This window comes from Prionailurus viverrinus, chromosome F1 (assembly GCF_022837055.1).
Source record: "Prionailurus viverrinus isolate Anna chromosome F1, UM_Priviv_1.0, whole genome shotgun sequence".
Lineage (NCBI taxonomy): Eukaryota > Metazoa > Chordata > Mammalia > Carnivora > Felidae > Prionailurus > Prionailurus viverrinus.
In genome coordinates, this window is record NC_062577.1 from 46015956 (window position 1) to 46160134 (window position 144179).

Below are 144179 nucleotides of genomic sequence, written 5' to 3' on the forward strand. Positions count from 1 at the left end.
TATCTTAATGCCTAAATTAATATCTGAAATTGCATGAGGTGAGAAATGAAACAAATCCCAATTCCTATGTTAAAGGACACTGGGACCAAGCAAAAATTATTATTATTATTTTTGTTTTGTTCCAGGAAACTAAGACCACAAACTAACTAAAACACTTTATGTATAAAAACGAATAGGTTGCTCCTCAGGACTGCTTTGAAGAACAGCCTGCTTACCAGTGTTCATTTTAAGACCTCAACTTCACTGTGACCAACAATCCAAAGTTATGTCATTAACTCTACCCATTCTCACATGGTTCTCTGATTTTTGAAACCCACCTTAAAATCATTCAGCTTGCATCTTCTAACCCTGTAACCTATATAACCTATAATCCTACAAATATCCTTCTTTTCCCTAATTTTACTTTTGGAGATTTTAAGACATAAAGGTGGTGTTCTTGCTTGCTGCAGTAACTTCAGGAAACTTATCTTTTTTTTAAATAAAGAAATTCTCTTATTTTAGAGAGGGAGAGAGAGCATGTGAATTGGGGAGAGGGACGGAGGGAGGGAGAGAGAGAATCCCAAGCAGGCTCCATACTCAGCGCCAAGCCTGATGCAGGGCTTGATTACATGACCACATGACCCTGGGATCATAACCTGAGCTGACATCAAGAATTGAATACAACCGACCGAGCCACCCAGGTGCTCCAGGAAAGTTATCTTTTTTTGATGATTAGGTATTTTGATTGTCTTCATAGGGGCTATTGAGCAAGCTAACAAATATTTGTTAAATGAATGAATGGGAGAGAGATAACTACTGGTATTTCCATTTAATAGATGCGAACACTAATGCTTCATTAAAGTAAGTAGCCTATAGATTCAAGCTCATTCAGCCTTTCTGCAAAGCACAATTTGCATGTGGCTCTTCTGAGATTTCTTTCTTCTTTCAAGATTGCCTTAAGGTTGCTTAAGCCTGGGTCAGCATGTGTTATTTGGGAGGGTGGAAAAAGGGGATAAAGTATGTTTGTACCACGTGAATTGTCTTGACTACCTCATTTAGGGAGTGAAACTAGACTTGGGGCGTATGCCTATTACTATTACTCTTTCACCAGTTGACATGGGAAACATAAGATATAGAGGAGTTCAGGGGCACCTGGGTGGCTCAGTCGATTAAACATCTGACTTCGATTCAGGTCATAATGTTATGGTCTGTGAATTCGAGCTCCACATCGGGCTCTGTGCTGACAGCTCAGAACCTGGAGCCTGCTTCAAATTCCGTGTATCCCTCTCTCTGCCCCTCCCCTGCTAACACTCTCTCTCTCTCAAAAAATAAATAAACATTAAAATTTTTTAAAAAAATATACAGAGGAGTTCATGATGAAATATAGAATATGAGAATATGGTGAAGAGGAAATACACTGAAGACTCTAATGAATGCATTCTCACCAGGGGATGATATTGCCCCCAAGGGGTAAAAATTGGTTTCTGGAGGATCAAAAAATCTCAGCTATTACAATGGTTGGTAGCCTTATAAAGGGCTATAGTACATAATCAGATATACCAGATATGTATCTAACATATCGAAATTTCATGGGGAGGGGGCAATTAGGAAAAAAAAATGTCTAAGAGGTCTTCTTAGGCAGATGACAATGAAAGAAAAGGTTGAGAAGTGCTGCTCCAGTGACAATTTCTTCTAGATGGCCATGATTAAACACTCTTCACGTTCAGCTCAAAGATTTTAGATCTAATACTGGATTGGGTGCAATCATGCATGGGCCCACAAAAGGCATTTAGTTGTTAAAAAAAACCTGCACATTTAAAAAAAAGATATTCTTAAGTATAAAGAAAGGTAGCTGGGATTTCTTAGTACTTCCATAAGCTTGGTTATATATGTTGTTAAGTCAGAAACTGCAGTGTGTGTGTGTGTGTGTGTGTGTGTGAGAGAGAGAGAGAGAGAGAGAGAGAGAGAGAGAGAGAGAGAGATGTCAATTTTTCTAAGACAGAAGTCTCTGAAAACTTAGCAGACTCACCTGACCTTGATGATGGGTCTGGTAAAACAAAATTCACACAAATTTATTGGTAAAGAGATTAACCTGAGTACACCAACACTTTAGCAGACTGTGGAAAAGGCTATAAATGAAGTAAATCATTAGAGACCATGGTTTCCTTGTTCTGGAAAAAATAACAAGCCCCAATATTTACTGTACTCTATCACATTAGCAAGATGTACCAGGCAACACTAATCAATCACAGCTGCTGGAGAGCAAATAATTAATATGTCTCATTATATTATTCATCCTCTCAGCTAGCAGAAGAACTTGATAATGGGGTCTCTGTGTGCCACTTGACTGTTTGCATTTAATTTGGATTGTAGTCAGAAAATGCTCAAATATTCTTAAAACATGAAATGGCGAAAGATGCTAGTCTGAATTTATTGACATATGGTCAACTAATTTCTTTCTAAATAATTAATTTCCAGGAAATATGAGGTGCTAAAATAGATACCATCTACGTAAACATATTTTACTGAAGTAAATTATCCTGAAAAGTGGTCCTTCAACTACCTTGATATTGTGTAGGTATGATACGGGAGATAAGACTTAGTTTATAATGTAATGAAGACCATAATAATATGAGTTTTTGTGAGGTTATTTTCTTTTTCTGCAGAACCCCAGATACAGATTATTATTTTAAACAATGCAAACTAATAGACCTACACTTTCAATTTGTAAACTAACAATTATTGTGTTTCATACCTCTCAGACTGCAGTTTTAAATGATCATATTCTAGGCAGCTATATTTTCCCGTTTGCATAAAGTAAAAAAGATACAGCAATAGAAAAAGAAGCTTATTTATGAACATTTATTGAAGTCCTATCATAAGCTGGTCAGTTTATTAGATACTTTACATGTGTTATTGAGAATAATATAATCTTCACAGCAACTCTGTGAAGTAGCTTTTATCCACTGATACTACTTAAAAAAAATACTTTATTTTTTTGGGAAGTTTTAGGTTCATAGCAAAATATAGAGGAAGATTAGACAGGTGTGGTGGTAGGTGCTGATGGGCCTTGTAGTCCGTGTCAAAGATTTTGGAATTTTTCCTTGAGTGCAATTGATGTCACTGGAGAACTTTGAAGGGTGATATAATCCTGCACATTTTCAAGTGAACACTCTGTTGTGTGTGTGTGTGTGCGCGCGCGCGCGTGCGGGCACGCACTTTGGAAAGTGGTGAGAGTGGAGGAGTAGAAGCTGGAAGGCCAATTAGGAGACTACTGCAGTAATCCAGTTACAATATGGCAGTGGCTTGGAGTAGTCAATGTAGTGAAGATGATAAGTAGTGATAGACTTCAGCATACATTTCAAAGGAAAGATGATGGGATTGCCTGATGCATTGCATGTGGCATGTGACAGAAAGAGCAAGCTCAGGAGGAGTCTAGGGTTTGGACTAAATCTTTGTGTTTCATGCATTGCATTGCCAGGGGTTGCTGTGAACATTCAGAAGTGAGAGAGAGGTGATGTTCTAACCTGGGGTGATCATGGAGGACTTTGGGAAAACATGGTGGGATTTAAACTGGATATTGAGGAACAGGATACATTTAAGCTAAGAAGAAAGGGGGCAGAAATTTCGGTCTGGTGAAATGTAACAGAGAAAAGAGCAGAACTTGGGGTGCCTGGGTAGCTCAGTCTGTTAAGCATCCAACTTCAGTTCAGGTCACGATCTCACGGTTTGTGGGTTCAAGCCCCACATTGTGCTCTGTGCTGACAGCTCAGAGCCTGGAACCTGCTTCCAATTCTGTGTCTCCCTCTTTTTCTGCCCCTCCTCTGCTCACACTTTGTTTCTCTCTCTCTGTCTCTCAAAAATAAATAAAACATCACAAAAAAGAAGTGCAGAACTTGGAAGAGGCAATGATGTTTCCCGAAATGAGGAAAGTTGAGAAGGAATAGACTTTGGAGGAAGAGCAAGATTTTGGATATATTAGTTTTGAAAGTTCTTATTAGATACCCAAACTATTTATGGATCCTCAAACATTTCATACTCCTTTTATTTGTGAGAGTTGTTTGTCAGAAGCAGTAAACCAAGAACAAATAGTACTGTGCTCAAAGTACTTTATAATCTCTTTGTCTTTATTTTCTTTAGTTATGATTCACATGTAAATGATTTTAGCAATTCTAGATCCTATTAGGAGATTGTTTAAAAGACACTTTTCTCTCACAGTGATTTAGTTGACAATGATACTCCATGTTGTCCTTTTAAACCACTTAGTTATTTTTCAGAATTATCCCTAGCTCTGATATTTAGAAATCCTTGTCTACTATTTATCATTATTTATTGTAGAGGAATGGTTCATTATGTTTTCTATTAATATGATTTAGTTTTTCCCTGAAAATTTATATTACTTCGTTAAAGCCATGAAGCAACTTTAACATCATTAAGTTCTTACTTATGAAGCCCGTTTCAGAGTGCTTTTTCATTGCTTTTGGGAGATACAGATACTTGAATGGAGATTTGTTATTGATAATGAATGCTTTTCCTAAATTAATGACATCAAGAAGTATTTAGGGGCGCCTGGGTGGCGCAGTTGGTTAAGCGTCCGACTTCAGCTCAGGTCACGATCTCGCAGTCTGTGAGTTCGAGCCCCGCGTCAGGCTCTGGGCTGATGGCTCAGAGCCTGGAGCCTGTTTCTGATTCTGTGTCTCCCTCCCTCTCTGCCCCTCCCCTGTTCATGCTCTGTTTCTCTCTGTCCCAAAAATAAATAAACGTTGAAAAAAAAATTAAAAAAAAAAGAAGTATTTATTAACATTTTGTCCACCTGGCACTAGATGTGGATTTCTCCAAGCAGAAATTTAGCTTACAGGATAAAAGTAAGTTCTGGTTTTTCCACTTCTAGCTGTGTGGCTAGAATAAATTGCTTAATGCCTCTACAATTTCAGTTTTACCTGCTATACAACAAAGGTAACAGTGGAACCAAATTCATAAGTTTGTTGTGAGAATTGGAGGAGATCATCTGCATGCAGTGATTGGCACAGCACCTGGCACATAGTAAATGCTTACTAAATTATATTATTATTATTATTATTATTATTATTATTATTATGGTTGTCATCATCACAAAAGGGCAGAATACCATATCAAGTGTGTTTTGTTGCCTTTACTCCTTATGAAGTGTTGATGTGGTTTTTGGTGGATGTGAAGATGGAATCTGTTCTTTCCAAAATTTTATAACCTACTTGCAGAAATAGAGTACTATTCTTGAAAAGAACATAATGATAAAATATTGAGAAGTAGTTCAAGTAGTTCAAGAGAAAAGTTATGATGAAATAGCATGAGATTTATGAACCACGAATTTCACTGATAATTATTATGGTGAGCATCTGGAGAGAGAGATGGTTTTCTACACGGAAGTAATCATGGAAACTTTGGGAAAATATAGTGGGATTCAAACTGTATGTTGAAGAGGAACAGGAGTTGTTTAAAGCCAAGAGAAAGGGGGCAGAAATCTCAGGCAGGTGAAATTTAACAGGGAAAAAGGCAAAACAGGGAAGAGGCAAGTGTGTTTATAGAAACAATATAAGAGTGTTATGATTTCTTTAAAAAATTTTTTTTAGTGTTTATATATTTTTGAGAGACAGAGTGTGAGCAGGGGAGGGTCAGAGAGAGAGGGGGACTGAGGATCCAAAGTGGGCTCTGTGCTGACAGCAGTGAGCCCAATGTGGGGCTCAAACTCACAAACTGTGATATCATGACCTGAGACAAAGTTGGACGCTCAACCACCTGAGCCACCCAGGTGCTAGAGTGCTATGATTTCTATTAAAGTACAGCAGACTTTTTTGATGAGACATCTTTCTAAAGTTCTATTGGCAAAATAAAGTATGCTTAGGTGTGGGATTTAAGATACAAAACAGGTGTAAATTAGGAAAGGGAAGCAAAAATAGTATAAAAACAGGAAGGGGGGACAAAACATAAGAGACTTAAATACAGAGAACAAACTGAGGGTTGCTGGAGGGGTTGTGGGAGGGGGAATGGGTTAAGTGGGCTAGGGGCATTACAGAGGACACTTGTTGGGATGAGCACGGGGTGTTATATGTAGGGGATGAATCACTGGATTCTACTCCTGAAATCATTATTGCACTATATGCTAACAAACTTGGATGTATATTAAAAAAATAATAAAAAAGTATGAAAACTAGAAAGGTAAATGAATAAATATAACTCACAGGAAATAAACTGAAATTAAAAATTTCCATACTAAAGATAAAAAGTTTGGAAAACTTCAGTGGGATTCCAAGCACTCCTTATTCAAAATTTTAAAATTTATTTTTCTAACGGCATAACCATTATGCCTGGGTTTTCAAGACAACCACTTGAAAGTAGAGAAAAGTCTGTCTGTGCTTGCAAATAAAAACCTTTTTAAACAAATGTTTATTTGCCTTCTTGAGAGAGAGAGAGAGAGAGAGAACAAGTTGGGGAGGGGCAGAGAGAGAGGGAGAGACAGAATTCAAAGCAGGCTCCAGGCTCTGAGCTGTCAGCACAGAGCCTGATGTGGGGCTTGAACTCATCAATTGGGAGATCACGACCTGAGCCAAAGTCAGCACTTAACTGACTGATTCACCCAGGCGCCCGGCAAATAAAAAACTTTTAAGATCTTTGTTATTACTACAAGTTTCAGGTCTTTATTTTCGAATTCAGCTGCCAAGGCTGACCATTTGCTTTCTGTGCTCTAAGTGCTCCCTTGGGCCACTTCTTGTTACTCATGAAGCAGGGGAACGCCAGAGAAATGCAAGTAAAACATCTTGGTTATTATTTCACATTTTTTTCCTGCTACAAATGCTACCTAATAATGAGGGTCAGATTGACTGAAATATAAAAACAATGACAGATAAGATAAAATGCTTGGTGATATTTTAATGAAAGCAATAAATTTCCATATTTTGCACATATAAAATTAGACACACATAGTTTGACGATGAGAAGTTCTACGTGAGAGTACACTTGTCAGAAGACTGTGACTTTATGGCACAAAAACAGACACATAGACCAATGGAATAGAATAGAAACCCCAGAACTAGACCCACAAACGTATGGCCAACTCATCTTTGACAAAGCAGGAAAGAACATCCAATGGAAAAAAGACAGTCTCTTTAACAAATGGTGCTGGGAGAACTGGACAGCAATATGCAGAAGGTTGAAACTAGACCACTTTCTCACACCATCCACAAAAATAAACTCAAAATGGATAAAGGACCTGAATGTGAGACAGGAAACCATCAAAACCTTAGACGAGAAAGCAGGAAAAGACCTCTCTGACCTCAGCCGTAGCAATCTCTTACTCGACACATCCCCAAAGGCAAGGGAATTAAAAGCAAAAGTGAATTACTGGGACCTTATGAAGATAAAATGCTTCTGCACAGCAAAGGAAACAACCAACAAAACTAAAAGGCAACCAACGGAATGGGAAAAGATATTCGCAAATGACATATCGGACAAAGGGCTAGTATCCAAAATCTATAAAGAGCTCACCAAACTCCACACCCGAAAAACAAATAACCCAGTGAAGAAATGGGCAGAAAACATGAATAGACACTTCTCTAAAGAAGACATCCGGATGGCCAACAGGCACATGAAAAGATGTTCAGCGTCGCTCCTTATCAGGGAAATACAAATCAAAACCACACTCAGGTATCACCTCACGCCAGTCAGAGTGGCCAAAATGAACAAATCAGGAGACTATAGATGCTGGAGAGGATGTGGAGAAACGGGAACCCTCTTGCACTGTTGGTGGGAATGCAAATTGGTGCAGCCGCTCTGGAAAGCAGTGTGGAGGTTCCTCAGAAAATTAAAAATAGACCTACCCTATGACCCAGCAATAGCACTGCTAGGAATTTATCCAAGGGATACAGGAGTACTGATGCATAGGGCCACTTGTACCCCAATGTTCATAGCAGCACTCTCAACAATAGCCAAATTATGGAAAGAGCCTAAATGTCCATCAACTGATGAATGGATAAAGAAATTGTGGTTTATATACACAATGGAGTACTACGTGGCAATGAGAAAAAATGAAATATGGCCTTTTGTAGCAACGTGGATGGAACTGGAGAGTGTGATGCTAAGTGAAATAAGCCATACAGAGAAAGACAGACACCATATGGTTTCACTCTTATGTGGATCCTGAGAAACTCAACAGAAACCCATGGAGGAGGGGAGGGAAAAAAAAAAAAGAGGTTAGAGTGGGAGACAGCCAAAGCATAAGATACTGTTAAAAACTGAGAACTGAGGGTTGATGGGGGGTGGGAGGGAGGGGAGGGTGGGTGATGGGTATTGAGGAGGGCACCTTTTGGGATGAGCACTGGGTGTTGTATGGAAACCAATTGGTCAATAAATTTCATATATAAAAAAAATAAATAAAAAGATATTGCATTCCTTACATAATTGCTGGAAAGATTAGTTAATGTAACATCTGTATTTGCAGATTATAAGATATGTTTTATGGCCTAAAAAATGATCAATTGCTCTAAGTCACATGTGGACGCTTGAAAATATCATGGACTCACTAATAGTTGAATGCATATTAAAGTTGGTTATTTTCAAAAAAAAAAAAGACTGTGACTTTAAAGGGATGACAAATGATTAACTTTTGGTCGTGTAATTTGGAATTTATGAGGCAAGTAAATGAGAAAAGTACATTTCATGTACAGGAAATGACACAGTGGAGAGAAGTCATGTGGGTTTGAGGGGCTTGTGAGCAGTTTCTAATAGCTAGAGCACACACTGTGTGTGTGTGTGTGTGTGTGTGTGTGTGTGTGTGTGTGTGTGTGACAGACAGAGAGAGAGAGAGAGAAAGAGAGAGACTAGAGAGATGACTGCCAGACCAACAGAGACAGACAGACAGTCAGAGAGAGCCAGCACAAGAAAGCATGAGAGAGCAAGCAAATGAGATTGGAATGGTAATCAATCATGGTGGATGCAATGCGGAGTTACTGTTTGACAGGGTTGTGGTTGGGAGCCACCTCAGGGAGAAGAGTGTTCCCATCTTTCAGAAGAAAACTGTCGTAATCCATGCAAGAATGGTGGGAATAAGAACTAAGGTAGCCACTAAGTGGAAAAATGAAGACAGTGAGACATTTAAAGCAGAGCAGACAAAACTTGGTTACAAACTGGGCTTTGGGGCCGAAGGAGAGGAAGGAGTCTCAGATGACTCTCTGGGTTCTGACTAAAGTGACTGGGTAGCGTCATTTAGTCAGCAAATATTTACATATTAAGTGTTTTTAAACTCTTTGCTGGGCTGACAGCTTCTCAGCACATAAAGGTAACTGAGAGTTTAGTGGAAGGGTAGGCAAGTGAACATAACAATTATATTACGGGTGATGCCATTTGTTCTGATAAAGAATACAGGAAGTACAGGAAGCAGAGACGAATTACAAGGAAAAACTATGCATTCATTTCTAGATGCAAAAACTGAGAGAGCTCTGGAACCCCAAAGTGAGCACTGGAGGTTATACTGAAAGGCAGTGAGGGCTGGAGAAACAAGAATGAACAAGCAACTGGAATCAGAAGGACCTGGGCTTGAATTGTTGCCTGGCTCCATCACTTGTTAGGTTTATGATTTCAGGGAAGTAACAGTTTCTTCATCTGAAAAATGGGATTCAGATCACCCACCTTTCTGAGTTATTAAGGTTGAGTGATGATAAAAGGGTGCGCCTTAAATGGTTCCAAAATGGGTCTGGAGTTCAGGTAAGAGATCTAGGCTGGGGAACTTACATGATCGATGATGCTTCAGGAGGAGAGAGGAGACTGTTTTGGACATATCTAGCTTAGCAGAGGGGCCTTGGTGATTTCTGAGCGTCTGTTATCTGAATGATTGTTCAGTTCACATACTCAGATTATTCAGTTCAGTTTGAATGATTTCCCTGCCTTTGGGAAGACAGAGAATTACTGAAGACAGTAATCTCTTAAAATTAGGTGTTTATGATGTTTTTTCTTAGGGTGCACATAAGAGCGCACGTAGCAGGAACTGTTGCGTATTTCGTCGAAAGAATTTTCTAACCTATATTTCTCTAAGATGATGCCTGCACCCATCATTATTGAAATGATGACAATAGCTCATTTGAGATCTGTCAAGAAGAGAAATTATCACTTAGTCACATGACAGTCCCCTCAATGTCAGGCTGATTTGCAAGCATATGACTGAAAAAAAAAAGTTGCAGTTTTGGTCTTTAATAAGCAAAACTTCATTTGATTTATGGGAAGAGCATGGATGTGAGTCAGAAAGTGCTTAATTTTACTGCTGGCTTGGTTTCTTGATTCCTTGAGTGAACTTAGACATGTTTTAAATCTCTCTGAACCTGTTTTCTCAAGGTTAAAATGTAGTTAATAATAACTTCCTTGCACATGTATTGTGAGTCCTGAATGAGATAAGAAATGCAAAATGACTATCACAGTGTCTGGCACCTAGAAGCTTCCAAGTTTTATTCCTGAAAACAGAACCTCAGAATCCTTTTTGGTTTTTTTCCTCTCAAAGAATACGCACTGATGGCACTCTTCCCCAAAGCCTGAAGCTAATAATAATCATTCCTTTGTGGCAACCTTAGAAACAAATTGCCAAACTGAAACATAAAAACTGGGCGAGCACATACACTCCAATTTTAGATTTAGTTCCTGGGATGTAACTTGCATATGAGTCCCTTAGAGTCCGGGATGCTGGGAGATAGTGTTAGGCACACAAACAGGCTGTATTTACCTTAACTGTCTTTTATTCTTCTCGCTAGTTGAGGTCTGTGAGAAAGAACTCAGTTGCAAGTGCTGTCAGAGAAACACATCAAAGTGTCTGATAGAGCTAAATGCATTATTAATTAGAAGCAGTAACATGAGCTGTAGTCCTGTCTAGAAGTCAAATTATCCAGTAGATTTTCCCACCTCGTTGCGGGTGCCATTCCTTTTAAAGTATAAGTTTCAAACTAGGTATGTTTATACATATGGCATATTCCTTTCTTGCATTGAAACGTTTCCTTTCCTTATTAAGAATGGAAGCTCTCTAAGTAAGGGGGTTTACCTTTACAAGAGCCGCTTCTGTACTGTCATAACACTTCTGCAGGGCTCTTATTTCTTCCTTTCTCTTCCCTCTCTTCTAGCCTTTGACACCTGACGCTGCTGGTCTCTCGGTTTACACTCCTACTCCCTCTGCTTCCTCTTACATACTGCCTTTTGTTTTTCTCTCACGTGCGAACTCTTCTTTCTTCCTTTTTAATTCTCTTAAGCCATTCCTTTCTGAAAACACAATCTCTCTCTTCATAACTACCTTTTAAGGATCACAACAATCCACCAGGTACCACCGTCTGCACATCTGAGTCCATCAATTCACTTGTTCCTGTAGCTCTCCGGCAGGGAAGTTTCCATTACCGCCCTGCTACTGGATTTTTATTTGCATGCTTGAATCTCGCCCCTCAAGCACTGGCCTATAGAGCAGCAAACACCCTGCTCTTGGGGCCCTGTCACTCTCCGGCTCTGTGCACTGAGGGTGAAAATGCATCCTGGTAGGATTATTTGGAGGTTCAAGTAAAATAGCGAACTATTCTTTCTAAGGCCCATAAACTGCTAAAATTCGAAAATGCCCTTGATCAAATCTTTTTTATAAACATACTAGGTTGTACTTGGATAGATGATCTAAGCCCTAAGTGAATTGGTTCCTCATTTTAAGCAAAACTGTAGGGCAAGGCAACAATGGCAGGGACTAGATGTTGGATGGTGTCTTTAAAAGGGACAAATGCTGGGTGTATGGTTAACAGATAAGAACCGCCTCCGATGAGAAAGATGCTGCTTATTAAAATTAAATAAAATGCTCTCCTGATTTCTTATTTTATTTTCTCCAGATTCTTTGGCCATACCCTCTAGATTCTTTTAGCACTTTGTTTCTTTGGCTTTGGGGCTTCCAATGATATTTTCCACTATTTGCCCACATCTCTTTCCCCAGGACCTCAAACTGAAGATGCAGCCAGTTGGTACTGACTATGGCCATAGCCCTGCTCTTTTTTCTCCCAGGATAACGGGGACAGCTGTGGGTTGCTGCATGGTGAGGACCGTGACCTCCAACCTCTTGGTAGGCTCATAGCTTGGCTCCTTTACAATTGCCTTCCCTGTCATCCATAAATGTATATGTGTATTTAAATATCTGGTTTTAGCAACATATTTGCCAATTAAACGGAAGATGTTCCATCCTATTACTGGAACCTGAGCATAATTTTATCAGCTCCCTTGTAAGTCTTTCTAGCAGAGACCCAAGCATCAATGGTATTTTAAACCAATTCTCGTGAGTTTATTAGCAGTAACTAGAGATAGTTTTAATAGTGATCCTCCATATTAAAATGGTCTGTATAATAATGGCATTTTAAATTTGAATGCATATTTTTGTATATTAGGTCACTGTACACTTACTTTCCATGTGGCTTATTTGTGGGAGGCTGTACTTATAATGATGAAAGTATTAGAGTTAGAAAAATCTTGGTTCTAGTGGGAGGTACTGAAAAAATTATTTAACTTCTCAAAACCTCAGATTTGTCACCTTTGGTTAGCCTTGTCAGGAGGGAGGAGCATAACAGTTATGTAGGGAGGATCCCTTGACTTTCTCTAGAGCATCCCCACCCCTTTCACCTTGCTACTCTCTATGCTAGTATCTTGTGTTTTTTTTTTCCTAGCATTTCTCAAACCTGATACGGTTTTCTAGAATTACTATCTTATTACATAAAGACAATGTAAGCCCCTTGAGGGCAGACACATTTTTCTGCTTGGTTTGTTGGTGAGTTCTTATCTCTGACAACTGTACTGATGTATGGCAAATGCTCAATAACTATTTATTGGATGTGTGAATAACATATGCAAATACTTAGCACAGTATCCACTACATATTACAACTCAGTAAATAATCATTAGTAGTACTATAAATGTTGTGATGAGCTTCCATGAGAATTAATGAAGAGTTATTAATGTTATCTTGCTCCTTAAGGTTCCTTTGGGTTTCTACTCTGTGTCCTGCACGATTTCACTATAAGATCTCTTCTGGTCATTGAGTCAGCCATGCTAACAGTTCCCGTTCTACATTTCTGCTCTGGAATCCCGCTTACGACACACGGGCACCTCACACTCAACCTGTTTCCCGATCCTGCTCATCCTTCTGAGATGCTTTTTTTTTTTTTTTTTTTTTGGCTAATGGCATCTGTACTCACCTTGATACTCAGATTAGAAACTTTGGATCAACCTTGATCATTCCCTGTATCTGATCAGTTCACTATTTCTCCCTTGCTTTTCCTCGCTTGCCTAGCTTAGACTATCATTGTCTCTCATTTGAACTTTTACAGTAACTAATAAAATGGTTACATTTTATTAAGCACACTCTCAGGACTTTATATGCACATGTAAAAGCCTACAAGGTAGCTGTTATAAATGTTATTGCTATTATCATCTAACAGATGAAGAAAAAACAAGGCTCAGAGAGATTAAACAGTTTCCTTAAATTCTCACAGTTGCTATGTGTTAGAGCCAGGATTTGGACTTAAATTGGTCTGATTCAAGAGCCTCCAACCATCTGTTAAATCTTCCTAATTGCCACAAGATTTCCCTTTTCCAGCCCTTGTTCCAATCCACTCTGTTTTCTCCTTTCCTCTGAGTGATCTCTTAGTTATTCTTCAAGAGTCATCTTAAACATCACCTCTTCTTTTTTTTCTAAATTCTGCGAGGCAGAAGTAGATGCTTCTGCTGGGACTGCACAGCACTCTGTAAACAGGTCAACCTCGGCCATTATTATTTTGGGTTATTATTTTGTATTTCAGTTATCAGCTTACATCCTTGACAGCAGAAGCCTCACCTAATTAATGTTTGTACATACAATATCTGTACTCAGCAGGAGCTAGATAAAGTTTTGTTAAAAGAATATTTCTATAAATATTTAATGAGGAATTTAATACTTGCTCCTTATTTCTATGAGAATGCTATTAATTTTTTATACAAAAATGTATAATTAGCATTTAAAATACTTATTTAAAAAAATATTTTATTTCTTTTTGGGAGGGAAAGAGAGCATAGTCAGGAGAGGGGAAGAGAGAGAGGGGGACAGACGATCCCAAGCAGACTCTGTGCTGACAGTAGTGAGCCCAATGTGGGGCTTGAACTCATGAACCACAAGATCACAATCTGAGCTGAAGTCTGAAGCTCAACCAACGGGGCCACCAAGGTACTCCTAGAATACTTGCTTTTTAAAAAAAATTTTTTTTAAATTAATGTTTATTTATTTTTTGATACAGAGAGAGACAGTGCATGAATGGGGGAGGGTCAAAGAGAGAGGGAGACACAGAATCCGAAACAGGCTCCAGGCTCTGAGCTGTCAGCACGGAGCCCGATGTGGGGCTCGAACTCACAGACTATGAGATCATGACCTGAGCCAAGTCGGACATTTAACCGACTGAGCCACTCAGGCACCCCAGAATACTTGCTTTTTAAGCTAAGTCTGTTCTCCTTTGGTTTTCTACTAACAACATAGGAAGATTTTAGTAAGCAATCCCTTTCCATTTGTGTCCCCAATTTCCATGTCCTGTTCGGTATCTGGTGACTTCTAGTTACCCTGATATCTTTCTTCTCTCAGCCTATTTTCCTATACCACCCTACAGGCCTATTTCTCAAGCTTTACTTTCTGCTAGGCAACAGGTAACGTGTCAACACTAGTGTTTCATTCTTCACTTACAGCTTGAATTTCAAACCCGTTTTCATCTTCTATGACCAATGATGGATTTCATGTCCTAGATATAGGGAAGATATTTTTGGGCAGTGGTATCTTATGATTTCTTCAAATCACACCCTATTATGTCTTTGGAGAAAGCTTTACATATCTCTTTTCTATAATCGTTCTTCCAAAATTGGTAAAAAGTCCTTAGCAGTTGATGAAACTATGGTGTGACTGATGAATTATAAATAGGAAAGTGTTCATCTCTGCCAACATGTTTGAATCTGAATTGTACAAATCTCTGTCACTATCTTCTTTGGAGAAGATAAGATTTTATTTTTATGCAGATACAATGAAGGCTTATCTCATATATCTCCAGAGTTTGAAAATGTATATTTAAAAATAGAAGAAAGTCATAAATATATCCATGTTCTGATATCAGAAATTTAACAGTACGTTTTTAACTTATTAATCTCAGAGTACTTACGATAAAACAAATACAATGTAAAAAATATGTTTATATGGGCTTATCCTTATAGCCATTTGATAAATATCATCAAGTTTTGAACTATTTTAATAAATATCCTAAGGAAAATGAACAAGATTTAGTAAGTTATTAGTTTAAAATGATCTGAAAAATATTTTAATTGTTATTAACATAAAACACATACTTCCATGTAGAATTCTTGAAAGGAAAACAGTTTAAATTCTGTTACTAAGTAAAAAATGTCAGAACTCCCTTAACCAGTGTTGAATGCAAAATAGTTTATTATCTACTTCCTCATGAAAACATTGATTTTTGGAAGAATTTCTTCCCAAAATGAGCCCAAACTTGTTACAGAGAAAAAGAATGAATACATTAGTAATGGGATGTAATAAAGCGCTCACTGTGTGTGGCCCAGTCAAACCAAGTAGTCCCTGCCCTTTGTTTGATGGATGAGACAAATGAGAGCTCCTGTTACTAATGGTACAACATCAGCTGAGTGGTTGGGCACCAATCCATGGCTTTGTTCCTCAGCCCAAAGGTTTTCGTTTCATGTTACCACGTGGCACCTTGTTGACCCAACGTGAGAGGAAGGTCTTGGGATAGCTAAACAGGGAGACCCTATTCGGGAGGAAAAATCAGTGCATAAGCAATACTGAAAGCTCTAGACTTATCCTGTATTGGAGTATAAATACCCCCTAGAGGGGACAGATAAGTAGTAAAGAAGGCTGATTATTCCAATTCCATTTATTGGTTGTGTCAGTGTCTGACTTCGTACAATTTGAATGATAAGGGCTCCAGGTCTTCTGAAACTGCTCAAACTGTATGTATTATGACTATGCATGTATAACACTTCTTAAATATATGTCCATAAATATATTAATTTGCTGACAGAGTGGGATAAAACTGTTTGAAACATGTGTAAACTTTTTTTTTATGGCTAGGCATCATCATCAACTTCAGATATCTAAGATGTCAATCCATATTCTTATATTGGTATTTTTAACAGAAAATAAAACTCAGTGAACTATGTAAAATTAGACTACTATGGTAACACTTTTTACTTTAACTAGGATCCATATTAATGAATGATATACTTTTTCATGGAAATATCTTTTAAACAGTTTCTTTCTCAGAGATAACCCCCAAATATTTATTGTGTTATAATAACCCTTTGCTGATTGAGAAGAATTATCGTTAGTATTCATTTTCATGCCATACAGCATAAGTTTATAGGTATTTTAAAATAGTAATGCTATTTCAGTCAAATCTGAGACATGAGAAACACTTTTCATAGTAAAACTAAAAATCCTGAACAACAATTTTATGTGGTTAAATTTTTGGAAAATTCATAGTAAATATTTTATGTATTTTGTTCTTCCTTAAAAACATAGAATATATGGGGCGCCTGGGTGGCTCAGTTGGTTAAACGTCCGACTTGGCTCAGGTCATGATCTCGTGGTCCATGAGTTCAAGCCCCGCGTCGGGCTCTGTGCTGACAGCTCAGAGCCTGGAGCCTGTTTCAGATTCTGTGCCTCCCTCTCTCTCTCTCACCCTCCCCCATTCATGCTCTGTCTCTGTCTCAAAAATAAATAAACATTAAAAAAAAACATAGAATATTTATCCATCTGTATGGAAAATTTATATGCTATGCTATATGCTAAACAAAACAAGTGAAATTGATATGAGTTCTTTCCTCTGTTATCTTCTGACAAATTCTAAGAAGTTGCTATGACAGGATAGATCAGAAACAGTCTTTTGCTATAAAAATAACTTCATCGTGTCTTTAAAAGAGGCACAGATTTAAAAGTTTTTAGATTATATTTGGATTTATTGATTACCAGGACCATTATAAATTCACATTGTGAGGACAATTCTTGAAATATAGGAACCAAATTTTCTACTTTTATATCAATATAAGAATAAATGAAGTATTTTATACGTTCTTAATAGCTTACAATCACCATGATTTTTTCACATGTAGAAGATATTTGTTATATATTATATTTAGTTTGAGTATAATAGTAGAAAAATTTTACGGATAAAATATCTCTCAAGAACACATCTTTTTATATTGCTCATAATATTATACCATTGACTGTCTTCAAATACCAAGTTTGTCTACTGATTAGTTAATACAAACACTCCATCTATGGAGTGCACTCATGCCAGAGACAACTCATATAGCTACAATTTCTAAAGAACTGGTCTATGCATTATGCGAGCAAAATTTTATTAATAAGAAAACATCCATTTGTTGACTACTACAGTAAAAACTTTCTAATATTGGTGTAATGAAGACCTTCCTTCTCCTCATATGTTAACTGAGCTACATAGGCATGCCATAAATTATGTTATTCATATTGTAACTGTTCTGGACCCCATCCATTTGCGGATCTGTGTTGCTTTTTTTCTTTTGAGAATTAAAAGAAATTATAGTTTTTTTTCTATTTCATTCCTATTCTACTTCTGATTGTGTGTGTGTGTGTGTGTGTGTGTGTGTGTGTGAATTAAAAAAACAAAGCCAGTACTTTCAATACACCATCTTCAATTTACACTTTTGAGTATTAGTTAGGAATTGTTGGGCTGAATAGTCTTCAAAAGGTTCTGGTACATTTCTGACTTTAGAAACCTGGGATACGAGTCCCTTTCCATGTGCATATACACTATCTTTTGAGCCTCTTCAAAACACGTTTGAGTGGGTTCTTGAATATTCCTGAGGATAGTCTCTCTTGTTGAACTGTCAATGTTAATCTGAAAAGTGAAATTACACGTACAGCATAAGTAGGTATAATTGAAGACAGAAACTATAATGGAAAGGTTTCATTTATTCCCCACTCTCCTTTTTTTTTTTCCCTTAGTGGAATAGGGTAATTTTGTCTCAAGTTTCATAGGTATCTAAAACGACTTATAAGAGACAAACTTTGCTTTTTTTTTAAAACTAAACACCCACCTCCATATCCCAGTTTGAAAAAACAAGACAAAACAAAAAAGCCCAAGACCAGGGAAATCTCAGTAACCATTGCTTACTTAAGCAGATGCAAGTGGTCTGTTAGTGGAGTCTACAAACAAGGAAGTTTATGAGATGAATATCTCTTAAGGAAAAGGGAAGTCGGTACTATTTTAAAGTTTATCTTAGTAGTCATGAATGTTGTTCACTGAATATGCCGTGAAATGGGAAGAGAGTGAAGAGAAGTGGAGAAATAAAGGAGAGAAGTGGTTATTTCAATAAACCAAGTGATTTCCAGACAAGAGTTTTGAGGAACAAGATGATAATGTAGGACTGTCCTGCGTGATAGGAATCTCATATATCATAGCCTACCCTTATCTCCTTGACAAGAGTTTTCATTCCTTATTCTCTCTCTACCAGAAGGGGTCTTAGCGCGTCATTCGCTCATGGTGTTATTTCTTCAGGCAGTTGTAAGTGACCGGCGGTGGCGTCGGTGTGAATGTTTGCTGGATTTGCCGGTTTGGAACTGAGGTGAGCAGTGAGCTTTGGTGCTGTGGTGCAGACTCTTCCCAACACTACTGGGCTTGTCAACACGCCCATTTATGGTATCTGTAGTTCCTTCTAGCAAAGTCAATTCTTCTTACAAGGACTTCTTTTTTTAAAAAAGAAACTTTCCAAGGAATTAAGATAATTTAATGACAAGAGGCTCTGGAGCCAGACAGGCCTAACTTTGAATCCTAACTTTCACTTAACTGATATGTGACACTGAACAAGGTAGTTTCTCAGATTCTCAGGCTTCTTATCTGTAAAATAAGGTTAACAATACTGATTTTGTAGCATAATAGGAGGTACTGGATATAAAGTGCCTGGCGCATATGTGTGCTTGACAGATATTAGCGTCCTTCCCCGGGATGTACTGATTTCCATTAGCCATCATTGTCATGTAGTTACCTCTCTAGGGGACTGTGGCCGGATGTAAATCTTATAAAGCTTTTTTGCCCTAGAAATTCTGCTCCATCGTGAGGCAATTTTCTTATAGGTTTCACATGCCATCCAGAATTTAATATTCTCATCACTGTGCTCCATTTTTAAGTATGCTGCATAGACTACTGGACCATCTAAAATTAATGGAGAAATTAGTTTATTTTGGGGGGTCAAATAATCAAAAAATCTGAACAACATTTAATGCAGATTAAAACTAAAGTTTAAATCAAAGCTCCAAATTATTTAACAAGTGAGTATTATATAATGACACACACAAATGCACACACACACACACATCACACCTTAGATCTATAAATCTGAAGCATGTTTTGACAATGCCAGTCAGTGGTGTGGTTACCCCTTCGTTCTTTTATTCTGAGTCACTCAGGAGAATGTCTACTGATGTGGGTAGGTCTAGGATAGAAGAGGTCACAAGGACCCAGAAAGAAGACTTAAGTTGCATCAGTGGACAGAGCTCTGATCATGAAACTGAAACAAAAAAATCTAAGCCCTCAAAGCCAAACTGGAGGGTCAGAGCAAGGTTTAGAATCTCAACAGGCAGGTCAAGGTTGAAAGAAAAATACCCAAGTCATGTAGGAGTAATAAATTGATCAAGTTGTACATCCTGGGGTGTTTCTCAATATCCAATCTGAGCAGGAGAACACAGATGGATGAAAGTTTCAACTTTATATTCATACATTATGTTTCAAACTAGAAATGAAGGACCAGGCAAAGAATGGAATTTAGATGGGGCGTTGGAAACTATCTCAAAATCAAGAGCAGGACAATGGGTATGTGCAGCACAGTCATCAAATGACATTTGATGCCAGAGATGTTTATTCTTAGTTTTTGTCTTAAACTGCATTTCTGGACTGAGTGGCTAATGACATGCATGTGGAAGGAGCTTTTCTGATTGAGGCTCTATTTTGTAGGAGCTAGTGTTTGAAGAAGAGGGTTAGACAAGCTCTCACAAATCTGACACATTAATATGAATCTTTGGGAGGACCAAGTACTCTCAGTATCGAAGATGAACACTCTCAGAACTTCATTGGTGACTAGGAAGTCTCTTGGCATATCTGAGAAATTGAATTTCTAAATGATGAAATGACATAGCTTTTAATTGACAGTAAGAGAAATGTGTGTGTAGGCACATTGAATATGTGACCAAATATAGAATTTTGATTAAAAATATTTTATCAGTATTATTAACTGTTATAAGAAATAATGGTAATCAGATGGAATAGCAATGTAAAATCAGATTTTCCTGGATCTTCACGTAAGAGATTGGATTGAATTTTCTAGCAGTAGAAAGCCTTGACTCCTTGGCTTCTACTTGGCTCTGTTGGCAGTAATACAAAAATAAAGATAACAATTAAGATATTTTTATTCAAGAGATAAACTCAAATAGAGGCAGATCCCTTCTAAGGAGGATTAGGGTTGGGAAAAACTGGTAATCTGCAAGAAGTGTGCCATTTTAGTAATACACAAAATTAGAGCATGTCTCATTATTATCATGTAAGTGAAGCCTCCATGACATTGAGTGGGAAAGGGTTTGAAAGGAACATCACTTGAGTTGAGAGGACAGATGAAATGGGGGTAGAGCGTGTATAAAACTGTAACATAGGAAGTAATATGGATTAGATACTTCTACCCAATGGGGGAATATATTTTATCTTAGATTTCAAACAAGAAGTTTATTTTCACACCAAACTAACTTTAAGATGTGCCTTGCCTCATCACAGACACAGAAAGCTGAGGTCAGAACCAATACCTGTAGCAGTTGGAGCTCCTGTTGGAGAAACAGCTGAATGGAAAGGCAAACCAAAAACAAACAAAACAAAACAACAACAACAACGACAACAAAAAACAAATCAAAACAGAAAGGTATTTCTGGCTTAACAAGCCAGACTTAAAGCTGGCTTAAAGTCTGGATATTGTACTTAGTACTTTGTACTTAGTAGAATTTTGAGTGCGTACCTCATTAGGGACAGAAAATAAGTCCTAAAATAAAGAAATGAGCTATGGAACAGGGGAAAAATGAGATACCAGATAAAATCTGTAGATCCTGGCATGATAGGTGCCAGGTACTCAGATGGGTGAGTGCATGGGTGAGTGGGGACTAGGGAGATGACTTGGAAACCAATATTAGAGTCTGTGTTATAGTATTCTGAATTTGTGTTTATGTTTAGCTTAAATGTATAGTAAAATATTTAGAGATTCTCATTTCAGAACCTGCCGGCATCTGTATGGCCTTCTCTAATTTCTCTCCTGATTGCGAGTGGCGGAAGGATCTTTTCGGGCTGGCCAAATGATTCAACACTTCTCCATATACTCAAGTCCTTTGCTAATGAGGCCATCCATGTTTGCAATTTGTATTTTATATAGATATTTGATAATATGGTAGATTGTAGTATTGATCTTAGTTACTCCCTGCCATTCTTATAGGAGGATTATACTTTTATGTCCCATTTATATCGGCCTTGCCCATTGGATTTGTTTTACCCAATGAAATACATGCAAATTGCCATACGCAGGTGTAAGCAAAAGGCTTTAAGCAGAAGTTTCAAGCAGGTGGCCTGCTGTTGAGCTTTCAAACGGTCATGCAAAGAGTACATTCTGGAAAAGACCTGCTTCTTTTGCCTGAAGGCCAGAATGAAGACATAGAATGGAGGTGGAGCTGAACTCAGTCACTGTGTGGCACAAACAAGAAATGAATGTTTCTTATAAATAAATTAGTGGGATTTTAATGTCTTGTTTTACTGCATCATAACCTGACCTGGACCTGAAAGCAGATGTGGACCATTTGAACTTATCTGATATTTCACGTAACATTCTGGTGTGTAGAATAAGTAAACTCACATGGCTGGTGTGTTTTACAGAATTTTTATAAGTTAACCAAGGCAAGCAGCTGAAAGCGCATTTGTATAACGGTGTTCCAGGAATCTGAGTAATTATTAAAGTTGGAACTGAATTGCTCAATTTAGAACTTCTAATGACTCATACAACAAGTGAATTTAAAGGTAGAAAAGCCTTTTCCAAATTAGGCCATGTAGCCCAAAGTAGCCCATTCTGAAGTTGTAAATGATTCTCCTTCCTGAGCATTAAAGAGACGGTGACTCTGTTGGCACAGAGTGAATAAAGATAAACAACAGAATTGCTCATTAAGTTGAGAGGATGGAAAAAGTAGGTTTATGTCATACATAGTGTATGCTTTTCCCTTAAGAATGAGAGTGATGCTTTTGGGACTCTGTAGCTTGTTTCTTTTTTTTTTTTAAACCAGTCATGGAAATTAGTATTTTCTATGACACACAAGGTGACACATGTCAGTTTCTTGATGTGGAAGGGAAACGTGGCATTCCTCTTGGCTGAGTCAGAGCAGTGGCCCATCTGTTCCAGGATTGTTTTCTGCAAGGGGAAAAAGCTTACACCATGAAATAAATCCTAAAATCGTGCTATGCAGCAGTCTTTCATCAGAAATGTGCCTAAAACGATTTTACATCTAGTTTATTTTCAATCTGTACCACTTGGGATAATAAATTCTATAACTGTACTAGCTTCTTCCTGAAGTTTGAAAGTAAATCTGCTTTATTGAATTTCTCTAGTTTCGCTTCTGTGATAATAATCCTTTATGATTTTTCTCTCTTATAAATGTAAATTAAAGTACTATAAGTCATTTTTAAATACAGAGAACCTCTAAAAAAAGATAATAATAATTGTTGACGATTTGATATATTTTCTTTATTCTTTCAGTCCTTTGTTAATGTTTAACTTTCTATCTAACTAGAATTCATTTGTCTATACAAACACAGATACACATACAAATTACTGGAATTATAATGTGAAAGCAATTCTGTGTCACTCATTCATACTTAATATGTAGAAACAGTTTTTATAAAATTTTTTTTAATATTTATTTTTGAGAGAGACCGAGCGCGTGCGAGAGTGGGGGAGGGGCAGAGAGAGGGGGAGACACAGAATCTGAAGCAGGCTCCAGGCTCTGAGCTGTCAACACAGATCCAGTCGCGGAGCTCGAACCCATGAACCGTGAGATCATGACCTGAGCCGAAGTCGGATGCTTAACTGACTGAGCTGCCCAGAAATGTGCCCCAGAAACATTTTCTCCTTTTTATTTTCAAGGGTCACATAGTAGTCCATTGCAAGACAACTCTATATTATATTAGGCTACCCTCCTATTGTTGAATATTTATATTGTTTCCCATTTTTTGTTATAAATTATTTTACATTGAATATTTGGTGTGTAAATCTTTGCATCAGTAATAATTTTATTATAATGAATTTAAAAGAGTGGAATTCCTAGATTATTGGATGTAATGTTTTTGGAAACTCTTGATATCTATTGTAAAATTGCTTTTAGAAAGATTTCATTAGTTCTCATTACTAACAGCAGTGTGAAAGTGTCTGCTTACTCCATCCTTTCCAATCTGATGGGGTAAAACCAGTGACTTGTAGTTTGCACTTTTAAAATATTAATGCCTAAACATTTTTTCTTTCCTACTGAATTTCAAATCTTTTGGAATTTTTTTTTTGCATTGTTAGTCTTTTTGGAATTTTTCAGACTTCTTTGTATATTAAAGAAGCTATCTGTTATATTTATTATGTTATCTTCTGTTCTCTTTTTACAGATTATTTTTTAATGATTTTTGAGAAATATTTGTAAGCCACCTAATCTGAAAAAGCCTCAGTTCATCTACCTGACCTGCTTTCAATCTGTTTTGCACTTTTATCAGAGAAAAATCTCTAAGGCAAAAATCTGGCCACAACCCTTTATTTATAACCTTTCAACCTTTTCCCATTGCCCTAATTAAAAAAAAAAAAGCCGGACGTTGGCAGTGGCTACAGGGCCCATTAGGATACAGTGCTCCCTACCTCTCTATCCTCTTCCCTTGTCACTTCTGGAAATAGTCTTTGTTTGAGCCTTGCTCCTGGCCAAGCAGTGTGCCACCCCCACGCTGTTGTATATGCAGTTCCCTCCTGTGTGGTAGGCTTTGTACTAGGATGTAAGACTGAGGTTAAATATCTGTTTCTGGAAAAATTTCTCTGGAACAACCTCCTCCTCCCCATCTAGGTAAGTGCTTCCTGTCAGCTGACAAATAGCACCTAGTCTACAATTATTTTAATGATAGTTCCCTCTCACCCTATACCACAGTGTGTTGTATCTACTGATTTACTTTGATTACTCTCCTACTCACAGGCAAACACTTTGATAACTAGGACCCCAGTTCCACCTTCCTATGCCCAGTGCCTATGCACTGCCTGATGGACAGCAGGTACTGACTAAAAAAGGTTTGTCAGTTCAGGCTTTCAGATTCCTCGTGCTTCTATGTTTTCAAGTGAATCTCCATACGTTTTGAAAAGTGAAGAAGTGTGCCCTAATTGTTAGCATCCAGGAAGCACCAAGGACCAGAGGATTATACCTGGCATGTTGTTACTTTTTTTTTTTTTGGACAGGGAGACAAACATGCACTAATTCAACAGTGGTGTCTATAAAAGGCCAGGTTTTGTTGTTTTGTTTTTCTTCCTGCAAGGTGAACAAGTGCATGAGAAGTTAGAGAAGAGAAACAGTACCGAGGGAAGGGGCTGTGGCCTGGCCGTGCAGGGAATGTGAGGGCTGCTGACGGGAGCCATGGCAACAGCAGTGGTTAGCAGAGGGTAGAATAAATGATAGTGTAGGAGGCTGTCGATGCACAGTGAGCAGTACAGAATCTGTCACAGAGGAAGTGAGCTGAAGGAGGGGCTCTGCCTTAGAGATCAGGATGTACGTGATGGGACGGCAATATCCATTAGTAACTTCTAATGCCTGCTTTGTGTCAGGATGAGGATGCACCGGCCAGTGTAAATCAGAGCAGTCTTCATTGCCTTTAGCAGTAAAATAATCCCATAGTATCCAACCTGGCGTTTCCGAGGCTGTTGGCAGGTGGTTGTGATAACTGAGAAAGGGAGGAAAGTACACCATACACTGAAGGTTGATTTTGACCAAAATTAATAGTGATGCCAACTCTGTGACTCAGAACACCTGCTTATTTAGAATGGCTGAACTCTATGTCTGGTCTGGAGCAAACTGAAGAGGCCATAGAAAAATATGTAACTGGGCTTTCGCACTTGAAATCATCTCTGCAGATTTTAAGTGGGCACTCAACATGACCCAGTCATCCTACCACCCTTCCATGGTATCTTGGTTTATAGATAAAATATCTCTCAAGAACACATCTATCTATGTTGCTCATGGTACTATACCATTGATTGTACTGTGAATACTAAGTTTGTCTGCTAATTAAAGTTATTCTGAGCACTCCATCTATAGAGTAAACTCATGTGAGAGACAACTTATATAGCTACAATTTTTAAATTGGTTCTTTAACTCTCCAGAAGCTATTTCATATTGTCTTTCTTTTTTTTAAATTTTTTTAAATGTTTTTATTTATTTTTGAGACAGAGAGAGACAGAGCATGAGCAGGGGAGGGGCAGAGAGAGGGAGACAGAATCTGAAGCAGGCTTCAGGCTCTGAGCTGTCAGCACAGAGCCCGATGCAGGGCTCGATCTCACAGACTGTGAGATCATGACCTGAGCTGAAGTCGGACACTCAACCGACTGAGCCACCCAGGCGCCCCTCTTCTTCCTTTTTAAGGTCCCAGCACATCTCTCCTCAGCTCTCTGCTGATGACCTTGCCTCAGTCTTCACTGAGAACACTGATTTATTCATGCAGAGATTCCCTCATTTTCTCTCTACCAAATCAACCGACCTACCTCTACTGGTACATGTCCTTTCTAACTTTCCTTCTGATAGGAAAACAATGTCCAAACAGTTCTTTTTTGTCTTCTACCTAATTATGCTTTCCCATGGCTTTGCATTTCTCTGTTGCTCTTAAAATTGTCTCTGCTGTCTTCCCCGTCATCACTTTCTTCCTCTCTGATGGTTGCCATCATCCACAATGATGCTGCTGTATTTCCCAAATAAAATCAACAAGGTCTGTTGCCTATATTTCTAATATTGACCTCATGACTCTTTCTAGCTGCTACTCTTTTCTCTGTTGACCTTCATCTCAAAACTTATGTAAATAATCCCCTATATCCTCGGCCTTGCTTCCTCTTGTCCTATCCATCCCCATGCCTCTGCAACTGTTCCTCCCAAGGCACCATTGGCTTTCATATTGCCATATCCAATGGTCACTGCTCTTTCATCATATTACCTGACTTCTCAGCAGTCTCCGACCACAGTTCACAGCTCCCTTCCTGAAACATGCTCTTTTTGGCCTTTCATGATGATGTACTGTTTGGTCACCCTTAATTCACCTGATGATCTTTTTCCATTTCCTTTGCTGACTCTTCCTCTTCTCTGGATTTAGAAATATTAGTGTCCACCTAAGCTCCATCTCTGGATCTCTCCTCTCCTCTCTCTGAACTCTCCTGCTAAGTAATCTCATAGTCCCATGGCTTTGATTAGAGTTTATATATTAAGTACTCTTGGCTTTGTCTTCCCCACTGACTTCTGGTCTTATGTGGTTTATTTCAATAGCCTTCCAACTGGTCTTTCTGCCTCTTTTTTTCAGAAGAGAACCGGAGGATACATTGACTCTTGTTATTCTTCAGTTTAAAACCACTCATGTGGCCAATAAGGCTCTATACTCTTGTCATGTTGAACTTCTTTAGTTATTTGAAGACACTAACCTCAGTCACATCTCAGGGTCTTTTGAACATGGCTTTCCTTTGTGTGGGCCACTGTGCCCCCCAGATCCCAGCCTGATTGCTCATCAGCTTGATGATACTTCTCATCATTCAGCAATTGGCTCAAATTTTGTGCCTCCTGACAGTTCTCCTCTAATTATCCAATTGAACTACCCTCTCATACTTGCCTTTCTTTGTTATACCACTTGGTTTTTATTTTGTTCAAAGCATTTAACACTTACTGGAATGAATGTTTTCATTAATTTATTTGCTTGTTTGTCTATCTCCTCCCTCTAGAGGGAGCACATGAGCTGAGCACAATGACCTTACAGGTCTTTTTCACCTCTGTCTCAGCGCTTGGTAGGATTGCCAGACACTTGGAAGCATTGAATGAATCATCCAAAGAAGTTAGTTGCAGTTTTAGTGATTTCTTTTAATTTATATTAAACATAGTTTACTCAAATATCAATGAGCAACCTCTACCCTCACCTTTTGAGGTTTAGCAGATATGCATATGTGTTATTTTTTCTGGTACCATTTTTTGTCATTTTAATTAAAAGGAAAACTGATCAGTCAAAATTTTGATTTGATTATTTTTCACTCTTGAATCTTTCCAGTTTGTAGAGCCTTTGGGTTTTAGGTGATTGTCAGTCCCCTTGTCATTGCAAAAGCATATTTCTGTATCTTTTCTATTTCTACCAGATTTACCCATCAGAACCACAGATTTCTACTAGGTTTAGTTAGCAGATATAGTCACAGAATTTTCTTTCTATTTTTCATCTTGGTGATGCCCAACATTCTGATGATGTTTGAAGCACAGTGTCTATTTTGGGTCAATATAATTTAAGAAAACAAATTTTGTGATTCTCAGATACTTTTGTCAACAGGTCTGACAAATTTTTTTTCTGACCCATTAAATAACTTACTACTTTTATGTCCATTTGCAAATAATGTAACTCCTTCCTAAAAACTTGGGTGTTTGGAAACTTGGAAGACTTTTATCATCTGTAGACTTGGAAATTTCTGCTTAATTCATTATGGAGATTTTTTTTAAATTTATTTTTGGGACAGAGAGAGACAGAGCATGAACGGGGGAGGGGCAGAGAGAGAGGGAGACACAGAATCGGAAACAGGCTCCAGGCTCCGAGCCATCAGCCCAGAGCCCGACGTGGGGCTCGAACTCACAGACCGCGAGATCATGACCTGGCTGAAGTCGGACGCTTAACCGACTGTGCCACCCAGGCGCCCCCATTATGGAGATTTTTTTAATAAGACCATTTTTTTTTTTACACTAAATCCTGAGGAATCCTACGTACTGTATCTCTTCCTTCAAAGAAGCTTTTATCTATATTGGACTTACTTCTAAAATAGTTGACTATCTTTAACATACTGCCAGTCACACCTCCTCATCATTTTACAACAGTCTGAATCAAGTTCCAGCTCAGATTTGCCTCTTGTGAGAAGCTTTTCCCAAAGACCTGCCATTCCTTCTCATCTATCTTCACCTTTTAGCCCATACATAGTAGGTTTGTGCTAGGCGACCTGTATTTCTAGTCTCCCTTTGTTACAGTGATTCACAAATATATGGTGCACATGTATTTTATCTATTCTTATCTGTGCCTTCATGAAAGCACTCTCCAGGGTGCCTGGGTGGCTCAATCCGTTAAGTGGCTACTTTGGTGCAGGTCATGATCTTAAAGCTCTTGGGTTCAAGCCCCACATTGGGCTCTGTGCTGATAGCTCAAGGCCTGGAGCCTGCTTCAGATTCTGTGTCTCCCCCTCTCTCTCTACCCCTACCCCACTCATGCTCTGTCTCTCTCTCTCTCTCACTCAAAATAAATGAACATTTAAAAAAATTTAAATAATAAAAAAAAGAAAGCACTTCCACTGTCCTTCTGTCATACATAGTAGGAACTCAATAAATACTTAATTGCTCAGAGATCACACTCCATAATGTATGCTAAAACTCAAAGCAGTTTGCTCTTGGCAGTTTTTTGAGCCCTCAAGATTCTCAGCCTTTTACATAGGGCACTTCATAAGCACACATTTTACTATCACAAGTCGTACGTATTTTAGATGCTGGTCTTCTATGAGGCTGTCCTAACTGGACCTTGCAAGTAATTTTATGTCGAAGAAAGGTGGGTGTATGTTTTTCTTTCTGGATTTAGAGCTTCCTTCTGCTTGTTGAATGTAACAATAGACTCTTCAAGGGAAAGATATAGCTTCATAAAACCATTTTTACTCTGGAAGCAAAAGCCAAAAACCAAAAACCAAACCAAACCCTGACATTCAGTCTTTAGTGAAAAATTTGCCAAAGGCCATTATTTTTAAAAAGTGTGTATATATGCTAACTAATTTGGATGTAAATTAAAAAAATAAAATTAAAAAAATTAAAAAAAATATGTATTTGCCTTGCCTTTAAAATGCCATTCGGGCTGTTCCTAGAAGTTGTTTCCATCACCATTTTCTACTTTACCCCAATGTGCTATAAATAGCAGGCTTCCCTGTTCTCTTCTGGGAGATTTTCAGTCTTCATTAAAAAAAAAAAATCTACCTTTTTTTCTGTGTTATTTCATATGGTAGATGGGCACAGGGAATTTTGTTTCTTTCAAGCACATTGCCTGGTACCTAAGTGCTTAAGATTCACTAAATGGATATTGAGCACACGAACTGTTTTTAAAAAATTAACTTGTTTGCCAATTAATGTATCATTAAACAATATCTAGACTACTAGAGTTCTTAATTTCTTTTTTTTAAACTTTTTTTTAACGTTTATTTATTTTTGAGACAGAGAGAAACAGAGCATGAACGGGGGGAGGGTCAGAGAGAGGGAGACACAGAATCTGAAACAGGCTCCAGGCTCTGAGCTGTCAGCACAGAACCCGACGCGGGGCTCGGGCTCATGGACCACGAGATCATGGCCTGAGCCGAAGTCAGCCACTTAACCAACCGACTGAGCCACCCAGGCGCCCCTAGAGTTCTTAATTTCTAACTAAGGTCTTAATTTTACCAGGGTTCTGCCCTAAACTGATGCTTTTCTTGGATCCTCTCTCCCCATGAAGAAGTTGATTTAATTCAGTGTTGTGATGACTATTACTTAATGACTGTCCAGCAAACATGGGTTAAACCAATTCCTGTTCATCTATTGGGACTACACTTAATACATTTCCTTCCTAAGTGGGTTTCTGACTACATGTTCTTAAAAACAGTCTTTTAATCTATGTAGAAAGAGGCATCTACATATCTTAGCTAGAGAACACATTTTACCAGTGTCCTTGGTTAATGTAAACACACTTTATTTTCTGGCATTTAATGTCTGTTTTTTTAGTTTTATCTTTCTGATTGGATGGCCCATAGAATGAATTGTTTTATCATCTTTTTTATTATGTGATTATTAAATTTTTACATGAATTTCACAGTAATTAGATTGCTCTTAAGATTCTTATCCTGCTTTTGCTGGTTTTTATAAAAAGCAGTATGCTATCTTCCTGTCCTCATCTTTTCTGTAAACTTTGCTTATTTTCATGACACTAGATGTCGAAGTAGCTAGTTCTAGGTAGGCTCTCCTTTGAGATCATTACCGAACAATTAACTTTATTTACTTTGTCTATGAGGGATCCAGGACTGGCACAGAAACTTTTACATAATGTGCCTTAATACATTTTGATATTTTCTTACTAGTATTTGTCTTACTCATTGAACACTTATTGGATGCCCATTAGATACAAAGCACATTATTTTTAGTCTCTGGGACGGGGGATGAAAGGTGAATGCGTCTTGATCTGTGCTCTCAGAGAATTTAAGATCTGAGAAAGTGCGGAAAAAAACCCAATACACCAAATAGCTGTACTAAGAAGAAGAATAAATAATGATACTAATGGAAGAGAGAAGGCAAGTATTTCTAAGAAGTTTCATGGAAAAAGTGGAAGTTGAATTTTACTACCCAAGATGTGTGGATAACAGAGTAGACAGGACTTAGCGGGGGAAGCCTGGAACAGGTGTGTTGCCGGTGTAGCCAACGGAACAACGGTCACCCTGGCCGACAGGTGTGTTATGTGAAGGGGCAGAGCTTTGGCTAAATCGTGAAAAGTGCACTGAGTTTGGGTGTAGAGAGTCTTGAATGCCAAGTTAGGGATTTTGAACTTCTTGGTAAGCCTCAGAGAAAAAGGAATGGTATTCAGAGACATGCACCTTGTTACTAATAAAAAGAACTACCAATTATTGTGTGCCTAACCTGCTCAGCCATTAAGCTAGATGTTTTATGTCTAACCTGAACAATAATGCTGAAAACATGGGTGATATTACTCTCATGTTACAGATGGAGAATTTGTTACTTCAAGAGAGAGATTAACCTGCAATATGACAAAACAGGAATTACCGGGAGTTGAGACTGAAATCCAAATTCTTTAGCAGTGGATCAATCAATATAGCTGACTAAACATATGCCTTTGTCTCTTCCTCTCATCCCATTGTTCTAAAATTGACATATATATATACACACACACACGTATATGTATATATATATATAATGTTTATTTATTTTTGAGAGAGAGAGAGAGAGAGAGAGAGAGAGAGCGCAGGGGAGGAGCAGAGAAAGAGGGAGGCACAGAATCTGAAGCAGACTCCAGGCTCTGAGCTGTCAGCACAGAGCCCAATGCAGGGCTCGAACTCACAAACTGCTAGATCATGACCTGACCCAAAGTCCAAAGCTTAACCTACTGAGCCATCCAGGCACCCTGCAAAAATATATATTTTTAAAAATTCACATGTTGGCAACTTGGATCACAAACTATGAGGAATACTTGAAAAGTAAAAGGCAGGGTTCACAAGTAAATCATGGTCTCAAATGCTTATTGGAAAGGCCTGTTATGATAGGTGGGAGTTCAGGTAGTGATCCAAGTCTGCAGGTGCTATGGAGGGGCCATGAAGTAATTGCCAGAATATCTGATGAAGGTGTTCCTGTAGGAGGAGCCAGGGGTCTACACCTCCCCTAATTGCCCTCTGGGTCAGATAGTGATAGTTGTCTCCATATCAAGAGGGGCCCTTGTGCAGAGAGAGCAGGAAGTGCCCCAGAAGCATGGTCACCCCCAGGAGTAACAGGAAGTACTTTACCCAGAGTTACCACCTGCATATCTCATCAATTGAACCATCAAGTAGCATAGCTAAGTCCCCTTCCATAGTCAATAGGTATAAACAGATGAAATATTCACACAGAGGCTAATAAGGAATCTCAAATAAAAAGAGATGTATAGGCAAAAATTAGCAACCATTTGATGGGAACAAACTCCATTAAAAAATATCAAATTCAGCAAACAAGAGAATTTTCTTTGATGGGGCGCCTGGGTGGCTCGGTCAGTTGAGTGTCTGACTTCGGTTCGGGTCATGATCTCACGGTTTGTGGGTTCGAGCCCCGCATCGGGCTCTGTGCTGACAGCTTGGAGCCTGGAGCCTGCTTTGGATTCTTTGTCTCCTTCTCTCTCTGCCCCATCCCCATTAGCATTCGGTCTCTCTCTCAAAGAAAAATAAACATTTAAAAAAAAAAGAATTTTCTTTGAGTACTTACAATATTTTTTCCTGTACCTGTCTTCTGATATTTATCATTTTCTACAACTTCCCAATTTTGTACCCAAATACAGTTGACTGCTCCCATGAATAAAAATGCTTCTCATTTCTTGCATTGAGCCTATGACTCTGTCTCCCTAATATCCATTGTTGTTAGCTTTCATTTATACCATCTGAATGTTGATACTTATACACAACTATATGTAGACTTATATAAAGTCCCACTGAAATCAGACACTGATAAAGTTGAAAACTAACTCTGAGGAGTTTTAGAACATCAAGACTCAAAATTTATTCTTACTTTTGAAGGCACTAAGAGCAGCAAATTTTTGAGTTTTCTAAAATTCTAACTTTAGAAGGCTATGATAAGACAGTATATTTCAGTATGTGTTACGATTTAGACATATTTTCCAAGGGATTTTACACATACACTTGTGAAGACTAAATATTCACAGTGACTAATCTTGTTTTAATTAACAGCAAAGAAAATAATAGTGGTTGACACGACAAACTATTTTCAGGTTTTCTTTTTGTGACTGGGGCAGCTGCCATTCTGAAGGCTGTGAGAAGAGCTGCATACGTTCATCACCTAGGGCCACTTTTTTCTCTTAGGAATGAAACTGGTTATTCAAACATATACCTCATACTCACATTTCGTAGCCATCAACTTCTCAAAAGACTGGGCCCACTGTAACACTTCCTCCAAAGTAATGCTTTGAAAAGAAACAAAAGGTGCTCATTGCATCAAAATATTCTCAAGGTTTTGCTGAATTAAATAGAAATATATGATCCTGAAAATAATGCCACAATATAGCTATACTGTATTTGTATGTGTTTTTTTTTTAATTTTTTAATGTTTATTTATTTTTGAGAGACAGAGCATGAGTAGGGGAAGGGTAGAGAGAGAGAGGGAGACACAGAATCCCAAGAAGGCTCCAGGTTCTGAGCTGTCAGCACAGAGCCCAAAGTGGGGCTCTAACCCACGAACTCTGAGATCGTGACCTGAGCTGAAGTCAGATGCTTAACCGACTGAGCCACCCAGGCGCCCCATATTTGTATGTGATTTTAAAAGGAGATTTATCTTTCTGTGATCTTTTACATTTTATTTTTACTTTCTAAATTGTTAAAATTAAACAAAATTATGAAAGTAATGTAAATTTGAAAATATGATAAATTTTTACAAGATAATGATCTGTAGCACCCTTAGTCCTGTAATTTACCTATTCCTGAATTACTACTATTAATATTTTTGATTTCTTTTTAGTGTTTTTGTTATGTGTGTGTTAGTGTGTTTTAACCAAGAAGTAGCCATACTCTGCGTGTGTGTTTGTGTGTGTGCATACTTTGTGAGTGTGCACATATATATGTATATATTATTTTTAATAAGTTTTTATATGTCATCACAATTGTCTTAATAACCACTTATTATGTTATAACTTATAATTATAGATTTATAATCACTGCTAGTCACCGAGGAGTGTTGAGTATTCCACAAGGGAGCATTCTATAGTTTACATATTCTCAATGAGCATTTTGATTATTTCTTACTTTTTAGCATAAAAACTTGTGATTAAGGCTTGCTATGATCAAATAAGGTAATTGTTGAGGGAATTCACAGAAGTAGAATTAAAGTGGGTCAAAAATGCACATTTTTAAGGTTCTTGGTGTAAGTTGCCAAATTGCATTTGGGTTTGTATTGTGTGCTGCTGTCACCAGCAATGTGTTTGCCATTTAGACTCTTCACATCTTGGATTCATCCACAAAGCTTCTTTGCATGCATTCATAGAATAAAGTTATTAACTCTATATCTACTTGATGTAGGTATTTTCTCTATTATTTGCTATAAATTTTTTTACGTGTTGAAGGTTTGAATTTTTAGTACTGTGAATAGTATGTAAATAAACAGTATAAGAAACCATTTACAATTTCAAAAATATCTGTGAAAGATATGGGTTTGAAACTTCATTTCTGTTCATTTTTTCTGGGCTTTGTGAGGTGAATTGGCAAGTGACTATGTATTCTTACATATAAATCATTTTATTTTCTCTCCTTTAAAATAATCATTGTGTTCACTGCCATTCAGTTTATGATTGTTTCAGTTTACAATGGTTCATTCTTAATTTTCCAGTTTTCAATAACATCATATAATCAGATAGCTCTAGATACAAGCAAACCCTGTCCATTGGCTACTTTTGGTATAGTTTGCTCAATAATTGGTTTTGAGGGAAAAGCCATCAGCATTAGTAGGTACTTAACACAATGAAGGAAGATTAGTTAAAGAGGTTAAAAAATGACCTAGAACATGGAAAAATATCAAGATCTTAAAAAGGTCAAGTATCTTTTGTTTTCTGCAAATTCAGATGGCTCTTGCCAGTTTTAGATGGACTATGTGCATCAGCACTGAGGCTTAACAGTATACTGCTGTAAAGATTGCTTAAAAAAAAACATTTCCATGAAATGGTATCTGACTCACTGTTCTTTTCTGTTATTAAGAACTTTAAAAACAGTAACCTCAGGTAACCTTTTCCATCCAGTAAAATGGTAAGTGCTAGGTAAGGTATGTGGCACGCCTCTCTGTCCCACCCATTCTCATTATATAGGAAAAAATAAAATGTACAACGTGAGTGAAGAGGCCATCATTGTCTTGGCTTAGCTTAAAATAAAGTGTTGGTACTTTGTTGGCTAGAGAATTCTTCTGCCTCTAAGATTCATGAGATTTAGGGAGATAGACCATGATTGGAATGGTTATGGTTGGTGTTAAAATTATGCAATGAGGGGTGCCTGGGTGGCTCAGTTGGTTAAGTGACCAACTCTTAATTTTGGTTTAGGTCATGATCTCATGGTTCATGAGTTCGAGCCTCCATCAGGCTCTGCACTATCCTAGTGTGGAGGCTACTTGGGATTCTCTCTCTCACTCTCTCTCTCTCCCTCTCTCTCTCTCTCTCCCTCTCTCTCTCTGCTTCTCCCATGTGCTCTCTCTCTGTCAAAATAAATAAACTTAAAAAACTGTGAAAATGAAATTTGGTTTTGGCTTAATCCCATTTGGCTTGTAATTTTTTCTGAGTATCTCACAAACTTCATGCTGTCCCATGGCTATCCAGCTGTCTGTATGCTAATAATTCTAAACACCTCTGTCTCCTCACCTACCTGGATTTCCTAATAAAAAACAGGGGAGTATTCTGAGACCTCATGTCATTATGGAAACAAGAATGGAGAGTGTTTGGAATCTGACAGTCCTAAATTCTAATTCCAGTGCTGCATTTAATAAATTTTGGTTTTACCTCAAATCTTTGAGCCCCTGCTTTATTATCTATAAAATGGGGATAATATCTATTTCTCAAAGCTATCTATCTGGAAAATTAAAGTACTTCGTGAAAGTAAAGCACCTAGCAAGTGACTGTTATATACCAGCTTGCCAGGAATGTGAATTCTCTTTCCTTGGTCTCTCCCTTCCCTGATGGGGGTGGGGGGTCTGCAAGGCAAGTAGAAAGACATGTGAGCCCAGATGGTGATACTCGATGGGAGTCACCAGCAGAAGAGAAGGAAGCTATTCCCAATTAACCTGTTTCATCTTCCTCTTTGCACGTGCCTGTTCAGTGTAGTAGCTTCACCTGGTTGTTTAAAATGCTGAGCTTTGGGCCTTATTGTCTCTTCCACCTACCACTGCAGCCTCCTCCCCATCTCACACAAATGCTTTTAAGTGTTTTTGGACATTTAGGTACCAGGGGGTGGAGCATGCATGCCAGGAGCTCTAACCTAGCAAGGGAGATGTGGCTACAACTGAGTATTCCAGAGTATTCCACGTGGACTAAAGTTAGGCACTCTGGTTAAACTCCTGGGAACCCTGAGGTGGAAACTCCAATCAAATGGTTTGTTACCCTCCTGAGGCATTCTGCTTTTTATTTCAACAGTCACCGTTCCCATCCAAATAGCTACATTTTTTCTTTTGGCAAAAAATCCAAGAGCCTCAGGAGCTTGGTAAGCATTTGGTTACCTCCCCAGTCTCACTTCTTCCAACTGGACATGAGGTTTCTGGCACTTTGTAGATGGAGGGTTTGAATCATGAAAACAATATTTTGGATAAAGAATCTCATTTTAACATAAACAATATAAAATGTTAGAAAAAGTCTCAGTATTTATTCATAATAGACACTGTAGAAACATTAAACTTGCTTAATTCTCAAGTGTAAACCATAACTAATGAAAATGAAACCTTAGTGTAATACATGATTGCTCTTCTGGTGGAATTACTCATGTGTAAATGCAAATTCTACATTCTGAACAAAATATATTAAATTAGCAGTTGAATAAATGTACACCTATTTATCATGTGGTAAATATGCATTATGGTGGCCATAGAATTTAAATGCTACTTACTTTGACTGGAGCCTCTGAGATTCATCTCTGCAAGGCTTACAAATCCAACAAGTCCGCCTGCTCATTTTTCTAAAGCAATACAGAGATATACTTAGTATAATTTAGTCATTTAAAATAATTATATGCTAGAGTCAATGTCTCAGGAATACCCAAAATTATAAATCATGAAAAAATAAGCATGGGTTTTTGAAATTAATGGAATACAGTCACTGGCGGGGGCAGAGAGAAGAGACGAGAACAAAAAGACTCATCTCATAAATATTTTTTAGGAACATAGGTTCTTAGAGTTGTGACTTTAGAACCCATCTGGGCCACTTATTCATCATAATGGTGTTTAAAAAAATGCAGCTCACTGAGAAAGAGCTTCCCATTTAGGGCCCACTAACAACAAAGTCAACTCCCACATCTTCCCTTTTTTGGATAATTCTTAGTTTTAGAAAGAGCTCTCAATCTATTAAATAAGAATTTGCTTTTTTTTTTTTTGTCATTAGCCACATAAAATAGTGTAAAAGGTTAAAAAAGAAAACAACAAGCCTCCTTAGGAGTGAATTCTGAGAGGGGGGTTGCTTACCTGGTTTTCCCCACTCTCAGCAGTGTGACCTTGGCTTTAAAATTCAGGTACTCAGCCCAATACTCAGCCTGTACTCAGCCCAGGCTTTATATAACAATGTATGTCATAGAAGGTTTTCAACTTGGGACTTTGAAAAACAACTCAAAAATTTAAGAATAATTAAATCTACAATTTATAATGAGAGCTGGAAATATTTTGCTAAACATATGCACACTTATATACAATGAATTATTAAGGATAACAGTGAGTTCTTTTTTTAAAATTTTTTTTTTTAACATTTTATTTATTTTTGAGACAGGAAGAGACAGAGCATGAACAGGGGAGGGTCAGAGAGAGGGAGACACAGAATCTGAAACAGGCTCCAGGCTCTGAGCTGTCAGCACAGAGCCCAACGTGGGGCTCTAACTCATGGACCGCGAGATCATGACCTGAGCCAAAGTTGGCCGCTTAACCAACTGAGCCACCCAGGCGCCCCAACAGTGAGTTCTTATATCAATCTTTATTGACTCCTTCGAAACATCTGCTGAACATTTATTATGTGCAAAGATCCTGCCTTTTCCTCTTCCTGTCCTCACTAGCAAGCACTTAAAATCCATGTGATGGGGACTTTGAGACAGGAAGTCCAGGAGCCCATGAGTACACACAGGAGGAGAAGCTAACCAGCCTTGGTGGTGGTTAGAGATGACATTCCAGTAAACTAATAGCTGAGCTGGAACCTACGGGATGTGCAGGAATGTGCTGAGTGGAGGGGATGGGGAAGCTTGGGCAATGGGTTATGTCCTAATTGAGGAAATGAATGTAGTCATTACTTGAATATAGAATTTGGCAGGGAGAAAGTGGAGGGAAAAGGCTAGAGAGTTAAGACTGGACCAATAATCACATTCAAAAATGCTTGTTGCCACAAGAAAGTGATGAGAGATAAAGTTGGAAGATAGGCAGAAGCTGGGCATGTTAGGTCATATACATGATCAGTTTCATAGTAAGACACTGGAAAATCATTGAAGGTTTTAAAATATTTGACAAGTTAACATTTGAAATTGGTTCTGTGAGTAGACTTGATTGTAATGGTGCAGAGGCGGAATCCAGAAGACTAGTTAAGGGGTGCCTGCAGGAGTGCAGGTGAGGATATTATAGGCTTAAATTAGGAAGGTGGCAGTAGAGATGGAGGGAAGGGGATAGATTTTAGATGGGCTAGAGGAAGAACTACCAGAACTTGATGTACTGGATATGGAAGGTGGGAGAAAGAAAGGAAAGAAGTTCAGGTGAAAGATTTGACCTCAAGGTAGAGGTGGTAGTTTTTATAAAACACATAGAAGCCAAAAGAAAAAACAAGGTGGCCCAAGAAGAGAGTATGTACTGAGAAAAACAGATTTCCCAAGACAGGTGACTCAGAGACAGACTGAAAAAGGGAGCCTGTAGGAGGATAATCAGGGTAATGTGGTACCAAGACACCAAAGAATGAGTTATCAAAAAGCAAAGACTGGCCAATTGAGTGTTAAGAGCTGGGAAGAGATGAAGAGAACAAAGGACTGAAAACTATCCATCGATTTGCTAACAAGAAGGTTATCGAGAACCTTGGTGAGAAGGCTTTTGGCCGAACAGGGAGGGCAGCAGCAAGAGGGGAGAAAAAGCAAGAGGAAATGGAGACCTGGACAAATATAGGGCTACTTATACTTCCTCTCTCTCCTTCTCCCTCCCTCCATCCCTTCCTTTTTCCCTCCCTCTCTCCCTTTCTTCCTTTCCTTCTGATGAAAGCCACTGACCGAGTATTATAACAGAGACAGAGAAGCAGGACTATGCTGTTTGGCCATTCTGGCCTGCACATCTCTAGGAGTATAGTTTATAAAGTCTCCAATGTGGCTGACATGCCCTGAGATTGGCAAATGGTGTCTGTGGAAAAAAGTTGCAGACAGCCGAAAGGAGGAAAACCAATAGATTTTCAGGTTTCTGAAAAAGGAAAAAAAAAGGAACCAGAATTCAGATTGTGGGCGACAGGACATTAAAGAACTAGAGGAAGAAATTACTGTCTTCTTGTCATTAGAGTGGGCATAGATCTAAGTATATTTGCAGTTTTGGGGATAGGTATTTATGGGTGTTGTGGGTTGATGGACTTCATTTTCTGTATGGGTCTCTCTACCGTAAGGAGGAACAAGGGACAAGGTAGCTAAGTAGATCTACAGGAAAAAAACAAAAACAAAGTTGGGACTCTTTTGATTGCAAATATAGATTCAAACTAGTTCAAGCAAAAAAGAGAGTTGATTATAAGGATATATCTGTGTGTGCTGTTAGATTCTGGATAGCCTTAAATGTTGAGCTCTATTTTGTTGTAGTAATAATTCACTGAGGTCTGTAAATAATAGCTGTGTTGAAAACAAGAGTTTTTTTTTTATAGAAAGATAAATCTGACTGAAGATGATTAATACTGAAATCATTGAGGCTAAGAAATCTCTTACATTGGCTGTTAATAACTGATCTTTTTCATAATTGGGCCCTGAATGAAAATTAAGATTCTTCATCTCTGTAATCACTTCTATGATGTAGGTTACCCAGTGACTCTTTGCTTCTCTTCTTCTAAGTAGGAGGATGGTAAAGAAGTTCCTTCCATCCTGTGTCAGGGTAATTAGTCATCACTGTCTTCTGCTCGGCATTGACCTCTCCCTATCTACTACATTTAACAATTTTTTATATCTCTTTGTCTCTTCATTTGGTGTATTAGAGCTATGTGTGCACATTAGTGATTTCTGTAACTAAATTCATGTCTAGGGGTGCCTGTGTGGCGCAGTCAGTTAAGCAACCGACTCTCAAGTTTGTGAGTTCAAGCCCTGCACTGGGCTCTGTGCTGATGGTGTGGAGCCTGCTTGGGATTCTCTCTCTCTCTCTTTCTCTCTGCCCCTATCCTGTTTGTGTGTACTCCTTGTCTGTCTCTCACTCAAAAATAAATAAATAAACTTAAACAAATTAAGAAAAGGTACAATTCATGTCTATTTACAAGTTAGTATGTATTTTTAAAGAGCTTTAATGGAACTGTTTGGTAAAGATAGAACTGTCTTAGTATTCAACACTCACTGGGGTCAGAAGCATGGCAAAGGTAAAGTGATTTCCAGATGCATTAGAGTTTAGGGGGTTCCCACAGCTCCTGACAGGTGACTGGGTATATTAAAATAATTCTAGGTTCTGGAGGCAAATAAGTGCATGAGTTCGGGGTCTTATTAGCTGTATGAACTTGCACACAGTAAGTAAACTTTTAGATTTTTAATTTCGTTTTCCCTAAAATGGAATTGTAAAGATTAGAAAAATGCTTATATGCAAAAACTTTCTGTTCCAGTTAATCTGACCTTCTTTCAGCTTCTTGCACTCTGTCACTCAGGAAATATTTCCTAAGCTCTTTTGTATGCGCAGGAAACACACATCTATCGGACTGCATTCCTTCCTATTTTTGAATTTCAGCTCAGACCTTGTAAGTTTTCCAATTAACCTTATCCATTCTTCAATGTGTTAGCATACTTCCTGCAACTCTTCCTTCTTTTCATTTGTTTGCTGCTGTGTTCCTAGATTTCAATTTTCGCACATTATATTAGCAGCTGGGTTCCAGCTTTAGAACTAGCTGGTCTGCTACATCAGGGCAGACACTTTGGGGCAAGTGTGTCCTGTTGAAGCGACGGGGTGGCTGGGAAGGATTTATTTGGCCAGAGGAGCTCAGAGAGGACAGACCAGCAGAGCTAACCCTTACAATTAGGCAGATTTCTCCTCTATGGAGATGCCTGGTCTGGCGGAGAGGAGAGGTCAAGCTATGGGCCTCCATGTGGGGCTTCATCCATTCATCCATGTGGTGGAAAGGCTATCTTTTAAAATTCCAACAAAGGCTCTGAATAGACCAGTAGCAGCCCTGCATTCAGCTACGTGTCTGATTCAGAGGTTCTCTGGCCCCAGGCGCTCATTAGTTGGGTGACCTTTGGAAAAAGAGTGTGATATAAATGTATGAAAATAATGTTATTTATATTTCTGACTTTTCTACTCCTAACAGACTATAAATTCGCTGAAGTGTTATGTTCAAATATTATTTGATAATCCTGTGTAAGTAGTTGTTTATATGTTGTTTAGTATTCTAGGTCATTCACAAATTGATTAACTTATAGAATACCAATAGAATATAATGATATAAAAACATCCAAAGTAAATAAAATATTTGGTGACAGAATTATGTAAGAGATGTATTATGCATAAAATAAATAGATCACAAAGCAGTTTTGTTTTACAAAGTTCTTTGGTTTTCTAGTCCATTAAGAGCTGGAGTTTGTTGGGGGCTGTCCCAGTATAGGAGTCCCTGCGCACCATGTCCCTGCTCACCTGCTGGAGACTTACTGCTCATCTTCTAAGATCTCAGAAACCAAATGTCCACTGCACCTCCCTCTTTTGATTACTAGTGGATTTGCTATCACTGTGCACTACTCCTTTGCTGAAATACCACAGAACATTCTCCATATCCTCATAATGCCTTCTACTTTGAAACCAAGAGATAAATTCACAAACAGGTTACCCAGCTTCTGATAATAGAACAGATTGGCCACCTTGAGCTTATTGGTTCTTTTAGCCAAAACACTGCTAAAATTATAGTTAATTTTAACTTAACATGAAGAAGAATAGAGATTAAACAGGGAGACAAAAAACAATGAAATCTTTTAAACTAATTTTGGAAGATGGAAAGTGGATGAAGAAATAGAAATTAAAATTCTCATACCTCTAAAGTTAGAAAAGAATTTTGTCTGACAAAATGAAGAAAATAAAATTCAGTCTGAAGACAAAGAATTTCTAAGAACAGCTAGTGGTTTAAAAAGAAATATCTGCAATCCTGCTTTCGACAGTATGTACCATTAAGTAATACACCTGCATCTACAGTTTGTTACTACCAAAATTTAGAGTGACAGGGTGAAACCTTTTCATATTTATAATTGAGAACTTTGAAGAAATAATTTTGGTAATTCCAAAAAAAATGTAAATTAATAAACTTACTTGGAATTAGAGAATACCTTGTCATTTACTGGTAAAAATAAAAATTATCTTCAAATATTCCATAGAACTAAAATTCTATTTTGGCAAAAAGAGAGTTTCTGTGAAAGAATGACCTAAATGGATATGAAATAGAATTGATTTAAATTGGAGAAACTCACCAAGCTTCAAATCAACAACAATCATTTTTTTCTCATGTTAGTAGTATGGTATGTGGAAAAATTCCATTGACCTAAAAATAAGATAAATAACAAAAGCAAAAAATTATTGTGTGCTTCCTGGAGAATGCATATTTCGCAAAATATTTCTATAAATACCTTGCTTATATTTTAAGTAAATAATTTTTTCACTATGTAAGTGCTAGATTATGGTTATCCTTATTTTTGATTTAACTCCTTATCTAGAACTTTATTAATTTCATACATTGATATTGTAAAAATTCCTATACTTTTCATTTGTATTTTCCATTAGGTTTTCTTTAAATATTTTTTTTTGTTTATCTCATGTTAACAATATACATTAATTTTCTTATCTTTAAAAAATTTTCAATATCCTCTTGGTAAAACTAGTATGGTCTTTTACACTCTAAGCATAATATTTAGTTAGGTTTTCAAAATGATTTTGCCTCCAATGTTTTCTCTTGATTATTTTAAAGAAAGTATACATTTCATCTATATAATCTAATATTTAGAGTGGTTTATAAATGCTTTAGTGATGAATTGAGTTGGATATATATTATGCCAGAACAATCCAAGCTTTAGCTAGCATTTAAATGAAATCTTTCTCAAAGCAATACGAAAATAAATTAATTGTCTTCATTTTCACCTTTTCACATATTTAAATGTTTTTATTATCCTGACGGGTGATAAATTCATTCTGTTCAATATAATCTCTGCATTTAAATGTGTTTATTTTATGATATAGAATATCCCATAGAATTTAGAAAAACCTGGAGCAATTTACATTTTAGTGAGGTTTTGTTTGACACAGTACATAGAATTCTTGCTTGTCAAAAAGCAAGTAATTTGTGCGTAGTTGTGGTTAGGCATAACATTAAGGAATGAAGAAATTCTGTAAAATCAAAATTAACGATATCTCATGTAAACCTTACAACAATCCATACATGGAGTCAGCACAGCTAATCCAGTGTTGGAACTAATTGTTTGATAACGTATGATGTTTGAAGCAAACAATTCTGAGATAACTGATTTTGTTAAATATCTTCATCTAAACATGTACATCCCACCCAAAAAACACATAAAATGAGAGTATCCCTTACTCTTAGCCAGTAATATTTCTTTTACTGCCCAATTTAGAACCTTCATTTATACATGTGTGACTATAAGTATTTTTTAATTATAGAAAGCCTAGGCCAGGCAAACATGTGTTTGGGAGTTTGTTTGTTTTCCTTAGAAGAAAGCTAACACTTCCAGTGGTCCTGCTGTTAAAGTAAACATCCACTAGTCATTTACATCAAGCCAACATTATTGTAGTCATCAACTATTTTATGGAATCGTATACTTACAAATATATCCTGTAGAACGGTCCACCATGCTAAATTTTATTTTCTATCGGTATGATCCTTTTGAAATCAGGTGCTGAAGGTCCATGAGACAGCCACCATTATATTTTTCCTGGCATAAAATAACTTTACTGTCTCTATAATTACCTTTGATGGCACTCTGCCCTCTCTATGAATGTTCTGTTTTTACACATGTATCTATGCAAAAAGAGGTTTGGCTGAATATGGAAAATAGTGCTGTGGGACGCTAGTGCATTGCTGATAAAGAGGTTGTATCTAACATTATCAACCCATCGGAAGCGATCAGATGATTGGAAGCAGTAGCTCTATGTAGCTTCAATGTAATATTCAAACTTTTTTCCAAAATGGCTTTTAGAAATTTTTTTCTTGTTTAGCTTAAAGTGAAACCTCCCTTTAAAAATCAGAGAACTGAATACCAATAAATAGGCTGAGCCTGAAAGCACTTGCTATTAAATTATTGAAAACTATTAAAATCAATCTGTTTAGAATAGTCAAATTACTAAGGACTTAATAACCGAAGGGTCTAGAGAGGTCTCCTTTCTAGTTAAGCCTTTCTAGTTCCCTCAGCTGGTCCTCATAGGGTCACTTCTGGACTCACCATTATTCTTCAGTTAGTATACCTGTTAAAATCTGAACTGAACACAGAGCTCCAGATGAGGATTAATGAACGCATAGTATGGTGAGATTGTTAATACCCTTATCCTATGTCTAATCTAAACTTATGTGTGTGAGAGAGACAGACAGAGACAGAGAGAGAGAAAGAGAATGGTGGGATTTGAGGAATGCTAGAACAAAATAGCAGGAAAGGAGATCAGAATATGATTGATGGAGTATTTCCTAAAGTATTTAGGAGACTAGGGGTGCCTGGGTGGCTCAGATGGTTAGGTCTCTGACTCTTGGTTTCAGCTGAGGTAATGATCTCACTGTTCGTGAGTTTGAGTCCAGCATCAGGCTCTGGACTGAGAGCATGGAGCCTACTTGGGATTCTCTGTCTCCCTCTCCCTGCCTTTCCCCTGCATGCACTCTATCTCTTTCTGTCTCAAAATAAATAAATAAACATTAAAAAATTATTTAGGGGTGCCTGCGTGGCTCAGTCAGTTAACCGTTGGACTCTGGTTTTGGCTCAGGTCATGATCTCGCAGTGTTGTGAGTTCAAGCCCTCTGTTGGGCTCTGCATTGGCAACACACATCCTGCTTTGGATTCTGTCTCCTCTGTCTCTGCCCCTCTCCCACCCATGCTGTCTCTGTCTCTCTCAAGATAAATAAATAAACTTAAAAAAGGTATTTAGGAGCCTAACAAGGCAGAAGATTATTTTTACTTGTATTTCATGATTTTGAGGTACAAACCCAGAGAAATTGAATATATCAAATGTAGAGGATAAGTTTGGGCCTAGAAAAGGCAGACAAACTTGAAGGTTAGAAGCCAGGATGAGGTTTGGATCAGTTGTGAAGGATCCAGGTTGTTTGCTGATAGCACTCATTTTCATTGGTTTCTAGTTCTCCAATTCTTTCCCTACCTCGGGACATTTGGGAGTCTCTCTGGGCACTGTGCCTGAGATTTCTTTTTCTCCTGGTTTGGGTGCAAGGAGCGGACAGGACAATTCTGAAAGTAGCACCCTGGAAGAATGCCAGTGGAAAGCCTGGTGAACAGAATACAACATGAACGTCTTCTTATGGAGTGAAAATTGTGTATCAACAGGGCTGAGAAGCAAAAAGCCACGGAGTGAAGAGTAACAGAATAGCTATGTATGAGATGGCCCCGGAAAAATTCCAGGACAAAGTGTAGATATTTGTGGCAGGTACCTAAGCATTTTTAATTTTTCTGGAAAAAGGTAGTCTAGGAATTAAAGGTAGACCCAACAGATTCAGAGGTGTCAGGTAGGGGCAGGTGACAGGAGCATTGAGCCTTTTCATTGGTGCAGTCTGCAAAAGCTCTTTTCTTTAAAAGGCTGTCTTTGATTAATTGTGATCTATTCACTCCTGAGCACATTCATTCCAATTCTATTTCAGCCCAGCTAAGACTGAAGTAACACAAGTTCAAATGTGCATAGTTACAGAATATTTACTGTTTTCGCATGGTTAAAATTCAACTTCTTTACATGAATAGAATAATGAAATGTTAGAAATGGGTTACTGGTGGTGGTGGTGGTTTAAGAAATAAGCTATTTACAGCGCATCCTCTTCTTTTGTATGATTGTTGCCATTTGTTCACAGTAAATATATTCTATATATTTTAATATATGGTCTTTAAAATACATAATTAAGATATAACACTTTAATGTATATGATATATACTTAATATATATAGTTAATACATAATACTTTTAAGTACATTCTAGAAGCATGATAAACAACTGGTGAATTCACTCATAGATACTGGGGAGTTCTTCAGTGAAATGTATCCAATTGGCAGCAGTTTGGGCCAATGTTTTCATTCTCACAAAGGAGAATTTTCTGATGTGTCTGTAAATATAACCACCTGCGTTGAGACCGTGTGGAGTAGTTACTACCTTAACTGCTACGGAGAGTTTTCTATTTAGATGGAAACACAAACTCTATAGTTTTATTTTCTATCCCCTGGCAAAAGTGTATTTCTTTTCAAACCAGATTTTGTAATGATATTCAGCAGCTATTTCTGACTATGTACCTCTGATACTTAAATGAACTAACTTAGAATATATTTTTGTATACTTTAAATAAACCACAAATTAGTCAGATAATAAATTATGAAAACCTTTACTATGGTGCTTAACACTTAAGTACTATATGAAAATGCTTGTTCCTGCTTACTAATTTCAGTAGAGAAAATGAAAAGAAAGATGTACTGAAACAGTCTGTGAAAGACAGTATGTGATGTGAATATGTCAGCTATTGCCTCCTTAGTCTTTAACAGGTTTTTAACAACACAATTATTTTAGCTCTATATTCCTTAAAGAATTTTTAAAAATATTGTATTCAAGTTTTTGTTTACAACATCATAGTTTTTACTAAAAAGTTTAGAAACATGTGAGTTCTGTGTGCTTTGTAGGTAGCACCTTGCTTAAGAAACCTCTCAAAGTACTGATTTTTTTTTTTAACCAGAAACTTCATTTTGTCACCAAGAAGTATAGCCCTTCTCCTAGAGTGAGCAGATATGTGTGATCTGTCCTCTGTGAGGGCCCAATTGCCTTTTACAGATCCTGAGATATCCATCTATGTGGATTTTCCCCGTGTTCCACGGCCACCCTTTGTGTCAGGATCCTGAGAGTCTGCTCCTGCTTTTCTTGAATTCTGGATCTGATCCCCTTAGCCTTTCTACTCTGTCCCTTCAGCCTGCAATTCCTTCCCATGTTGTATCTTTGTAGAGCAACCTCTGTCATAATAGACTCAATGCCCATATCTTAAATTTTTTTAATGTTTATTTATTTTTGAGAGAGAGAGAGAGAGAGAGAGAGAGAGAGCGCATGAGAGGGGGAGGAGCAGAGAGAGAGGGAGACACAGAATCCAAAACAGGCTCCAGGCTCTGAGCTGTCAGCACAGAGCCTGACTCGGGGCTCGAACTCAAAAACCATGAGATCATGACCTGAGCTGAAGCCGGACGCTCAACTGACTGAACCACCCAGGCGCATCAATGCCCAGATCTTAGAGCATGGTGGAATATTCTGTAACCCAGACTTGACTCACCTCCTCTTCTTGGCTTCTCTGCTTGCTGCTAACTAGAAACAACCTAACTTTGGCTTCTGCCTTGTGTAAACCAGAAACATGGTGACAATGTAAATTAAAAACGGATTACTGAACACCCCACACTATTGCCAGCACAAAAAATGCACTTAAAAACAGTTAAAACTAGCTACCAACTTGTCTGCATTTATTCAAATTACTTACTCTAAAGATGCCTTTATGACAATTGTGGTTCTGTCAGTCTATAAAGTCCAGTCATTAACTCCCAATCATTACAGCTTCCATTTGATGGTGGCTCTACATCCATTCTCTTGACTTTCCCAGGAAATTAGTAATGCTTTCAGGTTTCTGATCTCTAGTTTGTAATGGAAAAGGAACAGCAGCCCTGCTTGGTTTCCATTTTCTCCTGAGCACTTAGTGGTTGGTCTTTTTGTGTCTTAGCCAACTGGATTACAGAGATCAGTTAGAATCTCAGTGTCTGCCCCCCCCCCCACCCCCCCCACCCCCGCCACCTCCACCCTCCAGTCTATTTAAGGCAACGTTAGCAACTAGAAAAGCGAAGTTCTTCTCCTGGAAAAAAAGAAGACAGCTTACAGTTGTTTAATTTGGACTGGGTTGTGTTCTTTAGCTTTATTGTACATTCATGATGTTTATCTGTGGAACCCGCTGAGAAGAAGGTTGAGGATACTTTCCTTGAAGACAATGTGCATTGGCTTTGTCAGGCAGCCCAGACACTTCTAACCTAGGACTTCTTTCCTATTTTCTTGGCTTGTTGTCATGAGGAAAGAGGAGGTTCCAGGACCATATACATAGGGCAAATTTAAATTATAAATCCAGGAGAGCACAGAATACCCTGGTATTATGCTGAATCCAGGTTTCCTTGTCATTAGTCTTTGCAGGTAACTGTGTTTTCCTCTCCACTCTTTCACTGAAGATGTAGCACTTTGAAGTCCTTGGCTCATCTTCCTACCTGGAGCTGCCTGGAATCTCTTTTTCTGACATGCAAAGGCTCCTAAAAGCCAACCTTTCAGATATCTGAAAATAGCAAATGCTGAGCTCAACCAAATGTTAAATGCTAGTTTACTACTCTGGTTTAGGATTCCCTCTATTTTTCTGTGGGGATTTTCTTTCTTTCTTTCTTTCTTTCTTTCTTTCTTTCTTTCTTTCTTTTTGTAAGCTTAAATATATGTTTAAATGGGAGGGGAGAGGTATTTTGTTACATGTATTTTTCTAACATTTCTAGGTGTCTGATAGTGAGGCGATATTTCAAGATATGTCTTATCTACCATTATCCATATTTTCTTTTATCTGAAATAATGTGATGTATTCATTTTTAATGTAATAAAGTATCAAGGAAACTGGAACTTTTCTTTATTATCTTTATCTTTGTAGTTCTTGTTTCTTTGTATTTCTTTGTTATCACAGATGGAAATCACGACTATTTGCTTCTTTAAGTCACCATATATGTGTTAAACATACTGGGCTTACCAGTATGTGGTTGCAAAGCAGGGGTCTGTCTGGTTTCTTTCATTTAAAAATTTTTTTTTTTTAACTTTTTTTTTTTTTTTCAACGTTTATTTATTTTTGGGACAGAGAGAGACAGAGCATGAACGGGGGAGGGGCAGAGAGAGAGGGAGACACAGAATCGGAAACAGGCTCCAGGCTCTGAGCCATCAGCCCAGAGCCCGATGTGGGGCTCGAACTCCCGGACCGCGAGATCGTGACCTGGCTGAAGTCGGACGCTTAACCGACTGCGCCACCCAGGCGCCCCTAAAAAATTTTTTTTAATGTTTATTTATTTTTGACAGAGAGAGAGAGAGAGAGAGAGAGGGAATCTGAAGTAGGCTCCAGGCTCTGAGCTGTCAGCACAGAGAAACTCAGGAGCTGTGAGATCATGACCTGAGCCAAAGTTGGACGCTTAACTGACAGAGCCACCCAGGCACCCCTGTCTGGTTTGTCATCCCCTAAATATCTCACTGCCCTTATTCTTTAATATGAGCCTGTTACTTTCTGCAAGGTATCTGAATTTCCTGCTATGGAAGGGCAGGACATGGCAATTTATTTATTTTTTTAATCATAGAGAGTAAAATGGCTCTGATGCAGATTTCTATTTAAAAACTTGACAATCTTGGGGCATCTGGGTGGCTCAGTCAGTTGAGCATCTGACTTCGGCTCAGGTCATGATCTCACAGTTCCTGAGTTCCAGCCCTGCCTAGAGTTCTGTGCTGACAGCTCAGAGCCTGGAACCTGCTTCAGATTCTGTGTCTCCCTCTCTCTCTGCCCCATCCCCACTCATTCTCTGTCACTCTCTGTCTTAAAAATAAATAAAACATTTTTAAAAATTTAAAAATAAAAAAATAAAAACTTTACAATCTTGAAACTAATTTATCTCCAGGGTAATGGTAATGCCGAGCCCCATGTGACCTATCTATGGAGGTCTATGTGATGTCCAGGGACTCAGGGAAGCAGATGGCTAGGTAGTACCGAGGGGCAAGGCAATTTAAGAAGAATAGTTCCTTCCATTAGCTGGTAGGTGGTACAAAAAAGGTGGAGAACGGGGGACTGGCCTGCGCGGTCTCTCCCTCCTTTACTAAAGGAATCTCCCAGTTTTCTCATCCATGCTTCAACTGCTTTTGTGGGCATCGCGCTGCGACTGGTACAGTAGGTGCTCAAGAAATATTTAAACAATTAATGAATATATCCCCTTTCTAATAAGATTCATCCAAAATAAAACCTACCTTTAATGTTCCTTTAACTGATTTTCATTAATATAAAAATTATGGAGTGGAGTTGGGAAGGAGTTTATCGTATAAATTGTCTCACATTGCAAATCTTCCTTAGAGATAGTCCTGTGTCTCTGCTGTAACCTGTTTATAATCTACAATTAGTGTAGTAGTTAATGAGATATATCTGGAAATGCCAAGCTTTGTAAGTATAATTTGCTCAAATACGTATTTTTGTGCAACATGCAAATTTGAACAATGGAGTCCTTGTGTTTCTATCAAATAAGGAACTAGAATAAAACAAAGCAAACATGTGTCTTTAGGATCTTAGAATAGCATAATAAAACTACACCTGAGAACCTTTGGAAGGACATGATATGCAAACAAGTTAGTTAACACACGTTAAATTTTAGGAAACTTGAAGAATTAAAAAAAAAGCAATCTCAGAGCTTTAGAAATCTATAATAACATGCTTTTTATCATAAAAAACAAACAATCCCCCCAAAAAAAACAACCCAAAAAACGTTTCCCCCGTCAAGTTTGAATATTTGGGGGTTGCCCTAATAACTATAAAACTAGTCCATCACATTTTTATTCAGATATAGAAAATGTAGCTTTACAACATTTTTACATAAAAGAAAAGTAATTTGGCTCAAAGAAAATTATAAAAGAAAATGAAAGTAATTGCCATTATGAAAGGTATAATTTGGGGGGCCTAGAATCATGTATGGCATCCTGAATGCTGGACATCAGGCCAAGAGAAATTACCTGTGTGGTTTTTGTAGATGAAACTGAGGAAAGAGGCAGAATGGGAAGGAGACAGGGGAGATCGAAAGACAAGAAGTATGATCTTATTTTGAAAAAGAAAAATTTCTGGGCAGTAATGACAAACACTCATTTTTTCCCCAACACATTTTCAAAAACTATGGAAAATAATATTTAGTAAACCATGAAACTTGTTGAACTCTAGTGAAAAATTTCAAATATAGTAATTAAGGGAAAATTACATTTTGAGGTTTTTTTTTTCCAGGTTGGTGGACATTTATCCCGTCTTACTGTTTTTATAAGTGAGTAGGCAGAAGATAAATAGAAGTGTAAAATATACATCAGTTGGTTGTTTTTTTTTTTTTTTTAATTTTTTTTTTCCAACATTTATTTATTTTTGGGACAGAGAGAGACAAAGCATGAATGGGGGAGGGGCAGAGAGAGAGGGAGACACAGAATCGGAAACAAGCTCCAGGCTCTGAGCCATCAGCCCAGAGCCCGACGCGGGGCTCGAACTCACGGACCGCGAGATCGTGACCTGGCTGAAGTCGGACGCTTAACCAACTGCGCCACCCAGGCGCCCCAGTTGGTTGTTTTTTAATAACTTGGTTGAACAGCTTTGTGAGACTTTTACAATAAGAGAAGTATTTCTATATTTAAATCTTGGTTGTCTCTGTAGGAAGTTGAAAAGCTTGTATCAGAGACATGCTTCTCCAACCCCATTTTAAAATAGAACTTCTGTCAGAGAAACTTAAAGTTTAAAGGAACTTTAGAGATAATCTAGTTTAAAATTTTCATTTTATTGACAAAAACACTGGTCTCTTGTGCATTGCCCCAAATCACACAGCTAGTTGTAATGTAGCCTAGGCTAAAACCCTGGTGCATAAATTTTGAGCTTTTTTTTACAGTGAGCTCTCTGATTCCCTTTCTGATTTATTTCTGGGCAAAACTCAAGGAATGATATATATCTGATAGTCTCATTTCAAATTATGTAACAGCCAAGAGTTTTTAGGCACATGTGTGTTTTGTTTTTTGTTTTTTTTTTTTTTTTATCTATGCCTTTTTTCTTTCTTTAGCAGAAAGATGCTGTATTTAACTCTACCCCATTCTCGGTACTTTATATTCATTGTAATGAATTAATTTCATATTGAGAAGCTGGTCTCACCACTTGGTTGTTATTAACATGGCTTCTATTGTGTTGAATGGATCTAACTTATCTGTCTCAAATGATGCAGTCTGGGGATCATTCTCTAAAGAAACAGATTGTATGCCGCCTGCCACCAAAATATGATAAAATATCTGAAGAAAAACACAGATAGAGGAATGATTATTCATATTGAGAATAATGACTTATTTTACAAAAGAATTCCATAAGGGTTCCTTTAGTGAATTCCTCTTGTTTGAATTTCTGAAATTTAGTTGATGCCCAGTATTTCAAGAACATAACAGAAAGAAATGTGTATTTGAATTTTGATGATAAATGAAAAGCACCCAAGCTTTTCTAAATAATTCTAGCAGTTCAAGACGCTAGTTATATCTGATAATGCAGACAACAATATGCTTAATAATGTGTTCCTTATTATTTTATTTTTGTTTTCTGCCAAGGCCCATGGTTGTTCGGTAGGAAGAATAATCCTATCTGCAGATTAGAAACAGATTTAAGATGCTAACTTGCAATGCCTCGAAATACCCTGGAGAATCAAACATGCCTGAGAGAAAAAGGGTCAAAAAACGTATTATGAAACACTTGTAATTAAGGAATATTCCACTTAGGTCTGTTTTAAGTCAAGTAGCATTCCAAAGGGACCTTGTGGCTTTATTTTTAGCCTGCAGTTTATTGATTCAGGCTGTGGCCTCTGCTAATTGGCAGAGCTGCTTTGAGCCTACAGATGTTTTACTGGCTTTAGATAATGAGAAATTAAATGTTTTGTCTGTCATCCTGAAGAAAAGACACCATTACTCTGCTGAGGAGACTTTCTCCAGGGTCAAGCCCTACTCCCAGGTGGACCACATACCAGGTTCCTGGACAGATATTGAGATTCACACTGTCCACACACAGGGTTTCCCTGGTCCAATTAGTGATAGGTTAGTCAATAAAAATGCAGCCAGGATTCTGGAGGCCATATTTGAAATGGGAGTGCGAGGATGATATTCCAGATAACACTGTTGATCCAGTGGATTCACTATCTGACGACCTCCACAGGAGAATAGCAAATGTCAGTGGCACATAAAATAAACCTGTGGAGACAAGGGATTGGCAAACAAATCGCCTGAGGTTGCTGTGAGGAGAGGGGAAATAGCTTCGGGTTGATGAAGATGCCAGACTCTACATCTGGTATATGTTTAGAACTCAAGAGGAGACACTGGGAAGCGGGTCCAGCTCCATGTGCATGTGACATGGCCCACAGTTACCTGGGGCCCAGGGTTTGCTTAAATGCTCTGGTGTTAATTATTCATAATTTTTTTTTTAACAAAGTGTCTTTCATTTTCACTTTGCACTGAGACCCACAAATTATTTAACGGGTCTTGCTATAAGGGCCCATAGATGGCTGATAGATACCAAAGGCAGATTTTGTGTCAATTTCAATTTGGGCTGTGGACAATTCTATTCTCTATAATGGGGTTTGGAGGGAAGGCATTTAGATAATCCTCCTAACATTATGACTGGATCAGCATCAGGAGGGCATTTGACCATGGAGTTGCTGAGAATGGAGAGGTGATCATAGTGGAGCCCATAGTCATGCTCCTGGTGGTGAGGTGGAGGGAGGGTCAGAACCAGGGTCGGGTTTTGGGGGGAGAAGCACAGGAGTGAGTGACAGGTAAGAGGTCCATAACAGGGGACATCACAGTAGCCCGGGCAGTTGCATTTACCTAATTAGGAGGCCAGATGAGTCCATAGAATTCGGAGAGTTAAATTGCCTTAACTCACTTGGTGCTCAAGAGAAAGTCACTTGACTTTCTGTTTCAGATTCCTTATCAGTAGGATGATTTTTCATATTAGCTGTCCTCCAACAACTAACAGTTTTAATGTGATAGTATCTGTCAAATGCTCCCAGCTCCTAAGAGATAGGCTCTTTATCATTTGGCACAGCAGCTTGTTCCTTTTAACAGAAATAAATAAATGTGGGGTCTAGTAGAGTTGACTAGGAGGATGTGGTTTAAAGAAATTTAGGAGTTCAAGTGTTCTAGTTAGGAGTTCTCTAGGGAGATATCTTATAAGTAATAATCACCCTCCCCTCCACAAAAACCTCCAGTATATTATCTAGTGACATTATGCCTCTCAGATATTGTAGACGGACCTTACTTAATCTAGAAAATCCATTAAAACGACAGTCTGTGAGCTTCCAGGGGCATTACAAACAATTTAGGTCAACTCCTTGAATTTTCAGATGACTAATTTGAAAGAGATGGGGTGTGAATGGCTCAGATCTCACAGCTAAGTGTGTAGAGACATCGCTTCTGACAAGATCCAGTAGCTTCTGGTTCAGGGCTTTTCCCTTATACCACATATGTCTTGTAGCAGTCAGGTCCATTATCGGTATATTTGAGGAGTTCTGTTACATTCTATGTTTATGGATGTTCCAAGGTTATTATGGAGTGTTTATTAATCTGGGTAATACTACTACTCCTACTACCATTTTTATAGGTCCTGCAATGGGCATAGTGACCTCAGACTTCACTCAATCCTTTTAACAACCTTAAGAGATAGATTTTACTATCTTCATTTATCAGAAGAGGAAGTTGAGACTCAGTATCTCAAGGCTCTTAATTATATCGATTTTAGGACTTCACTAACCTTCCAGCAGTTTTTAGCAGCTATTTGTCTCTGAGGAGACTCCAGTGCAGTTAGCGGGGGACCTTCCATTCTAGTCCTCGCTGCTGAGCAAGAACCAGAGCACTGATTACAAGGATGTTTGTTTATCTTACAGTATTGAGTCTTTTGTTACATGTAGTAATTCATGATATTTCATTTCACTGTTTTTTTTTCCAGTTGATGATGTAGAAGCTTAGGTTACTTTTTCTGATCCAATCTCCCATTTGGAGAGCATACCCACTTTTATAAAGAACCCAGGGGAGAGAAACGGGGGTGAATAAAAGCTCTGAGTGTGCCACTTTATGGAAATATAATGGGGACTTGTAGGTATTTGTCAACTCCCTGGAAAACATAGTCAATCAAAGCATTTGATTATAAGAAAGAGCAATATTTGAAATCAAAGGAACCTAATGACCACAAAAGGCTTTTCTGGGCTGTGCTTCCTCAAGACATTTAGAATTAGGCTACAGGTCAGAACATACACATTGGCCCCTCTGTTGGGTGCAGGGAAGAGTGGGTAGAGTTAAGAAGAGTGTGGTAGATGCCAGCCTTGGGAAAGGGTTGTAGGCATGGTGCGCCCTCCCTCATGCAGCCCTTGGTCAACCCCGTTCAGAGGCAGAAGACATGACCTTTGGAAATGAACTCAAGGCCCTTCCATCACAGCTGTCATTTGTGTTCAACAGCGAAGCTGCTAGACTTCATTTACCTAAACTCGTGTTGTTTCTTCCTCAGAACATTCTTGGTCGGGTAGGATTGCTGTAAGTACAGTGAAGTGTAAAATAGCCACCCAGGTTCCTGTTTGACAAGTGGAGTGCGAGTTTCTCATCACTCCCCAGGGACCACTAATAATGAGAAATTGGTCTTGTGAGCTCTGAAACATTTCCATTCACCACCCTGTATGTCTTTTATTACTTTGCCTTTTAAAATTAACATGCTATTTTAGAAAATAAGGAAAGCAGGTTTTAGAAGCATAGCAAAGGCATCTGCTTTGCAGGGTCCCTTTCTCTTCACATTGAGTTTTAAGTTATTACCCAAGATAGGAAAATATGCAAATAGAAGACATATGTATTGATTATGCTTTTGTCTTGAGGATTTTATACAAATCTAAAAGGATGGCTATTTGTGTGTAGATTTGATTCCTGTTTCTCCATGAGACTGTGCTTGTGGATCCTAGAATGTGGCATGCCCTAAAGGCATGATGGTTCTTTGATGTGGTTCTACGGTCCTTGACACCTTACACTGAGCTCCAGCATTGGTCTATCAAATAGATTTTATTGTTAATAATGACTACACTTTGTAGGTGCTGAGTTTCCACTGAGATTTGAAGATATCAGAAGAGTGAAAAAAGTCTGTTATGATTCTATGGGTGTCCTTCATTTAAGCCCTAAAACTACTCTGTACTTGCTTCTGCATTGCTTGGTTGTCACAAGTACTACATTTGCATGTTCAGGTGTCTGTCTCCTTCACTGGACTCTACACTCTGTAAGAGTAGGGCCTATGCCAGTCTTATTCATTATTAGGTCCTCAGAACAAATTAACTCATGGTCCTCAGCAGGCACTCAATACATATTTGTTAAATTGAGTTGGTACCTTAATTCAATATTTTTTAGTACTTTTAATATTCCAGGCATGGTAAAGAGTGCCGTAAACACATTTTCCTATATAATCCTCAAAATAACCACATGAGACTATTATTTTGGTTTTTATATTGCAGATAAGGAATCTGAAATTCAGAGTAAGCAGTGTGCTTACCTACACAGAGCTGAGCTCACAGTCCTGCTGAGCTACCTAGCTTGGAACTGGGTCTGTGTGATTGTGAAGAACACACCATAACTGCTACACCACACTGCTCTCTGTATCAGAAGGTTGAGTGATATAGAGATCACCTCAGATGTGGATAGAAACTTGCAAAAAATAAGAGATGGAGAGTTTTGTAAGATAATCTGGCAAAGGGACATTGGTAGAGATGTATCCCCTTCAAAATTTTCACAGAGAAATTCTTTTCATTGAATAAAATATTTCTTGCTTCTTAGACAAATACACTAGATAAAGCATGTTTGTTCATTGTTGTTGCCACTTGAATTGATATTCATGGATGTTGTAATTTTAAGTGAGGATACACACCAATACTATTTGATTTCATTGGTATTACTGAACATTTTCTATTCTGAGAATGACACTGGGTAAGATTAGGGCTTGGGGGTAGAAGGGAAAATGCAAGTTAGTAAATATACTTTTTATTTTCATAAGCTTACAGTATGATGGGGAATAAGAAGGATAATCAGATTACTATGCAACAAAAGAGAGCTGGGGTGCCTGGCTGGCTTAGTCAGTTGAGCATCATACTCTTGATTTTGGCTCAGGTCTTGATCCGGGTTCATGGGATTGAGCCCTGTGTTGAGCTCCGTGCTGAGCGTGGAGCCTGCTTGAGATTCTCTCCCCACCCCACCCCCCCCGCCCCTCTCTGCTACTTGTGTGCTCGCTCTCTTTCTCTAAAATTAAAAAAAAAAAAGACAGAACATAATACGTGTAGTAAAAGTGGTACTATATAGAGAGGATATAAAAGGAGTTAGGTAATTATATCTGGATGTTGATAGAAATATATTATGAAAGGGATAGCATTGGGATGGCTTTTGAAAAATGGGTAGAACTGAACAGTTCTATGTGTTTGACATTTGAAGATGAATAAGAATATGGCCTTTGCCTTTAAGAACAACCAAGACCCCTTGGCAGAAATGAGTAGTGAGTGAGTATCAGTGGGTCAGACAACTGTGGACTAGAGAATGCAATTAAATAATTATGCAAGATGACATTGAAAAAAATAATGTGGAACTTGTGTCTTTTTAGGGGAATAGTTAAGACTTCTGATATGGGTAGCTGGCAGTCTGGGAACCTGAGATTTTAGGTTATGTTGATCTGGCTCTTGAAAGTTTGTTCTAAAAACAGATTGAAAGGGGGCTTTTAGAGACACGTTCGAAACTCAATTAACGTAAGCTCCAGTTCAGTGACTCAGTTTTCTTGGGAAGTCAGATTGCTTTGAGTAGGGAATCCACAAGGTCTGGAAAGGGAAAGGATTCTATTTAAACAGTGGAGTATGTTGTTGTACTACTCATCAGAATTGGCAAAGAAAAGTCAGGGAGCATTTGGGTTGGATTATACTGAAATCACGTCAAAGACTGAATAATTAAAACCACGTTAAAGGGAAGTTTGTTTTTCCCTCTTACAATGAACATATGACTCTGGCACAGAAACGTTTTTCTAGTTAAATGTTGTTTCCTTTCCCATTTAAGATTTGTCATGGTGAATAATCTTTCTCAAATGGCAATAGCTAGAATGTAAAATATAGTAAGTGCTGCCTAAATATTAGGCAATCCGTTCCTTTTGGGGTCAACTAGCTTTTCCTTAGATGAAGATTGTAAACCATAATAAAGCAACACACATAATCAAACACTACAACTGTTTCCTTGCAAGGATGGCCAGAGATACTTTTACTAATAGAAGGAAAATGAGATGGATGTTAAACATGTTAATTAACTGCACTATGGCAACAGCTTTTTCTATAACACTCAGCATCTCTATTCATCTCCCATGTGTACAGCTCCATGTTGCTGAGAATGAGTATACAACTAGTGTGGAGAAATATTTTATTCAAAACGATCAATAATTTATTTTAATAACTTTGTTGAGGAATAATTTACATGCCATTAAATTCACTCATTTTGATTGTAAAATTCAATGATTTTAGTAAGTATGTACAGTTGTACAATCATCACTATAACCTAATTTTAGAACATATCCATCACTCCCAAAAGATCCCTGTGCCCATTTGCCATCTCTCCCCAGCCCCCAACAGTAGTCTGCTTTATGTCTCTATAGATTTGTCTTTTTTGAACATTTCACAATAATTATTCTTGAGGAATTTCTATGAATTGGTGACTACGGGGAGTATTATTTTTTTTTTAAGTAAAGCATGTTTTCTGTTTTCAAAAACCTGATAAACAACTAGGAAAGGTGAGGTTAACATTGTACTTCCAGAAGTGAATGATAAAGTTAAGGGTTAAATTCTATATTGGGACAGGAGTACTGATGCATAGGGGCACTTGTACCCCAATGTTTATAGCAGCACTCTCAACAATAGCCAAATTATGGAAAGAGCCTAAATGTCCATCAACTGATGAATGGATAAGGAAATTGTGGTTTATATACACAATGGAGTACTACATGGCAATGAGAAAGAACGAAATATGGCCCTTTGTAGCAACATGGATGGAACTGGAGAGTGTTATGCTAAGTGAAATAAGCCATACAGAGAAAGACAGATACCATATGGTTTCACTCTTATGTGGATCCTGAGAAACTTAACAGAAACCCATGGGGGAGGGGAAGGAAAAAAAAGAGGTTAGAGTGGAAGAGAGCCAAAGCATAAGAGACTCTTAAAAACTGGGGCGCCTGGTGGCTCAGTTGGTTAAGCGTCCGACTTCAGCTCAGGTCACGATCTCGCGGTCCGTGAGTTCGAGCCCCGCGTCGAGCTCTGGGCTGATGGCTCAGAGCCTGGAACCTACTTCCGATTCTGTGTCTCCCTCTCTCTCTGCCCCTCCCCCGTTCATGCTGTGTCTCTCTCTGTCTCAAAAATAAATAAACGTTAAAAAAAAATTTAAAAAAAAAAAGAGACTCTTAAAAACTGAGAACAAACTGAGGGTTGATGGGGGGGTGGGAGGGAGGGGGGTGGGTGATGGGTATTGAGGAGGGCACTTTTTGGGATGAGCACTGGGTGTTGTATGGAAACCAATTTGATAATAAACTTCATATGTTGGAAAAAAAATTCTATATTGGGGCCACAGATACAGAACTAAAAAGGGGCAAGAGCTATACATGTAGAAAGATGAAGAAATGAAACAAATAAATTAGAGACCAAGATATTTCAGCTGAAATGTCTTATTCATTTGGATAAAAGTGTTTGATTGAATGATGCGATAATCCTTCCACTTCTTTGTTTTTCAATGAGGAAAGAAATTTATATTAGGATAATTTATATTTAGGATAAACTACAATCCTGAAGACTAACTAAATTGTAGTTAATCTTGAACTTAAATATTGGACATGTCGGCCCAGCTATTTTCTGAGTTGGAAGGTCACATAACACACATCACAGTGAAACCTATTCTGCCCATACATGTGAGTACAGAAAGCCTGCTTAGCAAGATGGAGAGCTCATAGGCTGCCAGTTATCATATTACACTCTGCAAGAATGTTGTCCATGAAGTTCAAGGCCAGTGTTCTCCCTTACTGTCATCACTACTTGGGGACACAACTCTCTGTCAAACGGTAGTATGTTTAAGGAAAGAGGGTGTCTTTTAAAAGAGAAAGTAGATATATTTTCAGACTTCTTGACCATATTTCTAGACAAATGAGTTTTAAATAATGTATTAAAGTGTTAGGGATATTAAAACAAAATACCACTGGGTGGCTTATACAAGAGAAATACATTGTCTCACATTCTGGAGGCTAGAAGTCCAAGATCAAGTTGTCAGCAGACATGGCTCCTTCTGAGGGGGTGAGGAAGAATCTGTTCCATGCTTCTTCCCTCTGTTTCTGGTGGTTTGCTGGCTACCTTTGCCATTCTTTGACTCATGAAAGCATCACCACATCTCTGTCTTGATCCTCACAAAATGTACTTCCTGAATGCACATGTGTCACTGTGTCCACATTTACTCTCTCTGTCCTACCCTAGTGCAGCAATATTTTATCTTTTTTTTTTTTATTAAAAAAAATTTTTTTTTTCAAAGTTTATTTATTTTTGGGACAGAGAGAGACAGAGCATGAACGGGGGAGGGGCAGAGAGAGAGGGAGACACAGAATCGGAAGCAGGCTCCAGGCTCCGAGCCATCAGCCCAGAGCCTGACGCGGGGCTCGAACTCACGGACCGCGAGATCGTGACCTGGCTGAAGTCGGACGCTTAACCGACTGCGCCACCCAGGCGCCCCAGCAATATTTTATATTAACTGCATCTGCAACAATCCTATTTCCAAATAAGATCATATTCTGAGGTACTCTGGAGGCTTTAGCATATGAATCTTTGGAGGACACAGTTCAACCCATAGCATCTAATAATGATGCTAAATATGCACATAACACAATGCATTTAGCATTGTTCTGACAAGCACATAAAAGCATGAACTCACTGAATTCTCATAAAAACCCCACGAGATGGGTATGACTATTTATAGATTGAAAAAGAAATGAAGCACAGAAAGGTCAGTCAGCTAGCAAGTGTGGATCTTGGGTTGGAACCTAGGCCAACTGGCTCCAATGTACATACTCTTATACAGAAAAGTGCACTGTGCCACTGTCTTGGTATTTGTAATCTGTCCAAATGGTTTTTACATATAAAAATTCATAGATGGAGAATTTATCACCCTCATCTCTTAGGATAGCATTTATGAAAGGAATTCTATCTCTCCTCTACAGAATAATATAGATTATAGATTAAATAATAATATAGATTCAGAATGGTGCTTGATTTCCCTGTTAAGAGAATATGTTAAACTCATGAACTGACTCATTATAACATGTATCCACTAATATTAGGTTGAATCATACGAAGTTGTCTTTTTATAAGGTAAAAATGGTAGCAAATTAGTAATTTTATATAATTCAAGCTAATATCTCTACTCATGTTTAAAGTCAACTTTTGTTGGTTTCAACAACTTATCTCTTTGTTGATAAAGCAGAAAGATCACCTCGTTTCTTTGGAAATTCCTTCCACCCCAACCTATCTCAGACATTCAGAAAGTCAGGCTGGTGGCTTTCTTTGCTTCAGGGAAGAATGTTACGCAACATGCAGAGAGAAAAACCCAGCAACAAAAAATTACTACTGTTGCCTTTTGAAGTATATACACTTAAATCAGAATATAAAATATAGATTTTGAAGACAATAGAAATTCTGCTACCTATGTCTCTGGATTAAATTAAGATTCTACTGTAGAAGGAAAGAAAAGTCTGAGTAACAGCAAGAAACATCTGTTCTGAAGAGAGTCAGTTACTGGGCAGAAGCTATGCCTTTCTGCCCAGGGCCAGTCCTGGAAAGTGTTAAGAGGATGATAGAAATATGTCCTATAGTTTGGTTAGTACCATAGACGAGAGCAAGATAGTTCTGGAACCACATGGTTTAAGTTCTGTTGTGGTAATAAGGCTCATTGGTTTATTTCATAGTTAAGTCTAAAGTTACTGATATAGACAATATGTTTACTTTAGAAAAATAAAGTTTTTTGCACACTTGAGTTTGTTGACTGGTACTTATAATTGCTACATGAGAAAATTATGATTTTAAACTTTTAGATCTTGAATTTAGTTTTCTCTTTATTTTTACACTGAAATATTTCTTTATAGACATAGTTGCTAAGGTCTGGGCATTTTTTTTTTAATTTTTTTTTTCAACGTTTATTTATTTTTGGGACAGAGAGAGACAGAGCATGAATGGGGGAGGGGCAGAGAGAGAGGGAGACACAGAATCGGAAACAGGCTCCAGGCTCTGAGCATCAGCCCAGAGCCTGACGCGGGGCTCGAACTCATGGACCGTGAAATCGTGACCTGGCTGAAGTCGGACCCCTAACCGACTGCGCCACCCAGGCGCCCCGGTCTGGGCTTTTATTAATTTTGAGGAGGAACTATATTTATAATATATTTAATTCATGAATTATAAGGTAACTTATGAAGTACTTAGATAAAATATTTTCAGATCATTTTGATTTTATTTATGTAAAAAAAAATTAGGTACTATGTGAGGAAGTAGGATTATATAAATATGACACAGTCTCCATACTTAGTTGCATTTTGCATATTTTTTATGACTTTAATCTCCATTTGTAACAACTTAAACAAGTTTACATATAAAAAAACAAGCTCTAGATATACATACAACCTGATGGAGGTGAATATAGTGAATAAAGAGAAAAGTAACCTAGGTTTTGCTCTAGCAACCTTGAGTTAAAGAGCTCACAAATAAAAATCCAAAGAAAATAATAGTGCTTTATGAATTAAGATCCATGAATGACATATGGAAGTCCTTAATGTAGAAGGGTGACCAACTCTGGTGTCAGAAACTGATGGATCCTATTCCTAGCTGAGTCATCAAATTGGCTGCATGATGATAAACACTTAACAAGTGCTAATTTCCTGAAGGAAATTGAGAGTTATTATAAGGATTGGTAATAACTGACACATCCTAAGTGCTTAATGATTGATAAACTTTATTAATATTTATTTTAATTTTGTTGTTATTATTTTTCCATAATAATGCCTACTCAATATATAAACTTTAATTAATTATCAGGGCACCTTGGTGGCTCAGTCAGCTAAGTGTCCTGCTTCCACTCAGGTCATGATCTCACGGTTCATGGGTTCGAGCCCCATGTCGGGCTCTGCTGACAGCTCAGAGCCTGGAGTCTGCTTCAGATTCTGTGTCTCTCCCTTCCTCTCCCCCTCACCCTCCCTTGCTCTCTGTCTCTCTCTCAAAAATAAATAAAAATTAGGGGCGCCTGGGTGGTGCAGTCGGTTAGGCGTCCGACTTCAGCCAGGTCACGATCTCACGGTCCATGAGTTCGAGCCCCGCGTCAGGCTCTGGGCTGATGGCTCAGAGCCTGGAGCCTGTTTCTGATTCTGTGTCTCCCTCTCTCTCTGCCCCTCCCCCGTTCATGCTCTGTCTCTCTCTGTCCCAAAAATAAATAAACATTGAAAAAAATAAATAAATAAAAATCAAAAATGTTTAAAAAAATAAAAAATAACAAAATAAAATGGTTAACAATCATGGCCACTATTTGAAAAGAGCATTTTCACTTATAATGGAAAACAGCATTCTATTCACACTTATGTTTGGCTTATTATGTACAGTGTTCTTGTCAATTATCTATATAATTATAATTGAATTGGAAAAGAAAATGACTAGTTTATTTCCAGAAATTTTTGAACCGAGTAACCTGCAAAAGCACCAGGTGTTGTATGTAAGTGTTAAATCAATAAATTGTACATCTGAGACTAACATCACACTGTATGTTAACTAACTGGAATTCAAATAGAACCTTACAAAACAAAACAAAAAAAAACCAAAACAGATTTGCTAGCTAATATAGTTAAAAATGCTTTTAAATGGGGAATCAGAGTGGTAAGAAGGAAAATTGATACTGTGGTTCTCTCTGGTAGAGAATAGAGGCTGGTGGGGGTGGGGTGGGGTGGGGGGGAAGGCATTGTCAGCATGAGAAAGCTAGGATCTTCGTTATGATGCTAATGCTGAACGGAAGACAGGGCTTTGGGCCAGTTCATGGAAGGAATTGGTATTGAGACTCCTACCTTTACTCCCCGCTTAAAGCTGAATTCTTTAAAGGAATAAATATTGGAAATGGTTGAACGAGAAAACATTTGTCCATTGGCACGGAAGAAGACAAGGAAGCTTAACTGTCAGCCTGAACTGGGGATAGAAAAATGAAGTCTTTGATGAGAATTTGTAACCATGGGAGAGAGATTTAAATTTAGCTTACCTTTGAGCTCCTGAAATTCTCAAATAAGAAATAAATGTAAAAAGTACCATCGGCTGAAATCAGATCTTGAAACACTATCTGCATTCCCATGTTTTTTGAAGTATTATTCACAATAGTCAAAATGTGGAAACAACCTAAATGCCCATTGATGGGTAATTGACTAAAGAAAATATGTTGCATATATACAATGGTATACTATTCAACTTCAAAAATGAAGAAAATCCTGCAACATGCCACAAAATGAATGAAACTTTAGGACATTATGCTAAGTGAAATAAGCCAGTCACAGAAGGACAAATACTGCATGATTCCATGTATATAAGGATTCTAAAATAGTCAATTTTGTAGAAGTAGAGAGGAAAATGGTGGTTTCCAGGGGCTAAGGGGAGGGGAGATATTAGTTGCTAATCAATGGGTATAAAGTTTTAGTTATGTGAGGTCAATAAATTCTAGAAATCTGCTGTACAACATTGTGCCTATAGTTAATAATTCTTTACAGTATGCTTAAAAATCTGTTAAACGGGGGTGCCTGGGTGTTTCATGGGTTAAGTGTCCGACTTCAGCTCAGATTATGATCTCATGGTTCATGAGTTAGAACCCCAAACTGGACTCTGTGCTGGCAGCTCAGAGCCTGGAGCCTGCTTCAGATTCTGTGTCTCCCTCTCTCTCTGCCCCTCCCCTGTTTACACATTTCTCTCTTTCTCTCAAAAATAAAATAAATATTTAAAAAAAATCTGTTAAATGGATAGCTCTCATGTCAAGTGTTTTTCCACAAATAAAATACAAATGAAAATTAAGAAATAAATTAGAATTCAATTTTTAAAAGATATCTAAAAATTGCTCATACATCTGGAAACTGAAGTCAAATAAAAATACACAGGAATCAAAATGGGAACTGGAAAGTGTGAATGAAAGATAAAAATGTTATATATCAAAACTTGTGAGGTAAAGCTAAAGTGATTTTTAAATTTTTTTATTTTATTAAATGCTGATTTTTAAAAAGAAGAAAAACTATAAAATAATGAGCTAAATGACCAACACAAAAAGTCAGGGAGATATCAGTAGGGAAAACCCATCAAAATCAAAGGAAAGGAATAGTACAACTGAGAGAAAAAGTTAATGAAAGAAAAAGCAACTATAATTCTAAATTAAGAGAAAGGGAACATAGAGGGGCTCCTGGTGGCTCAGTTGGTTAAGCAGCCAACTTCGCCTCAGATCATGATCTTGCAGTTCATAGGTTCGAGCCCCACATTGGGCTCCGTAATGACAACTCAGAGCCTGGAGCCTACTTCGGATTCTGTGTCTCCCTCTCTCTCTTTCCCTCCCCTGCTCATGCTCTGTTTCTCTCTCAAAAATGAATTTAAAAAATTAAGAGAAAGGGAACATAGGATTAAAAAATATATTTGTCTCTATGTAAAGTTAATAGAAAAGTCTGTGTGGCAGCAGTGATGGTGGAAAGAGGAGAGATGTTCTATAACAATATTAGACATGGAAAAATGTCATAGTTACAGATCTACAGATCCAATAGATATTAAGTACAATCATAGGAGAGTACTATGCATTCAGGAAATAACTGGTCAGATTTCCACACAAATGTAATTTATGTGAATTACTGAAACGTGAATAAAATTTTTGAATAAATCTTTATTAAGGCAATTGCATGAAAAGTTGAAAATCTTGAGCACATCCCCCCACCCCAAGCCAAACATCGCTTTCTCTTACACTCACAAACATGCAAATCCAGTCCCAGATAATTTTACAGGTAGATTTTACCAAAGAATGTCGGCAGCAGATAATATCAATACAACATCAGCTTCTTCAGAGTAGAGAATCAGTACCCTCATAAACACGTTTTCTGAGACTAGTAAAACTTCTATGCCAAAACTGAAGAAAGACAACACAACAAAGGAAAATTGTAGGCTCATCTTTCTTATGAACTTACAAGCAAAATTCCTAAGATATTAGCAAATCCAGGCTAATATTATATAAACAAATACATGAAGATTATATTAGGTTTGTTTCAGAATGCAAGGAAGTTTTACTGTAATGAAACTATTAGCATGTTTCATCCCATTAATAGATAAAAGCCCCATGATTACCTCAATAAATTTAGAAAAAGCATTTGATAAAAACATGCAATACCCATTTGTAATAAAAATTCTGAAAAACAAGGAATAGAGGAAAATTTCCTTAATGCTGTGTAGAATTTCTACCAAAAATTTACAGCAAATGTCATAGGAAGAGTAAAACACTCAAAGCATTAACGTAGGAAGTTACTATTACTTTTTCTATTCAATATTTTACTAGAGGCCACGCCTAGTGCAGAAATTAAAAATAAGCATAACTATAAGCAATGAAGAGACAAAAGGAGTATAACTATGTTATGGTAGGATTATCTACTTAGAAAATCTACTTAGGGAAATTATCTGACATTTGGAAAAAGCTCACCAAAGTTTTTGAAATACACGGTTAGTATGTAAAAATACACTGCCTTTCTTTACATAGCATAAACAATGAGAAGAACACAACTTAAAGCATAATACTTGTAATAGTGACAAAAATTATATAGAGCCTAGGAATAAATTTAACAAGGGATATAAAAGAATTTCTAGAGAAAATGAACATTTTATTTTGCAAAAGAAATGGAGAACTATGTTATGTCCATGGAGGAGAACATTGCCAACATATTAACTCTGCCCTTACTAGCTTATACATTCCATACAATTCCAAACAAAGTTACAATAGAGTTTTTCCTTTGAATTTGATAAATTCTTGCTATAATTCATTATAAAAGGAAGGATAAAAAATAGTGAATGCACTTTCCAAACAGGTGGAAAGAACAGATATCTAGATTTACTCGAGGTAATAGAAATTATGAAGGTGGGATATCTGTGCAAAGAAAGACAAGTGGAAAAATGTACAAGGACAGAATGTTCCTCCTCATATGGAAAAATAAGATCACAGAGGTGAAAATCAGCAGAAAATATAGAATTTTCAATGAATAGTGCTGGTATAATTGATTATCCACATGGAGAAAGCCCCTTATAAATTTAGACCCCAACCTCACAATACCTACAAAAATATGGGTTAAAGACATAAATGTTAATACCTCAAAAAAATTAATGGAGAATATTTTTATGACCTTGGGCTACAGAAAAATCCTTAAAGAAAAAACTAAAAGTGTATACCTTAATGGAAAATATTGGTAAATATTTCTGTTAAACTTAATAACTTCTGTACAGACTGCATAAGGATATATCCTTATATATAAAATTTATATAACATTTAAAAACATGCCACCCAATATACAATGATTTGTAGTTACATGTAATGAAAATATAAAGATATGCAGGTAGATTATAAGCCCCAAATCTAGAGAGTGATTATCTGCAAAGACAGGGATAGAGTAGAGATAGGTATAAGGGTCTCAATTGTCTGCACCGCGTTCTGTTTTTACTAAATCAAATATGATGGCATGTTAAAATTTACCCAGAAAAAGTGGCGGATCCATGAGTCTTTGACATATTGTTACTACTAATATCTACGCTTTGGAGACTTACTGGTAAAAACATTTTTTTAAAAGAATAAATTAAAAGCAAAATAACGAGAGAGAAAGTGAGGACAGAAAAGTGGTGGGGGAGGTGTAGTTGGGCGAGAGAGGGTAACCATAAAATGAGTTCAAGGAATAGGGCTTTTCAGATGTAACAAGTGGAAGACATTGGGAAGATTTGATTGAGTTACACAAAATTACAATTTCATGGATTAAGTGAAAAACTATCTCTTTATTAAATATGAAGTAAAAACAAGACACTAGTGATTCCTTTTGACAGTTTACTGAAGCATGTTGGGGAAACATTCAAAGCTAGTATATCTACTCAAGGTTGAGACTATAAATGAATTAAATGTTGAGGACATATTATGAATTTGGGACCCAAAATAAAATACATGTACCAGAAATGCTAATATATAGTAAACTTTTCATCCAGAGTCAGCACTGAGCACTTAGATGTCTGGTAGTGTTAGAACAGAGGGCTAGATGATGAGGAGGACCATGAGACTGGCAATTTGTGGAGTGTCTTGTTGGGAGTCACTCAAAAACCATCTAAGTTCTAATCTTGTGTTACCAATTATGGAATTGTGGGGCAGAGAAATACATAATTTGTTCAAGTTCACAACAGCTAATTAGCAGCACAGCCAGGACTATGAAACTGACTTCTATCCCAGTAATTTTAGTTTAAGCAATTATGCCTCACATTCTTAAACTGTTGAGGGGTTAACTGATTACAAAGTATGCATTAATTCTGACTGCCCATAATTTTATTTTCTATCTATTTAAGGTTTATTTAAGTAGAATTTTTAAAAGGTGACCTTTTTAAATTATAGATTGCTCGTCTGAGCATTTCTATCTTTTTGTGGGAAATGGAAATTTTATATATTTTCAGTATTCTTTAAATGTGCCAGAATCCATAAATGGACATTATGACTGTATTTATGAAAAAAGAGAGAAAGTTGATTAAGCTGATCAAATTGGTATTCCAAAATATGCCCATTAGCCACTAGGTGTCACCGTAACCCACTATAATTAAAAGCCAGTATGATAATTTTGTAGGAAAGGTCAATAACATTTTTGCTGAAGCATAAAGTGGCATTTTAGAGAGTGAGACACATAGCTCTATTTTTTTTTGCACCCCTGGTATTCTATATCTAAGGTCTAGGTGGAAAGATTAATTGGGAATAATTATTACTATGTGGGAACCTCACATAGTTATTTTCATAGTCCATGAACTAGGAATAATTGTAAGACTGAGGATTTGAGGGACCAAACATTCATCAAATCCTGGGATTTCACTTGTCATGCATGTGGTATTCATGAGAGAGGGAAGGTTGGGGTAAGATCCAAGATCTGCCCTGGCAGTCTGTTGCAGGGTGGAGAAGAGCAGGGGCAGAGGAGGTGGAGAAAGAGGATGGTCACCTGGGGTGGCTCTGAAGGACCTGTGACAGGTATGTGAAGGGTGTATTATTAGGCCTGGCTGACTGGAGGCCAGCCTGGCATCTGTTTTCTCCTGAACCACTTGTAATACTGCACTTTAACTTGTGTGGATATTAGTTTGCTTCAGGTAAAATATTCATTTACTCATGGCTGAAAATGAAGGTGTTAAGATGTTTTTGGAATAGGTCTGTCACATCCATCATTGACTTCTTTGGTTTTTTAGTCCCTTGTTTCAGAAGCAGGGGGAGACAGAGAAAGACATTTTGGGTTCTCTTCATCTCTCCCATCTCACTCTGTGGTTGATGTTTGTCATTCTGTGGATTTCTCAGCATCTGAACCCCTTACAGAATCCCTTACCTTATAAGATAGAGCCCATCTCTCACTTTGTGGAGGAAAATTAAAAATGTTCCAGACTCCCTTGTAGCTAGGACATGGGGATGTGTCACAGCACCTGCCAAACAGATGTACCGTGCCATATGTGAATCAGAAGTCAGTCCCGTGGAAGGGGGAATGGCAGGATCCTTCCAGGGAGAGCAGTGAGCATGGCAGCCGCTGTCCGCTCCCGGAGGCAGAAGTGCTGTGGTGTCCATAGCAGCTCTTGGTGTTTGGAGTGTGGGCACCACAAGCACCATGTCAGTGCCCAGGGGTTGAGGGGTAGTGAGGGCCAGTCTATGAGACAGTTTTGCAGCAGGATTTGGGATAGAGTTTCCAACCTCTGGGCCTTCCAGCAGTTATAAGAGCCAGCCAATAGCCTTCTAATATATAAATTCCTTTTATGATTAATTAGGTTTTTGTTTTGAACTATTTTTGCTTACAACAAAGAATTCTGACTTATGTACTTCCAGTTTCCAAGGCAGAAAAGCATCGATGCCTACATTGTGATAAAATAAGACCTATCACCCTTCCTTACCCGATTATCACAGATGTCCTCTTTGCTGCCAACAATGAGCTGGATAAAATGGTGCTGGCCGTCGTGGTGTATAAGAGTGTGTGTGTGTGTGTGTGTGTGTGTATGTGTGTGTGTGTGTGTGTGTCTCTGCGTGTGGTTGGCAACAGGGAGAGATTGCCTCCATCAGAGGCTGATGATCCAGGTCCTGTCCTAGGTATTTGTTTAAGTTCTGTATCTTTTCTTCATCTTTCAGAACATCACACATAACTTATGGTACCTGTAGCCAGGTGAATGCCACAGCTTTTATGCAGAAAAATGGAGAATGTAAACATGGAGGAGGAAAGGCATCAGGTACTTCCCATGGAGCAGGTTATAAGTTCCAAAAGCTAGTCGGTCTGTGGTAGACCTATTCTATTTATCAAAAGCGCCTGAACCTTAGACTCCAAATTAGCTACTTTTTACTATGATTTACATACCCATTGCCTTATTACTGGAAGTTTAGATGTTTTCCAGAACATACTGGTTACAAGCATTGGGGTCTGATAGACCTGAGTTGAAATCTTAGCATTGGCAGTTATTTGCTAGGTGATCTCCGGCATGAGTTACTTATGCAAAATGGATTTTAATTACATAAGTATTATACAAAATTATTCTCTTTATGAAAAGTAAACAATTAGAAATAAGGCTAATAAGGGCACCTGGGTGGTTTAGTCATTTGAGCAACTCACTGTTGATTTCAGCTCAGGTCATGATCTCATGGTTCATGGGATAGAGCCCCATGTTGGGCTCTGCACTGACAACGAGGAGACTGCTTGGGTTTCTCTCTCTCTCCTGTCTCTCTTGCCCCCTGCTTCCGCCTCAAAACAAACAAACAAACAAACAAACAAACAAAGTTTTTTTTTTAAAAAGAAAAAGGCTAAATAAAAATCTTTGACATGCCTTCAGTGTATCAATACCTGACCTTCCCCCCAGGCAAACATCATTACACTTTTCCTCACCTATAAAATAGGTGTTAAAAACTCACTGGATGGACAGACTTGTGCTGAGGCTCCCTCATGCAGGTAACTGAGTTAAAATGCTTCTTGCTTAGAGAAGTTTTACCTGATCCTCCAGCCTCGGTCCAATTTCCCTGCTCTCCTCCCACAACACTCTCTCCTTCTTCATGACAGTTTTGTAGCTGTAACTTATTTTCTGAGTTACAGTAGATTTACCTAGCATGTCCAGGATTTGGTCTGTACTACAGGGATGACATATCCAGAGTTTAGATAACCTAAATCCCAAAGAAATAGGACCAAAAAAAACCTGTCTTGGTCTATGCTTCATGCCAAATGTGTGTTTTATATTTGTGTAGGAATATACATATTTGCATTCTTGTTGCTCTCAACAGGTGAGTGAATATGGACTTCAATCCATTAACTCATGTATTCAAGAAATTAAAATTTCTCATCTCCTCTAACCTAATTTCAAAATCTCTGGCTGTTCTGGCGTTTCCATAAAATTGTGGTATCAGAGTAAACTGAGACATATTAAACTTTATCTGAGACATATCAGATAAACTGAGACATATTAAAAATGTTAAGAGTTTGAGTGAAAATTGATTCAAATCAGGAAGTATCTAATCTAACACATAGAAAGGAGCTCCAAGGACTGTATAAATGAAAGACTTTTATATGCAGAAGGGAGTGGAAATGAGGAGGCAAAAAGTGGGTTGGTTATTGCAAGATTACTTTCCTTTAGGGGATGGCAGGGGTCCATCAGGCAGATTACCTAACTAGTGTTGATCAGGTGATTCCTGATTGGTTTAAGAATCCATTTCTGGGGAGGCTGAAACTGTGTCTCCATTTGGGGACAGGACTTAGTATAAGTGACTCTATTTTCAGTTTATTGTCTTGTTCCTTCCTTCCTTCCTTTCTTTCTTTCTTTCTTTCTTTCTTTCTTTCTTTCTTTCTTTTTTAGAGAGAAAGAGAGAGAGAGAGCATATGAGCAGGGGAGAGGGGCAGAAGGAGAGAAAGAGAGAGAGAGTGAGAGAAATAGAATCCTAAGCAAGCTCCATGCACAGCACAGAGGCTGACATGGGACTCCATCCCACAACCCTGGGATCATGACCTGAGCCAAAATCAAAAGTTGGATGCTCAACCAACTGAGCCACCCAGGTGCCTCTGTCTTGTTTCTAACAGAAGAGACCATTTGGTCACAAGTTGTCATCCTCTGTCCATCTTGGTGTCCTTCCAAGCTTCCCTCTGGACCTTGGTGGTCAAACCACATTAATGGTCCAGTCGTCCCTGGTCCTGCTTAGTCCTTAGATGTTAGTTCAGAGTAACTGCTAAATTCATCTCATCTCTGGCTATAAAGCATTTTGAGTCCAACTCTCCAGCTATTTCTATGTTCCTCCATGACACAAGGAGAGGGGCATTCTAAAGCTTCCTGAGCCCAGCTGCCTAAGGACCCCAAACAGTTCATCCTCTACTGCTCCTGCATCATGCTGGGTTTGGGGAATTCGGTCAGACATGTTGCTTTTTTAGACTCTACCTGGCCCATTCCCTCAGCACCTGGATTCCTGAGAACCAGATGGAGATTTTGTAATATTTCTTCCTTGCCATCAACCTCGCTTGGTCAGTTGGGTACTTTGTACTTGCTGTTCATTACCTATGAAATGTTCTTCCCATAAATACACAAAGTTCATCTCTTCATGTCCTTCAGTTCCAACATTGTCTTATCCAGGGACCTTCCCTAAACACACCATGTAAACTTCTCTATCTCCATATTCTCTATGACTTTGATTCCATTACTTTTTTATTTTAGCACTTATTGTCAATTGATTTCCCTTTTTTCTTTTCTATTTTCTGTCTTTTCTTTATTCCCTCCCTTTTTCTCTCTATTATTACTATTATTATTATTATTATTATTATTATTAATTTGTCTCTTCCCAATAGAATATTGGCTCATTAAGGTTAGAATTTTTCCTGATCATTCTTTATTATATCACCAGTGCATAGAATTTAACACTTCATGCTTCATAGACTTTTTGAACAAACAAATGAAAGAATGGATAATGAATTATCTTCTTGTTATTATATATTCTTTAAGATATAATTACTTTTTAAAAAATGTTTATTTATTTTTGAGAAAGAGAGCAGGGGAGGGGCAGAGAGAGAGGGGGGCAGAGGATCTGAGGCATGCTCTCTGCTGATAGCAGAGAGCCCAATGTGGGGCTTGAACTCATGAACTATAAGATCATGACCTGAGCTGAAGTTGGATGCTTAACCAACTGAGCCACCCAGGTGCCCCAATATAATTACTTTTTAATGTTTCATTAGAATTAATAGAGGTTTTCCTATTTATTTTATTTTCTTGCAATTAACCATTCCTAGATTCACCAATGTATAATTTATTAATTTCAGTTTTTTATCTAGTATTTTCTTCATTGAATAATTTTATTCGTTGAATAACTGCTTTTTCTTGCTGTTGTTTCTTCATTCTTTTTGTGATGTAAATATTTAATACATTTATTTTCCTTAAAAAAAATAAGCAATGAACTTGTGATTTTATATATAGTATTCTCAAGTTTGTTGTTGAAATGGTCCTATGTTTTATTTTACAAGTTGTTCTTTATTTTATTCTTTTGACTTAAGAGGTTTTCTTTAGAATATTATAATCAAAAACCGTTTTTTGTTTAAATGTGTATTTTTAATATCAGATTTTTATTGAATTGTGGTCTGTGTAACTTACTTTTTTGGAACTTATTGAGGATTTTCTTTGTGATCAACTTTTCTCATGTTTTATTTAATCTTCAAAAAAGATGCATTTATTCTCTTTAGAAGGAACATACCTATGCTAAAAGAAAGATACATTTTTATTTACTGCAATTCTTTTGAAATGCACCATATTTATTTGAAAGAAATTTACTAAGAGGTCAGAGTGGTTGAGAGTGTGGTGTTGAAGAAATAGAGTCCACGGCAGACTTTTTCTGCTGCTATACCCCTATCCCCAACCCCACCCTATTTCATTTTTGAGGTTGAAATGGCCTTGGAGGCTGATCTCATACTGTGGGATGGGCAGCTAATCCCTAAAGCTCCTTGTCTCATCCTTCCTCTCAATGTTTAACTGTGGAGTACACTTATTTTGGGATACGAACTTCTCTTCTCATAGCCTTACTGTGTTCTGGGAGAGAGAGAAACAGATGACACTAGAATATTAATGATGTTTTAGTTAATCCAACTGAACCACATATTCATGAGTCTTTGCCATGTTTTCTCTATCAAGACTAAGCAGATAAAGTGGCAAATATCATGCTCCTTTATGCATTAACATATAGAAACAGTCTAAGTTGTAATTCCAAGTGTTTATTTAAATAATATAGTTCAGCCTTTAGTACGTAAAAATATTCAGTTAGAGTTGAAAATAATGGCAATTCATTGTTATCTTGTAAACTTTCTTTAGAAATATTTTTATTAGTAGGGGCACCTGGATGGCTCAGTCAGTTCAGCGTCCGACTTCAGCTCAGGTCATGATCTCATGGTCTGTGAGTTCGTGCCCCATGTCCGGCTCTGTGCTGACAGCTCAGAGCCTGGAGCCTGCTTCTAGATTCTGTGTCTCCCTCTCTCTCTGCCCCTCCCTGGCTCATGCTCTCTCTCTCTCTCTCTGTCAAAAATAAGTAAACATTAAAAAAAAAAATTAAAAAAAAAAAAGAAATATTTTTATTAGTTAAGTTAGGTCAAGAACAGTTGGCTAGCACATTTTCTTATCAGAACTTTATACACTTGAGGAAGTAGTGGTCAATGCCTGCCTCAATGTTGTGAGGTGATCTGAATGTTCTTAAAATTATCGAAGTAGAAACACATATGAAAATGATAAAGAAAAACAAAACAAAAGAAGTACATCAAACACGTCATACATCTCTACGTCTTGCTAAGGATGATGACTCTGACGTATGGAGTTAGATGTCACTAAAAAGTATAGACTATGATTAAAAATAGTTGCTGTGGTCAGACATGTGAGACCACAAAGCGGAAGAAGTCTAATCTTGAGCCACATGTATTTTTTAGAAACAGCCTAGTGTCCATTTATTTACAGCAACAGTCTTGGCCATTCACCAGTAACCAAGGCAAGAAGAAGTGGTCTGATACTAATGTAAAATGTTAACTGTTTCAAGTTGAACGAATATAATCTTGGTATAGTTAAGTAGTTATATATATAATGTAATAATCAAATTTTATATAAAATTTTGTTATTTGTATAGCACTTTAATATATGTTATCTCATATGTTTTTGTAATATTATCCTGAGGAAGATAGGTTAATTATTTATATTATTCCTATGTTATAAATGAGGGAATGAAGTCAGAGAAGTGAAGTGACTTGTCTTAGATCACATAACTATTTAATGGTGAAACCCAGACTCAATCTAATCTTCAAAGACTATAATCATGGAATGAAATTAAAAACCATCAGAAAACATTATCCAGGTCAATTTCCGTGCTTATGGTTTACAATATTACTGAGATGAAAGTTATCTCAAGAGTTTGTTGGTGGCAGATGATTGAATATTCCATAGAATCCTACAATTGTAAAGCTAGATAGATCCAAGAGATCCAATTTGGCCATCTCATTTTATTTTGTGTTGTAATTATAGTTCCTTCCTGTTAATCTATTCAAAACCAAATTTTAACTGTTCACATATGTAAAAAATACTAAATAAATATAGTATGTAACAAGTTTGTCCGTATGATGCTAAATACTTTTTTTTAATGTACAAGAAAATCATAATACCATATATTGGAACAACCATCATACTCTCTTAAGAGAGAATATAGCCTAAAGCAGTTCATCCATAATCTGCTTACATTATAGGGTTTATATTTTACTCTTCTTGGTTTGTCTCTAGTCTACTTAATATACATTTTCTAGATAAACACCAACAACAGAATAAAATTTATGTTGGAAGATGATTGAAAACTTGAGGCTAAAATTTTCCTACAGGTTTGATATTGTGTAAACGATCTATCTTTCCATTTATATATGAGTTAAACTTATAGTCTAATACTTTGTCATTTATTTTATAAAAATTCCTATTCTAAAATATTCTGAATATTAAAATGCAATTTCATGCTGAGATAAAATGTGTCCTGTAACTGCAAAGTTATTAGCAACAATTATGTTGTATGCTTTGAAGAGTAGAGAAAGGTAAGATATTATTTATAATACAGATTAGAAGTATTGTAACGTTCAGAGATGTTATACCAGACACTTGAATTTGTTGAAGTAGGACTTGAAGTGGGCTTCGAATGATAGATCTGCCTTTGCGGAACAGACGTGTAACGTTGTAAAAATGAGGAACATAAAAAAAAATCTCACAGGACTCATGGAAGCAGAGAGTAGAATGGTGGCTACCAGGAGCTCGGAGGTGGGGAAAATGGGGAGGTGCTGGTGAAAGGGATCAAAGTTTCAGTTATGCAGAATGAATAAGATCCAGAGAGCTAGCATACAACATGGTGACAATAGTTAATATTGTATTGTATACTTGAAATTTGCTAAGAGAGTAGATTATAATTGTCCTCACCAAAAACAACAACAAAAATAATGTGATGTGATGGTTATGTTAATTAGCTTGATTGTGATAATGATTGCACAATGCATATGTGTAATATCAAAGCATCACATTGTACACTTAGATGCATGCACTTTTTATTTTTAAACTATTCCTCAATAAAATCTGGAGAAAAAAAGAAAGAAAAATGGATGTGGAATAAATGCTGTAGCAGACCTTACAGTGAAGCGGCTGAGCTTGTCTGCTTATGGGATGATCCAGGTCGAAAAACTTCAAGTTAGAATTGATGAACTCGAGTCTAAGCCAGCTCTAGAATATGGAATCAAGGTTATCTGAAAAGCGGATATGTTGGCCAGTGTGTGAAACCAGGGAGTTTGACTATCAGGAGAAGGCAAAGTAACTCTAATCAAGGGTCCAAGACAAGTACAGGTGCAGAGGGAAAGAGGATAATTATCAAGAGAGGCTCAAACAGCAGTCAACAAACAGAAAGTCAGGAAGATAAGGAGCTAGTGAAGATACTAGTGGAGGTCTAGTATCAGTGCCTGGGTGCATGGGGCTAATAAAAGGTAAGTCAAGTCAGTATGAGGCACTAGTGATCAGAAGAAAAGATGAAAGGTCCTCATGTCAAAGTGGACATAAGCAGCAAGACTAGTTCAACATAACACCAGGAAATTATTAATACAGGGATTCTCATATTCTGTTGTTTTAGGTGTAGGATTGCTCAAAGCCTAGAGGCAGGGTTAAACCTGTGAGTAGGGATACTGAGTCTTCAACAATGGGGTGGATATAGAAATTAGGAACCAAACATGCCATTCTTCATGATTGAACTTGAGAGCAGGTATTAGAGTATGGGAAATAAAGTTGGGCATGAACAACTCAGAAACTAGGAAGAAGAGTTCAGTTTTGATGTGGTTGGTATTCCATAGGCTCTTCAGCAGGGGAGTAACCACACTGAGGTAGTTATTTATGCAAACTGTTCTGGCAATAGCATGTGTAGTAACTGGAAAAGGGAAATTGAGCAGATAAGAATATTTTGTAGTGGGGCCCCTGAGTGGTTCAGTCGGTTGAGCGTCCAATCTCCGCCCAGGTCATGATCCCACAATTCGTGAGTTTGAGCCCCGCATCTGGCTCTCTGCTGTCAGTGCAGAGTCTTCTTCAGATCCCCTGTCTCCCTCTCTCTTTGCCCCTCTCCTGCTTACACTCTCTCAAAAATAAATATAAAAAAAATAATTTTCTGTACCAAATATGTGAAGTTATGGTACACATTAACTTTATTTATTAGGCAGCTTCAGAGAAGTTGTGAGGATATAAGTTTCAGTGCAGTGGGTTGAAAAATGGATAGGAAGTGAGTCAAGAGAATGTCTGGGTGTGGGGCGCCCGGGTGGCTTAGTCGGTTGAGTGTCGGACTTCAGCTAAGGTCATGATCTCACAGCTTGAAAGTCTGAGCCCTGTTCTGGGCTCTGTGCTGACAGCTCAGAGCCTGGAGCCTGCTTCAGATTCTGTGTCTCCCTTTCTCTGCCCCTCCCCCACTCATGCTTTGTCTCTCTCTCTCTCTCTCTCTCTCTCTCTCTCTCTCTCTCTCTCGGATAAAGGCAGTGAGAATAGGAACTAGTCAAAGATAAGTGTTGATTTTAATTTAGAATTCTAATGGGGATACCTGGAACAGAAGTGGGTTTTAAAGAGTAATGGAGATTTACAGAAAAATGATTAGCTTAGATTTGAAAAAAATCTCTAATGGACTCTTACATGTAAAAAGCTTCAAATTTTTGGCAATCAGATTGTATGTTTGTATTACTCATTTATGAGTTTATTTATTTAGAGCAGGGAGGAGCATTCTAAATGGAAGGATGGGCTTTTACAGAGTTAAAAAGCTTACAGAGCTTTATGTCTATCAGTATTAGCTAGGGCATCTTATCCATGGGAATGTGCTCACATCCATGCTGGACATAGTTAGGGACCATTTTCTCCAAAATTACACGTAAATTAAAAAAAATTCTCTTTCTAGATTGTCAGCATGATCACTTCTATAATTCTAGTCCTTTTCAAGGTGGTATGACACTAACATTATGGATAGTTTGGACGATAGGAGGGGCATCTCAAAAGTGAAATGAGATAACCAGGAATAAACAATATTCTTAATAAAAAGGACTATGGACTGAAAAAGTTAGGAATACATTAAAATCTTATATTTAGTTTCAGACAATATAGAGAGCTTTCTTCAGATAAATTCATGTGAAAATGAATAGGAACTTAATGCAATATAGTCCAAAAAAGTTATGTGATTAATTAAAAAAGGGATACAAACACAGACAGCATTGACAGAGATGAAGTGGGCTCCAGGGAGATCATAGTTTCATTGTATTCTGCTGGTGTCCTCTACTTTCACTTTTTGTAACAGTTTTTAGAAGATTTTGACTAACTGAGGCTCATTCTGGGGACAATGTCTCCAATGGAACAGTCAGGTCAGGAGTTGCCACAGGATATGGGGTTGTTAGTTCTGGAGAAGAGGTCTGTTAAATACCTAAAATTTTGAATTGGCATTTCTATATCTATTAAAAGCTTATGACTTTTTAACACATGAAATAATTAAGCAACCATCAGTCTTGTTTACTTCCTTTTATTCTGTGACCAAATGGTCTTATTTATAAAAAGTTTTGAGTGGGTGGAAGTAAAATGGAGTGTTTGAGAAGGAAAGAGTGGTGGGTAATACGTTTCAAAAGCCAATCACCATCCTTGCATTTTAAATAAACTTGAGGGAAAATATGCCTCATCTAGTCTCTTTTTATTTTCTAGGAGTTTCCCATGGGCTGGTGCTTTGTCACCTCTTCAGTAATCACAGAAAGGAGAAGAGTCACACTGTTACTGGCTATGTCATTAGTGACAAGATTAATGGTTGTCGTCTCGGGGTGGTGGTTGCAAGCCCATGTCCCATAGCTGCCTTGATGTCATTTTCTTTTCATCTGATTTATTCTATGAAGTTTTCAGAAAATGCAGTCTGACCATTAAAGGACATCAATCATGCAAATTTCTCCCTTTTAGATTATTTTAAAAGACAATTAGATTATAATAATCAAAATGAAGAAGAGAATAAAACCACATTAGGAGAGCATTGGACTGAAACTGGGTGGGTTTGAGCAAGTCTCTCCGTCTCTCCTAAAACTTTGTTTCCCTAGGTGGGTTTGGAATAATCATCCCTGAAAAAGTTCCGCTCAGTTCTGTTGTTTGGAATCTGTCACCTGTTCTGGACAAGAGGGTTTTCCTTTAACACTGGTGACAGCCATGTCCTCTGTGGTTTGTATCATTCCCTCTTAGTGTAGGACTGATACACCTCTACCTGAATAAACTACGTATGATAAATAAGGCGTAAAAATCCTTCCAAATACTATTAGTTACTAATGATGGTATCAGGTATTTGTATAACATTTTATATTTTTCACACCCATGTCTAAAACATTCTTATTTGATGAGCATAATAAACACATTAAATAAGTAAAAGCAAATGAAATCAGTTCCATTATATAAAAGGTATTGAAGTTCATACAGGGTCATGGCAAGCCCTAGATTATACAGCTCATGTGAGGTAGGCCCAAGCTTCTGATTTCAATTCAATTCAATTTCCACACTGTCAAATAAACGGATCTATAAAAGTGTTACTTATCATTGCAGTTAGGTGGCCAAATGTAAGAGAGCTGCTCTGCCTGACTCTCTCTGTCTGCTACCACAGGGAACATTGATATACTTTGCTGTAACTTTGATGATTTCTGCTTGAATGTAGTATATCAGATTAGCAAAGAGAATTATTAAAGGGAGTGGGCTTTTAGAGATATTTGGGTAATGTAATTTTCTTAGCGATTTGGAAAGCTGTCCAGGAAGATTTTTACATTGTTGAGGCCCACAGGACACCAGGCTCTCTATTGGGCCATCCCGATCACACCCCAAGGAAGCTGCATTCCTGTGTCATCACCTGCAGGAGCAAAAGGTCCAGTCAGTCTGACCTATCCCACTCCTTAGCTACATCAGCACAAAGCCCTGAGCTGGTTTCTTCTGACTTATGTGACTGTAATCTCTAGTCAACCAGCTAGAGAATCAGGTCAACACTCAGCATAATATATCATGGCTTGAGCAGGGAAGTCCGAACACTGGAAAATAAGATAAAAGGGCAGGATTTAGCAAGTTTGTGCGAAGAATCTCTCATATTTCTGTGCCTCTGGAGTTAGGCTGAATAGCTTCAAATCTTTCCTTCCTACCTGGTAGCGGTGTGAACTTGTACAAATGATCTAACGTCACTGAGCCTGAGTTAACCCATTTGGCTAATTTTGAAAATAAGGGTATGTGTCTTAACCAGTTGTAGGTGAGGATTAAATGAGAAATCACAGCAAAGTACTTAATATAGTGCCAGGCACACGGGAATGACGGACAGACTTGCCACCCAGTTATAATTCCCATGTAGTGACCAGAGACTTAGTTAAAAAGTTATGAGTCATGTTAGAGAAAAAAAACATTGTCTTTTTAATTTTTGCAGAAAATAGTCTAGGTTGTAGGATTTTTTTGGAAATAGCATTTATACCTTTGAAAAATAATAATTCTAAAGTATGAAGATAAATTATAGGTAATATAGAGATCATATCTTGTAACTGATAGGTTGTCCTCACTCAGCCACTATTTGGTGCCCTTGGAGAAGTTATTTTGCTTTTCTGAACTTTTATAAAGTGGATTTAGATTGTCTCCAATACTTCTAGGTCTAATAGCCTGTGATTCTCATGAGTATATATATATAGTCTATATACATATATATATATATACATATATATATATACACACACACACACACACACACACACACACACACATATAGTCTATGTATACTTATTATTTGTAAGTTATATATATATATATATACATATATATACATATACATATATACACACACACACATATATATATATATATATATATATATATATATATACACAATTATTTTAAAAATTTGGGTGCCTGGGTGGCTCAGTCAATTAAGCGTCTGACTTCAGCTCAGGTCATGACCTTCCGGTCTGTGAGTTCGAGCCCTGCTTCAGGCTGTGTGTTGACAGCTTAGAGCCTGGAGCCTGCTTCCGATTCTGTGTCTCCCTCTCTCTCTGCCCCTCCCCTGCTCATGCTCTCTTTCTCAAAAATAAATAAATATTAAGCATTTTTAAAAACCCAATTATTTAAAAAATACATACCTCTTCTTCTTCACGGAAATTCCTCTTTATAGCCTTACCATCACATGTTGGGGATTTCCCCTTGGATAAACTAATGGTTTGAGCACAGCCTCAGTCATCCCGAAAGAAGGGAGGCCCCTCTGAGCCTAATGGACACATGCTTTGACAAATACGAGGAAGTTCTATTTAGTGCAGTGGTTACTTTGCTTAAGGAACTTGTCACCCCAGAGATTGTAGCTTTAAGTGTAAAGTATATCAAAGCTAGCTACCATTCATTGCCGACTTTCTACATGCTAAGTGCTGAGCTTCAAGCTTTACTGGCACTACTTCATCCCCCCGCCCCATACACACCCTGTCAGTTAGGTATTGTTCTCATTTTATAGTTGGGAATCCTGAAATTCAAAGATGTTAAGCAACTTGTCCACAGTGACGTGGGTAGTAGTGATGCCAGGTTGGATCTTTCTGACAACTCCACTGATGCCCTTAACCTCCACATTGCCTCCACCAAATGGTTTAAATATGTGAGAGTTAAGAAGCCAAACAAAATGTTCTGGAAAAAAACCCTGCTAACTTTCTGAGTTTGACATAAATCGTGTAATCTCTTTTTCTCCAGCGTATCTCTGAACACCTTTGTCAGACCCTAGTTCAGATAAACTATGACTTGCTTTCATGAGGGAAGGACTGTGTGTTTTTACCACTATAGCACCCGCACTTAGCACAGTGTTGGAACACAGTCAGTATGCGTTGAATGATGAATGCCCAAGATGTTTATTTATTCAGTAACCATTTATTGGGTACCTATCATGAACAAGGCATTCTGAGACATGTTCCTTTATCTTCTAGAAGGTTATAATTTAGGGAAAGGGGGATAAGACATGTATTTTAGTGCTAAATGAAGTAGCATATTTTCCTCCAAGATGATTATTTCTCCATTCAGTCTTAAAATGTAGACTGGGCAATAATCAAATTTTCCTTAACGGCTTTCATATTGCTTGACTTTTTTAAAAATTGGCTTTTTATCTAATTTCTCAGTTCCAGCATATATTCCTATGTATCTACTATCTAAAAAATTCAGCAATTACATTTTTTGCTAGGTTAACCATCTCTCTCATATCTATTCTTATCAGTGTTTGGCAGTCCTGCTGCCAATACCATGGTTTAATCTATCTGTTTACTGTATTAGTCAGAGTTCTATATAGAAACAGAACCAGTAGGATGTATATAAAGCTTTGAAATATTTATTTATTTATTTACATATTTATATATTTATATTGATATAGGAATTGGCTCCTGTGATTGTTGGGATGGGCAAATCTGAATCTGTAGGGCAAGCTGGTAGGCTTGAAAGGCTTGCAACTAATGGTGCAGTCTGGAGGCAGAATTTCTTTTCCCTCAGGGAAACTGATTTTGCTCTTAAGCCGTTTAGACTTGATGGAAGACCACTCACATTTTTAAGGATAATCTCCTTTACTCAAGGTCAATCGATTATAGATGGAAATCACATGTACAAAATATCTTCCACAACAACACCCAGCCCAATATTGGATGAATGGGGTACTTGGTGGAGACAAGTTGGCACATAGAACTAATCTTCACAATCACTGTTGATAATATGAAGAAAATTGCCAAGATAATAGAATAAGCAGATTTTTCATTTTTTTGCAAAGAGGAAAGGATTCTTTTTGTGGATTGTTACGTTAAACCACTCAATTAAATTTTAGACATCTGAAATTGCCAAGGAGAACTATAGAGTTCTGATAGATCAAGAGTAATGTTTTGATTGCAACAAACAAGTAAAGAATTGTGTCCTTTCAAGGACTATTATGGTAAACACTTCCAGGAACTCTGCACTTTAAAATATACAATTAGAAATACACCATCTTTGTTAAGATTTCATTTCCACTCCTTCTGGCACTTCACAATCATTCACCAAAACAAACCCATCTTTTTGTAGCTAATGGAGTTGAAGGCTAATCTCCTTAACTCGTCGCTTGAAACAGTTTCCTGTAAATCATTTAAAAACCTCTTCAACTTTTCTTAGACACATTTTTAAATTACCTTTCAATGTGAAGATGGGTACAGGTCCATTCTCTAAAGTCAAGACTAGTTCCCAGTCTAGTTTAGAGATATTTCTACGCACCAATCTATATGTTTCTGTGAAACTGTCCTTTAGTAGTTTTATTTCAGTTTACATTAGAGAGTTCATTCTCAGAAACCATGTGCAAATCACTCTTGCTTTGGGACTTTCTTTCTCCTTCCAGTTCTCAGTAAAAAATGTCCCTGAAACTTGAGTTTTATAGCCTGTGTAATCCAAAAACCATACCAAATTTTCCATCAATTCTGAGGGTAAAAAGGAGTTGGAGAGCTTAAATTTCATAGTTTCTAGGTCTTTTTCTTTAATGATAGGCTTTGCTTATTCTTCAGCATCTCAACACAGATGAGCACAGGTTCTTCCTTACTTTCTTAGTAGCAACAACAAAAAATTTCTTCATTCACACACAGCACTTATTAGGTAAGTTAGCACATGTTACTGTGGAAAAAAGCCAAACAAAAAGTGTGTATTTTTGTCTGGGAAATTGGGTAAAGTGAAGGAGTTTACATCATAATAAGTCAACCTCAAATGAAACAAGAGATACCCAATATGCCCTGTTACCTCACCACCTCCTCTCTGGCCCTCTCAGCTTGTGGTCCTCCTCTTTCCTTTCTCTGGCTCACTCTTCTGCATTTATAGCTACCACTTCCTTTGAGGAGCCATTATAGCAACTTGCTCCCTTTGCTTACAGGGAACATCTTCCCTACCCATATTCAGCCTGACACCTATGCCCTTAGATTCTAATCTATCCTAAGGGAAATACCGATTTTTTAAATCAGATATCCTATAATTTTCATAAAGAACAATGAGACACTAAACACAATGGCTGCCTAATGAAAAGGGCACATATGTATTGCAAGTGATGGCAAGATGGCAATAATGTGACCTAAAAGAAGACTTTCAACCAGAAAACATACACTGTACAGGTAAAGAATGCAACATTTTCTGTTCTATGGAATGCTGCTCCTGAATCAAAGGAGAAAGTTCTTTCCATTTCTCTTCTGTTTCAGCTACCCATAGGGACTGTTTGGTGGTTTTTCCTCCTAACTCCCATATTCCTTACACGGAGTGTAATACTCAACACTGTTTTTCGAAGCTATTGATAGATTGAATGATATTTTCATTCACCTAGCAAACATGCATATTTATCAGGAATAACAGGGAACGGAGATGCAAAAGTAAATTAGGTATTTTGACTTCAAAGACATGACAGTCCAATGATTGTCATTTAAATAAATTATCCAAATACATGGTATCAGTGCTATGATAAGCTTGCGTTGTGGATACAGAAGGGTTACAAAAGAGGGTCTGGACAACTTTTCACTGACAATGTTTGGGTGTGGGTGGCCCAAGTCACTTTGGAAAACAAATAATTATTATATGTTCCAGAGATGGACCATTCAACAGTGGGACAATGAAAAATGCTTTTCTAATAGATCAAGGTACCTATTGGGTATGGGGCACATGTAGAGAAATGTGAGAAATGATAGAAAGGTAGAATAAAGATGAAGATAGGGAAATTTTTCTCAATTTATTGTCTGCTGTAACACATTCAAATTGCTGGCAACAATTTTCTCAGAAGCATCTAGCAGAATTTTGCTGTTTTCCAGCTTTCAGGATAATAGCTTACCAAATTTGCACTAACAGAGTATGAGATAATGGGAGGTATGTAAGTGATGGATCAGTGAGCTGGCTATTAGTGGTTGTTATGTGGAATCAGGCTAAGATAACTTACCTGATGCTGGTGTGCAGAAGAGTCACTGGCTAGACACAATAGAGGCTCCACGAGTTATTGTTCAGCAAAATATTCATAGTGTTAATTGGCACTTTCTGCTTCACCTTGGTAAGATTTTTAAGCCATAGATTTGTTATTGATGTATAATTCTGTGCAGGGTAAACTGCCCTGTCCTAATGCATTGAATAAAAACAGAGAACAGCCTGGCATTGTATTACTGAAGTATTACTGGAGCATTGTATTATTGAAATATTACTAAAATATTCCCAAGATACAATTGTGTATACCAGCTTTAGTGAGGGAGTCAGCATGGGACAGTTTATAAAACTCTCTGCTCTGAGAGAGGGTCTAGTGCACTATTGACTTGTGGGTTTTTAACTTTGTAAATTTATTATATGGGGCTCCATGGTCTCCATGGATAAACCACTTGATCTTTTTGCACTGGGGCTTTAAAATCCACCAATAGGAAGAGTAAATTAGATAACACAAGATCTGACATTCTGTGATTCCAGACAATGGGATAAATAGTGTGGGTTTTTATTTTCCTCCCACCAAGCAGATGAGAGAGTACTTAGCTAGACAAAAAGCCCTTCTCATCTCATGACTTCCTCCCAGACACTACTGAGTGGAAGAGACATTTAATAGGTCCTTCTTGACTGAGTAATGATCTTTCTGGATGGTCTGGAGCCCTCAGGGATTTTTGCAAATATTCTCCAGATTTGGACCCCAGGGTATTAAAGAAAGATGCCCCATTTTGTCAATGACGTTTCTTTTATGAAACATTTAAAAGCATGGATTTTGGGGCATGTGAGTACTTATTTTAGTCAGGAATTTTCCTGGAATAAATTTGAACTGCTGTAATTGGAAATTTTTTCTGTTGTAATTATGTTATAGAAGCTGGGACAGGGGTTCACTTTTATAAATGGAAAAGTAAAGTAACGCAGGCCACGAGGATTCATTTTTGAAAGAGAACCTAGTGGAAATATCACACCATCCCACCTTAGAAACTTGATGAACAAATACCCAGGGATAGAAACAGAAACCACAGGAGATAGAAAAGGCTCTGAACCATAAGAAGGAGGAAGAATGTAAAAGGAAGGGCCTGAATCCTGACCATAGGTGGAGTCACAAAAATCTCCCTTTGTGTAGGTCCACGGAGCTTGTTGGAAAGGGAAATGAGTGGGTGGAGGATCATTGAATTTCCAATTTTAGTGAAAAGAAAACTTTCCTGTTGCTTATGGCTAAAACAGAAAAGAGGAAAAATCAAAGCAAGGGTGAGGACAAAAGGGGGAAATAGCTTTCAGCTAGTATTTTTGTTTCTTTTAATATAGGGTGTCTGGCACTAAGCCACATATGTATCACTGAGTATGGTGGATGAGGTAGGAATATTAAGTATAAAAATGGACAGTGATTTTAGAAAAGAAGCTTAAGAGTTTTGGGGACATGTTCAGAAAACTCTAAGTTAATCCCTTCTTAGCTTTTTCATATCATTATGCACATCTTAAAAAAGGATAAAACTTGTCCATATTACTGTGGTAGATGCTTGAAGGCATCCATTTTCAAGGGTGATAGGCCAGCTCTGGGACTTTAGCCACCCCATGTCCCACCTGAAGGGCAAAGGAGTCAAATATCATTGTTCACCTGCAATGTAAATACCATGATAATAAATATATTACTGTGTTAGCTAGATGAAAGGTTATAACAAAGAGACTCCAAAGGCAAGTGGAAACATCTCCAAGTCATTGGGCAGGTAGATGACTACTACTTCCCAAAGCCATGTGGGTACCCAACCAACAAGGGTTGCTCTGCCTTCCTCTGTGACATTGTCATCATCTCTATAGTTAAAGCTGGGTGGGTATGTGTCTAGGTTCTAGCTGACAGGAAGTGGAGTAAAGTGTGGAGCTGGCCCACCCACCGCCTTATTGCTGTGGGTATCAGTGAACACCCCCAACTCCACTTACAGGCCCTTTTGAGTAGGGGATCGACAGAGGGAGAGGAGGAGAGAGAATCTTAAGCATGCTCCACTCCCAGCTTGGAGCCCGACATGGGGCATGATCTCATGACTATGAGATCATGACCTGAGCCAAAATCAAGAGTCATGCTTAACTGACCAAGCCACCCAGGTTCCCCGGAGAGTGAAATTATTCTATATGAATTTGGGATACCCCTAAATCCCCTAACACAATATTCTTGGACTAATATTGAATTTGGCACATTAATAAAGCTTATTAAGGGAATAAAAGCACATGGTAAGAAATAAGGTTTATTAATGAGATGTTTTGTTTTATTATCTTTTTGGACTATAACAAAATGTCCAAGTAGTTAGAAGACTAGCTGATGGACCATTTGGAATATGTTGCAAATACAAATGGCCTTTTATAAGGAAAAGATTGGGCAAACTGAGGCAACCAGACAATTGCTGCTATTAACAATAGTTACTACAAATAGTGGCATAAAGAAGTCAATTTTCTTTTAATACAGAAAGGCCTCTTGAACATTTTGCCATAAAAAATATCCTACATTGAAATGATATTTATGAATCACTCATGTCTATCACACTTTAAGTGTCTTGAGATAGAAAGAGTTGGCCGGCTGCTATATATTCATGCTTCACCTTTATAGTGCAAATTTATTGCTGGGAAGTGGCTATCAGCAAGGGACTACATTTCCCAGACTCCCTTGAGGATTTCTGATGCCATGTGACTAGACTTCTGGCCAATAGAATGTGCACTAAAATGATCATATCACTTTTAGGCTCCATCCATGAAAATCTCCTTGTGTTTTCTTTCTTCACCTGCCAACTAGATATTGATGGTTAGATGACTATGTAAGCATATGTTGAGCATGACAGACAGGTAGGTTCTGGAATGCCTGGTTAAGAGCAGAACTTCTCTGGCACAAAAACAGACACATAGACCAATGGAATACAATAGAAACTCCAGAACTAGACCCACAAACGTATGGCCAACTCATCTTTGACAAAGCAGGAAAGAACATCCAATGGAAAAAAGACAGCCTCTTTAACAAATGGTGCTGGGAGAACTGGACAGCAACATGCAGAAGGTTGAAACTAGACCACTTTCTCACACCATTCACAAAAATAAACTCAAAATGGATAAAGGACCTAAATGTGAGGCAGGAAACCATCAAAACCTTAGAGGAGAAAGCAGGAAAAGACCTCTCTGACCTCAGCCGTAGCAATCTCTTACTCAACACATCCCCAAAGGCAAGGGAATTAAAAGCAAAAGTGAATTACTGGGACCTTATGAAAATAAAAAGCTTCTGCACAGCAAAGGAAACAACCAACAAAACTAAAAGGCAACCAACGGAATGGGAAAAGATATTCGCAAATGACATATCGGACAAAGGGCTAGTATCCAAAATCTATAAAGAGCTCACCAAACTCCACACCCAAAAAACAAATAACCCAGTGAAGAAATGGGCAGAAAACATGAATAGACACTTCTCTAAAGAAGACATCCGGATGGCCAACAGGCACATGAAAAGATGTTCAGCGTCGCTCCTTATCAGGGAAATACAAATCAAAACCACACTCAGGTATCACCTCACGCCAGTCAGAGTGGCCAAAATGAACAAATCAGGAGACTATAGATGCTGGAGAGGATGTGGAGAAACGGGAACCCTCTTGCACTGTTGGTGGGAATGCAAATTGGTGCAGCCGCTCTGGAAAGCAGTGTGGAGGTTCCTCAGAAAATTAAAAATAGACCTACCCTATGACCCAGCAATAGCACTGCTAGGAATTTATCCAAGGGATACAGGAGTACTGATGCATAGGGCCACTTGTACCCCAATGTTCATAGCAGCACTCTCAACAATAGCCAAATTATGGAAAGAGCCTAAATGTCCATCAACTGATGAATGGATAAAGAAACTGTGGTTTATATACACAATGGAATATTACGTGGCAATGAGAAAAAATGAAATATGGCCTTTTGTAGCAACGTGGATGGAACTGGAGAGTGTGATGCTAAGTGAAATAAGCCATACAGAGAAAGACAGATACCATATGGTTTCACTCTTATGTGGATCCTGAGAAACTTAACAGGAACCCATGGGGGAGGGGAAGGAAAAAAAAAAAAGAGGTTAGAGTGCGAGAGAGCCAAAGCATAAGAGACTGTTAAAAACTGAGAACAAACTGAGGGTTGATGGGGGGTGGGAGGGATGAGAGGGTGGGTGATGGGTATTGAGGAGGGCACCTTTTGGGATGAGCACTGGGTGTTGTATAGAAACCAATTTGTCAATAAATTTCATATAAAAAAAAAGAGCAGAACTTCTCTTAAGAGAAATAAACTGAAATAAATTTCTATTATGTTAAGTCACTGAGATTTTTTCTTTTCCCCTGTTAATGCAGGTAGAATTTACCTTGTCTAAGTTACATCTTGATTCAAGAAACATTTGTTCTATGATTCATATTTTAATATGCTTAGTGAATTGACTTGCTTAGGGTATACATTAATAAATTCTTATATAAAAATTAGACTATCAGGGCATCTGGGTGTCTTAGCTGGGTGAGTGTCTGACTCTTGATTTCAGCCCAGGTCATGATTCAAGGTTAATGAGTCTGAGCCCCATGTTGGGCTCTGAGCTGACAGTGCAGAGCCTGCTTAGGATTCTCCGTCTTCCTCTTTTTATTCCCCTCTCCTGCTCTTTCTCTCTCTCTCAAAATAAATAAATAAACTTAAAAAAATTAGAGTATATGCATTGAGTTCTTTGAAAGAAAATATCAATAATCCATTTTGAGCTTATTTTATTATTTTAGTTGAAACTCAAGATTTTTTTTTGTGATAAATACAAATATGTCGAATTGATTAATAAAGGGAAATAAAAATAAAAATAAAATCAATTTAAGCATGCACCTCTCTCCTCCTGAAAAGTGCTTAATAAAGTCTGGGTGGCCTAGGCACTCAGAGAGGTAACAAAAAGTAGAGAAAAAGAAAACAATCATCTGTACGTGTTTATTTGGTCACAGGTTGATTTTGCCAATATGTGTCAGACCATTCATGATGCCATGGGGGATTATTGGGCTTTACTCTTTTCTTCCCTTCTTGGTCTCCATTTTCCTTCCTTCCTTGATTTGCTTGCTTCAATTCCTATCCTCTTTGCCTTTCCCTGCTGCTAGTTTAGGAATCAGAAGCTTCCCATCAGCTTTAAGATTAGGCAGTTCTAGAATTTGACAAACTTTACCACAAAGCCCTGACCAGTAAGTTAGAAGGAAGCTTGAATTGCTCTGTGTCTACAACTTTATATCTCAAGATGGCTCCTGGGTGGGAAATAGAACTTCACAAAACTCATCACCTGTCCCCTTTCTGGTGTTTCCCACAATCCTGGCCCAGTTTTCTGTCCTGCTCAGCAGTAGTTTTAACGTCCTCTCTCTCTCTCTGTCTTTTTCTTTCTCTCTTTCTTTTCTTTTCTTTCTTTCTTTCTTTCTTTCTTTCTTTCTTTCTTTCTTTCTTTCTCTTTCTTTCTCTCTTTCTTTCTCTCTCTCTCTTTCTTTTTCTTTCTTTTTTCTTTCTTTCTTTTTTTCCTCTTTGCATTGAATCTCCATCCCTGATCCTTAGCTTGTTTCCAAGTGAGTGCTTTAAATTATTCAAGGGAAGTAGTCTCATCTTCCTGTCAACACTGGACCCACTGGTCAGCTACTCTCTCTAGTAACTCTCCTCACCTCAAATCAACACCTATTGTATTTCTCCTTAGTTCAATTCCAGAACAAGCAATCCTCCTGCTGTTTCTTCCTTTCCTTCTTTTCTATTCATTTTCCTTCTCTTGGGAAGTCAAATGAGCTGTCTCCACTTATGATTCACCAGCCACTGCAGGTTCTTTCTCAAAAGACTACACTTAGAATCTAATCTTTTGAAAATAGAATTCTGCATTCTTTATTTCTACAGTTGATTATTATTAAGCAAACATCCTCCCATGAATTAACAATTTCATAATAGTGGAAATACCTAGGGAATGAGTCAGCAAATGACCAAGTTGTCATTCTAATGTTATAAAGCTTGAAAGATTCAGTTAGCAGATAGCATTTAGTGTAACCCAGAGATATTGAATATTTTTTAAATATTTTAAAAAATAATGCAGGATACCAAGCAAGATGAAGTAAATTCTCAAAATGCTTAAATGATATAAAATTGATGTTCTTAAGAGGTTTTTTGATGATGACTGAGAAAATGTATCATCTATTTGGATGATACTATCATCCAAACAAACATTTATCATAATGCTGTAAAAGAAAAAATTGTACTAAAAAAGTAAATCACTCTACCTTGCTGAATTTTGATTTAGTATCTATAAAATAGGAATAGTAACAGCTCTTTCTATGTCATAGTGCTGGTCTGGAATCAAAGAAATGATATATGTTACAGTTAGAATTCTGTGACAGGTTTTCATCTTCCTATTTTGTTTATGCACATACCATCTGCTAGATCAAACTATAATCATATTGATGGCATAATATGTGCCTGGTTTATCATAGCACTTACACCAGTACCTTACTTGAAGAATAGCCTTAAAAATTTTTGTTGTGAACAATGAACAATATATCCTTTAGTTTTGCCTTATTTCATGTAATTTATTCTGTTATATAATATGCTAATTTTAAAACATGATACAACTCCTTTTTTTTTTTTTTGGAAGAAGATGGATTACAAATCTCAAGTAAATATATAATGTAGCTGCATCAGAGGTCTTAGATGATCCTAGCAAGAGTTTTGGAGGTGGAATAGCCCTTCATATTTGATATAGTTGAAGCAAGGAGGCCAAATTTTTGGACCCTGCACTCACTAGTCATTGACCCTAGGCTGCTCCCAAAGAGGGGATGTGAACCTGGTGAAGCAGCTTTCTTAGGACAAAGAAAATTCCTGGAAAGAAACTCATCAGTAAGCTATTAGTAGCCTGAACTCAGGTGTTAGGAGAGATAGCACTTTAGTTCTGAAGATGGATTGTACCCTATCGTATCTATTACAGTCCACCCTTGCACTACCCAGATATAATTGCTTCATACAGTATATTCAACTGTATCCATAAACAGCTGCTATAGGGTTCTGGAAGGACTCTTTTCCTGGAGAAAGTTTTCTGGAGGAAAGTCTGTGGGATGAAGCACTCCACCAACACCATCACCACATTTGGTCTAGAGGTCACAGCTAGTCTTCATTATTTTTCTCTTCTATTACCCATTCTAGATTCCTCTCACCCTGGGCCAGCACTTCTGCTGGTGTTTTGGCTTATGTGTTGGAGTGATCCAGATTATCATTGTTCAGGGGTCTGATTCCCTGGTCACCATGCCCACCCCAGGCCTGGCTGCTACATTCATCCTTGTACTATTTCAAGGGTCAGGAGATGCCCCATGGGAATAATTGAGTGCCCAAAAATATTCTTTCTTATCCTTCATCTGTAACAGCAGCCCTACTTTTTCTTAATAACCAAGATCAATTACCTCTGCTGGGATGATGACTCCTTTCTCTGCTTGATGGTCTCTTGGTACAAGGAGCTCAAGGAAAGCAATAGGTGCCTGCAATTTCAAATTTAATATAACTGTGGTTTTGACCTTGATGGAAGCATTCATCTTCTGGGAGCAAAGTCACTGAGAGTGATAGCAAATGGGGCCACTCCTACTCTGACCCTTTGGTTCCCAGACCCATATATTCCATATATTGTGGGCATAGCACCATATAATGGTTATTAATTAAGAGTGTGTCCTTTATTCTAGAGGATTGTTCCTTAAAGAATATCATCCCAAGATGGTGCCTCAACTGTGCCATCACAAGACCATTCCATTGCTCCATCAGGCTGGCAGCATCTGGGTATTATGGCACGTGATATGACCCTTGGATCCCATAACCATGTGCCCATAGCTATATCACCTTTGCTGTGAAGTAAGTCTCTTGGTTTGATGTGATATAGGATCCTGTACTGGTGAGTCAAAAACTACAAGCCCTCTTAGAGTGGGGCTGGCTAAGGCAGGAAAGGTAAACCTATACTGTAGTTGATATATGTTGATTCAAGTAAAGACGAATTACTTCTTTCAAGGTGAAAGAAGTCCAATGTAATCGAGTTGCCATGAAATGGTTGGTTGGCCCCTGAAATAGGGTACCATGTCATTTGTTCAGTATTGGCTCCCTTTTTCTTGATGATTGGGCTTTGGCAAGGACAGTAGTTAGATCAGCCTTCATGAGTAGAAGTCCATTCTTTTGGGCCAATGCATATCCATCTCTGCCATCATTGCTATTCTGTTCATGGGCTGGCTGAGGTCAACTGGTAAAGTTATTCCATTTGGTTGTTTATGCTTTTTGTGTGGGCACTGATCTCTGCTGAGTATTACCATGTGGTACAAAGGCCTTTACTTTTGAACACTCTGTTACGTCTACCCATATGCATCTCCCCTAGACCTTCTAATTCTCAATTTTCTTTTTTTTTTAAGTTTATTTATTTTGAGAAAGAGAGAGAGAGAGCAAAGCAGGGTAGGGGCAGTGAGATGGAGAGAGAGAACCCCAAGCAAGCTCTGTGCTCTCAGTGTGGAGCCCGACGCAAAGCTCAAACTCAAGAACTGTGAGATTGTGACCTGAGCCTAAATCAAGAGTCAGATGCTCATTCAAGTGAGCCACTCAAGCGCCCCATCTTATTCTCAATTTTCTAATCATTGTTCTTCTAGGCCTGAATCCACTAGCCAAGCCATTCTCCACTGCCTGTAAGTCAATGCCTAGCCTAACCTCAGGTCACTTTTCTTTCCATATGAAGTAGATGACCAGGTACATTGCCATAAAATGTACCACTGAGATTTTCCCTCACTTCTCTCTTTTAGGTCCACCCCTTAGTGGAAATGTATTTCAGTAGCAGTCAATCTTTAGCCTCTACCTCCATACTATCCCAACACAAACTTGGTGCTTTTCATCCTCCATCATTCATCATAAGCGAGCCCTAAGCTGCCATGGGGCACAGATAAGACCTGCTCATGTTCAGCCTTGGATTTACCATTTCCAACTCTCAGAGGATTTCTGTGGGCCCACCTGATTTTATGGTTTGGTGGTCTCATCTAACCCAGTTCCTAATGAACAGATACTCCAATACTATTAGGCCCAGTCACAAGCCAGGAGCTCTGAGCTGGGCTGACTCTTCACACTTGTCCTAATTGAGAAAAGGCACCTGGATGTTTGTTCCCCACATTGGCCATCCAATATGTAGAGATCATGCCTCTGTCTGACACTGCCTATAGCAGGGTGGCAAGTTGGTCTAATTCTGAGTTTGAATTAGCAGACCTATTGGAATCTCCCAATTCTCTGTTCTTTGACCTAGCTGTATCAGTAATATTTTGGCCTCCACCTTAATTTTGTATGGTATTTCTCAAACAGTCAGAACCTAAGTTGGGAAAAAGGACGTTATTCCCTTTCAAGAGACCTTTTCAAGACCCAACACCTACATAAGCGATTAGGCTGACATAAGTGTCTGCTCATGATGGGGGTGATATCTAATGGGGCACCACACACTCTCCCAGTTCTTCTTCTTTCTAGATTTGGAGTGTTCTGTTTCTCTGTCCCATCAGGGCTCTAATCCTAACTCCAAAAGGGGAGTGTGCATCACCATCACTTGACTAATACCTCTTCCTATGCATTTTCAAAGATTTACCAAATGTTCAGGGAATTTGTCCTTTTAGTGTTTATCCCTCTTTAATTGGGCTCTCCTTTACCTCAGATTTTGGATTTACATCAAAGGGAGATATAAGCATCAGCCTCCTGCCATACTTAAAGTAGTCCATTTCCTCCAACTCTGTCCACTGTTTTTAGGCCATAGTTGTACATCATGAAACTCTTTTCTTTTAGGATGAATTAATTCATAGGCAGTTCTTCGGTTTCTCTGGAAAATTGGCCCTGGTGAGTTCACCCTCTAATTTTCCTGGATGCACTGAATTCACACTTCCTGTCTGAACCCCAGCTTAACCACACACATGATTTCCAGGGCCCCACATCACATATTCTTGGAATTCTGATTTGGTGATTGGCCTGTTTAAACCTGCAAGTATTTTTACCAATATAGTATATAGCCCTAAATTGAGTCAAAGTAAGTGGAAAATACATGTTGCATGGCCAACTTTCACTTAGGTTTTTATCAGTTGTAAAATTTTCCATCACTTATTCTTTTCCTGCTTCCTAGCCCTCACCTCCCTTTTTGTGTTGTTTTTGGCATTTTCTATTCTAAGTTAGATCTGAAATATGCTTTTCACATATTGTTCTCGTCCATAGCTTACATCCTCTGTTCCAGGCAGCTCTATCTCAAAGAAAATCACAAGGTCAGAGAGATAGCCTTTGCCTAATGTGGGAACTAAATAATATTGAGCTGTGACAGAGAAATTGCCCTGGTTTTTTCCAGGATGTTTCCAAATATCTTTAGAGATGAAATAAGGAATTGTTTCTTTATGAATAAAATGTTGTGCGTATATATATATATATATATATATATATATATATATACGCACAACGTTATATATAGGTGTGTTTTATACATATATAATGTTATATATATATTTATTTATATATATATATAAAACACACCTATATATAACGTGTATATATATATGTATATACATATATATATATATAAAATCAGTGTCTTTGCATTCATCAGGATAAAACTCCCTAGTTGTTCTAAAAAATAATCCCCTAATCTCATAGGCTTTTATTTTTACTCATACAAATGCTGGTGTGGGTTGCATGACTATTCTGGGTCTGGTAACTCCTGCATGTAGCTTTGCAATGTCAGAGTCCTTTGCCTCTAGCAGTGTATATGGAGAAGAGAGAGATAACCAGCATGTTTTATTGCCAGCTCTGGAACAGAACTCAATTTCGTGGCCCTCATAATGTAAGGTGAAATATCAAGTTGTAATTCAAGGTAAAATACCAAATTCAAGTAAAATAACTACTGAGAAGTAAATACCCAGTCAAATATTGACTGTACGGAAACATTCAAAGAAGGTTCTAAATTTGCCACTCACTGTCAGAGGGCCTGTGAAATAGAGTTTTCCTGAAGTCCAAGGAGAGGGCCTAAGACAGGCATGTAGGCAGTCTCTATCACAACCTCCTGAAATGAAAGAGAAAAAGAAATCATTATTTTTGGACAATGAGAGCTAAAGTAAAACGATATTGATGGGAGCGATTAATATTAGTAATTAAGAGGACAGACTTATCCTAGCCCTTTTGGAACCCAATAATGCCAGAATTTACATTTATTGGTGAGTTACAGAGCTCAGTGATATGGTAGTTCAGAAAGTTACTTGGGTTATTTTGAATTTAATACACATTTGTGTTGTGCAACCATCATTTCTCCAGAGCCATATCCTCCCTCCAGGATAGAATGACTAACCCCTTTTCTGAGTTCTCATAGCACATTGCTCATGTCTGTTGAGCTGGTGTAAATGCTGCAGATTCCACAGGAGCAAGATGGAGAAGCCGCAGGATATCTGTGATTTCTTAGCTTTGCAGCATCCTAAGGAGCGGGAGGTGTGGTTTGCCCTCACTGCTCCCTTTTCATCAGGAACTTTGGAGTTCAAAGCACCCAACTGAGTTAGTGATAATAGAAAGAGCTTGCTAATGGAGGTAAACTTGATGTAACTTGATGCGCAGGGGAGTTCCTTAAACTGTTGCTAGCACCTGATGACCTTTTAGAAAGTTGGCACCACACAGCTTCTCCCCTTAGGGAGAGGAGGGACCACCAGTCAGTCCCCTTTGGCTTTTCATCAGCGACCTGAAGAGAGCCACTGGGGAGGTTAACTATCATACAATCTTAATAGTCCCTCCTTGGGGCGCCTGTGGCTCAGTTGGTTAAGCATCTGACTCTGGATTTCAGCTCAGATCATGATTTTGCGGTTTGAGTTCAAGCACTGCATCGGGCTCTGCACTGGCAGTGTGGATGGAGCCTGCTTGGGATTCTCTATCTGTCCCTCTCCATCTTGCTATCTCTCTCCCTTTCACAGTAAATAAATAAACTTAAAAATAGTCCCTCCTGTATACCTCTCTTATAATGCTTAGTCTATTTCACCATAATGCTTTTTTGCTCTTTTCTTTCCAAGAGCACTGTGAGCTTCTCAGTAGTGGAGGGCTCTGTCTTATTCATCTCTGTTTCCCTACCACCTAGGATGGTTTATGGCACATAGCAAGTGTCATTAATTGGTGAATATATTAAGGGAGCAATAATCTAGACTCTTTTCTAGAAGTTTATAGTTGAGCCCAGATTTCTAAATTTAAAAACCTCGGAGTGAGACATTTTTTGTGCTTCTCCCCCTCAATTTTGACACTTTAAACTACCCTCATAGATAGTGTAAATTATAATCATTCTAGTCACCATTGTGACAAAACAAAACAAAACAAAACAAAACATTGTAGGAAGTATCTTGCTCAATTTTTAATATGGGAACATGTTCTATTACTTGTTTACAGTGGATCATATGTAAATACTGAATTAACAGATTTAAGGAAAAAAAAGCACTACACTAGGAATACAATCTGTTTTTAGAGCTGATTCAAACTGAAGGTTTTAACATAGAGTATACAATTTAAGACAAATGGAAAACATGTAGATTTTACTGATTTAAACCAAACCCACCGAATTTTTCACCATGTTTGACTAGAATAGCAACAGAGAGTTTGAAGGAGATAAGAGAATATCTGAAACCCACAAAATTCCCGTTTTTCTTTTTCTCAATCCAGAATAAAGAGCAAAAATAACTTCACCTATTTTGAAGAGTTGAGGTAAGAATTATTGAAATAAAGAATGTGCCAAGAGAGTGACCAGCTGACTGCAGGCCTCCAGGCCCCTTGTTTCTCTCTGTTGCCAAGAAGCGAACACGAGAACATTCCACCAGTCACGTAATTTTACTGTCAAGTTAATGACCAGGCCTTCCATATAAGGAGGCAGAATTCCTGCCCCAGCTTTGATTTCATCACAGTCCTCTGTGTTGTCTAGTGTTCCTGGTCCCTGTGGCGGCTTCTGTTTTGCCTGTCTCTTGGCCTGAATCCTAGACTTTGGTTTTGTTTCCTGTCTTTGAAAGGTACTCTCAACTTAGAGCAATTGCTTGCTGCAAATGTGTTGAGTCTCTTGGTTCTTGGTTTTTGTTCTCAGCCTGGATGAAGACTTGTAAGCCTCTGTTTTTTCAAAGAGGAAAGTGACGTTTAGGGGAAAACATGTGGAATGCTTCATCTGTAGGTTAATTAAGAATAAGCTGTTATCTATTGAAAGTACTACATAATTTATTTTTTGCATGTGGAACTTCTTAAAATCAAAAGCCTCAGCCTTCCTCCAGTACTCCCTTCTTCTATTTCCAAGTTGTTTGATGCACATTTGTAACTGAAGGGCCTGAGAGAGGATATATTTAAAATGCACCCAGAAAGGAATTTGCTGTAACATTGAGGGCCCGGGCTAGACAACCCAGAGGGATCCTATATTGCTTTCTCTTATTTATCACAGCATATTGCTAACCAAGTTTGTCTACTCCCCCTTTCCTTCCCATTGCTTTGATTGCTGCCCTAGTTCAGGCCCTGATCTTTCCTGTGGGGCTAAAAAAACTAGCTTCACACTTAGCTTTCCTTCCTCAATGATGTCTTCCTTTGGAAGTGTCTTCCACACTAAATCTAGAATTAGCTTTTAAAAAACAAGGTAATGATGTCACATTCAGAAAGAAGCATGAGATAATGGAAATTCTTCAAATCTTGGATCTGCTACTCAGTAGTTATGTATCCTTAGATAATTTTTTCACTTTTTTGTTTCTATATTTGTTGAGGAAAAAAAATAGGCTTAGAGTGCTTATCTCAAAGAGTTTAGGTGTGGACTTAGCAAGTTATGTGTATCTGGCACAGTGTCTGGATGGCAGTAGATACTCAAAAACAGGTAGGTATGTCTTTTCCTCTTTTGTTTAAAGTTTCAGTGCTTACCTACCACATAAAAGATGAAATGTACATTCTTTGGAGTAGACTGTATCTCTTCTTAGAATCTACCCTAAACTACATTGTTAGTTTTCCCTCTTATTCTTTCTTTTCCCCCATATATTCCAGCCACAGCAAATAAGTCACCATTACTGAAGTTTTTTTTTTTTCTTTTTTCCCCTGATTTCCTGACTTTCTCACAGACTCTTCTCTGCATTGAAGTGTTCCCACTTTCCTTCTCCCCTGCTTAGGTTCTATTTATTCTTCAAGATTCACCCAAATTACCCCTTCCCTGAGGGAAAAAATGGAGAAAAATCAGTCAGCTAACATTATAGCAAGTAAAAATGCGTATTAAATATAAGGCAATTGCAAATACTTTTCCTGAGTGAACAAATCTAATGTCTATTGTTGTTGTTATTTGAATATCTACTTTTGTTAAGAAAACTTGGAGTTAAGGAACTTTTTAGAAGTCTTATATTTTTGACTTGAAAAGAGAAAAACGAAGAAATTGTTAGATATCGTGGGGTATATGTCCTCCTCATTGTTATCTTCTTAGATCCCTAGTTTCCTATGATACACATACTAGAAATAATATAAAATAAATCTGAGAAAGTGAACTTGTTTTTATTTTTGAAATTAATGAGTTTTATTTATTTATTTGTTTATTTGTTTATTTGTTTATATTATTTATTTATTTTTAATATAATTTATTGTCAAATTGGCTAACATACAGTGTGTACAGTGTGCTCTTTGTTTCGGGGGTAGATTCCTGTGGTTCATCGCTTACATACAACACCTGTGCTCATCACAACAAGTGCCCTCCTCAATGCCCATCACCCATTTTCCCCTCTCCCCCACCCCCTCATCAACCCTCAATTTGTTCTCTGTATTTAAAAGTCTCTTATGGTTTGCCTCCCTCTCTGTTTGTAACTATTTTTCCCCTTCACTTCCCCCATGATCTTCTGTTAAGTTTCTCAAGTTCCACATATGAGTGAAAACATATGATATCTGTCTTTCTCTGACTTATTTCACTTAGCATAATACCTTCCACTTCCATCCACGTTGCTGCAAATGGCATGATTTCATTCTTTCTCATTGCCAAGTAGTTAAATTCATGAGTTTTAAATCATACATATTGTTAACTGCAACTGCTTTCATATGACAATAGAAAACAAAATGTGAGCTGGGACTCAGACTGAGCCATTGGATTAGATTTCTTTAAATAGTTTGGGGCACCTGGGTGGTTCATTTGGTTGAATGTCTGACTGCCACTCAGGTCATGATCTCATGGTTCATGAGTTCTATACCGTCATGGGCTCACTGCTGTCAGCACAGAGCCCACTTTGGATCCTCTGTCCTTCTCTCTCTACTCCTCCCCCGCTCATGCTCTCTCACTCTCTCTCTCTCTCAAAAATAAATAAGAAAAATAAAAAAAATAAAAATAAATAGATTCATGAGAGCTAATCACATACTATGAATAGTATTATAAAACAGTCACACCATAATAAAAGTGCCAGTGTAAGAAAATTATCTTTTCAAGTATTTTTTAATATCTTGAATCTATGCTGTCATGATGAGTTTTTGTTTATTTTTATTTGGTTTTCTTTGAAAATGAGAAGGTGTCTTAGATGTTTGTTTTGACCATCTGGCCAAAAACTGGATGGCTGTTTAACATGGCATCTTAACAAGACAAGGACCAGAAGCATTTATTTTGTGACCAGTGTGTGTCTTGGACAGTTGTACTTCTCATGCCTTGAAGTCTGAAGGGCCTGGACTGTTTAATGTGACAGTAGTACTGGAAATAGAAGCAGAGTGTCTTGTGTTTATATGGACTCACTCAGTTCATATCCATTAGACAGTGAAAATAACTACATAGCGATGGAAGATTTTAGAAAACCTTTGCGGACGAGTTATTCTATCCGGGCCTTGAATAATTGGCTGGATTTTGAAAACTGGGAGGAGGGAGGCAAAGGCATCTTAGATGGATAGTAGAAATTAACCAAAAGCCTGGAGATAGTGAAGCCCAGGACTCATTCAAGAAAAGACCATCCAGTATGACATGAAGGTAAGAAAGTAACCAGAGAGGAGCAATGGGAATTATACCACCAAAGTCTAACTGAGAGTGTTTTCAATTCCAGAAAGAGAAATTTGAAGTTATTCTATATGTTATGAGAAATGACACGGTCAAATCAGAAGGGGATGTTTGTGGCTATTCAGAAGACGGATTGAAGAGAAGAGACTGGCAGAGGGAAAACAAGGCACATGAGTTAGCAAGCAATGAGAGCCTAAGGCAGTGGTTATAGAGAAAGAGCAGGTGATATACCAGCTCCCCACACTGGTGGTGGAAGGAAGATTGGCAGAACTTGGTGATGGAATGAGTAAGGGAGAGAAATACTTGATTATTACTATTGTTATAAACCTGAATTCTTCCTAAGCTTCTCTTACGATGTGATCTGCTCAACCATGAAACAAAGCTTAAGATGGAGCCAATATGGATTCTATTCCATGGAAACACAAGAGTAATACTTTTAAAATATTATTGCATCTTGCCCCATACTTTAGCTCTGGACCTGATGACTGGGTAAGCCTATATTGAGAATATCCATCATATTTCACTGTGGTTTTTGGGGGCTGATTATTCAGTAAGATATGAAACACAAGCACATGGGAAGATACAGCTATGTGCTAGTATGTGCATCATCTTGGTTATTTTTCTGCTCTCTGTAGGTGATCCCTATAGAGTAGTCTTACTTTCATATTTGACACTCTGGAAGACTATTTACAGACTTGAGTGATTTAGGAAATGTGTTCTGGTCAGTGGGGGGCAGTGTCACATCGCAGAAAGAGCAGTCAGATTTCTGTGGAATCCCTGGGAGTGTGATTTTCACTTAATCTTAGGGTTCCCAACCCTGAATTATCTTTTGAATCACCTGGGATTTCTTTCTAAAATATAGATTTTCATACCCTATCCCTTGGAGACTCTGATTCAGTCAATTTGGCATAAGGTCTGAAAAAGGTGTTTTTTTGTTCTGTTTTGTTTTCTTAAACATCCTAAGTAATTTTGATAGCTAAATTTGAAAACTAGTGGTTTAATCTGAGTCTCAACTTTCATAGGATTGAGTTTTATAAACTTTCAATTACAATAAAATCTCAACTGTTAATGAAGTTACTTTTTGAAATAACTATTCTATCCCCTTTTAAAAGGCTTCTTCAGTCACCTGGGTGGCTCAGTTGATTAAGCGGCTGACTTCCCTCACGTCATGATCTCATGGTTTGTGGGTTTGAGGCCCGCTTTGAGCCCCCCATAGGGCTCTGGTGTGAAGCCTGCTTGGGATTCTGGCTCTCTCTCTTCTCTCTCTGGCCCTCCCTCACTCACAGTTTCTGTCTTTCAAAATAAATAAATAACTATATATGTGTATATACTATATATGTGTATATGTGTATATATGTATATATAACTATATATGTGTATATACACACATACATATAGTTCAAATAGTTCATCTATATTCAAATAGTTCATCTATATTCAAATAGATGAGAAATTGAAGAAGTCATATATATATATAGATAGATAGATTATTACTGCATATATATATGACTTCTTCAATTTCTCATCTATTTGAATCTTGACCATATGAGAACATGTTTGTTTGATTTTTATGCATTGTGATAACAAAGAGAAAACCAATGAACTTTGTCTAATAGATACATATAATACATAAATATAGGATTAATTGTATGATAGTTTTAGTTGTTGAAGAGATGATAGAAAGTAGAAAGACACTTGCTTGAATTTTTGTTAAATCTGAGGAATAAATACCAGTTTTTAAAAACAGCAAAGAAATGTAAACAGAAATTCCTTCTATATATTTTTAATACAAAACTCATTTATTACTGACACTGTGAAATTTACAAATTCTGACTTCCCAGTTTTAAGAGCAACAGCTTAAGTTAATACATTGTTTTCTTCTTCATCTCTTTCAAGTCAAAAACAAACCAAAAAAAAATAAAACAACACCAAAAACCCTTTGGCATGAAAAATAGCAACGGTGGTTTCGAACACATATTTTCCAAACAGTCATCCAAGTTAAAGACTTGTTAGCAGCTCAATAAATCTCTATATAATAATATGTAGCATAAATATAAGCTGACCTTGAAGCTTATAGCATGTTTTAATCAGTTTCAAAATCTTTATTCACAGTTTCTGTGTAACTGGACTTTCCCAGCCTTCTCAGTTTTGAGAGATTTTTCTGATATGTCCACTGTATGAAGGAGACAGTACCACAGTGTCTCCTTCCTGTTAGTCTCTTGGGTTTCATCTTGCTCATGTTTCTTCGATCCTGAGCCTGGATAACTTCCATGTGAATCCATGTTGAATCATTTGTTCTTCCCCTGGGCCTGTGGAGTCACTCAAAAGGGCCAGGTTGTTCACCCAGGGAGCCATTAAGTGGCACATTCCTTCTGTCCTCGAAACCATCTTCATTTTTCTCCAGCTAGGAACTGATCACTTTAGACTATTAGCCTGAAGGTCATTCAGCAGATTTAAGTAAATATTTGATTTGAGAAATCTGGGGTAAGAGTCCTTTTCCATAAGAGTATATATAATTTTTTGGGCTTCATCAAAACACGTTGGTGTTGGTGCTTTAATATTCTTGGCTGTAGATTCTCGAGTGCGAAAGTCAATATTGATCTAAAAACAAATACTCACTAGTTAATATGCACTTCCAATATATTGCACATTTTATGATGTAACTATGTTTGTTGAAGCACCTCAAGACAATGGCATTAAGCCCTCGTTTATATCAGTTCAAGTATCTCTTAAATGCCTATTCTAAACCAGGCCTATACTGGATGTGAAGGAGGTAAGAAGAAATATCCTCTCAAAATTCTTTGTTCCAAGTTAGCTTATAGTATAGTTGGGAGATGCAAAAGAGGCAGGCGTGAAAAATTTGAATATCCATACAAGGTGATACATGCATCAGAAAAAGTGATATGGTCATTTAAAATGTATAGGAGAGGACACTTTGTGTAGCTATTTTTTGCTTGAACCAAGAATATTTCATGGGAAGGTGGTTACATTACTAAGTGAAAATATTTCTGCTGCTGCAATTGTGTGTGTGATACATACTAATCTGTGTTTTATCCTAATGTAAGATGAGCATCTCATTAAGGACATTCTGATATGCAATTCTGGCTAATAATACTGGTAGTCCTACCCACCCCCTGTCACATTAGCTAATTTTGCAAAATCAGTCTTTTCATCCTACTGTCTTCAAATATACATAAATATAGAAAATTAGATTATTATTGCACTGAAGTGTATGAACATACCTAAGTACTTAACAATGAAATTATGACACTTAAAAAAGATGTAATCTTGCTATGTGTGTGGAATTTTATTTCTGCATCTAAGTTCCTTAAACATAAACTGGTGGTAATGAAGATAATACTCACTTGTTTAGCAGCATCTGAATGCACAAATGCTTTATATATTTTCTCTGCTTTGCAATGCAAAAGATCAGAATCCGTTTTTTTATAGTCTTCACAAGCCAGCCAGAACTCAATGTTCTCCTCACTGAACTCAGACTTCAGGAAACTTCCAAAGACATCTTGACCAACTAAAAATACAGGGGGGGTAGTGATCTAATTAAATTAATTGAGCCGGTAAATGAATACAAGAAAAATACTATTGCGTTGCCTATGCACAAAGGTAAGAGATGGCTAATGCTGAAATAGCTGTGTCATAATTTATAGAGATGGGAAGGCCTCAGAGGTTCTTTCATTTATAGTTTATCTGGGGCCAAACAAACCTATCCACAGTCACACAGCTACTTAGTGATCTACAGAACAGTGTTTTGCTTCCATCTGTTAATTAAGTTAAAATTCTGCTCTTGTGATTACAAAATAATCTCTTTTCTTATAAATACTAACTCCTAACCAGACTGTAGAGTATTTTAGGAAAGCAAACATTGATGAAAGTCATTAACATCATGTTCATTATTACCAAATATAATTTCCCCATCCAATTCTTATTAGTCAGAAAATGTGCTGATGTGCTGATTATATTTGCTCGTGTTACTGAGGCTTTTAAATGGGCCATTTCTATGCCATTTATTTATTTGGCTGGATTGTAAACTAAGTCAGATAATAAGATGGATGAAGGATATTGAACAACTTGACCCCCAAGCAAGGATTCTGGAGACCACTCTGCTCACCCATACCTCTGAGCAAGGTCTTAATCCCAAGAGAACTCTGATGCCTATGATTGGGGAAAGGCAAGCTGATTTCATTCTTTACCTTGTCTTATCAGAAACTCCCCGTCAAGACTGTTTAAAAATTGTTCTAATCCTATCTGTGTTATCATATATCATGTTACATATAATGCAATTATGTATTATGTGTCTCAACTTCCTTCAAGGCAACAAGGCACTGTGCCCTTGTTTTTTAATCCTTGGTGCTTCTAAAATGCCTGCCACTTAAAAGTGAGCTAAATGAGTAAATTAATGAATGTATGGATAATACAGTAGTTAATTAATTGAATGAATCCCACTTCTTACATCCAACAGTTACAAAAATACATTCTATAGGGAGCTTTCAGAATGGCAGTTCACATGTTGAGATGTTTGGTTTATGTTAAAAAACTTGAAACTTCAGAACCTCAGCATAATTTTAAATTTCACTCCTATAATGATTCAAGGGAATACCTAATCGTCTTGGCAAATTTGTCCGAAGGATAGTGGCAGAACTGAGTACCAGGTCTTTACACTACAATGAGACATAATGTACTGAAGCCATTAGTGACTACAGAAAAACTATAATACACCTTTTCACTCACTCTCCTATCCAGAAGACGATATGTTATTGAAGTCATTCAATGTATTAGTGTATTGAGCTAAACCCAAAACATTTAGCAGTTAATCACACTTACTTTGGTTTGCAAGTAGTTTTTCCAGAGATTGAGACCACTGCATTACTTCATTAGCAGAGAGTCTACTGGGGACAAAATTTACGTAAATTAGTGAACTTTTTTGTGTAATCACAAATAAAATCAGAATGGCTGCTATATTTTGGTAATTCCACAAACTAAGATTCTAGTTCTATAATTTTTTAAAAAAATTTGTCTGTAAGAAAACAAAACTTCCCTTAAAATTACTATAGATATGAAAAATATCTACCAACAAAGTATGAAGAAATCCAAATACATATACTCCAGCAGTATAATAAATTGCAAATTATGTACACACATGTTGACATTTAGTTTACATTCATACTAAGTAGTCTACTCTTTTTTTTTTTAATTTCTTTTTTCTTCAACGCTTTTATTTATTTTTGGGACAGAGAGAGACAGAGCATGAACGGGGGAGGGGCAGAGAGAGAGGGAGACACAGAATCAGAAACAGGCTCCAAGCCATCAGCCCAGAGCCTGACGTGGGGCTCGAACTCACAGACCGCGAGATGGTGACCTGGCTGAAGTCGGACGCTCAACCGACTGCGCCACCCAGGCGCCCCCTAAGTAGTCTACTCTTATTTGGCTGGTTACTTAAATGAAATCTAGTATGTGCAATATTAATCACTTGCTAGAATATAGAGCTAGCTAATGCATAGACTACTCTTAAAAAGAAAAGTCAGCAGTATTAATGTACATACATGTCTTTGGACTTAGAAGATTTCATTCCAGACTCTGGATGTGGGATCATAGATCTCAGGTATGCTTTCATATCCATCCCACTACAAAAGACACAAATATGAATATTAATATTTCCTTATTAGAATACATATTATTTGTAAAAGGAGCATGAAATAAACTTCTCAAGGAACAAGGCAATAATAAAAATTATTGTTATAACATTTTGCTGTATTAAGATTGAGCTAATTTTTATGAGCCAAAGTCTGCAAAAATTTCCATATAATTTAATGGCCTATCATGATTTATTTTTTAGACATACACATATATACATATACAACAGCTAATTTCTGTGATTAGTTAAGCTAACTGCTCATATTCTATTCATTCTCAATCCTTCTGCCATTAAAGATAATCTAAGTCAAAATCCACAAAGTGACACACAAAATGAACTTACAAAGTCTTTGGCCTCTTTTTTTGAGTTTTGTCATCTAGAAGTGAATGGTCAGTTTCTTTCAATTCCTTTGGATTAGCAGAGAAGAACATCCCTGGCATTTTGTTTAACCTTGGTGTGGAGATCGCTGCTGCTCGCATAGTCCTCACTCCGTAAATATCTGCTGGTCAACGTCTGGGCCGCTTTATATAGTAAAGGCAGACAGGCTCGTGCTGTTCAAATGAGTCTGTTTATCAAGTGATGTTACCACAGACACTGGAAGTTCCCCCTTTCTTGGTGTGTTATGACGTGTATCTTGAAAAAAAAAAAAAAGAAAAGAAGCATGCAGTGATGTCTTGTGGTTGAAACTTAACCAAATGAGAACAGGTCACTTGATTAAAAAGAAAGAGAAAATTTAACCTACAGAGGCACACACATATATACCACATGTCTAAAGTATTCGCAGCATCAACCTTTGGTTCTAGGGGATGCTTGTTTCTTCATAAAAAATTGCACATTTCAATAAAATATTTCATTTGGCGTATTTATTGTATCACATACAAATTCAGTACTAGACTAGACTCAATGCTTTGAATAGTCCCTGACTACAAAATTCATCTGATCACAATATTTGAAAAAGTTCTTTTTTCCTTTCAGAAAGCAGTGTAAAATAAAATACCTTTTATCTGGGGCTCTTGGGTAGCTCAGTTGGTTGACTGTCCAACTTCCGCTCAGGTCATGATCTCATAGTTGGTGAGTTTGAGCCCCACATCAGGCTCTGTGCTGACAGCTCAGAGCCAGGAACCTGCTTCGGATTCAGTGTCTCCCTCTCTCTCTGCCCCTCCCATGCTCATGCTGTCTCTCTCACAAATATATATATATATATATATATGTAGGAAGAAAATATATCTTGAATTTTTCCCACTTCCATGACAAGAAATTTCCGTGTTAGCATTTTCCAAGCTGTGTGCTAGACATTCTACTGGTGATATACAAGATGATTTTAAGGGGTCCATGAGTATTAATTTTTATTAAGAATATAATATATCAAACTGATTTTGTGTATTTTACTGCATTAAACTATTACTGCAATTAAAACTATAAGGACATGAAGTATAGTTAGTACAATAATATAATGTCATGTAAATACATTGATACTAAAGTATCATATTGTATCGAAGGAAAACTGCGTATGGTAAAATGAATAAGAGTATATCTGGACATCCCAATAATGTGCGCTTCTTAGGTTATGATCTTCCAAATTTTGGCAGTATCTCTGGAGAGAGCCAGTCTAGCTTTAATCAAAATTAAGGATTAAAAAAAAAAAAAACCTTAAACCCAATGAATTAGGTGACAAGGAAGAAGGGTTAATGCCATGTAAGCTTTTATAGAGTTTGTATACACAGTGTGTTTATAGTGTCCAGTTTAACATAACCCTCCTTTGGTTCTTGCCCCTGAAAAGACAAAATAAATTTTTAGAGAGGTTTCTGATGGTATTATGTAAATTTGACAAAAAAAAGGGCGTATTACTTTTCCTATCTTGGTTCTATCATCACGATAAAATATAATTGAAAAGATCACATTTATAATATTTCAAAATTCACTTATTGCACAGTCATGAATATATATATTACATTGTATGGGCAAGCATCATTTGATGTTTGAAAGATAGCATGATGCAGAAAGAGAGCTAGTGAGATGAGGTGGCCACTTTGAAAGTGACCCAAACAAAATCAATGGGGCTTAAAGGCTAATGACAGAAAGGCATTTACTTGTATATTTCCTGTGGTTCAGTCCATATTTACTTTTCTGTTAAAATCTTCAATATTGCTCACATTTGTTTATCTGATAACTTCTGATTTCTCTAGATAATTGTGGGTAAGCTATGTTAAAAAAATAATTTAACATTATTTTTAATGGCCTGCTATTATTAGTATTATCCAAATATACTAACAATATCCAAAGTATGTTTCTGCAACAATATTTCCTTTGGATGTGAATTAATAATATTAAGACAACAGTAACAGCAGCAGCAGCAAAGTTTATGCAGCCACATAGGTTGGGGAAATAATGGAGTTAAGGTTAAATAAGGTTCTTAAATTGTCAAGGCAGATCTTTTCAGAGCCTTTAACACACATTTGTCAATTTTTAAAAGGAGGGTAGAATATGCGACAGTTTCCTAACATTTTTGAAAACTGAACTCTCATTAGGTAGGGAAGATAGTCTTCAGGAACTATCTTCAGGAACTATAGATTAGGAAACTCTGGTCTGAGACAAAAATAAAAAGTCGCCTCATAGATTAATAATTCCTTTAAATCTCTAATTTTTTGCTACCTAAATATTGACTTTTGGGCTCAAGCATTTGTAAGCAAGTACAATTGCATGCTTCCAGCCCAGATGGAGAATTAAACTCCTGATAGAAGGGTCCTTCTGAAATTCCTATGTCACAATTGGCTGTTGGATCCAACTCTGGCACAATAATGTAGCTGCTCTTTCAAAGGTTGCTTGCTAGATATGCAAAGCATATATGTGCCAGAGCTAGGCAAATTTGGCGAGGCTGCATCAGCAAGGACCCATAAGTCCATGGCAGGGCATTGAAAGTTCTTTATGAATCATACAGTGGCACTGTCTCGCCCCTCTTTGTGAAATTCATTGAGAAAAGACAAATGGTCAAATAGGAACTTAACTAGATCCATCCCTTTGGTTGAAACTGTAGAGGGTTTGATAAAAACCAATAGAAGAAACAGTGGCTCTCATAAACGTAATCTTATTTGAATATTTCCTCTGTGAAACTGCATATAAGTAACTAAGTTGGAGTCTTAAGAAAAGAAATACTTCATGTGGTCTTAGTGTTATTTAAAAAAAATTAAGAGATGTTAGTTGTAGAGCATTTTAGGTTTACAGGAAAATTGAGAGGAAAGTACAGAGAGTTCCCACATACTCTCTCCCTTCCCCACAGCCTTCCCCACCATCAACATCCCGCATCAGTGTGTGTGGTATGTTTGTTCATGAACCTACACTGATACATCATTATCACCCAAAGTCCTTAGTTTACATTTTGGCTTCCTCTAATGGTATAGGTTTTGACAAATGTATAATGACATGCATCCACCATTATAGGATCATACCGAATAGTTTCCCTGCCCTAAAAATCCCAGTGTTATGTTCTAAAATGTGGAGGAGATTGGTTAAAAAAAATTCTGATTATGGCTGTCGATTTTAATGGGGAAAATTTTAATCTTTGCTGAGTTTATTTTACATTTTGGTTCCAAACACTCCAATCACCTGAATCCTAGTACGGAGGGCTTTGATCTATGACTTTTTCAAATTTTATATTTTTTAAACAGATTTTAATCCTTTATAATATTCCTGAAATTTTTGTAAACATTAGGAATTATGGGGAAAAGGACAAAAATGAGTATGAGATTATATCTTAAAAATAAAAATATAAAAATAAAAATGTGTAAAATGTCATTAAAGTCAGTGACATGATGGGGCGCCTGGTGGCTCAGTTGGTTGAGCATTTGACTTTGGCTCAAGTCATGATTTCACTGTTCATGGCTTCCAGCTCCATGTCAAGCTCTGTGCTGACAGCTCATAGCCTGGAGCCTGCTTTGGACTCTGTGTCTCCCCCTTTCTGCCCCTCCTCTGCTCACGTTCTGTCTGTCTCTCTCTTAAAAATAAACATTAAAAAAAAAGGTCAGTGACATGAACAGAAATTTTGATTCATAAAAACAAAATGTCTTGATTTGACAAATTTTAATTGCACTCCTGCAATGTATCAGATGTAGGTACAGCAAATAGAAAGATGAATGAATCTCTGTCCTAAGGGACTTACAGTAGAGTAGTGCAGGCATGTATTTAAGTAAGTAATCAAAGTGAAAAGTGCCAGCAGAGAGGAATATATAAGAGGAGTGATATTAACTCCTGTCCCACTCTGGATGTGTGGGACAGGAAGAAAAAATGCTGTTACCATTACAAACCAGCAAGTACCTTTTCTCTGCCCATTTCTTCATTCCAGGTCAACACCCTTTGGAAAGTACAAAAGACTGAAATGGGGAAACTGGTCTTCAGCAAGTAGACACCTCTTACGTGCATACAGATGATGGAAGAATGGGTCCCATATGTAAACACAAAGCTCTGCAGAGGTTAAAAGTGACTCTGAAAGACTTTGTTGAATTAGTATAATCACTCAGTGGTCAGGGAATTAAGACAAAGGCTCACTACTTTTTGGGCTCCTGCAACATCCAGGTTTATATGTTTCAGCTACATTTCATAGAGTTTATTTGAAAAGCATCAACAAAAGAGAATTTGGAAAGATTTTGTTCTCTATGTCTATGTAGAGTGAAAGAATTAAGCATTTTAGATTTGCTTATGGTTTTATTCTCTAAATGAAGAAATCAGCTGATAAGTTTTAGTAAGATATTTGCAACTTGGTGAAATCCAGTGATCTCAGTAAATGCAAACTGAGCAAGATAAGAATCTAGTTTCTTTTTCTCTCTGTTCTAATCTACTTATAGTCAACACCAAACACCTCCTTTCTATAATACAAGTGATTATAAGAAAATCAAATGTGAGGCCCTCAGTGAACTAGGCTCATGTGATTCTAGAAAACTCATTCACCATAGAGCTCATCTTAACAATAAAGTTCTCGTTAATCAGCTCATTTTTGCTTCATTCTTGAATGTACTAAAGATTAATATCTGATTAATATTATCTCTGATATACTTCCTCCACATTGGACTCATTTCATTTATTATCACCCTATGATTTATAATCATTTCAACAAGGGAAAGTAGTCCTATCAGACTCTATTTGACTATGCTTTGCAAACAAAATTTGCAAGTACTGAAGCAAGTGTCTTGTTCCTGAGTTGAAAACTAAATGCTATAAGAACATTGACACATTATTTGCAGTTGGACTGGAATGATATGTTACATAAGACAGGACATAAATGCAAAAGCAGAGATATTCAAAGGTCAGCATGGAGAGGCAATCTGTAAAAACAAAGTTGTTTTTTTTTTAATTTAAATTCAAGTAAGTTAACATACAGTGTAGTCTTGGCTTCAGAAGTAGAACCCAGTGACTCATGTCTTACATGAGACATCCAGTGCTCATACCTAAAAGTGCCCTCCTTAAAGCCTAGCACCCATTTAGCCCATTCCCCCCATCATCTCCCCTCCAGCCACCCTCAGTTTGTTCTCTGTATTTAAGAGTCTCTTATGGTTTGCCTCCCTCTCTGTTTTTATCTTATTTTTGCTTCCCTTCCCCTATGTTCATCTGTTTTGTTTCTCAAATTCTACATATGAGTGAAATCACATATTTGTCTTTCTCTGGCTGACTTATTTCACTTAGCATAATACCCTCTAGTTCCATCCACGTTGTTGCAAATGGCAAGATTTCATTCTTTTTCATCACCAAGTAGTATTCCATTGTGTGTGTGTGTATACATATATATGTATGTATATATATCTATATAGATAGATAGATAGATAGATAGATAGATAGATAGATATATACCACATCTTTATCCATTCAGCTGTCAACGGACATTTGCGGTCTTTCCATAATTTGGCTATTGATAGTGTTGCTATACTGGTGCAGCCACTCTGGAAAACAGTATGGAGGTTCCTCAAAAATTAAAAATAGAACTACCCTACAACCCAGCAATTGCACTACTAGGAGGTACTTAGACAAAGGATACAAAAATGCTGATTCGAAGGGACACAAAACAAAGTATTTTTTAATTATTAGGGAACAACTTCAATAAATGACTGTGTTAATTTCTCAAGTTTCTTTTTTCTAAAGTTTATTTATTATGAGAGAGACAGAGACAGCGCAAGTGGGGGAGGGGCAGAGAGAGGGAGACCGAGAATCTCAAGCAGGTTCCGTGCTGTCAGCTCAGAGTCCAACATGGGGCTTGAATCATGAAACCATGAGATCATGACCTGAGCTGAACTGACTGACTGAACCACCCAGGTGCCCCTATTTCTCAAATTTCTAATAACACTATTTCAGCGATTTGCCTTTGCTTTTACTATACGTTATAGTGGTTAACAGCAGTGACTAATTTGCTTTGTTTTCTCCATTAATTATATAATTTTTCTAGAAAAATCTATCAAGTTTGACTGATATGCTTTGTTCTTTCCGAAACTACGGCACTTATTTCTCATGGCTCCATTGACTATTTTCTTCATGTCTTTTCTAATGTTTTGCGTGTGTGTGTGTGTGTGTGCACGCGTGCGTGTGTGTATTTATTTATTTTTACCAAGTATTGATGTCAAACTTACAGGATATTTATTTTACAATAAATGTCATACACTCAAAATAAATCATGTTCTTCCTACTTTAGAAAAGACCTTAATCAATACATAGTGGCTACTTTAGCATGATTCTACTATTACTGTAGGTACATGTGGTCTGGTGTTCCAGTGTTCCTGTGTCTGCCCTAGGTCCTCTTCAAATAGGCTTGATTTGTTAATTTGTTTTTTCTTTTTTTTTAATTCTTGCCTAAATGAAAGGCTTGGAGCCCAGTGAATCCTAACGATGTGGTAACCTTGCTGTGTTTCAAAGGGCGGTGGGTTCAATACCAAGCTGTAACTTTGGCTTGTTTTTGTGAGCTTGATCAAATCGGCTAACTTCTTGTCAGTTTCCTCTGTATAGAAGTCAAAGGTGATCATTAAGCAACTTGCAGTGCTGGCAGTGTTGTGGGGACATCTTTGCTCCTTCTGAGATTCTATAGTGATCAAAAAAAATTACACTCAGATGGGGCTTCGGGCTGGCTCAGTCAGAAGTGCATACGACTCTTGGTCTTGGGGTCATGAGTTTGAGCCCCACGTTGGCCGTAGATATTACTTAAATAAAATTAAAAACAAAAATTAGGGGTGATTGGGTAGCTCAGTCTGTTAAGCATTCAGCTTTGGCTCAGGTCATGATCTCATGGTTCGTGAGTTCAAGCCCTGCATCGGGCTCTGTGCCGACAGCTCAGAGCCTGAAGCCTGTTTCAGATTCTGTGTCTCCCTCTCTCTGCCCCTCCTCCACTCACTCTCTCTCTCTCAAAAATAAACATTAAAAAATTAAAAAAACATTATACTCATAAAAATCAGGATTTAGATAGAATTTGTGATGGGTAGTATGTTTTCCATTGTATTTTATGTTAACGCCCTCTGTCTAGACTTCTCCCTCCTAAAGCTCAGTGAATCTGGCAGCCAAACTGTTCTAGATGCAGGGCTCCTCCTGGCATCGTATCTCGGCATGGACTGCGCCAATCTCTCAGACTGTGTCTTTCTCTATCAATATTTGTGTGTCACAAATCTTTTCTCTTAGCTAGGGCATTTCTGGAAACCAATATGTTAAACAAACGTACAAACGTACAAATGTTCAGATGTTAATGACGTGGAAATACCACAGGCTATTTCTGCCAACCCCAATCTAATTTTGTCACCATCTGCTTTTTACAGATACTCATAGCTGGAAATACTGATCATTCCCAACTGCAGACTTTATCCAGTTTCAGTTTCCAAGCCAATCCATAATGAGACTAGCAAGAGCTAAGTTATTTCAGTTTGAATTTGAACTGGCGGAAAGTCTCCTCTGGAGTCCATTTTTAAGATAGGATCTTCATGGTAACAGATGTCAGCAACCCTATTTTGAGTATTAAGTTAGCTTAGGCAAACAGTAAAACTGGAAGCCTCATGGGGGTACTAAGTAATATAGACCAGGTAAAGCTACTAATTGGAGAAATATGGCTGCCACCAGCTATTTACTTTTCTAAAGTGTAAATAGCCCCTCTTCTAAACTTCATATCTTGGTTTTCTTCTCCTATGTGCTTTGTTTTGTCTTGACATGGCTTTGCAGAAACAGAATGTCAGGGCAATATATTTGATGGGAACTAAAATTTAGAACAAGCTCGTAATCGTGTTTTATCTTTTGTGTCAAATGATATGGGAGATCAGGAGAGATAAACTGCTATTTGCTTCTGTTATTTCATTTGTAAAAATCAGGTAACTGTTACTTTGAGAAATTTTTGTCTTTGTTTTCTCATTGTGAAGTTTTAAGTTCTATTTCATCTAGATTTGGTGTCTTCTTTTGACTCTTTGGCTTTTTCCTCTTATTGAGTCTGGTTTGACCAGGCTTTTAGTTGAGACAGTAAGATCTTAACACACCAAAAACAGTGTAGACATATTAAAAGCAGCCTGGTTTGTGGGGAAGTTTGTTCCATTTTCCTTGCCTAGGGTTTTTTTTTTTTCACATTTTGTTTAAGCAAGATTGAGGTATATTTGTCTTCCCCATATGAGTGAGTGGGCAATGCAAAAAAAAAAAAAGTGATGTGATTAGCAATGTTTGGACTAAATTATAACAGGAGGTTGGGCATAGGCAAGAAAGCAGGAAAACTAGGTCAAAATGGGATAAGGATTTGAAATGTCACAGTGAGACTGGCAATGAGTATGACCGACTCTGAAACTGATTTATCCCTCTCCTGACTTCCCTGTTCACTACACAACAGCAATTGAATCCCGACAAAACTGAAACCTCTTTAGAATATGGCAGTTGTATCATGACTTACATGATCCTATTCAATCCTGGGAACCACAGCCTTTAAAACAAATATCTTGTAGGTAGTTACATATTATATAATTCAACATTTGCATCTTTAAGTGAATCATTATTCACCAAGTATAGAAAATCAAAAGCATCTGAGAAGACCTAAAAAAGATCAATACATTGGGATTTTCCTTTTTATGTACCTTTCCTCCTGATTTGGGACAGTTTCAAAGACAATGGAGGCCATAGACCAGGGAAAATGTCACTGGTTGACTTTTCTTTTACTAGAAAAATTTATTTAAAAAGTATATCACTTCGGGGGCGCCTGGGTGGCTCAGTCGTTTAAGTGTCCAACACTTGGTTTCAGCTCAGGTTATGATCTCATGTTTGTGAGTTCATGCCCCACACTGGGCTTTGGACTGACAGCATGGAACCTGCTTGAGATTCTCTCTCTCTGTTTCTCCCTGTCCCTACCCCCGCCCCCTCCAAAATAAATAAAAATAAAAAAATAAAAATGAAAAGCATATCACTTCAGAACTGTGAAAGCGGTTTTCTATTTTGGGTTATGTCTCCCCTCCCCGCCCCTCCAGTAGAATCCATATTCAATTATCAAATCAAATATCAGTCAATCCAGAGAAAGATCTGGTCAGCTATGGATGTCTTCAAAACCAGAATGCCATCCACTTATAGAACTGCTGTAAGATTAAGATACTGATTCAGGTATGTGTGATCTCATAGAAGTCTTAAGTCACCCATGATTACATCAAATTAAGGTCTATCTGAACCACAGCCTAACTTGGTGGCAATAATTGATATTAATTGATGAATAAAACTATATCCAACATTATGTAGTTAGCAGGCCACTATCCAAATTTATTTATTCTTTCTCAGAATTGTTCTTCAGTCTCCTTTTCCTTTCCCTTTAGCTTTCCTTTCCTGCTAAACCCTTTGTATTTTTGTGCTCAAACATTTCCCTTCCCTTCCCTTCCCTTCCCTTCCCTTCCCTTCCCTTCCCTTCCTTCTTCTCTAACTTCATTGGCTTCTGAATGTGCAGATAGATTATCGTTACCTGATTTCACTGTGAAAATTTTACCTTTATTAATTGTCTTCCTTTGAGAAATTAGAACAAAACAAATCAATGTAAGTTGAAAGCTTAGGGCTCCTGAGGGTACCATCTCCTGAGTTCCAATAGGATCTATAATCTTTCAGTCAAACTCTACAACCAAAACAGATTTCTTCTAAATAATTATTTTGTGTGATTTTAAATGGATAATAATGGGTCTGTTCTGCTCAAATGTCCAGAACAATGTTTGGCACATATGAGGTAGTAAAAGAAGATGGCTAAAATAAGGGGTTAAGGGCTAAGACTTACATTAATTTTTTTAGGTAGTGTATTTATTGAATGCTTTGTGTATTGATGGCTAAAATAAGGGGTTAAGGGCTAAGACTTACATTGATTTTTTTAGGTAGTGTATTTATTGAATGCTCATTGTGTATGCTAATCATTCTGCAAGATATTAGGGAATCTAGAGCAAATCATATTCTGGAGAGAGGCAAATAAAGGGAAATTTAAAAATGTGCTAACTGTACAATGTAGGGTTAAGCTTACAATGTAGGGTATTCTGTGAGGGTATAAGGTGGTACCTAATTCAGCATCAGCGGGGTCATGAAAAACATATTCACCCAACAAGTAATACTTATTAAGTGCCAGATACTCTTCTGGGCACTTTAAAAGAGGACAGACTCAGCTAGCATATGCCTTTTGCCCTTAGCTCCTTTCCTTTTTGCCATCTGTCTGGGCAGTTATGTTGCTATCAAGCAGTTTCAAAAGAATGAAAGCCAGAGGCTAAGGATGCCCCAGCAGAAATATAGAAGGATCTGAGCACCTGATGCAACCAGGAAGCCACCGTTCCAGCCTGGTCAGCAGATCTCCAAGTCTCTTGTACATGATAAAAAGAAAATGATCAAACTTTGAGTTTTACTATGTTATGTTCTGCTTTTAATTTTTATTATTATAAAATATTATAAAATATATACTCTGTGTGATTGTTGCTATTGTTGTTTTAGTTTATGTTTGTATTTGTCCTGGTTAATTTGAAGATTTGCATTTTTGCCCTGGTGGTTACCTTTATAGCTATGACTTTATATTACACACGTTGACCTTTATTGCTTTAAATGATGTCTGTAACTGACAAGGAGTTATAATCCATCAGTATATTCTACTTTCCCTACTCCCCTCCTCTCCCTCTACAATACAATTTTGCCATATCATGTTTTCTCAGCTTGTCTCAATACTCTTAAATGCTTTCACCAGTGGAACTTGACTTCTCTTTACGAAATATCATTTGACAATAAAGAGAGTAAAGAGAAGGAAAATGAGCGCATCTCCAGTTACCTCCACCCTCTTTCTCTTTCCAGTATCTGCAGCTGGTGTGTCAGTCCCTGGGTGATGAGCACGTGAGGGGGTTGTGAAGGAATATGGGCTCCAGCCTTTTGGGAAGGACTTCATGCTTCAGATAGAGATGAAGCAATGAGAAGTCTCTCCCATTCTTTCAGATTGCTTTATTTAGCAATTGTGGATCATGTACTTTCTCTGCCCCCCACTAAGCCAGAAGGGTCGGCTTAGTACAGCACGCCATCAAAGATTTCATTCAACTTTTCAAGGGGAGGTGCCCAACTCCCTGTGCAGCAGTAGCACAAAACAGGTTTCTTATGTAGAAACTGGCTGTGTGTTTGGGACTCCTCTAGATTCTAATCCACTATTTCAGCCATGGGACCATCGAAAGCTCAGCTCACATCTTTTCCACTGTGGAGTTTTCTCTGCCTAGTCTAAAACCCTACCCTCTACCTGTTCCTGGGTGTGGCCAGGAAAATGGCTGGTGACGAAGTCCACTTATGAAGGACTCTTCCCTCTCTGAATTTTAATTCTTCTAGCTTTCTTTGCTTCTACAACAATCTACAACCTTAAAAAAATATGACATTTCCGAAATTATTATACTGAAAAGAAATCTGTGCCCCTGTTTATTCCAGCATTATTTACAATGGCCAAGACACAGAAACAACCTAAGTGTTCATTGATGGATGAATAAAGAAAGTGTGATCTATTTATCTATATGTAGATATGTCTATATATATCTATACACAAACACAATGGAATATTATTCACTCATAAAAATGAAAGAATCCTGCCATCTGTGACAATGTGAATGAAACTTGGGGGCATTATGCTAAGTCAAATAAGTCGGACAGAGAAAGACAAATACTGTGTAATCTCAACTTACATGTGGAATCTAAAAAACACAAACTCATTGAAACAGAAAATAGATTGGTGGTTGCCAGAGGTGGGGTGTGGGGTGTGGGAGAAATGGGTGAAGCAGTGCAAAGGCACAAACTTCCAGTTATAAGATAAATAAGTCCTGGTGATGTAAGGTACATCATGATGACTATAGTTAACAATACATTACTGTACATTTGAAAGCTAGCAACAGCAGATCTTAAGAGTCCTTATCACAAGAAAACAATTTCTATTGTTCTATGTGAGGTGATGGCTATATTTTACAATATATATGTTTATCAAGGCACTATGTTGCACCAAAACTAATACAATGTTATATGTCAATTATATCTCCCTAAAACTGGAAAAAACAAGAAATTAAATGTTTAAATGGTAAAACTTTTAATAAGTGCTTACAGAAATAAAAAGTGAATTTTTGGTATTTTTTGTTTTTATTTTCCTAGTTGTTGTATCAGGAAGCAATGTCCTGACACTGTCCACTCTGTTCTCAGAAACAGATTTCTGAACTCTTACAGATTTTGTGAAATTATAGATATGTACTGGGATTCCAAGCTGAATTAACTTTTCTTTCTAGTCTCAGGAAGGAAGATAGGCAGACGCTGCTATTTTACAGCCCTGGTAGGCAGTAGCATCCTTCCGACCATACTGACATTTGGGTTTGTTGGTTTCTTTGTTTATTTTTTAAGTGTTTTATTTTTGAGAGAGAGAGAGAGAGAGAGCATGAGCAGGGGAGGGGCAGAGAAAGAGAGAGAGAGAGGGAGACACAGAATCTGAAACAGGCTCCAGGCTCTGAGCTGTCAGCACAGAGCCCGATGTGGGGCTCGAAGCCATGAACCGTGAGATCGTGACCTAAGCCGAATTCCAACGCTTAACCAACTGAGTCACCCAGGTGCCCCTCATACTGGTATTTTGAATTTTTTTTTTTAACGTTTATTTATTTTTGAGACAGAGAGAGACAGAGCATGAACGGGGGAGGGGCAGAGAGAGAGGGAGACACAGAATCGGAAGCAGGCTCCAGGCTCTGAGCTGTCAGCACAGAGCCCGAAGTGGGGCTCGAACTCACAGACCATGAGATCGTGACCTGAGCCGAAGTCGGACGCTTAACCGACTGAGCCACCCAGGCACCCCATCATACTGGTATTTTGAAAGAAGCACTGCTCACTGCTATCATACCACTTGCAGTGTCTTTAAACATGAGAACAGAATATGTTGTGAAGCTTAAATAACAAATGTAGAAAGGGGAGACAAGCAGATTATAGAAACGCCTCAGTGTTGTACTGAACTTACTGTTCTAAACACATGCCAGGACCCAAGTCAGATGTGTCTGCTTATTAAAACTCACTTTTTCTCCCCACCCCTACTTCCAGCTCCTGAGAAAATTGATCATATTGAGCAGTATGATTAGGAAAATTTTATCATTTAATCTTTAAAGCAATTTATGAGGCATATATATTATTATTCCCCTTTTAGGTAAGGAAATGAAGGCTCAAGGGGATTAAGTAATGGACCCAGGATCACACAACTAATACGTGGTAGTTAATAGAGAAAGACAGGGACTCTGGCCCCATCCCATGCTCAGACCCTGTCTGTTTCTGCTCTCTGAACCGCGGAACAGGTCTCTCTTGAGCAACTGTCTTTCTTCACTTTGCTGGTGGTCTCTTTAGTGGTGTCTGCTCAGAGTTTGCTTCGTCCCCCTAGATGTCTGGAGGCCTGGAAGTGCCCTGCCTCCAGCAGGCCTGGTCTTACTGGGGAAGACCTCTTCATTCCCCAATGTCCACTTTCATTTTCTAGTTCTCCTCCTTTTGAAGGAAGAGAAACACACACACATGCACACATCATTAGTGCTTCTAAAACAGAGAAATCAAAATCTCCCATCTAAAGAGGTTTTTCCTTCTCCTCCTCCTCCTCCTCCTCCTCCTCCTCCTTCTTCTTCTTCTCTCCTTCTCCTTCTCCTTTTCTCCTCCTCTGTCTCCTCCTCCTCCTCCCCCTCCTCCTCCTTCTCCTTTTCCTTCTCCTTCTCCTTTCCCTCCTCCTCCTTCTTCTTCTTCTTCTTCTTCTTCTTCTTCTTCTTCTTCTTCTTCTCTTCTTCTCAGTGATAGGACATTTTACATCCCAGTTAAGGCTTCTCTGTTAATCTATAAAATCTTGGGTTTTCATATCTTGAGGTTCTGCCTCTAATTTTCTTTTCAGGAATTGTGGTAAATGGGACATATGGTCACATATTCTATTTTCTCCTTTGAAATTTTGTTTTAATTGTCTAATATGACATTATCCCATCCAGTGTATTTTTCATTCTGGGTATCGTAGTTTCCATTTCTAAAAGTTTAATTTGTATATTCTTATGTCTTCTGTGTCTTTAATTAACATCTTTTTGAACATATGGGATGCAGTTGTAATAACTGTTTTGATGTTCTTGTACTAGCTGTGTTTGTACTATTGTTGTGTGTGGTATTATTTGTATCATTTCTGCAGAGGTCTTTCAATGGACTCATTCTCACCCTCACTTTTGGTCCTATCTTCCAGGCTTCTATGCATGCCTGGTGAGTTTTGATTGGAAACCAGAAGTTATGATTTTATCTTTCGGGGTGCTACTTATTTTCATTCCTATAAATATTCTTAGATGATTAGGTTACTTGAAAACATTCTGATTTTTCCAGACTGGCCTTTGTGAGGTGGGATCAAAGCAATATTTGGTCACAGGTTGATTTTCTGTTTTTGCAGCAAGGCCCTTTTCTAGTATTCTAAATATCCTTTGAATTTTAGGTCTTCCACTCTGCTTTTTGTGACAAATTCTGTCTCTGTGTAATCTCTGAGTATGGTTCCCTCATCCTTTTTTAAAAAAATGTTTATTTATTTATTTTGATAAAGAGAGAATGTGGGGGCAGGGAGCAGAGAGAGAGGGAGACAGAGAATCCCAAGTAGGCTCCACACTCACAGTGTGGGCCTTGAGCTCACTGAATGGTGAGATCATGCCCTGAGCCGAACGCTTAACTGCTTGACTGACAGAGCCACCCAGGCACACCACCCCCTTTCCCTTTCAAATGGTTCTTTCCTTGGCCTCCAGTAGGTTCATCACAGATAAACACTGGTTAGTATTCAGGAAATACTGAAGTGGACCCCTCTGCAAACTCTAGAGTCCTTTCTCTGGGGAGCTCATTCTTTCATGATATCTTTTCCTGCTAATATATTTTCCTGCTTTACCTGCTCTGGTCTCTCTAAACTCCCAACATTGCCTCCTTCAGGGAGCCTGTAGGGCTCTGCCTCGGTTCCCTCGCCCTCAGGCATAGCTGGGACATTTTCTGTAGGCAATAAACTGTGAACATAAGGTGTACCTCACTTGTACCCCATCTTTCAGGGATCATTGTTCTTTATTGTCTGAGATCTTGAGCTCCTACAACAGTAAATCTTTGAATAAAGAAATAACCAGCTTGGTGACATCCTTAAATTCAGTGACCAGTTTTTGTGACATTTTTATGTTGATATAACTATTACCTAGCACTAACTCCTTCTTGCTATGACATTACATGCTGACAACAACATATTCATATCAAAATTTTATTCTTTATTCGTACAGTCATTTGATTACAATCTTCACCTTCAGAGTACTATCATGCTGACCTTATTACGTTTACTATTGAATATAATAATTATAAAGATTATCAAATCATCTGGATTTTGGACTTGTACAGTTTTTAAAATTGAAGTGTTAGGCTTTCTGTCTAGGGTGATGGCATTTGAGGTTTAAAAGGAGGAATATAAATGAACAAATTGGCTCATGCTGGTCAAATGATTTGTCTCAAGTCAACCAACACGTCACTGTCAGAGCCAGGGACAACTCTTGGGAGCATGACTTCCAACCACTTGTCATAACCTCTAGACCACACTTTTCATCATTCAAAACCCTGAACACGCTTAGGGAAGTATTGCTTGCTTTCTTAGAGTACTTCTGTCAAATGGTCACTCTCTTGTTTGAATGTGTCACAGATAGATCTAAAAATTCATTCATATGTTTAACACACCCTGGTTTCCCTTTCTTCCCAATGCAGGGAGTAACACATTACATTTGCAATAGTTTGGCCAGTAGGAGAAACTTTGCCATAGTACAGGAATCACAAAATAAGCATCACACTCAAGACCCCAATTTCATGTAGTAATCCTTTAGTGTTGTGATATGGAAAGGGATCAACCCAGGGAAGCAGAGATGCAAAACAGGCTGATTAACAGAGGGGGTCATGCTCACTCTGGCACAATGCTCTGTGCTAATTGTTTCATTTGTTATATACACCAGTTATTCTAAAGAAATATTACCCTAGGTAACACTCATACCAATATTTTCCTTCAGATTTGGTATAGAAATAATTTTACACTACTCATAAAAGTAATAATGAGAGCTAATAAAGCGAGACAAGAGAGGTAAAAAGTACTTAGATTTTTTTTGATTACTTGATCTAATCTTTATTATTATCCTTTGAGACAAATGTCATTGTCCCCATTTAACAAATTAGATAACTGAGTTTCAAAGAAATTAATTTTTCTAACTAAATATGTCAAAACGTGCAATAGAACTGAAGTCTGACTTCAAAGTTCATGCTTCTTCCATTGTTCTAAGGTGCTTCTCAAAATCACTGCTTTTTTTTTCTTTTTTAAAATTTAAATCTAAGTTAGTTAACATGTAGTGTAATAATGATTTCAGGAATAGAATTTAGTGATTCGTCACTTATATACAACACCCAGTGCTCATCCCCACAAGTGTCCTCCTTAATGCCCATGACCCATTTAGCCCACTCCCCAACCAATACCCTGCCAGCAACCCTCAGTTTGTTCTCTGTATTTTTTTTTTTAATTTTTTTTCAACGTTTATTTATTTTTGGGACAGAGAGAGACAGAGCATGAACGGGGGAGGGGCAGAGAGAGAGGGAGACACAGAATCGGAAACAGGCTCCAGGCTCTGAGCCATCAGCCCAGAGCCTGACGCGGGGCTCGAACTCACGGACCGCGAGATCGTGACCTGGCTGAAGTCGGACGCTTAACCGACTGCGCCACCCAGGCGCCCCTGTTCTCTGTATTTAAAAGTCTCTTATTATTTGCCTCCCTCTCTGTTTTTATCTTATTTTTGCTTCCCTTCCCTATGTTCATCTATTTTGTTTCTTAAATTCCACGTGAGTGAAATCATATGATATTTGTCTTTCTGCGACTGACTTATTTCACTTAGCATAATACACTTTACTTCCATCCATGTTGTTGCAATGGCAAGATTTCATTCTTTTTGATCGCTGAGCAATATTCCATTGTGCATATATATACTACATCTTCTTTATCCACTTTTCAGTCAATGGACATTTGGGCTCTTTCCATACTTTGGCTATTGTCAATAGCACTGCTATAAACATTGAAGTGCATGTGCCCCTTTGGATCAGCACTCCTGTATCCTTTGGATAAACACCTAATAGTGCAATTACTGGGTCATAGAATAGTTCTATTTTTAATTTTTTGAGGAACCTCCCTACTGTTTTGCAGAGTGGCTGCACCAGTTTGCATTCCCACCAACAGTGCAAAGTGTTCCTCTCAAAATAACTATTTTGCATGACTCAAGCTGCCAGCTCTTCAAGGTGCCACTTCCCTCAAGTGTATGAGAACGGGACACTCAGGAGACTTTCTCAGCACCACAAAGAGAGAAAATTTCCATCCAGATCATTTTTCCCCTACTTGGGTAGTCCTGGGGGGTACCCTGTAGCTCTTTTTTTTTTGCATCTATTTCTTTCTCAAATTGGAATCTGGTTTGGAGCTCATCTTGTCTTTGCAGCTTCGTTTGGGGCTTGCCTCACATGTGTGAAGCTCAAGGCTCATAATCAAGACTCTTTCCTGGCAACTTACCCTCCATGGTTTCCCCACCTCCATCAACTTTACCAATTGCTTTCTTTTCCTAGGTAGTTCTCCTCACAGAAGTGTTCGTGTATATGAAGACTGTAGTTTTGTTGTTGTTGTTGTTTTGGGGTTTATTTTTTTTTTGTTGTTGTTATTTTGGTTTTCTTACAGCATGTTAAGACCTTTATCTGATGTTCAAGTATGATTCAGAAACTTTAGCTCTTTCAGTTCACAATTAGAATGACAATATACCATCTTATGAGATTTTAAGACTTGGCTTGTGAGTTGCATGCCTCACAGAACATCCCTGACAAAAATCATTCTAGTTTAGGGCTTTTAATTCATCTATTATGTAATTACTTTGAGTATAATTTGTAAATTCTAGCATTTAGGGTTCTTTGTAGAGTGTATTGTTTTTTAAAGTTAGTACTTCAAGATCACTTAGTAGGACAGCATTTTTGTCGAAGTGAAAATAACAAAAACAAAAACATTTTGGTGGCAATAAGCTAGGGAGGAAGCATGAGACCAACTTTAATAATATGATTCCAAGGCAGCTTATGAGAACCCTATAAACCATGGGGGTTTCCATTAGAAAAATACTAAAATTTAGTTCTGTGAAATCTAGGGGCTTTCTGATGTTCAGCTGTAACACATCTGGACTGAAAAATTAAATCTCGTTTCATAAGCATCCTGTGTCAGTTTCTTTGCAGTGCAGGAAATAGGTTAAAAAAAATAGATATGAGAAAAGATATGAGAAAGGCATACAATTGCTATGCAGAATGCCCTGCACACTAGTTCATACTAATGTGGCCATTTCCAGGAATCAGTGATTGATTATTTTTCACGTGATATACTTAAAACACACTGATGAGAAAGTATTCACATTTGAGCAATTGTCAAGCATCTTTGTTGGTGCAGTCATGTGTTCATATATTTATCATTAACACTGACATGTAGACATATGCATCTGAATGTTCTACATGCTTTTTCATGTTTTACTTTTTATATGTAATTCAAGAAACATTGTAAGATAATCTACTTCACTTTTGTTTCACTTTTGTTGTATTATGCTTCTTTTAAAGAATCTCAAAAGCTCTTTACTAGAAAAGCACACTGGTTTAAATATGTAACAACTGACATATCTATCTCTAGAGCATAAACACCATTTTTTCCTACATAAATCCATTCATCTTTACTACTATGAACAGATCTTGAATACTATGAGACAGATGTTATTATTCTTATATTTTACAATGGAAAATCTAGTCTCAGAGATGTTTTTAAACCTTCCTCAAGATTTACATATATTAATACATATATGTATATACATATGTGTATATATATATGAATGTATAAATTTAGAACTCACTATGAGCTATGTTTTCTGTATATTTACCAATCCTCACAATGACCATAGAAGGAAGGGACAACTTAATCTCCATTTGATGGAGCTATAGTTTTGGAAAGTTAAGTAATGAGCCTGAATTTACACACTTAACAAACTTTAGGGCTAGAATTCATAGTCCTTGGTGTCTGATTTAACACCTAACTGCTGTTCACTCGACCATATTTATTTTCCTGTCCTTTGGCCCTACCAGGACAGTGCAAGGACATACACCCAGGGCCTCTGACTCCATTGTCCATGGAGTATCCACTCTAAGATGTGTTAGTTTTACAAGTACAAGAATTTAATTGGTGTGAGAGTTTCGACACATTGATATTTAGAGGTAGCAATAATCCCCACAAGTGGAATTATTTTTTACATGATTTATTACTCAAGAGTAAAACTGCAGAAGCATCTGCCCCTGAGACATATCCTTGACTAAGACTGATAGAAGATGTTTTAGCAGCTCAGCAGTAAACAGCCGGAAAAGCACCTTATCTAAAAGGGTGCCCTTGAAAGTAACTGACTGCTACTATGATTATAAATAAAACTTAAATATAATTAAAATAAAACCTCTCCAAGGCATTTCCTTTAACTGTTTAAAACATAAACCCTATGTCCTTGGTAAAGCCTTGGTTTTGAGACAGCCAAGAAAACCCTGTGAAAGGAGGAGAGGTGGCTTATTCTGGAGTACTACTCTGACCTTCCTGTCCCACAAACTGAGGTCAAATTTCCCTGCAGTCAACTTCAAAACTGCATAAGCGAGGACATGTACATAGTCAATCCACTGCTCTGTCCTATGAGGTCAATTCTCCTTCTCAGTCTCACTCTTGAACTTCCTCCATGACATCTGATAGGAGGGAAGTGTTCCAGCTGACACTTTGTCAATTTCTCTTCCAGGATGATGGCAACGGAGGGCATTCTATCTCTGACTAAGTAACTGGCCCCAAAACTTCGGAAAATGCCAGTATGAAAGTTAGTGACCACAATTAGTCATAGGCTGCATCGATCAAGAGAGATCCTTGCTGTTTTTCTTCCCTTTGAACATTCTTTACTTGGTGTTGAGACTAGGAAGTACAAACCGTGGCTGAATGCTGTAATAGTTCGTTCAAGCCAGGGCACATACAGTTCTTGAAAATAGAGCTGTGACTGCATTCAGATATTCTAGTGTGTGAGTTAATGCTTGCGGGTTGTGTCTTTTAGCTGATGAGGAAATGCTACTGAGCCCTTCAACCTTGAAAATTCAACCTAAGTCATAGATAAAATTATGGATCAAATGAAAATTGGTGTGTAATCCCCCTGCCATCTCTTTCTGGATACCCTTTCCAGCTGTCTTCACTGTCTTCAGTGGATCTCTTAAGTAGTTTCACAATGAAAACACTTAACCCTTTGTGTATCTTTATCAGTGACAGTGACGCCTAAAGGGAAGATACTTTAGAGCAAGCTTATTACTTCTTAGCTGTATTAGCTCCATGTAATGCTTATTCTGAACAGTCCCCAATTTTTGGACTTCCAAAGCTCATCTTAAAAGGAATTGGCTTAGCTTTTCATTGTTAAAGTGAGATCAAATTGAGTATTTGTTAAGTGGAAGCTACGGTATTTGAATTGTAAGTGCCCCTTAAAGGCTGGCTAGAGGAATTGCAAAATATGAGGGGAAGGCAGCTGTATGTGCACTATGTAAGTGAAGCTCAGGTCTGAGAGTGGCCCAGATGTGGGGATTCAAGTCCAGAGAGCTTAAGAAAAAAACCACTTCCTCACAGAACGCCCTCCTCCTGTCCTCAGAGCTGCCTTCAGCTGGCTTAAAGGAGGCTCATGATTTCTAAGTAACTGTAAGTAGGGCAGCAGCAGGAGCAGGTTTGAAGCTTTTTACTTTATTTAATTTTTTTTCCTTTTGGTCAAAACCTTTAGTTACTAGAAGCAATTTTGAAGACTTCTGAGGAACACTGTAGGGGAAAGACAACATTATATGGTAAAAGATAAGTTCAAGGGAAAGGAAGAGTGTCATTTGAACTTCTCTAGAAAATCTTTGAGGGTTGGGATGTTACTGTCATCATCTGCTCAATTTAAGACATTTAATTAGTGTGTAGTTCATGCTATGGAGAGGAATGCAGAATTGTTTTACCCAGTAGAGAAGGTGTTGCATGCTAATTGCACAATTAGGTTTAATACAGGGCAGGATAAAAACTGTGTTATTAGAGGAATGCAAAAAAATGAAATGACATAGAAAACGTGAAGAACTTACAACTGAGGTATCAAGTTCAGTTCCCAGAGGCTGCTAGCTTCCTCTTTCACCTTGCCTGCCTCGTGTCAGTGCTCTCTGACAGGAGATAGTCTGGCCAATCCTTAATTACAGATGGACTTAACTGCTAGTGGGATGTGTAAACTCTTTCATCTACTATTGTAGTTGAACATATGCTTTCAATTAGCATATCAAAAACTTTGGAAGGCTTTGTTAAGTGGTAGACCTGATGATCTGCAGGAAAAAATAAAATTCAAGTTCAATGAAGGGATGATTTTAAAAGACTTTCTATTTTGATATATTTTTTGATATAATTATGAAATATTTTGATATAATTTTGATATAATTTTTTATTTTGATATAATCACAGAAGACTTGGAAAGATAGTGCAGGGTTCATGTGTAATTTTCACCCACTTCCCTTAACTTTAACGTTTTATGTTAGTAAAACTAAGAAATCAACATTGGCTTGGTACTGTAGCTAAGCTACAGACTTTAAAATCAGATTTCCCCAGTTTCCCACTGATATCCTTTTTATGCTTAGCCTTCAGATGGCAAAAATATTGAAAATATTTGTAATACTAACTGATGATAAGGATGTACAATAATTGAAAATCTCATACATTGGTACCAACACTTGGACAAATAAGTTAGTAATATCTAGGACTTCACTGTGCCTTTGAGATGATATTTTATATTCAATGGAATATATTATTAAATATGTTTGCATTGAATAAACTATAGTATTAATATTGTTTCTTTTCACTTTAGACATGGGAACTGGAAAATTTTAAATTATATATGGGGATCACAGTACATATTTACTGAACACACTGATCTAGAATGTAAAAGAAGTATTTACCCTAACACTAAGATACTTTAGATACATTTTAGAGAAGTTCTCATAGTTTATAATGAAGGGACATATGCAAGACTTCCATTGTATTAATATTGTAATAACAGGAAATTAGAAACAACTTATATGTTTGTCAATAGAAGAATATATAAATAAATTTTAGGGGCGCCTGGGTGGCTCAGTCGGTTAAGCGTCCGACTTCGGCTCAGGTCACGATCTTGCGGTCTGTGAGTTCGAGCCCCGCGTCGGGCTCTGGGCTGATGGCTCGGAGCCTGGAGCCTGCTTCCGATTCTGTGTCTCCCTCTCTCTCTGCCCCTCCCCCGTTCATGCTCTGTCTCTCTCTGTCCCCAAAATAAATAAATGTTTAAAAAAAAAAAGTAAATACATTTTAATATATTTACATAATGGAAAAAATTCAGTAGTAAAAAATTGTCTACATTTACTGATCGGTATAGATAATCATTGCAAACAAAATGATTAGAAGAGACAAATAATACAAGGTTAAGTAAAGTGTTCTATATCATCTTAATGTAAATTTTAAAATTAAAAAATGCTCAAATCATTAATTCATTCTTTATGGATATAGACATAAATGAAAAAAGGATAAAAACATGGATGGGAGTTGAGATTGACTGCATTTTTGACCCTGTTTTTTACCCTCAATATGTGCACCCTTTTTGACTTGTAACTTATGGTGCCCTCTCATTATATGTGGGCTGCACTTCCCCCTTTTTGGCTTTGGTTTTGGCCATGTGTTTTCCTTGGCCAAAAATATATGGCAGAAGTGAGAGTATACTAATTCCTAGGCCTCAAGAGCCTTGTCTATTTCTCCTTACTCTCCTGTGTCTCTGCATTGCTAGTTAAAGAACATGCCTAGGCTAGCCACTAGTCCTAACGGGAGACACATGGAACAGAGCCAAAAGGCCCCAGCTAAGCCAGACTTCCTCAGCTCTACTGACTAACTCACGTACGAATGAACGTATTGAGATCTGCTGAGACACACATTGCATCCCAGCCTAGATTTACTGAATCCTCAGTTTTCTCTCAGGTCCATGAGAATAGAAAATTATAGTTTTAAGCTATTTCATTTTTGTGTCATTTGTTATACAGCACTTTTTATGGCAATAGCTAACTGATAGAGGAGATACACACCAACTATAGTGTAATATTTCTATCTAAGATGAAGAAACATAAATGTTTTGTACTCAAATGCTTTTTCTTTTAAAATTGTCTCTTATAAATATGAAAAAAATTAACATTTGTTAGATTCAGATGATAGATACATGGCTGTTGTAATTCAATATTTTGTACATATTTGAAATATCTTAGTACTTTTTCAAAAGATAAAATATTTAAAAAGTAAAACTAGGGGTGCCCGGGTGGCTCAGTCAGATGAGTATCTGACTCTTGGTTTAGGCTCCGGTCATGATCTCACAGTTCATAGGATGGAGCCCTGTGTCCAGCTCCATGCTGATGGCATGGAGCCTGCTTGGGATTTCTCTCTGCCCCCCGCCCCGGCTTGTGCAAGCATGCTCTATCTCTCTCAAAATAAACATTAAAAAAAAAAAAAGTAAAACTAAACTGTGCTACATCCAGACATGGAATAGTATTCAGTGCTAAAAGAAATAAGTTACCAAGAGATGAAAGACATGAAGGAAACAAGTGCATATTACTAAAATATGTAAGAAGCCAATCTGAAAAGGCTACATACTATATGATTTCAATTGTATGACATTTTGGGAAAAGCAAAACTATAGAAATAGTAAAAAGATCAGTGGTTGCCAGATGTTAGGGGAATGGGAGAGATGAATAGGTAAAGCATAGAGGATTTTTAGGGTAATTAAACTACTCTGTATGATGTTTCATAACGGCGGATACATGTCTTTATACATTTATCAAAACCTATAGAACGGACACCACTGACAGTGAATCCTAATGTAAACGATGGACTTTGGGTGATTCTGATGTGCCAATGTAGGTTCATCATTTGTAACAAATACACCACTCTGATGGGAGATGATGATAATGGGGGAGGCTATGCATGTGTGAGGACAAGGGGTATATGTGAAATCTCTGTACCTAGTGCTGTGAACCTAAAACTGCTCTAAAAAATAAAGGATATTATTAAAAAAAGAAAAAAAAGTAAAATTAGAGCACCAATTGCCCACCTTTATATTACTTCATTTGTGATTTCAAGCCAATATTAATTCTCTGATACTTTTCCACATTCATTATTGGTTTATTTAAATAACTCTTGTTTATAATTCATATTTATGTTTATGTTCAATTATCCCTTCTGGTTTAGCATTTGTCCTCCCAGATTTTTCATTTTTTAAAAAAATACTTATTGTATTGCATTAACATAAAATGGAATGGACTTGGTGACCTTCTATTTTATGTTTCCAATATCTGTCATGATTTAATCTACTAATCTGTGAATCATATGGCAGTTAAAGAGAGTTCATATCCAACACATGGTTAAATCTGAAAAGCAATGAGTGATAACATATCTCTCATTTTCCTCCACCTTTTCAGAGATATTGAGACCTACACAGTACCCAGAGATAGCCACATTCCTCTGGTTTTGCATAGCCACAGGAAAAGTATTTGAAGCCTTTTTCCCAGCTAGTGTTTTTTGCACCAGCCATTTGTGCCCTGCTCTAGCCTTTATCAAAATTGGAAGAAAAAACCAAAAAACAAAAAAACAACTCATGTTAGTGAAGTCACTGGGAAACACAGGAATTGGAAAGTTAGTTGCACAGGAAGCCTAGCCAGGAAATAGATGCTGAGCACTCTTGCTGAAGAATGAGCAGAAGGTTGTCTGAATGCTTTTGCAAAAGTGTTTTATTGTTTATTCATCCCGTGGTATCAACATACAACTACTCAGTTATTCTTTTATTTATCTTGCAACAAAACTCTTTCATCAGCCATTAAGCCAAAGTTTATATTTAGTAAAAAGCTGAGTTATTGTTGTTAAGACAGTTGATAATGGAAGTGAGCTTGCACAAAGCATTTGTCAACATTTTCCATCTATGGTGGCAGCTGCAGTGCTATGAGTGACCACATGAAAAACGGAAGACACAATTGTACTAAAGCATCAGCATGTACTTTTCATAAGTGAGTAATTGTGTCATGAAGACTGTGCACAGAGATTATGAATATCAGCATGTGAGATATTAATGCAAGTCTCTGTGATCTTAGTTAAATAGAGCCTGGCAACCACAAACTGCTAGATCTCTCAGAAGCCACCTTGATATATTAAAATCATTTTACATGCTGACTGGAGGGCAGTTTAAAGTTCATCTCATGTACTTACTCAATAAGCCAGTAACTCTGAGCCCTTCAGGCAATCCTCAGACACACGTCCCTCTCCAGTCTGCTATCTGCCTCTATATGTCCACGTTTTTGCTTCGGCTACCATCTCACATCATGATTTTGAGGCAAACCCAAAGTGTGGTTTTCAATAAGGATAACATCCAGAAAGGCATTAGCTTCAGTTCATCCCATGTTCAATGCCCTCATATTTTTTAACATATTTTTTGTAAATTCACGTTTCCTTCAATTGCCACTACTTTAAAAAGAGGAATTATAGGGCACCTGGGTGGCTCAGTCAGTTAAGCATCCGACATCAGCTCAGGTCATGATCTCATGGTCAATGAATTTGAGCCCCGTGTCAGGCTCTGTGCTGACAGCTCAGAGCCTGGAGCCTGCTCCAGATCCAGTGTCTCACTCTCTCTCTGCCCTTCCCCTGCTTGCACTCTGTTTCTCTCTTTCTCTCTCAAAAATAAATAAACATTAAAAGAAAATTGAAAAAAAAAAGTAAGCGATGGTGTGAAATACAGACAGCATTCTCAGTGAAATATTCCTACAAGGTGGGGACAAAATGTCATTTTAGCTACATTTCTTGGTACAGAAAAATTTCTCAGTAATACAGTCTCTAATAGCAAAGATTCTTTACTTGGCCAACTTTAGTCAAGGCTCCTGAACCTTCTCCTAGGTCCATCTGTGCATTTCCTTGAAAAATCCAATTTTAGCCAGACCCTTGCTAAATCGGTTTAGCAAAACCCTCCCGTCTTCCATATCTGATCATTCTCAGTATCTAACTGAGGTCTTCATCCTCCATCAGTCCCAGGTGATGTCTGATCACTCTGTCCTGTCTTTGGCAAGAATCTTGCTTGGTTAGTTTGACCACAACCCTCTTACCCCTTATGCTCCTCTTAGTAATTTTTCATCCACTAACCCCCACTCTGCTCCTTGGTTATAAATTCCCAAGTGCCCATGTTATATTCAGAGTTGAGCCCAATTCTATATTGAGATCCCTTTTCTTCTTTTGTGTTACTCTTGAATAAAATCTATTTGGGGGCACCTGGTCAGTTAAGCATCTGACTCTTGATTTCAGCTCAAATCATGATCTCATGGTTCATGGGTTTGAGCCCCACATGGGGCTCTGTGCTGACAGTGCAAGCCTGCTTGGGATTCTCTCTCTCTCTCTCTCTCTCTCTCTCTCTCCCCTCCCCCACTCCTATGTGCCCTCTCTTTCTCTTTCTCAAAATAAATAAGAATAAGCTAAAAAATTTAAAAAATAAAATCAATTTTTACTGCCTTTACTACTGTCCAGCTCTATTGTTTTATTAAGACTAACTTGTGTTCTCATAGAAATAAAAGAAATATTTATGTCAAGAAAGATTTTGTACCACTGGAAATAATATTTATAGTTCCAAAAGTCTGCCTTCTTTCCCCTACCATAAAAGCTATAAATTATTAAGTGTCTTAATATTATTATCCCTAATAATTTCTATTATGATCCCAACATTATAGCCATAAATATTAATCTCTACCAAAGACTTCACATAGTTTGGTACAGATTTTTTTCATCTTTGTGCTATTCTTATGAAGTTAGAAGTGATAAAAAATTTATTTTCTTTTAGAAATAGAGGAATTTTGTAGGCCCTACCAGGAGTTAATGAGGTAGGGATGAAATGAAACTTATTGATTCTCAGCTCGTGGGTTAGTCTCATTTTTTATGGGTTCCTCATTAGAAATGACTAGGAAAAATGTGAACAATGGTGATAAGATTATTGTCACTGGGAATTTTCAAGTTGTCCATGGAGGTGCTTTCTTTTTAGGAAAGAATATTCGATGAATCACAGTTCCTTGCATAAACCCCTTTGAAGAAAAAAAAATGTTCAAAGGGGATGTCCAGAGGATAACTCTCTGAGACTACAGTTTATTGATTCTTAGTCAACAGGGGAATTTCTCAAACATTCTTAAAGCTCCACCCAGGACAGCATCTGTCAGCAGTATCTGTCTTTCAGGTCAGACACATTTACAACTGGAGCCTGAGATGTTAAGCGTCTATAACTCCCTCTTAAACTAACTGTTTTCATCCCCTTAAAAGAAGAGAAGCCAAATAATGGAACTCTGCATGTCTGACTGATTACTTATTTCCTGCAAATGCAAAACCTAACAGTTCACACGAAATGAGAATAGCAACAAGTTGTGTATTATAAATTTGTTGCAAAGAATTAGAGCTCCTCCAAAATATTTCTGTTTAATTAAAGGCCAGAGAAAGAGAATATCTCTAAGTCTGTCTCTACTTCAGGAAATTTCCCATGCAAACCACCAATGGGAATTTCTTTCTGCCACCAACTGGCAAAAAATGTTGCTTATTTTGTAGTTCACAGTTCCTACACTAAATCATAGTTGTACAGGTGAAATTTCAAGGAACACTGTTCATTAGCATTTAGCCTGAAACTGTAAGTACGCTAGAAATTTCTAACATTCATGGGATTGTTTCATAATGGTGAGTTGTACTTGAGGTATTACCCTAATCCATCAGACTTTAGGTAAAATCACAGAAGAAAATATTCTAAAGAGAATTTTTAGAATTCATTTGGAATTCTGAAAAACATTTCCTTTGTTAAAAGATATAGAGAAAACGTGCTTTCATAACCATCCATGGCAAGTTGTTATGACATTTCATAACCTTTATAATTTAAAATAAACCATTATGAAGTTTTTATAGATAAAGTAAATTGTATTTTTATGATTTAATCGACTAGCAAGCAGATTTAACAAGAGTAGAAGAAAAAAGAAAAAAAGGGTAAGGCCTTCTCTTCTCAAAGATAAAGAAAACATTAGGTAAAGAAGATTTTATTCATTAACTACTGATGGTAGGGGAAAGGGCTGAACCCCATTTACATTTGCATGGAAGCACTGTGGCTTTTGAAAGGGAGAGTGAGAGAGGGAGGAGGAGCAGTGAGGGGCTCGAGTAGAGTCCAGGGAGTGAAAACCTACGAAGGGTTGTTCAGTGTAAACGATCAGCCAGCTGTGTCTGTTAGCTACAGTTATGGAAGTTAGGATTGTGTCCTCCCACAGAGACTGAGAGACAGAGGCCCTTTCCTTCCTGATGATCACTTTTCAAGGAACGGTTTTCAGGTCCTTGAGGAGATACAAATATATCTCAAAGGGACAGAGGAAGGATTCATAGTTGTAAGCCCTTTTTTAGTCAATGCTCTAAGAAAGGGAGTCAGAGGCCTATCATCAAGAGCTGCCTACAACAAGCAGTAAATTCTTTTGACAGTTCTGACTGAGCTTTTTCAGACAAAAAGACCTCTCCCTCTCTCCCTCTCCCTCCCCCCTCCCTGTCTTTCTCTCTCTCTCCTCTCTCTTATTCCTTCTTATTGTTATCTGACAGGATGAACTATAGAAAACAGAAACTATCAGGGGCACCTGGGTGGCTCAGTTAGTTAAGCGACTGACTTCAGCTCAGGTCATGATCTCACTGTTCATGGGTTCGAGCCCCACATAGGACTCTGCTGTCAGTGCAGAGCCTGCTTCAGATTCTCTCTCTCTCTCTTTCTCTCTGCCCTCACCGCCCCCCCCCATGTTCTCTCTCTCAAAAATAAATAAACATCAAAAAAAAACTTAAAAAAAAAAAGAAAACAGAAACTATCACTGTAGGTATTTTAAGCAAGATGAGTTTTAATAGAGGAAATTATGTGCTTACACAAATATTGGAAATTATAAGAAAAAAGATTCTAGGCTGGGCCTTCAGGACTGATCCCAGATTGACCCCACTGGGAAGCTGCTATCTCTGAGGTCTTTACTAGAACGGTAAGTTTAAGAATAATTCCCTGAGCTGTAATGCAGGTGTTGGAACGCTAAAATGAAGAAGCTGTCACTGCAGCCCCTGTGTGTGCCTTGCAATATTAAGGACACTAGAAAGTGGATTCCCATAGCTAGAAGTTAGGCATTGACTCTTGACATTCAAGGAGCTATAGAAAAGATGCTAGAAGTTGGCTGCAGGAATACCTCGTTTCCACAACCTTGCTGGCAAGCAGAAATAAAAAGATAGCTTTGACTCTGCTGTACTTCCGAATCTTTTATCAACAGAAACTAATTTGTATCCAGAACACTAGCTACAAAAGTGCCTTTGTTTCGTTTCATTTTGCCCCTTTTTTTCTCTCCACCCCCATCTTCAAATGTATGAGTATGTTCTTATCCCACCAAAAGTGCTAAACTTTGCTGAGCTATGAAAATTACACACAACAGGTGAATCTCATGCTTTTATGTAGTTTGCAGTCTGGCAGGGAGATAGATGAGGAGTTGCTGTCCCACAGGTAAGTGCTGGAATAGAATTGTGGGTGCAGGGCTCCGGAAATATAGGAGAGGTTGTCTCTTGATGGTACCAGAGCTGTTGTTACAAAAATGATCCTAATGTTGTCTATGAAAAAATGACTACAAAGTTGTCCATTGTTGGGGGGTCTCTTTAGAGAAATCATAGTTAAGGAAGTCTGGTGAGCTAATGGAATAGCAAACCATTTAATATAGTTCTGATATAAGGATAGTGGCTCTAACTCTAGAAGAGAATAGTTGAAGACAAGACCTTACCTCTCAGCATGAGGCTATAATTTCTCAAAGCACAATAATATCTAAACAGGATGCCATTGACCTTTTTCCAACCTTGCTTCACAGTTGGTGTAGGCATTAGGTCTGGGCCTGTGATACCCAAAACGTGCTTCCCTGATGAACAAATATTTTCCCTCTAACCTCCTAACTCTGTGTTTATTTCTTAAGCTTGAAAGAACACAGAATGCCTCATTATTATGGGCATACACATGTTATTTTCTGACTCATTTAACAAATAATAATTGCCAATTTTGTGCTGTGTGCCATACACAGTACAGAAGAAAAGCAGATGCTTATGTCTGTGATGAAGAATCTTTAGTCAAGATACAGATGTGTAGACATTAGCTATATAAGTGGACTACTGCTCTGAAGGAATAATGTGTACAGAATGTTCCAGGAACCCAGATGAGGGCTCTCCATAGTCACATGGAAACATCAGCAGAGGCTTCCTGACAGAAACAGTATTTGAACTGAGAAGTGAAGACTGAGTAGGAATTTTCTAGATGGTTTAATATATGGAGATGGAAGGATGTTCTAAGGAGATGCTTTTCATGTATCAACTGTCCTCAGTGAGAAGAAGCTGGCTACTGGGAGAAGGCCAGCGTGGGATTGGAATGGCACGTGATGATATGCAGATACATAAAACAGGTCAAACACTGCACTCAAAGGTATAGCAGAAATTGTGTAGTAGAAACTGCATGAGCTCCTGGAGAGGAGAGGTTTCCTGAGGCCCAGGGAAGGCAACAAGGACTTGTTGGGAAGTCCAACAAGGGGTGGAATTTGATTAAAACTTGGATTTGGAAGGACTTTGTTCCAGATTTGGCAAGCGATGTGAACTACTCTCTGGAGATAATATTAGTGTGGTCCAGCTACTGGAGAGCAGGAAATAGAGCTCGTCTTTAGCAGAGGCACATCTTTGAGACTGGCAGAAATTACTGTTGGCCATGTTACTGGCCCATATAATGGAAAGCTAAAAATGCCAAGGCACATTTAAGGGAGTAAGCTAGAGAAATATAGCACAAAATGTTGTATCTGGGAGTCAGTAGATTCAAGCACTTGTCATGTCTACAATCAGTTCTGTAATGTTGGACACGGCACACAATGTATGAAGTAAAGGCTTGTAAATTTCATAATCTATAAGGCCACTTTCAGTTCTAAATGGCTACATGGCTTTAAGACGTGTTGAAGTTTCTAGTGGATTTTATTGTGGGTGCTATTGTTATTTGGCCTTAAGAAGGTAAAATTAAATTTGGGGAACTGGGATTTCAGCTCTGCATTTGCTAGTTTCATGACCTTGAGAAAGTAATGGACTTTTTCTGAGTCTATTTCCTTATCTGCAGAGCTAGGATAAGGTTCACCTTACCCACCACTAAGGTTGTTTGAGGATCAAATGTGATGACTATATAAAATATTGTGGGGCGCCTGGGTGGCTCAGTGGGGTAAATGTCCTACTTAGGCTCAAGTCAGGATCTCAGAGTTCATAGGTTCAAGCCCCACGTAGGGATCTGTGCTGAATGCTTGCTCAGAGCCTGGAGCCTGCTTTACATTCTGTGTCTCCTTCTCTCTCTGCCCCTCCCCTGCTAGCACTCTGTCTCTCAAAAATAAATAAATGTTAAAAAAAATTTAAATATTGTGTATTCTATAAAGTGTTACAGGATGCATTTTAAAAGAGGTAAAGTAGCATACCGTATAGTAATCCTGTGTGAGAAGACATGATCTGGACGTAAGTAATGCTATGCAAATAGATAATAACAACAAACATATATGAAGGTACTTTGAAGGAAATGCAGATAGAAAATAGTGACTTACAGGGTTTATGGACAAGAGGATGAGGTGGAGGTGGTGAGCTGCTAATAATGAAAAGAGAGGTAGTTAACATATCTTTACAATCTTTGTGCTTGATGCAGGATCTCAGGCTCATCCTAGACCTAGGGAATTGGAATATGAGCCCTAACAAGATGTCCAAGTAATTTGTGTAAACGTTGACGTCTAAGACCCACTGTGCTAGAAGATACCAAAACTGAATATTGTGTCATCATAATAGTTGCTAATCGACTAATGCTGATAGAAGGCCAGAGACTGAATGGTCCCTGTGTCTCAGAGTGACAACTGAAACTGATTTGAGACTTTTTCCTAATCAATAAAACAGGGGGATTATTTCAAACAATGCTCTGCCAGGCAGATAAAATGCTGTTAACTTCAACCAGAGAAATGTTGATGATACTTTGAGGACAAGTGGCGCAAAGAATTTACACTTAAAAAGAAAAAGAGAGGGGCGCCTTGGTGGCTCAGTCGGTTAAGCGTCCGACTTCACCCGGGTCACCATCTCGCGGTCCGTGAGTTTGAGCCCCACGTCAGGCTCTGGGCTGATGGCTCAGAGCCTGGAGCCTGCTTCGGATCCTGTGTCTCCCTCTTTCCCTGCCCTTCCCCCGTTCATGCTCTGTCTCTCTCTGTCTCAAAAATAAATAAACTTTAAAAAAAAAATTAAAAAAAAAAGAGAGAAAAAGAATCTGTTGAACATGATGTGACAAAGCCACCAATGTGAAAAGTGATGACCACAGCTCCAGCAAACAGCTCAACTGCAATCTCATGAGAGACCCTGAGTCAGAACCACTGGGCTAAGCTACTTCTGGAGAAACTCTGAGAAAATAAATATTTGTTGTTTTAAACTGCTAAAAACAAAACAAAACAAAACAAAATAAAAATAAAAAAAAATAAAATAAAATAAAATAAAATAAGATAAAATAAAACCTCTGTGCTGGACACTGCAGAAAACCGATTTTAATGCAAACAAATAGTACAGTAAACCAAGTTTTTGTTGTCGGGTTCAGAATCAAGCCAGAATGAGAAACTTATTTTTGAATTTCAAGCATATGCAAAGAGAACAAGATTTTAGAAAGATATTTGCATCTCTGTAATCTCTAGCAATATTTTAATACAAAACATTTTAGATAACAAAAAGATGACAATCTATTTTTTCTACTGTGGAGAAAAAAAGATCAATTATGAAGCAGTCAAATTTTATCAGCTCTTTTCAGGATTGAAAGAGGATTTCCATTTTTTTTTAAGTTTATTTATTTATTTTGAGAGAGACAGAGATAGTGCAAGTGGGAAAGGGGTAGACAGAGAGGGACAGAGAGAATCCCAAGCAGGCTCCACACTGTCAGCACAAAGCCCACTGCGGGGCCCAAACCCATGAAACTGTGGCATCCTGACCTGAGCCAAAACCAACAGTCAGATGCTTAACTGACTGAGCCACCCAGGTGCCCCCAGGAAGATTTCTTGATGCCTTGCAAATAAAGTCCAAGAAATACAAGTGCAAAGGGGACACTTCTAGAAATTGTAGTGAGTCCTGGGTACAAAATCCTAGGGTACGTTTCTGCTCCAGTTTCCTGCAATCACTACCATAAAGGGAGAATTTCAGATGTAATGCTCTGTAATGCTCTCTTCTCAGGAATGCCACCAATCCTGATACACGGTGGCAGGAATGCAGACCTCTGGAGGTAATATTTTATGTGTTGCTATGGAACTGTCTAAATATTATGAACAGAGCAGTAGTATTTGACATACAATGGTCTAATGTCGTGAAATTATGGCAACTAGAAATCATTTTCATATCTCTGAAAGGTAAGCTTCCAGTTTAAAAATGGCACCAGTGCCTTTAATAAATGAATTATCCTTTAAGCACTAAATTAGATCTTAGGTGGGAGATATAAAGTCTCAGACTTCAAAGGAGCTTGAGTGCAGGGAGAGTTGTGTGGACCCTAAACAAGGAAAGGCACAAGCACGCCAGGGAAGGCCTAGTGAAGGTGGGTTCAATAAAGAGCTTGGTAGTGAGGGGTAGCGCAATATGTGACCCCAAAATATGCCACTTTGGCATGTGGGTTATTTTGGGCTGAAGGCAATCAAGACCCAGCCGAATTAAGAAAAAAAAACCTTTTTCTTCTATAACTACTTAAAATAATTTAGATGGGGCTTGGGCCAGAAAAAAAAGATATTATCAGAGATGAACTTTTTATCTGAATGACCTACCTATATGGCAGGGCAAACATCTAGTTACCTAACATCTACTCTTGTTATTGTCTTGGGAGTTAACCTCTCCCCATTTTGGAGCCTCAGATCTCCATCCCGTTCTTTAGCTCAGGATGGCATATAAGCCTCAATTTCCCAAATTGTCCCTGGGTCTTAACTTCTTATAGAACCACCCCCCCCCCATACATACGTAACAAAATTTGTTTTACTCTTGTTAATGCATCTTATATCAATTTACCAGCCAAAGAACCAAGAAAGGGTAGAGAAAAAAGCTTTCTTTTCTTTTTTAAATTTTTTTTTAACATTTATTTATTTTTGAGACAGAGAGAGACAGAGCATGAACGGGGGGAGGGCCAGAGAGAGAGGGAGACACAGAATCTGAAGCACAGAGCCTGATGCAGGGCTCGAACTCACGGACCGTGAGATCGTGACCTGAGCGAAGTCGGACGCTCAACCGACTGAGCCACCCAGGCGCCCCAAAAGCTTTCTTTTCCAACAGTTAGCGTAGTTGGCAGGATACTTTGCTGGCTGGACACCACACGCTCCAGGGTTCTACTGCAGGGAGATCCTGGCCCCTCTGACAAGCGCAGACAGAAGGTAAGAATTTTTACCACGTCAGTCTCCTGGACCTCTGCCTACAAGGGTCTGCTGGAAGAGAGAGTGGCAAGAGTCCTTTTTATTCCCTTTTCTAATTTTAAAATTGGCAGAAATGTTTGTGGAGGTTGTTTCTTGGATATGGTGACTCTGGTAAAGATGTATTATTATGAGCTATTGATTTTTATTGATACTTTTCCTTCCAGGCATGGTCGCTGTTTTTCTTTGTCTCTGCCTCTTGGGTTTGTCTTAGGAGGGAAACCATAGGACAGAGGCAGGCATGGGTCCTAGAAGCCTGGGGTTTAGTCAGTCTCCCAGACTTGGTGAGGTTGTGATTCTCACCAGACCAGCATCTACTTAAACAAACTTTGTTGTGGGTTAATGTGCACATGAAGTAAGGGCTGTTGCTAAAGAACAACTTGGAAGCCAAAGCCACAAAGTTGGTGGGCATGGGTTCAGTACATAGAGCGCTCACCACCTAACTCAAAAGACTGCCAGGCTGGGATAAGTTGGTCACAGAGTTGGTTGGACTGACAGTTGGTCACTTGCCAACCTCAAAAAAATTTTGTGCAATGAGGTACACTATGAAACACTACACAATTCTCAACTCAGCAGCACATCCCTCTTAGGTGTTAGTTTGGCACTAAGAGAACCAAGCCCTAACTAAAGATGTTAAAGTGCATATAAGAAAAACTGGATGAGGTTTTCTTTTTGTCTTGTTCCGTGTCTTTAGATCTTGGTCTGGTGACCAGTGAGAACATTCTTTTTGGTCTCCCAGCTGAAAGGTGCACATACCAGTGTGTATCTTGGTGGCCAGTCGAATAGACTGGGGTTCCAAGAGAGAAAATTACAAGGAACACTCTTTGTCTGACTGTGCCTGCTCTCGGAGACATGTCATCAAGGGCCCCAGTCTATTAGGGGCTTTTGTTGTCTCAACCTTCTTGCTTTGCTAGTGCTGGAAAAATCCAATTCCCAGGGTATCTGCCTGGTGTCACAGATTAGTGGGTCTGTGACTGGAGGTATCATGTTCTTGTGGGAAACCAGAGAATAATACCATTTTCATTACACCTTTCTTACCACCTGTAACAATAAAGAGCTTTTACTTTCTTAGACTATCTTTGGGAGTGAACTTTCTGATCTTATGAAGGCTGCATCCTTTGCATGCTTCTTTGATGATGACTTTCACACCTTTGGTTAAACCATGAAAAGGCTTATTGGTTTGAGACACTATTAAGGTTAATAAGATCCTGCTCATCAAGTGGCCAGAAGATGGATCCTTTGAATTGGCTATATTTGAAAGAAAAAAATAATTTTCAGCACCTATGAAAAGATCAAATTGAAAAGTGGATACAAAGAAATATAATAGCTAGCTTTAGGGACAACCTTTACAAAATGAAAGTCCAGAAATTAAACTTAGACCAAAAATTAAAGTCCACATCCAATGTAAATCATTCTTCTCACCCCTTAAAATTTTGAGTTAAGCACTCAAAATTTTATTTTATGTCTTATTTTATGTCTAAGAACTGTAGTCCTGGAAGCCATATATATTGATAAAAATGACAAAAACTTACTAAGCTGTTTAATGTTCTGAGAATTTGGCTTGGTAACTCTCAGGTTGAGGACTCCAAAATATGACCAGACAGAAATGTGGGTTGTGTTCCATTTGCAGCTAGATAT

The 144179-nt window shown here is 37.8% G+C and overlaps 2 protein-coding genes across 5 annotated transcripts; both read right to left on the reverse strand.

The window, feature by feature from the left end:
* Positions 1 to 17257: 17257 nt before the first annotated feature.
* Positions 17258 to 98614, reverse strand: RGS13 (regulator of G protein signaling 13). 3 transcript variants are annotated; one of them, XM_047840073.1, is made up of 8 exons: positions 98536 to 98614; positions 96801 to 96886; positions 73954 to 74053; positions 42469 to 42539; positions 36730 to 36798; positions 33004 to 33065; positions 19075 to 19241; positions 17258 to 17927 (listed from the first exon to the last, which is right to left on the reverse strand). In XM_047840073.1, exons 5-8 carry the CDS (start codon positions 36792 to 36794, stop codon positions 17745 to 17747), a joined length of 477 nt encoding a protein of 158 aa, XP_047696029.1. In that variant the 5' UTR covers positions 36795 to 36798; positions 42469 to 42539; positions 73954 to 74053; positions 96801 to 96886; positions 98536 to 98614; the 3' UTR covers positions 17258 to 17744. The 3 variants fall into 3 exon arrangements, with proteins under 3 accessions (XP_047696029.1, XP_047696032.1, XP_047696030.1); XM_047840076.1 differs by lacking the exons at positions 73954 to 74053; positions 96801 to 96886; positions 98536 to 98614 and adding an exon at positions 47715 to 47750; XM_047840074.1 differs by lacking the exons at positions 73954 to 74053; positions 96801 to 96886; positions 98536 to 98614 and adding an exon at positions 43833 to 44034.
* Positions 98615 to 103593: 4979 nt separating this feature from the next.
* On the reverse strand, positions 103594 to 108016 carry RGS1 (regulator of G protein signaling 1). 2 transcript variants are annotated; one of them, XM_047840072.1, is made up of 5 exons: positions 107808 to 108016; positions 107374 to 107454; positions 106655 to 106716; positions 105181 to 105344; positions 103594 to 104416 (listed from the first exon to the last, which is right to left on the reverse strand). In XM_047840072.1, exons 1-5 carry the CDS (start codon positions 107942 to 107944, stop codon positions 104231 to 104233), a joined length of 630 nt encoding a protein of 209 aa, XP_047696028.1. In that variant the 5' UTR covers positions 107945 to 108016; the 3' UTR covers positions 103594 to 104230. The 2 variants fall into 2 exon arrangements, with proteins under 2 accessions (XP_047696028.1, XP_047696027.1); XM_047840071.1 differs by having other exon boundaries at positions 106655 to 106719; positions 107808 to 108015.
* Between the last annotated feature and the right edge of the window lie 36163 nt (positions 108017 to 144179).

Coding starts and splice junctions, on each gene's coding strand:
- RGS13 (XM_047840073.1), bottom strand. CDS start 36,794: ATGAGCAGGCGGACTTGTTGGATTTGTAAGCCTTGCAGAGATGAATCT. Junction 33,066..36,729: donor TCTCAGAGGCTCCAGTCAAA/GTAAGTAGCATT, acceptor TTCTTTTCAAAG/CATTACTTTGGAGGAAGTGT. Junction 17,928..19,074: donor GGCCACAGTCCCCTAGAGAG/GTAACTACATGA, acceptor TTCACTTTTCAG/ATTAACATTGACAGTTCAAC.
- RGS1 (XM_047840071.1), bottom strand. CDS start 107,944: ATGCGAGCAGCAGCGATCTCCACACCAAGGTTAAACAAAATGCCAGGG. Junction 107,455..107,807: donor AAAAAGAGGCCAAAGACTTT/GTAAGTTCATTT, acceptor TGTCTTTTGTAG/TGGGATGGATATGAAAGCAT. Junction 106,720..107,373: donor TCTTCTAAGTCCAAAGACAT/GTATGTACATTA, acceptor TTTTGTCCCCAG/TAGACTCTCTGCTAATGAAG.